This window comes from Argiope bruennichi, chromosome 4 (assembly GCF_947563725.1).
Source record: "Argiope bruennichi chromosome 4, qqArgBrue1.1, whole genome shotgun sequence".
NCBI lineage: Eukaryota > Metazoa > Arthropoda > Arachnida > Araneae > Araneidae > Argiope > Argiope bruennichi.
This window is the reverse complement of record NC_079154.1, coordinates 9,568,320-9,702,897: the sequence shown is the minus strand read 5'-3', so window position 1 is coordinate 9,702,897 and position 134,578 is coordinate 9,568,320. Positions and strand designations below refer to the sequence as shown.

The 134,578-nt window shown below is 31.5% G+C and overlaps 4 protein-coding genes across 4 annotated transcripts; all 4 read right to left on the bottom strand.

Moving 5' to 3' along the window:
• Nucleotides 1-34,730: 34,730 nt before the first annotated feature.
• LOC129966107 (dehydrogenase/reductase SDR family member 9-like) lies at nucleotides 34,731-51,385 on the bottom strand. Its single transcript, XM_056080487.1, has 5 exons — nucleotides 51,151-51,385; nucleotides 49,093-49,305; nucleotides 43,464-43,646; nucleotides 39,208-39,340; nucleotides 34,731-35,147 (listed from the first exon to the last, which is right to left on the bottom strand). Exons 1-5 carry the CDS (start codon nucleotides 51,320-51,322, stop codon nucleotides 34,766-34,768), a joined length of 1,083 nt encoding a protein of 360 aa, XP_055936462.1. The 5' UTR covers nucleotides 51,323-51,385; the 3' UTR covers nucleotides 34,731-34,765.
• Nucleotides 51,386-58,581: 7,196 nt separating this feature from the next.
• On the bottom strand, nucleotides 58,582-89,579 carry LOC129966108 (dehydrogenase/reductase SDR family member 9-like). The gene is made up of 5 exons (XM_056080488.1): nucleotides 89,364-89,579; nucleotides 86,482-86,694; nucleotides 82,610-82,792; nucleotides 79,214-79,346; nucleotides 58,582-60,532 (listed from the first exon to the last, which is right to left on the bottom strand). The coding sequence occupies exons 1-5, from the start codon at nucleotides 89,527-89,529 to the stop codon at nucleotides 60,163-60,165; spliced, it is 1,065 nt and encodes a 354-aa protein (XP_055936463.1). The 5' UTR covers nucleotides 89,530-89,579; the 3' UTR covers nucleotides 58,582-60,162.
• A 6,136-nt stretch (nucleotides 89,580-95,715) lies between these two features.
• Nucleotides 95,716-96,750, bottom strand: LOC129965697 (uncharacterized). Its single transcript, XM_056079806.1, has one exon. The coding sequence runs from the start codon at nucleotides 96,748-96,750 to the stop codon at nucleotides 95,716-95,718; it is 1,035 nt and encodes a 344-aa protein (XP_055935781.1).
• A 10,497-nt stretch (nucleotides 96,751-107,247) lies between these two features.
• Nucleotides 107,248-129,909, bottom strand: LOC129966963 (retinol dehydrogenase 7-like). The gene is made up of 5 exons (XM_056081585.1): nucleotides 129,642-129,909; nucleotides 122,314-122,526; nucleotides 115,461-115,643; nucleotides 113,541-113,673; nucleotides 107,248-109,051 (listed from the first exon to the last, which is right to left on the bottom strand). The coding sequence occupies exons 1-5, from the start codon at nucleotides 129,862-129,864 to the stop codon at nucleotides 108,679-108,681; spliced, it is 1,125 nt and encodes a 374-aa protein (XP_055937560.1). The 5' UTR covers nucleotides 129,865-129,909; the 3' UTR covers nucleotides 107,248-108,678.
• Between the last annotated feature and the right edge of the window lie 4,669 nt (nucleotides 129,910-134,578).

The following is a 134,578-nucleotide window of genomic DNA, read 5'->3' as shown; positions in this document are numbered from 1 at the left end:
AAAGAAACAGACCTCTTGATTTCGTTGTTATTTTAAATTATGAAATCCATGCTATGTAAGTTTCAGTGTTAATTTCACTATTAATAATAAAGATGAATGTGTGCGTATATTGGCGCTCTACATGCTAGACAATTCGATTTACGGCTGCCAAATTTGTCATACCTTAGAGAGAGGGAATATGCATTTCGGAGCAATACTTTTTGGGATTTTAATTAAAATTTTAATTAGTTAGAAACTTTATATTGAGATAATATTATCTCAATATAAAGACACTATTATAGCACAGAAATTTTTTTATATTAACTTAAAATTAATATATATATATATAATTCCATTTTCCATTTATATTCAATATTTTAAAAAATATTTTAAACTTATTTTACAGCAGTAAGTTTCTTTGTTGAATTGAAATTCAAATAGTTTTTGATATTGAAACTAATATATAATTCCGTTTTTTTTTATCGATTGCTGATGATTAAATATGAAAATTCGATTTATTTCTTCATTTTGAGTAAGTTTAAATATAAGGTACACTTTCAATAAGATTTTTGAAGTTCTGTTTTACTTACAATCAAGGCTCAGTTTCAGAACAAGGAATAGTTAACATTTTCTTGAACTACGGCTGTTTTTAAATTCTGTTGCCCTTTCTGAGATATAATTCGATGTTTAAAAATATAGACAGAAAACTGGTGAAATGTATGCAAAGTTAACAAAACCATGTGAAGTTTCTTAAGTAGTACAAGTTATATGTCTATCAAATGTAAAGTTTAAAAATATTTTACTGGGGAAGCAGTTAATACACAAAATATTAAAGTAAAATTTTTAGGATCCACTTATCCTGTCGAATTAACTGTTCGCTGAAGTTTGCCTGTTTGCAATGCTTTTTTTTTAACAATATCAACATTATTTTATTCTTTTAAAAAAATTCCGAGTCTTTTTATTTTCTCTATGTAAAAAAAATTAAAATAAAGGTATAGGAAAAAATGGTGGTCACCAATTGCTCAAAACTTAATTTGCACATATGATTAAAGCTTTTGGCGTATATACATACATATATATATATATATATATATATATATATATATATATATATATATATTTACTTAGTATTAATATGGAACATCTAACCAAATGACCAATCTCTACTACAAATAAAGATGAATGTGTATGTTGCATATGTCTGCATGTTGACGTTCTGCAGGATAGATTAATTGACCCCGAATTATCAAATTTGACGCATAAATGTTTTGAAGAGTGAACATGTGCAACTAAAAGCAATTTTTTGAAATTTTCTTTAATTTTTTTATTTATAAAAGACAAGCGAAATTTTGTCGTTTTGCCGCCAAATCTTCTGAAAATATTACAACTGTAAAATTATGTTTCATCTCCTTTAAAATTAAAAAAATATATTTTCAGTGATATTAATTTAATATTCGTGCAAATTTTTCATGAATTTGTTTACTTTTTTAAAGACATTTTTTAAAATCACATTTTGCGAATGTAGATGACATGATTGCCCTGAAATTAAACCTTTTCATTGTTTCAGGGAGTTTTTAATTGTGTGGCATTTTACCATTGTGGAAAACTAAAGCAAGGAGGATTATATTCAGTATTTGTGTAGTTCATAACATGAATGAAAGTGTGAAGTTACAGTACCTCGAAATTTGAAGATAGATATGTTAGACATTTACGTTTTTAATAGTCATATGATGTTATGAAACTGATCTCCGTTAGAAAGGTTCATACACAGAATGAACTTTTAAAACAACACATTTTTAATGCTTAACAATTTGCGAAATCATGGACATGAAGTTATACCTAAACAATTTAACTACTCTATAAATATTAAGCATAACCAATATCCCCGATTTGTCATTAAAGGCGTCTAGTCAAGAGTAATGTTGGAAATTAGAACTGAGAATGTCTGCCTCATGATTTCAAAAATTTTGATATCATAGACAAGTAATATTATTGTAAAAGACCATAAGCTGAAATGTTCGAACTTTAAATGAAGCATGAAACAATTTTCAATGTGCATTGACTCAATAAGAAAAAAAATTGATATATACTTTGAAATATCCTCCTTTTTTTACAAATTTAAAGCCGTTTCTTAGATTTACAAAAACGAAGAATTGTTCAGATAATTTCATACAATAGGATTTAGTATTGATCTCCTTAAAAGCTCTTTTTGGTGAAATTTCTCAAAGCCATATTTACATTTTAAGATTTTAAATATATTTGATACGGATTTATTTAAATAAATTCATGTTTTAGATATTAAAAGTCCGTTTTAATACGAAGGCGACCAGCAAACGATTTTCTCAAAACTCTTGCTTCAGGCAAAAAATTCGGTTAGTTTAAAATATACAAAATAGTTTTGAAAGATTAGAATAAAAATAAAAAAGATTAAATACATTTTGCTCCATTAACTGAGGAATCGTTCTGGCAAAAGAAATTTTTGCACCCTTAGAACAAAATCTTACGGAAGTCGATGCCTTCAGGGCTGTTAGTGAAGCGGTAATCCGTACCCTTGCTCAAAAAGAACAAACAAAGTAAGCAAACAATCGTTTCAGTAACACAGTTCCGTGCGAAATGTATGCCAATCTGTGAGAAAAATTACTCTGTCCTTAGATGGCTCTTTCACCTGAATATGTATTAATGCTCAGTTTTTATGCCCTGTGTTCTCGCATTATAATTTTGCATTTTAATATCGGATAGAATTCTATGGATTATATAAACTTTTTCCTCCCCAAAATTGTATACTTTTCAGAATAATGAAAAAATAGTTTAAGAATTCTGAATAGAAATAAGAAAAATTCTTGAAACTTCTTTTTTCTTTAATTCCAGATCTGGGCATCATTACACTTAGTTTATCTAAGAAGAAACTGAACTTTTAAATTAGAGCATTAATGTATCAGCCTACCAATTCCAGTTTCGTGACGTTATGTATCGTTAGATTTAAGTGTCTTTGAAAACGGAACGACATTTTGTTCATGTTTTATAATCGGTTAACTGGTTCCTTTACAAATGATGTAGGAGAATTTGTGTGTGCATGCTTATGTGCGTCTGTGTGTTGGTGCTCTGCAGGTTTGGTTGTTTAACTTAAAGCTACCAAATTTGGTATAGGTACATTTTGGAGCCATTTTAATCAAAATTTTTATATAAATGTGAAGATAATTTTTGACATTTTTCTCAATAAATTTATGAGTATGTGTGTGTATGATCTGCAGATCCGACGGTTTGAATTAAAGCTGCCAAATTTGGTATAAATATACATTGGAGGATGGCAATAAGCAATTTTGGTACGAGTTTTTGAGATTTTAATTTCAAATTTTTACATTAAATATTAAATTAGATTTTGATATTTTTCTCAATAAATTCCAAATTAATTATTGCACAAAACTAATTTGTATACCATATTAAAATTTTAAAAATTTCTTTTGAATGTTTTCGACTATTTTAATAATTTAATTGTCGTACAAAATGCTGCTGAATTTTGGTAATTTTTAAAACTTTTAAATCATCTTAAGCAATAGATATTACTGTTGTTATAAAATTTAAACTATTTTCATTGTTTCATCAAATAATCCTAAATTATTGAAAAATAAAGCAAGATACAGTTTATCATCTCCATAGTTTACACGAGAAATAACAGAGAGGAGTTACAGTTAGGCGAAAGACAGCTATAAATAGATTACCTGGAGAATTTTAAGAGACTTAAGGCTTTGTATAATAATTCGATATTTAAAAGGCTTTTTGAGAGAATATGAAAAAAGAAAAGAAAAATTATGTGTAAGACATTTAATTGATAATAAACAAAACGCAGAACCAGTTGTTCGACAAAGTATGTAAGTATATAATTAGTTTGGGGATTTTTCTTTCAAGATTTCGAAAAGAAGGCAACAAATAGTGTGAATTTTTGGTAAATTCGATAACATTTGTACTGAAATATTTTAGATGTCGCAATAAGAATATATAGTGAGGATTGTTTTAGCCAAGCTCAATTCTGTAGATATATCACATAGAAGGAAAACGTGATACATCTTCAGATTATCATTGCTGAAGATATATCACCTTGAGTTTTAACTGATTAATAAATGAAGAATCTTGTTATAGTCAGTCAGAAATTGCTGAAAGCTTCAAGTAAGAAACAAAATTCTTGAAACAAGTTTTATTTCTGTAAATTTGGTTCTGTGGACTTTTTTTTTTAATTTTCAAAGTTAAAATCCATCTTGAAAGTGGATGGTTTGAAACAATATAAAGAAAAGAAGAAAATTCGCTTGAGAGATATATGTGTGGCCCAAAAAGGATTCATAAGAGTCTTTCTGGGATTGGAAGACAGGCTGGGTGAGATGTTCGAGTAGAGGAAGAGAGTATTTTGAAGGAGATACATTTCATGAGAAGGTACTTTCAGCAATTTTATTAATTTATTCGGTTAGCTGGGAGCAAGTGAAATGTCGCTAAATAATTTATACTAGCGCCCAGAAAAGTCGCCAAATAATTTATATTAGCACCCCAAAAAGGTCCCAAAAAGTTGTTGTGTTAGGTTTGTAGTTGGCGTAAATCTTGGCGACGTTTTATGCCTCAGGTCTAAATTATTTGGTATTTCTAAATTCAATTACTAGATTTGATTTTTTTTCGTGCATATTATAAGGATAGAAGTTTTTGTACAGCGATTACGTATAACTAGTTTGCATTTGAATTAGACAAAGTTCAAAAACTTCGATTTTGAGTTTATTTCACATAAAAAATTCATGGAGTTAAAAAATTTTTCAGCAAAGAAGCAATTTTCTTGAAAGCTGATAGTGGTTCAAATATGAAATGTAATGTAAAATAAAAAAAAAATCATTTAACTCTCTTTGAAAGTAACAATATTTCCTTTATTAATTAAAATTATTCTTATTCTGATAAAAAAGTACCAATTCCTTTGTCTTTATAATTTTCGCGAATGGCAAAAAAATTTTTCATTTTAAAAATAGGAAAACAGATGCCCTTGAACTCAATTTTAAGTTACAAATTCTAATCGAGTTTCTATTCAGGTTCTAGACTCGATTCCACCAAAGAATCGTTGTGTAAGCGGGTCTGATGCAAATTAAATCCGTCGGGGTCAAACGTCCTCCCGCTGGTGTGGTGTGGAAGCTTGGAGAGGGATGCCAGTTTAGGTGCCGTCCTCGTCAGTTCAAAATGACGAGGACTGTCCCAAAATAGCCCTAGTGTTGATTAAAAAGGAACGTTTATATAACTAAACTAAACTAACTTTGTCGTGTAAGAAAGTTTCATGATACGAGATTGTAATTTAACATACGTAACAATGATTAATGTAATAATAAATCCCTTTTAAACGAAATAATTTGTTATATAAGATAATTTATTATATAAATAATAAGATTATCCCATTAAAAGCGTTAAAAATCAGCGAATAATCTTATTTTTTTGTCTATAACTTGTTTTAATTCCTTATCAGAACAAGTTTTTTAAAAATAAAAGGTATTATACTTATTAAATAGACATGTTATGTCATAACAAAATGAATTTTGAACGAACCGGTTTAAATAATTTAAAATTTCGGAGTAAAATTTATGAATTTAATAGACAATAACTTTTCTTAACACAAAGCACAGATACAATGGAAGATAATACTTAGTTAAAAAGATTGATTCTGAGTTAGCTATTAACTTAATATTATTATCTAAACAAATAGTTGGATTAATGATTAATGACCGACAAGTAACTAAGAGAATCTTTTGTATTGAATTCTGGACTCAGTGATATCAAAATTCGCTATATTCTCCTATTCATATCTTGATGAAGGATCATTTCGCTCCGCAGTAGAATTCTATTGATTTGATTTAGAACCCTTAAAATCAGCGAGATCATTATCAAACAACTCGGCTGTTTTCCGTCTTAGCTCACGAATCGATTCTTTGTAAAGTTGTAAATTGCAGACTTTTTTTGAGGTTGGTAGAAGAACATCATAGTGCCCATAATCAGGTTCACCGCTGTAAATCACGTAGCAGTTTGTAGAAGAATCGCCAAAAATCAATGGACTTCGTTGCGGAAAATTTTTGAAAAAGACATTGACTTTGCATCCAAAGATTTTCGAAAAAGCTGCGATCTCAGTGTCACCACCATAAGTGCCTGGAGAGCTTATTCGATTTCTATAATCAACCACATCGCTTGGCGATTCAAAATCCTCGAATAAGTCCCAATGCTCGCAGACATAATTTACCACTTTCATCCTGATAAAAGCATGGTCAGCTTGTCTTCCTATCACAAAATAGGACATGGCTCGAAACAAACAGTTGCCATCGCCTTTGATTGGATGAATTTTAAATCGAGCTCCATCATTTTGTATGAATTTGTTCGGGTTCTTTATTGATTTCAGTTCAGATTTTTTCGTGCCTTGTTCTATGCTTGCTAGACATGTCTTTATCCTGCCTTTTTTCTGATGTTGATAATTCTCTTTCCACAATCGCTTTCTAGTTTTGTGAATGGGCTTTTTAGTAGTACGGCGCATACATAATCCGGAAATTTTTGCATTTAAAATGGTTTTATTTAATAACAGACTAAAAACGTTTTGATTTTACAAAAATCCAACTTTCAAGTAATATTTTTTTAAAAAAATTTAGAATTTTTATGCAAAGTTTTAAGTATGGAGTTAGATTGTTTTGGTGAATGAAATGATTTTAATAATTCTTCATTAAAACAGTTTCTTTATTGAAAGCTTTATGTAACAATTGCTTTAAACAGTTTTGCTTAAATAATGACATTATTATGATGTAACAATATAATTCCGTTCAATCAAATTGTGTTCCTCTTATTTATAAGAAACAAATGCCGGAAAATATCTTATTGTGAATCTTTTAAACTTTACTTTATAATTTATTTCCTTTACTTTCTTAATCTCAATTAATAATTACATTTTGTATACTAGCAGAATCTGCACAATTATGACGGCGATTAAAGGTATGGAAACGTAGTCAAAAATACAAAGCATTGCAGATTGGCTTCTTCGTCGAACTCAAGATGATAAAAAAATCGAAATAAATGAGTGAAAATATTAACAAATTAAAAAAAAAATGTGAAAAAGAGAGAGAAAGAGATAGGAAAATTTACTGTAAGTAATTTAAATCGTCTGGTGGCTTTATTTTCTATATGATTCATGAAACATTAATTCTTATTTAATTCCTTGCCAAATCAGGATTGGAACGGCTTCTTTTATGCGAGGCCAACGACTGTCCAACGAAGAAGGAACGTCTGCGAATCTGAAACGGAAATATTCAAGGTCATTGAAGAAATAATGAGTCGTACAATGTCAAAAAAAAAAAGAAAAAGAAAAGAAAAGAAAGTTATTTCAAGTTTTATTGTTTTAAATTAGGGGTAAATGTTTCAATAAGAACTTTAAAAAATCTGAAAAAAACTAACAAACAATTAAACTAGAAGGTTGACAGCAGGGATTTTAATTCGTTTTTTTCCCTTTTTTAGGAAATTGTAGATATGTAAAAAGATATTTCAAATTTCACTAAACTGCGTTAGACGTTAAAAAATTCACGGAAAAAATATTTGGTTATTGAGATACCTTAGCAAAATCTCTTAATTTTTGATATTTTTAAAGACTTCAAGAATGTCACTTTGGTAAGAAAAAATTATTACTCACATCTTTGATGAACATTTTCGAAATTTGGTTGAATTTAATTTTAGTTGAATCTCTTACGCATAACTTAATGTTTTGATCCTTCCATCAAAGTATTTTTAAGCATAAGATTGCTATAATCATTAAAACCGGGCTATTTAATAGCCTTACACCTGCTCTGTTTAATGCGCGTATGAACTTAAGGAAGCCTTTTATTTCCTATGATATTATAATGGCATTAGCGTAAATGCCCCTGTATTCTGCTAGATGCACGTTGTCTTTCATGGTACCATAATTTCCCTTTCTTACTCCTTAATATTTTCTTTGTTAATCAGCTAGATTGCCGGGAATATAGGGTATGTTTAATTTTAGTTAAATCTCTTATTCATAATTTAATGTTTATGATTTCTCCATTGAAGTATTTTGCTGAGCACCACATTGTGAACGACATCAAAACCGTATAATTTTATTAGCTTTACCCACGTTTTGTTTAGTTTGAACATGAGCATTTGTAATATAGTCATCACAGCAGCCACTGACTTACTTAATATTCACATTTAACTTTCTTATTTCTCATGTAAACTGAGTAGATAAAAAACAGAATTCTTTTTTCTTAGTTTTGAATGCAGAAAAATTCACGGATTAAATTATTTAGATCAAATAACGAAAATGTTTTGACTTTCATTGCAACAATGAACTGAGGACATTGTTTGAATGCATCGTGCAAAGAAAATCGTGTTAGTAAAAATATTTCTTTAAATTACCAAAATTCAGGAAAGTTAAATAGATTTGCTAATTAAATCGATATCATTAAAAAGACAACTTTTTTAAATTTTAAAATGATATATTATTATTAAATTTTTTATGGAATATTATTTTTGAAAGTTATCGTGGAGAAATGTGAAAATCTTGCTCAGATTTTGATGAATCGAAATTATAGTGAATATTTTTAAAAAAATTGCTCAGACGTCTGCATTCTCACTCTCCAAAGTATTTATCTACCAGATTTTGTAACTCTAGGTCATGTCACCAACACACACACACACACACACACACACACACACACACACACACACACACACACACACACACACACACACACACACACACACACACACACACACACACACACACACACACACACACACACACACACACACACACACACACACACCTCTGTTATTCTTTTATTATTATAATAGTTCAGTGACCAGCTCATTTGAAGGGAATTGTTGTTGCTATTAGAATTGACTGTGAAAATGAATGTAGGCAGTTTTGTTCATAGATGACAAAACTGAAGAAAACATCAACAACATATATTTAAATCAAAACAGCACAGCACAAACATTAAACGTTTTTCTCTTTCGCCATATTTTCAAAAACAAAAGAAAACAAAAACAACAACAACAACAACAAAAAACGTTTCAGCTTCTTTTTTCTCTTACATCTGTAGCCACTCCTGAACAGAGAAAATTACTTCTTATGGAGTGTGATCGTGACGCTACAGGAATATTGATAGTAAGCATTAATAACACAGTTTGATGTTCTGATATATAGCGTATTGTTCAGGATTTCTTTAACAAAGTGTTTTTTTAAAAAAAATCTCGTATTATTTTAATAAAAACCTATTGTTATTTTAATAAAAACCTATTCTATTTATTTTATAATCTTTCGTGACAAAAATGAAGGATAATGAACATTCGGAAATTTTGACGACACATTCATTAAAACTCGAGTTTCACAGTTTTTTCTAGAACATTTTATGCTCTGTCATGGGCTGTGAAATATAAAAGGAACATAGATGGGAGTAGTCGAATCGAGAGAAGGATTAGTTCGGATTTGTGCAGTTGGGGTTATTTAATAGATATTTGCTGGTTGTTTGTTGTTGTTTGCTACAAGTACTTTTTTTTGTACGCTTCTTCTGTATTTTGTTTTTGTGCTTCCGTGTTGAATAAAGTATATATCGTCAACCCTTTTGGACTTCTCACCGCTCAGATATAGAATGTTATTTTCCTCAACAATATTTATACAAATAACTATTAAATTTTACATTTATAGAGTGCAACCAGGAGGTTTAGAAATTGGCAATTGGCACGTAGTTGTCTCTTGAATATGCCAACATTGAGATGTTTTGTAATTTTACTTACATGCTACTCTTTTTGCTGTTGAGCTTGGCATGGCTTCGACATTCAGCTCACATAATATTAAAATGCTGTATTTCAATAGCAACTTTAGATTTCAATTTTAATTAAATTAATATTTTCCAATCTTATTTACAGATGACGGTGAAGTTTCAAATAAACGCATTTCTATAAATAATTTAATAGCCAGGGAATGGCAGCATTCTGGACTAATAGACAGATTATCAAAAGCGGCTAATAATATCACTAAAGTAAAACAAATAAATTGTTTATTCGCTATGGAATCCCAAACTACTGAAAAAGTTTTCTTCAAAATTTGCCGATAAATATTTTGAAGCATGTATATAATTGAAAATAAACCACAAAAATAGCTTGTACGCTATAAAAATGGTGAATCCATTTTGGATGCCGAACAAAAATAAAATTATCTACCAATGCTCTCACTTATACGGTCGATCCTTCCATGAATATTTTTTTTACCATATGTATTTTTCCATGAATACCATTTTTTATCATTTATCCTACCATGAATATTTGTTTTACCATATTATATTTTTCTTTACCATTCAATCGCTTATACATAAGCGATTGAATAGATTAATTATTCAAAATGTCACCACAAATACTACGAAGGATGAAGAGATTCTGGATTAAATTTCGCAGCAATCAATTAAATAGTAATAACAAGAGAGTAAATAATAATAAAAATTTTTTAACATAAATTTATTCCTACAGTTTTTCCAATAAAGAACTTGCATAAATTTCAATCTGAGAATTTTACTTCCATTTTCTTTTATTTTTACTTTTTTTGGTAAAAAGCATTTTGCATATTGATTTCTTAGGATATTCTTTCTGATTATATTTCATAAATTATTTGTGAAATTTCGTAGTATTTTTAAATATTTCATTTTTTTTTCCTGAAGAGAGTTTCAATTTTTTTAAAAAAAAGTTCTGTATTATTGTTTTGTCTTCAACCGTTTAAACTAAAAAAATTCAAATAAAATTCAATTTTGAAAGATTCTTTATTTTATATATACACAACATATACATATTTTAAAAATATTAAAAAATTATTGAATGTAATATAATTATTTTATTTTCTCTTTAAATTTATTCATGCACTTTAATATTTCCTTATTTTTGTAATAAGAAGATTTTATATAAAGGTAAATTCTTAATTAAAGGTACTAGTCCCAAAAATTATTTTTATCTTGAGCAATACTGGTTGTATGAGGTAACCTGATATATAAAAATGAATTTTTGTATTTTATGCGCTGCCGCACCTTTTATCCGATTGTGATAAAACTTTGCCAACTTATTGTTAGCACTTGCGCAAAGGTTATAGGCATATTACAATTTTTATATCTATTATACAAAAATGAAATTTTCTTTGTTCGTATTTTATGCGCTGCCGTATCGTTCATACGATGGTGATAAAACTTTGCCAACTTATAGCTTTTAACCTGGAAAAATCCATGTTTTTTACATGGCCAGTTGTACATTGGATGCTCACTAATCGGACAGCCAAGAAATGTGTTTGGTTTTCCTGATGACGGAGAAATAAAAAAAATATTTTGTAGCTTAAAGTATAATAAAGTAAAAAAAATAGAATAAATATTATTTGTACTTCTCCTTTATACATCATTCAATTTCAATGGATGTATTCATTGTCGGCAAGGAAATAAATAAAATTTTTTCTATCATTTCAAATCAAACAAGATAGCGATTTTAAATTTCAAACGATATTTCCAAAATTATTTCTTCTGCAGCAGCAACGCGCTGGGCACCAGCTAGTATTTAATAAAATTTTGTATTCTCTTGTATCCTACGTAAAGATAATGGGTTGCAATATTATTTTCTCTATTTTGTTATATTTTTAAAGGTTATGGGCGATTTGCATTTTATTTCAGGGATGACTTACTTCCAATAATTGTATGCAACGAAAATAACTTTTTTTTGAAAAGGATTAAAAGAATTATCCAGATACATTCATCAAAGTGGTTCATTGGTCTCTTTCAGATTCAGAAAAAGATAAATGTGTAATATTTTTACTTCTTTTCAGCTTATCAATGCCTTTCTGCTCCAATGGGGAACAGAGACGATAAATATATTTTTCTCTCAGTAATTTGAGCATGTAATTGTAGGAGTAAAACCATTAGGATTGGTCTCCTCTAAACTTTCTTGCATACTTTCTATTAAACATGAATTTATTCATTAGATCATACATTTTTACCCAATCAATTGAAATCCAAATTTGACATAGAACTATAATAGCAGTCACTAAGTCACATATCAAAATTGACAAGTTTAAGTCATTGCGTTTTTGAGTTATCGCTTTTACATGCCTCTGAAAGTAAAGGCCGACAGATGGTCCACCCCTTGTTGGATGAGATTGAAACTATGATAAGTGCTTACACTATAGATGTTAAATATGTGTACCGAATTTTATCCATCTATCTCTCTACTTTTTGTAGTTACGTGGTAACTTATATTCGAACACCCGAGCAGACAGATTTCCTCTGAGCGGTATTTGCTTAAAAACCATATACCAAATTTCAACCGCATAGCTCAATGTGTTTTTGAGTTATTTTTCCACAGACAGACATTTTACATAAATGTGTTTTTCGAACTCCAAAAGGTCTGAAACGTGAAGATTTGACCTAATTTCGAACTCGAAATCTTTGACGATTGCAGTACTTTCTCTATATTTCATATATGAGTGTAATGAATTGTGATGCGCAAGGATAGAACCTAGTACCTTGTGGTTCGCAGTCCAGTAACATGACCAGGATACAACAGCATATGCTCGTGTAGCGTAGTTGTTAACCGGCTTTTATGCTATTCACCACAGACTCTCCCTCCAGTGAGTCGGAATGAGACGAACGATATGGCTGTTGAGTGGTGATGTAATATTAGCTGTTGATTCTAATCCGCCTGTACCCATTTGAGTAGCTCCAAGCGTTATGGCGAGCGTGTGTGGGTTGCTGCGTCAAGTGAGTCTGATGACTTTGGCTGCGGGTAGATGGCGCCACAACAGCTGTACGAAGGTTGAAGGTATCACGTCCGGGTCACCAATGTGCGATGCGCGAGGATAGAACCTAGTACCTTGTGGTTCGCAGTCCAGTAACATGACCAAGATACAAAAGCATATGCTCGTGTAGCGTAGTTGTTAACTGGCTTATATGCTATTCACCACATGAGAAAATACAAATGTATTCATTACATAATATTTCGAAGAATCACCGCGTAATCATTTTGTTTTTACTTTCTCGTACAGAAGTATAGAATAAATATTGTAAGCTTAAAAAAATGAATTCTTGATTTTTGAGAATCTTTACGTTCTAGTTAACTCTGAGTTCGAAAAACACATTTTTGGATAGTCCCCGTCTGCCTATGACAAAGATAACTCAGAAACCATGAGACTGAGCTATATGGATAAAATGTGAGAAACGGTCTTCATATGAATTCTTTAGGCTTTTATCAAATTTTGAGTGAAATCCGTTCAGAGGAAGTTTGTCTGTCGAATATGAATTAATACGATGATTACAAAAGGAAGAAAGTTGGATGGATAACATAGTTGTAACACTTATAGTGTAGACACCTGTCCAATGTTGAGCCAAATCCAGAAAGGCGTTGGCCATCCATCGGTCTGTACTATCAGAAAGATACAAACGCGATAACTCAAAAACACAATGACTTAAATATACGAAACTTGGTATGGGATTATTTGACTACAAGTGTAGTTTTGAATCCATTTTTTATTTCAGTCGGTTGAGAAAGATGGGGCTAAAACACACATTCAATTTTTAGATGAAGTGAATTCATGTGAGGGATGAATCACTAAAAATTTCGCCAAGGATCACACGATAGATTCAGTAAAAATGGTCATTTCGCAGTTACTGTATGCCAACGCCATGCAAGGCGTTCTATGGGCTAACACCTTTTCTAGAAAGTATGCGAGAAAGATTTGTGGAGACCCCTTCCACTATTTATAAACATTTATTTAAAACAACTGCTATAAAAAGAAAATCAATTTTTATTACAATCTATTTTCTTTCACCGAATGTACAAATATAATTTTCAACAAAAATTATGTATAGTAAGCCTGCTTGATGAATCCTTATGGACTGGAAGATTAAAATTCGAGGGGAAAGTTCTCTGCATATCTCTATTCTCTACCACTCATAAGGAGAGATTATGTGTGTGTGCCTTTGTGTGCGAGTTGACGCTTTACAGACCGGATCGTTTGGTCTAGAGGTACCAAAGTTAGAAAAAATATAATTTAAAGCGTAAAAGATGTTAGAGTGAATTTTTAAAATAATCATTACAATTTTAACTAATTAAATATTAAGCTGCATTTTAACGTTTTCTCGTGACAACTTCCGAAAATATTCCTATATCTAAATGACTTTTACACTGCTTTAAAGCCCCCTAAATACCTATTAAATGAAATCACTTTGATTGGAGTACAAATTCTTAAATTGAGATTTAATTAAATTCATTTATAAGTAAATTTCACAAGATATTTATATCATTGTGAATGAAATCAAAATTGTTTTTATTGTTGTTACTAACATTTCAGCTTGGTTTTTTCCTTCCATTTTTAACAATCAAGATATAAAAATTTCGTTTGTTTTTTCATATTGGTTTCTTTCTTTTTGCTTTGGGAATTGCATCTAGCAAATTTTAGAGATGAATGATGAATTACAAAAATGAATTTTTCAAAAAATTAGCGGATTTTTAAACAATTTTATATTATTGTTCTTACTTGATGTTTTGCTTTCTTACTGAAATACTCTGTTTTTTTTTCTAAAAAAATTTGAACCAGTGAAATTTTTATTGAATAATCCTCTGATATTTTTAGAGATAATAAAGAAATCTCTCTCTCTCTCTCTCTGTCTCTCTCTCTTTGTGTGTGTATGTGTTGGTGCTTCACAGAACAGTTGTCTTTTAGCTTCAAATTTGGCACATCTCGTATATACGTTGGGATTCAGAATGTGCATTTCGGTGAGGTTGTTTGAAATTTTTATTAGCATTTTAATAAATAAAAAAAATCTTTATGAAAATTTGAAATAATTCCCAAAAATATTATATCACAAAAATAAACTTTACACCGTTCCAGAATTAAAAAAATTATCTTTTTGAGGATACCACTTTCATATAATTTGGTAATTTTTTAGTAATTTTGGTGATTTAAAAAAAAATCTGAAAATCAAACCTTTTTCATTGTTTTACCAAATATGTTTCTTTCACTTTTTTGAGGAATTCTATATTTCATATTTGCCTGAATCCGAAAAACGCATTTTTGAACTTATGTCTGCCTATCTGTCCGTATGAAGAAGATAACTAAAAAATACTTTGAGTTTGACGGATGAAATTTTATTATTGATTTTTCACTAAATTCGTTTGCAGAATTTCATCAAATTCTGAATGAAATTCGTTCACTGAAAATCGTTCTGTCCGGGTGTTCGAATACAAATGAACTAGATAACTACAAAACGTAAAAAGCAAAATAATAAAATTTGGCACATAGGTTTAGATCTAAAATATAAATTCTTATCAAATTTTGAACCAAATTTTGTTGAAAGAATTGATCTTTTGTAGTTGTGAGTTTTCATATGCATGGAAACGCACTAACTCAAAAACAAACAACTTAGGTAAATTAAATAACACTAAATAAAATATCACTAAATAAAACTAAATAACAACTTAGGTAAATTTGGTTCACATTTTTTAGTCTCTGAAGTGCTGGTTTTTATTAAATTTTTAATCGAATCTTTCCAAATAATATATTGGCTGCAATGGCCTGGTGCTAAGGTCTTGGCTTCAGGTTCGACATCCGATTCCATCGAAGAACTGCCGTGTAAGCGGACCTACCGTACGCCAAATCCACAGGGGCTAAACGCCCTCCTGCTGTGTGCGGAACTTGGAGACAGAGGTGCCAGCTCAGGTGTCGTCAAAGTCTCAGGCTGATCTGTTAGAGCCACATGTTCTTCTGAATTGCGTGGAAATTTGAAGGGGGAATGTCATCCTCGTCATCTGAGAGTGGCTCAAAATTACGAGATCTGTCTCAAAATAGCTCTATTGTTGCTTTTAAACTGGACTTTAATATAACAAAAACTGAACTAAAATTCAAAGAATTTATTGTTTATTGATTTATTATTTTGCATTTATGTAAACGCAATAACTGAAAAACACAATGATGCTAAGGTCTTGGCTTCAGGTTCGACACCCGATTCCACCGAAGAACTGCCGTGTAAGCGAACTTAGCGTACGCCAAATCCACAGGGGCTAAACGTCCTTCCGCTGTGGTACGGAACTTGGAGACGTAGGTGCCAGCTCAGGTGTCGTCCAAGCCTCAGGCTGATCTGTTAGGACCAGATGTTCTGAATTGCGTGGAAATTTGAAGGTGGAATGTCATCCTCGCCATCTGAGAGCGGCTCAAAATGACAAGATCTGTCTCAAAATAGCTCTATTGTTGCTTTTAAACTGGACTTTAATATAACAAAAACTGAACTAAAATTCAAAGAATTTATTGTTTATTGATTTATTATTTTGCATTTATGTAAACGCAATAACTGAAAAACACAATGATGCTAAGGTCTTGGCTTCAGGTTCGACACCCGATTCCACCGAAGAACTGCCGTGTAAGCGAACTTAGCGTACGCCAAATCCACAGGGGCTAAACGTCCTTCCGCTGTGGTACGGAACTTGGAGACGTAGGTGCCAGCTCAGGTGTCGTCCAAGCCTCAGGCTGATCTGTTAGGACCAGATGTTCTGAATTGCGTGGAAATTTGAAGGTGGAATGTCATCCTCGCCATCTGAGAGCGGCTCAAAATGACAAGATCTGTCTCAAAATAGCTCTATTGTTGCTTTTAAACTGGACTTTAATATAACAAAAACTGAACTAAAATTCAAAGAATTTATTGTTTATTGATTTATTATTTTGCATTTATGTAAACGCAATAACTGAAAAACACAATGATGCTAAGGTCTTGGCTTCAGGTTCGACACCCGATTCCACCGAAGAACTGCCGTGTAAGCGAACTTAGCGTACGCCAAATCCACAGGGGCTAAACGTCCTTCCGCTGTGGTACGGAACTTGGAGACGTAGGTGCCAGCTCAGGTGTCGTCCAAGCCTCAGGCTGATCTGTTAGGACCAGATGTTCTGAATTGCGTGGAAATTTGAAGGTGGAATGTCATCCTCGCCATCTGAGAGCGGCTCAAAATTACGAGATCTGTCTCAAAATAGCTCTATTGTTGCTTTTAAACTGGACTTTAATATAACAAAAACTGAACTAAAATTCAAAGAATTTATTGTTTATTGATTTATTATTTTGCATTTATTTAAACGCAATAACTGAAAAACACAATGATTTAAAGAAATGAAAATCGGTATGAGATCTTGGCTGTCTACGATTGTAGTTTCGTATCAAATATTGGCTATTAATTTCGTTTCTCTTTCAATTGTTATTAATTTAAAAATTTAAATGCATTAATATTTAAGCTAACTTGGAATTACTACACCATTATACTTTGATATTTCTATTTTTTTAAAAATCTTTTCACAAGAATTTTATTTGCTTTGGAATCGTGATTTAGCAATGCCCAAAAAGCAAGCATAAATGAATCGCTCAAAAGGAGATAAGAAAAGTAAAGCGTTTGAGAGAGAGCAAACGAACCAGATGTTCGATGACAGCGGAAGCTTCAGGCTAAGAGAAATTATCCAGTAATTTGCCTTTTATCACCAGAAACTTCTAGAAAATTATTCCGAAACACATTTGCATTTTCAAAATTAAAAAAATTTACATTTTCAATTATACTAATTTTATTTTCGTGCAATTTTTCCTTTAATTGTTATAAATTTTTTAGAAAATTCAGCGTAGATGATTTTGAAATAAGAGAATTAATTTATGGGTACTCCTTTGCTGGGAAAGGTCAAAACTTCCAGCTATTCTAACACTATTTTTAATTTTTTTTTTATTTCAATACACATGTCTTAAAAAAGGATTTGAATATTATAATATTTTTATTTTTTGCAGTTTCTTAGTTATAAATGTTATACATGAAAGGATTTTAATCCTTAGAAACGCTCGGTAATATCAATTAGTAATTTATATACAGTGAAAGTCAACAGAAAGTAAACATCCATGATCGATATAGAAAATGTTTTATTTTAAATACATTATTGACTTGTAAAAATAAAATAGATATATACAATTATTAACTTATTCAAGTAGGAGGTAACAGTTTGTTAGTTGAAAAAAAAGCTAACAGAGAACAATAATACTGATAAAAACAATGTAAACTTAAATATTAATATTTTGTCTGCAGTCCTTTAAATTTTATCACTTTAATCGTCTAGGCATAGATGAGACCAGTTGTTTTTTTAATTCGGGAGGGAGTTTTGCTATTCTTCTATGGCAATTTGTTTCAACTGTTCCTTATTAGAAATGATTCTTTGGCGTGCATTTCTCTCAAGCTATGCCCATAAATTTTAAATTAGGTTTAGATTTGGTGACTGAGGAGGATGGTCCAAAGTCCATCTATTTTTTTATTAAGTTAAAGTTAAACTATTTTTTTGACAAACACGATAGAGTAACCATTCTTTCACAACTTTGATGTGTGCTTCGGCTCATAATCATGTTGGAAGATCCAGCTTCGTGACAATCCCGAATTCGCAACACTAGGAGCAACATTATCTTTTAAAATATTTGTGTTGTAGATGAATTTGTTCATTGTAAATTCGATAAATACTAAATTACCGACTCTTGTAGCCGTTATAGTCCTCCTGATTATAACAGATCTACCCCACGTTTAATTGTCTTAACTGAATACTTACTACTGGATTCTTCATTATTTGATCTCCATACTGTTCTATATGTCAAACAATTCAGTTATTTTTCATAATTATATCAAATATTATTCCAAAGATCTAAATCCTTAGTAAGGTATTTTTTTGACATACAGTAGACGCCTTTTCTGGTTCAATTTCGTGATGAATGGTTTCTTACGTGGAATCCTGCCATGGAACTCCTGTTCATGAAGAGTTCTCCTTATAGTGCTTGTACTTACTGTTTTCGTGATCTTTGCGAGAGGCTTTAAGATATTTTAACAGTTCTTATACCTGGATTAACTTTGACCTCGTACTACTATTCTTACTTCTGTAGCAGTAAATCGTCTTCGTCATTCTTTAATCTATCTGTATTTGGAATATTTGTCAAAAATTTTCGTCACTGTGCAGTGGCTTCTTTCAACAATTTTTCCTATTTCATGTAAGGATTTACCATTTTCCTGCAAATTTATTATCAATTTTTTTCGTTTCTAGTGTTGTTTTTTTCTCTGTTCCTTTATTTTTCTAGACATTTTCATAAATTCAAGCAGAATATAAGACTTTAACTTATATCAAGATCATCTAAAAAAATGATTTGAAAAAAATTTTTGACGCATAAATTTGGATGGTCTTGGTTTCAAGTTGATTTATTTATGTATTTTATTTCAATTGAATGTTTAGAAGATGTTCGATTCTACTTAAAAAGTTAATAATTATATTTATCTACTTTATATTATAAGTCAATAATATATTTGAAATAACATATTTTCTAAATCAATCATGGGTGTTTCCTTTCTTTTGACTCTCTATGTATATTTGGATTCTTGCTTCATTAAATGCGCATTTTTCACCTACAAAATTTTTGAGGAATCTTAAATCTTTCGCATCTTATTTTACATTCTTTTATTTGAACATCTTTTTAGATAAATATAAATTTTATTTTGATTATTTTCTAAATTTTTTGAATTTTAATCATCTGTAAGATAAATAAATTGCAGCTAAAAATGTTCTGTTCAAAATTACTTTGCTTTTAAATTACTTTCTTTTAAGTTTTATACCTTTTAAATTTATTCCAACTGAGATATTTTTATAAATATAAAATTTATTTCTTCTGAAAATATTTTGTAAAACAATGGTATTACGCTCATTTACTTTTTCGACTTTTAACTTCAATTTCCTTGAAAAAAAAGGTATTCTTCGATTTCTAATTTGAATTACAACAATCATTCTGTGATTTGTTTTTTCCCTCTTCCGTCATACTCAGGCAACTTAAATCTCTCTGGAGACACTAGATGTTAATCAGAAGCTCACATAAAAACATTTTCACGGTTTAGTGATGCAGTAATAATCCGATTTCCTGTGCTGTTACTGAGTTTTAATCTCATGCCTTTTTCTAATGCTTTTAAATGGACGATAAGGCGTTAAAGCTTTGAATATTATTCCGTTGATGCAATTACTTACGTAACAATTAGGATGCAGTCATTGTAAAGTATTTGTAAGCCCATAATGCTGAAACATCTAAAATCATTAAGTCTTTCATTCCAATTGTTTATAATTGCCTGCATTTTCACTTTCGCTTACTTATTGACCCGTAACCAGCTATATTCGGTAAAATATTAAGTTATTATAATGTTTTTTAACATACAAGTATTACGTAATTGTTTTCGTTTTTTTATTTTAAAAATTGTTGAACTTGAGAGGAAAGTTTCAACGTTTTGTAAAGTTCGTCCCCATTTATAATTTTAGTAAGATTGGAAGATAAAAAAATTATATTTATTCAAATTGTAATATTTTATTTTAACAAAAACGTACAAGCATAGGGAAACAAAAATTTGATTTTGTTCTGTAAGAAGAATCCAACTTCACAGTAATTGCGTTCAAGGTCATTTGAAAGATGACCAGAATCCTTTCCGCGATTTACTTTATCTTCTTACCTCTGAAGACAGATTCTCCTACCTCGCTTTTCAGTTATGGATTGCTTAGAAGAAAACCGTAACTAAGCTTTATTTAGAATTTAAAAATTATTTAATTTTAGATTTTTAGAGAAAAAATTTTTCCTATAAAGAAATAATAATTTCATTTTAAGCACTGAGGTTTTTTTACTGTTTTAAAAGTCAAATTATCCTTAAAAACTTTTTTCAAAAACTTTAAACCTCAAATAATTTTGAATGTCGTACATTAAGTTTTTGTGTGAAAATTATTTTTTTGCATTTTATATATGGAGCTTTCATGCAACTAATGTTTTTTGTGACATAAATGTAATTTTCTTTGTGTTTTCTTAAGAAAAAAAAGTTGTCTGGAATTAGGAAGCCCGATGTGTGCTAGTGTAAAGGAAAATAAATATAAATTATACGCGTATTCTTTAATTAAGTAATACGATACTAAATAATGGAAGTTAGAGAAAATATATAAAAAAATTTGGGTGGTGGGTGGGTAGGAAAATCACGTGAAATATGTATGCACAAGTAATGAACCAAGTTAATTCACAAGACTCATTGATTTCTCGACGCCTGTTTTTGCAATTTTCACCGAATAAACGTCACCTGCGACCCTATGATTTCTGATATTTTTTCATCTCCTTACATTTTCAAGCTTTTATTTTTCTTCAAGTTTTAATGTTTTTGCAGATAAGGGTTATAAACTACTTTTTTGTTTTCAATAATTTACGACCCCCTGGATCATGAAATAGGCAAGCTACCTACATGAAAAAATTTTTAAAAAATGTGCTTTCACTTAAAAAAATTCATAGTTGCAACATCATTTGTTATTTTTTTTATTAATTTTTTTTTTAATGTTTTCAACAATTCTCGGACTCCTTATATTTTTGCGATTTTCATTTACTAAACTTTATTTGGGACCCTATGTAGTATGGTTTTATCCTCTTGAGGCCTACTATACCATAGAAAAATATCCTGTGTACCATAAAAATAGCCAAAATTCAGCTTAATTTAAATTAATTAATATTTTTATTAATTAGTCAGTCGCTCTGATTTGCAAATTCTCAGTTTCCGTGGAATATATGCGCCATATTCGGTGGCTGAAGATCAGACGGGCTAGGCCGTATAAGGTCAGAACACACCCACAGCTTTTTCATAGATTTTTATTTCCTTTTTATTTTTCATAAATTTATATATTAGTTTTTTCTTGACATGAAAAAATATATTTTGTTTAATAACGCAATGTTAACGAAATCAGAATTTAAAAATCATTTTAGGAAAACCTGTTCTTTTTTCAATTCCTGGTATACCGTATGCTGAGGTGTCAAAAGTCATGTCATACTTCTTAACAATGTTTCTGACCTCTTTTTGTCTGAAGAAACTAGTGCAGAAACTCGACGTGGCATGGTAACAAGTTGTAGGCAGACCTCCACAGAAATATTGAGCTATGCTGCTTCAATAGACGTCCATGTCTATAGAAATGTTGCCTGAGCAGGATTTTTTGAAGAAACTGACCTCTCGATTATGTACCAAAAATGTTCGATGGAATTTATGTTGAGATATCTAGGGGATCAAATCATTCACCGGAATCGTAGAAACAGCCCACATCACTATGGGGCCACCACCAGCTTGCACAGTGCCTGTTGGCAACTTGAGTCTATACCTTTGTGGAGTCTGTGTCACACTCGAACCCTACCATCAGTTTTTACTAATTGAAATTGTCTGTCCAAGGCAGAATTTTTTAGTCATCTAGGGTCTAACTAACCGTTAAAGTCACGAAACCAGGAGAAGCACTTCAGACGATTTCGTGTTGTTAATAAAGAAGTTGAATCGGTCTTCTGCCACCATTGTCCATTATAGACAAATTTCGCCGCACTGTCCTAATGAACACGCTCATCGTATATTCCACATTGATTCTTGTTATTTAACTTAGTGTTGTTTGTCCATTAATACTGACAATTCTACGCACACGTCGCTGGTCTCGGTGCATTAAGTACAAGCAGCCAGTCACTTCGTTGTCCATAGTGGAAGGCTATACTTAAAATTAAGTATTTTAGACACACTCTTGACACCATGGATTTCGGAATATTAATTTCTTGACGATTTCCACGCGTCAAGCTCTAATTACTATTCCGCATTCTAAGTCTGTTAATTACCATCGTATGGCCATAATCACATTAGAAACCATTTCACATGAATCATTTGAAAATAAATGAAAGCTCTGACAATGCGCTTCCCATTTATATATTTTGTACGTGATACTACTGCTATCTTGATATATTTGTATCCCATGATTTTTGACACCTTAATGTAGATAACGATAAGATTAGAGAACCTATTGAAATGATTACTAAAAGTTATACAGAAACATGATACTTTTCCATGTAATCGTTTTGAAGATTCAGATATTTGTCATACGTATGGGCTAAGTTTCCGATTCCCCCTTTGAAGACCAGTATCTCCGTTTGTATGAGACAGTCCTTGACGTTCTTTTTCAAATTAATTTTCAAAATAAATAAATTGGAATTTTAGCAACAAGGTTTATTGGTATTAGGGTTCCGAAATGAAGGCATCCCATTGTCACAACTATTAACAACACATTCTTTAACCAACGGACGAATAAGAAAAATCACCAAATTGTGGTGATTTGCAATTTAATTATGTTGATTTCCCAAATAAGTATAACATAAATTTTAAAAGAAGCACTTTTACCTTAGGTATCAACATGCCTCCCAATCTCGAAATATTCTTTTTTTTTTTACATAACTTTTTACAGCCGTTACATCCTGTAGATGGTTTTTAAATGCAGAATATACGTTTGACAAAAAGTAGCAAGCTTTTATTTGCTTCTCATGAATGTATTCTCTTTTTATTTAAAGGGTGTAATTGAACCACGGATAATTTTTAATTAAAGAGATTAGAAAAAAAAAGAATAAATTTTTTTTAAGGAACTTTATTAATTTTCAGTCATCTCTACTATTAACTTTTTCTAAACTATCAAATATATATCGTTTTATGTTTTGAGAATATGCTCCCCTACATTCAAGATCATGGATTTAACAGAAATCCATGGAATATTTGAGGTGTTCGTGGAATTTGTTTATTTTTTGTATTTAATTTCAGCGTATTAGAATGGCTTAGTATTAGCTTATATGTTTTAGAAGCGATGTTGATGTATATCTAGTGCATGGGCACGACAGTTAAGAGGTTAATTAAACTATAGACTAATATATAAATAAGAAGACAATAAGTATTGCTTAAGGAAAGTTAATGCAATGTTTTAAACGTAAATGAACTTGATCAAAATCCAACGATTTAAAAAATAAAATCCACAAATTTTTTTTTTTTGATAAATATCTGGTAACCAAATTAGTAAACATTTGAATTATATGTTAATTAGAATTCTCAAGTATACAAAAAATAATAGATATTTTTCTTTTACTCTTTCCGTCATATTTATAAATAATAATAATAATAATAAAAATAAATAAAAAACAGATAATACAGCTTTGCTTTAAGGGTGAGTCTTTTCTGGTCTTCAGTTATATCAAAGCAAATCTTTGAGATAAGAGGAGAAAAAAAAAATGCAAATTTTTTGGCATTTAAATTAATGACAATATTTAACAATAGTAGACAATAGTCGTTATATTAATAAACAGATACTACTCATAATAGATAATAGCTAAGTATATTCTGACTACAAATGACGCATTTGTCTGGCTCATTTCCTCACTCTGTTGTTGGATACATTGACTCTAATTCGAGCATCTCTAAGAAGTTATATAAATATGTATGAAATCTTCTGCAGTGACTATACTCTGATTAGTTTTGAGAATTAATTTCATTACCAATGCATATTAAATGATGGAGTGCGTTAAAAATTAAGTATTACTAAATGATGAAATATTAAAAAACAAAATGCACAAAAATCCCGTTTTTAAACAATTTCGAAGGATTTCATTACAAAAGTCATATAAATATGTATGAAATCTGCTGCAGTGACTATACTCTGATTAGTTTTGAGAATTAATTTCATTACCAATGCATATTAAATGATGGAATGCGTTAAAAATTAAGTATTACTAAATGATGAAATATTAAAAAACAAAATGCACAAAAATCCCGTTTTTAAACAATTTCGAAGGATTTCATTACAAAAGTCATATAAATATGTATGAAATCTGCTGCAGTGACTATACTCTGATTAGTTTTGAGAATTAATTTCATTACCAATGCATATTAAATGATGGAGTGCGTTAAAAACTAAGTATTACTAAATGATGAAATATTAAAAAACAAAATGCACAAAAATCCCGTTTTTAAACAATTTCGAAGGATTTCATTACAAAAGTCATATAAATATGTATGAAATCAGCTGCAGTGACTATACTCTGATTAGTTTTGAGAATAAATTTCATTACCAATGCATATTAAATGATGGAGTGCATTAAAAATTAAGTATTACTAAATGATGAAATATTAAAAAACAAAATGCACAAAAATCCCGTTTTTAAACAATTTCGAAGGATTTCATTACAAAAGTCATATAAATATGTATGAAATCAGCTGCAGTGACTATACTCTGATTAGTTTTGAGAATTAATTTCATTACCAATGCATATTAAATGATGGAGTGCGTTAAAAATTAAGTATTACTAAATGATGAAATATTAAAAAACAAAATGCACAAAAATCCCGTTTTTAAACAATTTCGAAGGATTTCATTACAAAAGTCATATAAATATGTATGAAATCAGCTGCAGTGACTATACTCTGATTAGTTTTGAGAATTAATTTCATTACCAATGCATATTAAATGACGGAGTGCGTTAAAAATTAAGTATTACTAAATGATGAAATATTAAAAAACAAAATGCACAAAAATCCCGTTTTTAAACAATTTCGAAGGATTTCATTACAAAAATTTGTGGCTACATTTGGTAATAAACTTACTTATCTCCTTTAACCCTCAAGCGATATAACGAAGAATCTAACTTGTCTCATTGTTTCATGTAATATCTTACAACAACTGGCTACTACTGCCAAGTGGCGAAAATTACTATTTAATATGATAATAATTAATATAGTTTAAAATTTCTTGTGCAGAAGTTTCCAAGCTATGTGTCGTGAGACAAATTTTTTGGGTATCGTGACAAGATCTTTAATGCATATATATTTTCCCATACTTTGCAAAAATGTGATGCTAACTTCAAATCTTCCTCAAGTGACATTTCAAAAATATTTTTTGACAAGTTAAATGTATAATACAGGTTTTTTTTTCCCACAGAAGCGTCTTTTTTGGCCATAAAACCTCTGCAGCAGAGAACGTGTACCATTTGTCTCTGAAAAATTCAATACATTGAAGACGAAGCAAGTTGCAATGTTTAAACATTTGAAAACCCCTGTTGCAATATATTGAATCTGGCAACATTTTACATCTTTTTAGTAATTGTGTTAATATCGTAGAACGTTATCATATGCTATTTACCGTTAAAACTGCTTATACATGTATACTTAATATATAAGAAAGCAATAAAGATGAAGATCATGCTTTAAGAAAGAACTGTCTTACTGTGAAAAAAGTATGACTCATTTTCGTAACATCGATATTAAAAAAAATGAAAAAAAATTGTCGTAACAATAAAAAGTATTTGAATTTGATTAGAAAACAATAAACATTTTTGCTGCAAAATGCATCTAATTTTTTAAAATAATAAAATTTGAAAAAAAAAAAAATCAAGCATTATTCCCGAGAAACTGGATGGTCAAAAAGATAGCTGGTTTTTTATAAACATGCTAAAGAACTCGATACTTTCTATAGGTGCTTTAATATTTTTAGCGTTAAATTTCTTAAATTTTTTCCTAAGTAATCGTTATACTCTCCTATTGGGTGATTATATTATTTTTGAAGTGTAAGTATGTTTTTTCAAGTTCATTTTGTAATTTGAATTACATTCTGTATGTTTTTGCTTTGCTTTTGCCAAATTTTTGATATTTGTAGGAACGTAACGGGTTTGGAATAAGTGGTCGAACTGGAAAATTGTATTAATTTAATAAATTCAGAAAGGAAAAACTGATTAAATGTTAATTTAAGGTGCATTGTTGAAAGGAGCTTCACATCCCGTTTAATTTTAATTCTTTCCACTGCGCTGACATTTTGAGATTTCAAAGCTTCTGAGAAGATTCTGATTCATTTTAGCAACTTTTAAGAGATCATGCCACGAGAAACGTAGAGAGAATTACGTGGTGAGACTGTTACTTCCTGATTTCCAATGTTTTTTAATTGCATAATTTTATTAACCTGCTCAGAAAATAAAATTTCAACTAAGAGGTCACCAGAGAAACGTTTCTTGATATGTTTTGGTTCACCGACCATGCTAACAATTGTTTTGTGTATCAAGATATTAAACATAGTTTTCAGTGTATCAGAAATAGATTTAACAATGAAAAAACGAGAAGAATCGAGACATTGACATTTAGAAAAAGAGCCCATGCAATTAGAACAAAAATTCGGATTCCGACGGCATCGCCCACACCTGGCATTCCCAGCTTCGGTACCCACGTTGGTGTTAGCCAAGACCTGTGCGGGTTGAGGTTCGAACTCGCAACGTTAGGGTTCGTAGCCGAGTAACATAGCCACTAGACAAAAGAGTACTCTCTTCTCCGGAAGTTGTTATCTGGCTTATAATGTTACCACCACAATAGTCCCCCACCAGTGAGTCGGTAGAGTTTATCGCGCCAGTTATGGCGAGCGACGAACGTGATTATCGCGCCAAGCGTTATGGCGAGCGACGAACGTTGTTATCGCGCCAAGTGTTATGGCGGGCGACGGCGAGTGTGTGTGAGTGGTTGCTGCCGGTAGATGGAGCCACGACAGCAGAACGAAGGATGTGGTTGTTCAGAACCAGGGTCACCAATGTGCGAGTTGAGGTTCGAACTCGCAACGTTAGGGTTCATTGCCGAGTAACATAGCCACTAGACAAAAGAGTACTCTCTTCTCCGGAAGTTGTTATCTGGCTTATAATGTTACCACCACAGACCTATACGCTCAGGACCACTTCCGAGAACGCCAAACCCTGGAAAGTGACCACTTTTGTTTGATCCCCTTGAGCATACCAGCCACGTGGCTAGGATACCGCGCAATTGATACATCAGGGACCTAAATACACCAACAGTCTAAAGGGTCGCCACACAGGGCAAACATGTGGTGGTATATTGCTATCCATGAGAAGCCAGCAAACAAACAGATCGGTATAACAGCTTTCGCTTTCTATTTTGTTCCCTCTCCTACCCTCGAGGGAAGAAAATAGAAAGCGAAAATTCAAATAGTGGAAAAACTGGCAAGAAGAGCAGATATTAGGGGACCTTGGTGTCGTGAAGCCCGTTACACTTGAAGAAGATGTGCCCCTGATTGGTTGATACAGCTTTACTGCCAGATATGATTTTATTGTTCAAAAATAGTTTTTTGATTAAATAAGCCATTATTGATATTAAAAAAGCTGAATCACTATTGGGAAATAAATAATCCGCCTTACTTATTTTTTTACAGCAACAAGAAACTGAGATATTTTTGAAATGAGAATGTAAATCTATAGATTAGGAGAAAAATCTCACTGAGTTGAAGTATCCGCTTTTTGAGTAAGGCAAGTAAGAAAATTTTATTTGTTTTTGCAATTTAGTTTTCAAGACACAATTCGCATTTTCTTTCATTTTCTCGTATTTTTCTCGTTTTGTTAAAAAAAAATTCTTTTAGTTTTTTAAGTATAATAAACAAGGGACGTTAATCAGGGAAGTTTTTACCAAATATAAATAATTTTCCTAAATTAAATGAATATTAATCTTTTCGAAATCAACGACACGAGCTATTATTTGGCTCTAAAGACATAGATAAGCTAAATTAAGCCTGTTTGCATCAATTTGATTATGCGATAGTTATTGCTAGGGTTGTCATAATAGTTAAGAATTTGATACGAGTCCTTGAAATGCATGATAAAATTTGAACGAAGTGGTAAGATAATGGTTTATTTTTCTTTGATAAAATAAGCTGGAATTATCTCTCGGGAAATTTTCTGGCATACTGCTTTATAAAAATGTTATTTTCCTCCTCTCACATAATGATGTAGAACTTGGGAATTCTTTGCTGAATATCACGAATGCTCAGAATTTAGAATGACACACATTAGGATTGCGTGCTTCGTGATACAGTAAAGAAAATCTGTATTCGTGTATCACTGCATGAAATGCATTGGCAAAAGTATAGTACACTCCCAAGTATCTGGACTAATGTGGCGGAAGAACAGACCGGATTGGTCGAGAGAACTATGAATTCATTTTTTTTTGTTCACCAATACCAGGAATCTAAGTTCTTATACCAAAAATTATTCTTATAATATATATTTTCTCACTTCTAATTGAGTACTAAGCACTCCGTTTATCTCAATGTGAATGCCGCCCGACCCGGCGAATCATAGATGCAGTTGCCGGTCACGTGTCGATTTAAAATAGAAGGCACTGTACTAGTAGTTTATTTATGTTTACATATTGCACTTAACGTTTCAAGAATTTATTTGAGAAAAAATAAGTTAAAGGATATAAACTGTTCACATTTTAATATAAATTCTGTAATACCAACTTAAATACAGGAAACATATATATAAAAAAAAAACAAACAAAACATTAACGTAAATCATAGGCCTAATTCTAAAAAAATTGGCCCAAACTGATTTAATTTTCACTGATAAATAATTATACAGATATGAAAAAGTAACCCTAAGATAAAAGTTAAAGCATACAGTTTTTAGGTTTTGAAAAATTCCTTAATAGATGACTTAATAGACACCTTGTCTTCCTTATTTAATTATGATAAAAGAAAACTAGGCCGGATAGTACGGAAGCTGGTGAGTCACGAATCGGATACTCGGGAATGCACTATAGTTACAAGATACAGATCTTTCCAATTAGTCCCAGGAATGGAGGTAATAGAAAAGTACTCAAAAATCCAATATGTATTTTGGACGTGTTTCTAACCTGCTGATTTAAATAAAAATTTGTCATTAACTACAATTATAGTCGCAAAATCACATACTAAATTTCATTTACATTAAGTCCTGACCGACAATCGGGCAACCCTTTGCCAGATTTGGCTCACATTTCATAAGTGCCTATATCCTAGATTCTAAACCTGAGTGCCAAATTTTATTTTCCTATTTGTAACGGTTTTGAATTATTGCGTCTACATATATGCGAAAGTGATGATTCATAAACACGCAACTCCCTCACAGATTTTGTACCAAATTTGGTACTAATCTATATTTTAGATGATAATGCTTACAAAATTTTATTTATCTATTCTTTTACATTTTTTTTTGTTATATTCATTGGTGCTCAGACAGCTGGACAGAAAGATTTCTTCTGAATGGATTTATTTCAAAATTTATTAGAAATTTACAATTTTTGTCCATGTATTAAATTTTATTCGTTTAGCTCAAATGGGTTTTGAGCTATTGTGTTCCCAGATCGACAAGCAGACATAATTTCAATAACGTGTTTCTTCGGATTTAGGGAGGTCTAAAACGTGATGACTCATCAAGATATAATGGCTTGACGAATACATTAAATTTTCCTTGTGCATTTTGTTTACGAAAAAGTAAAACCGAAGTGAGTCATATCATTGGATTTAAATTGGATAGTGGATCTGCAGATTTAAAACCAGCGGCAAAGGTCTACCCGATATTTTCTCCCATACTCTCCAACTGTATATAATTATTGACCTTAAATAAGTCCGTAATTTTATTGCAGGGCATTAGGGAACTATCGTTACGAAACATAGATTTTTTTCGTCAATTTAACAATTTTACTGAATTCTTCATGCGAATTCTCTGTGTTTTCATTGTTTTTCTTGCCGACCAAATGAAACCAAAATTTGACATGTAATTACGGTGATAGTCACAAGACTAGATACCAAATTTCATTGATTAAAGTCATTCAGTTCTTGCATTATTGCTGTTATATGGATACGAAAGTACAGACCGGAGGCTGTTATCCCTTTGACAGTTCTGGTTCAAAATTTGCTAAGAATTTATATTTTAGATGCTAAATCCATGCATCATATTCTATCAATCTAACTCTTTGCTTTTTGGAATGATGGAGTTCACTTCTAATTGAACATCACTGCCAAATAGATAGAAGTATTGTAAATGGACTTCATTTACACATTGATAGAAATTTACACATTTGGTCGTAAGTCAGTGAGCTAAATTTAATTCTTGTTGAGAACATTTTTGAGTTATTGTTTTCACAGACAGACGGAGAGACATAATGCCAAAAATGTATTTTCCAGAGTCAGGATACCCGAAATGTGAAAATTAATCAAAATTTCGTGTTTGAATTTTCTGACAATTGCAATACTTCTTCTGTACTTCGCATACGAGAAAGTAAAAATGTAACACTTGAACTTCAGGCCTGTAATAAATAAATTTCAGATTTTTAATAAATTTTGATTCAGATTCATCATTAGGTTGACTATCTCAACCGGGTTATTCACACACACACACACACACACACACACACACACACACACACACACACACACACACACACACACACACACACACACACACACACACACACACACACACACACACACACACACACACACACACACACACACACACACACACACAACCTAGGGTGTGTTTTATTTATTTTAGAATGCGATTTTCCATCATATGCATCGACCTTGGAAGCTGATATTTAGAATATAAACACCTCAAAAAGTATTCGGACTCTAAGATGAATCACTCTTTTTTCATCATTTACATCATTTAAAATTATTAAAACTATATATTGCAAAATGAATCTTGTCTTTAAATCCTTAGTAATACTGAAATTGCTCTTTTACACTTAAAAAGTAAAGTATAGTTAACATTATAATATTTTAACAGTAGAGTTTCAGACGAAAAAAGTATTCGAAAACTATTAACAATGACATTCCAATTTACCAAATTTCGCGATTTAACGAATTTTTTATTTTCCGATTGAAATAAAGACGAAACTCCCAATTAACGAATTATTGCGAAAACCGAATTTTTTTTTTCAGTTTGGATTAGAAAACAAAATACCGAATTGCTTTTCAGATGATTATAGTATCCATCTTGTCCGGAATAGATGAGCAATTTCTTGCAGATAAATAAATATTGAACCGTCATTTGGGTTTCAAGTTGGTAGGGCAGGAAATTCTTTTTTTTTTATCAGTAGCCTCTTCTGGGCCCTCGGTTTTGTAGACCATTTGATTTTTTGAAACATTGTGAAGCATTTCAGATTATCGGAAACGAAAACGTGTTTCTTTGAGCGAAAGTCTTATTTTATGCGAATTAGCAAGAATGTTGGAAGCTGTAGCAGAATGCTTTGAAATTTCCTTGTCTTGTAGAATGTGGAGAAAAAATTGCCAAAAATAAGAAACCCATTGAAAGCCACTTTTTTTGTTCTTGAATCTGATCTAGTAGAAAAGTTCAACATTGTTTGTGTCAAGAAAATTGCCATTAGTTGGCTTCAGATAAATGAAAAAAATCCTTTGAACGTGCCGACTTTTCTGCATCCGATGGTTGATAGACTCTTTTAAGAAAAGATGCAATTTGCTCAGACTGATTGAAGGGCATTCACCATCCACCACTTACAACGCAGAATGGTTTTATGACTTACAATCTAACCATAACCATGCTTTACTATAGAATTAAAAAAATACTAGGGAGGGAAAAAGCAAAATGATATATACGCTTTTACATGCGGTTAATATTGATGGAACTGAAAAGTTGAAGTGATTGTATGATATCAAATACAATAAAGAGTAATGATTTAAAAACGTAAAGGCCTTATCGGCATAATACGAAGCAAAAGAATTATGGTTGATTTCTTCCCTATTTACATACTTTTTAACGTCTTTAAATAGATATGTGAAGGTACAAGAGAAAAAATTCTTTTATTTATTGCTCAGTATCCCGCATATCCTCCAATTTACAATTTAAACAAACGTCATGTTTTCTCCCTCAAATTGGATGAATGTGTTTCAATTGCTAGATCTTGATATCATTCGTTTTGAAAAAAGTTAATGACAGAAAGTTGCTTATGACAAACATTATAGCATCATTGGACGAAAATGTGGAAGAAAAACGGGAAGATAATGTTTCGGATGTTTTATATTTTGTGAGACTATCACAATTTCTGATGTTTTATATTTTGGAACCAAATTTCTAAAAATACAACATGAAAATGATTTCAAAAAGAGAGTCTTTCAGAAAGAAAGAGCGATGGAAAAATTCATATTTTTATTTGATTCTTCAGAAGGAGTCAAATGGAAAGAAGTCACTTCTGGGATAGACTTTAAGGATTGTTCACATGTGATGACGGATTGTATGTGTGCAATTAAATTGAATGAAATTGTTGTTTGATCGGATTTAATGAATAACAATTATGATACCGAAATTGATAATGAAACTGTCTTTAAAACTGTTATTTTTCTGATGCTATTGAAAACAATGATAAGAAAAATATTGAATATAACACAAGAAGAAACTTAACATTTTGGTGCATACGAAATAATTGCTTGTTTGATTTCTCTTGACCACTTAGCAATGGTCACACACTTGATCGTTTGGCATTCCATTTTATGTTTGATCTTATTACGTATGTTCCCAGCCATTGATAATTCGATAGCTATAAACATACTTCTACATGTGATTATCTAAACTCTTTGAAGATACACATGGAGAATTTTTCACAGGATAGTGAAATGGACTACAGTAGGGATATAATTCTTATGAATAGGCAATTACTATTACTGCCAATAAAAGTTAAAACTTTATTCCAATTTATACTTGCCGCTTTTGGCGATCAGTTGGTTCGCTAGAAATTTTGTATGTGTTTACTTTCAAATAAATCTCTTATGTCCAGCATTATATTCAACGTTCTCTCAGGAAAACATTTTAAGCACAAATTATGACCGAAATTAAAGTCGAGTTAGCTTAATAGACTGACGCTTATTTTGTTTCTTGGGTAAATGAATTATCCCAACTGATTCATGTCCCGTGGCATCATAGAGGCTAAAAACAGGACTCTCCAGTTCATCTGTATTTTAAATTATGAGCTACTGTAACTTGTTTTTTATTCGTCTTGTAAGCATCACAGATATTAATGCATTCCTTCTTCATTAGTTTTCAACAACGGCAGAAAATTACGCTATTAATTATTTGGCAAAAAATGAGAATTGTTTTAATCTCAGGGAAATATTGTAATCTTTTGTTAAAAATTAGATAATGATATATTTTTAAAATTGCCGAAATCCAGAGGTAATTTGGATGAATATTAAACACTAGTCATTAAAAAGAATTTTTTTATCATTTTTATTACGTAAAAATATTTTACATTTGTAATAACTACCAAAGTTATAACGGAAGGAAAAGAATATAATAAACATATAAAATTATATAAAAAAATATAAAATTTTTGCTTAATTTTTAATGAATATATATATTTATATAAGCACGATTAGAGTTTGATGAAACGATGAAAATGATTTGAATTTCAGGGCAATAATGTATTCTATTGTTGAAAATTAGATTGAATGTTTTTCAAAAATCGTCAAAATTCAGGAAACGTTTGCAGGATTATTAAATTGGTAGCATTAAAAAGACAAATTTTAAAATTTTAAAACGGCATAAAATTTATTTTTGTACAATAAAATTTTAGGAAGTTATCACGACAAAAAGACTAAATTTAGCTAAATTTTAATTAATATGCTTATTAATAAATTAATTGCTCTGAGGGGCACATTTTCACTGTCTAAGGTATATATGCATCAAATTAGGTAGCTATAGTTCGAGACATAACTGTATTAATAGAGATAAATTACACAGACATTAAAGACTTTATTGTACATTCTGTATGGGAAAAATACTTCGACAGATTTCCCCAGTCATTACAACTGTGCATATTTCGAACATTTTATTTCTCATGGAAACATATATTTATGTATTAGTTTTTTCTTGATGTGAAAAAAAAGACTAATAAATAAAAGAAAAAAATGTTAATTATTTAAAAAAATAATATTTAGTCTAAATACACTAATTTGGAACCACTTTTATAAAAAAATTCCATTTTATAATCAATTTTATAAAAAACAGAAACACAAGTTATTATATATGAATATTTTATTGTATATGAATGTTCAAAGCAAAGGTATTGCTTTCATCATGATATTCTTCAGATTCACGATTGCTTCAAATTTTGAGAAAAAAATAAAATTTACTAATTTCATCAACATAATCTGGCAACTCTTTGGCATCACTTTGTAGTAAAAACAGAAGAAACGGGATAGCAAATGTCTCCTGGGTTTGTAGGTATGATGAGGATGTACCAGACTGACCGCTGACTCCAAATCATCGATCACATAGCTGATCTTCGGACATGCGAAGGAAAGGAACGCACGTTCTAAGTCTCTAAATGATGCGGCAAAATCGTCGTCATAATGCTCCTTAAATGTGGCCCCCAATCTTTTCATTTTGGCATCCAAATTCTTGCGAAGGTTCTCTTCAGATAATAATCCAGTGCTGAAATATATTTTGTTCAACAATGTATTGTTATAAAAGTCAGAATTTTTTTATCATTATAGGAAAGCTTGCTTTGTTTTGGTACCTGGTAGGTCATAACAAAAGATAAGAGTGGAGAACGAAATGAAAGGATTACTAAAAGTTATGTAATAACAAGATTATTTTCGATCAAATCGTCTTGAAGATTCAGATATTTGTAATATCAGTTGGACAGGTTTCTGATCCCCTTTTCGAAGAGGCCAATGGGCGAGACGGGCATTAACATTCTTTTGAAGTTTTTTGTCAGTTTTAGCCTCGAACTCCGTTCTGTTATTTAAGGAGGATATGAAATTTTTTTTTCTTCTTTGGTCTCTTTTAATGTAGAGGGAATGGGAACGGAAGTGTGTTGCCACAGATCTTGTTCAACCACTTGATGAAGTGTTTCGAAATAAACCGAGGGTGCTGAAATCCCAGGCTGAGAGGTGACCAAACAGCAACGCCGAAATTGCCACTTTGAAGGTTGACTGTTTCGGAATTCCTGTTCCATAGTCTTTCCTTTAAAAGAAAACCGGGGGGGGGGGAAACATCCAGACTAATGAGAAACGTCGAAGGAACTTTCAGCCTCATCTTATATAATTGGCTGCAATATTCTTCGAAGATGGAATCGAAAACATGACTCACTGATATGGCAAATACTTGAATCTTCAAGATGATTAGGTCGAAAAGTGACCATGTTTGTAAATAACTGTTGGTAATAAAATCATTTTGCTGTCTAGTCTTTTCTTTTTCTTATGACCCATTGGAGGGCGGGAAAAAATTCCTTTATTGTTTCATCTCAATAATATTAAGAGGAAATATCTAAAAAATATTTAGGCATTGATTACTGGTTGAATCTCAGCAGCGCAGGCGGCCCTGTTTGATCATACCACGTCTATCATACGGTGGATAAGAAGGTTCATAATCTCACAAAAATTTGCATATAGAATTTTCAATTCTTATGTTATTTTAACAAAGATAAAAACCATTTCTTATGACAAGATTAATAGATGTAGTTCAGAATTGATGAAAGATAGGTAAGGTTTCTACAAGGGCAAGAATTGGAGTAACAATAAAATAATTTAAATTGGATCAAAGTTTTTGAAGTTCAGTACAAATTACAATATCATAGGTCTGAGATGGATGAATTATCTGCAAAGAAAATGGTGTTTTTAATAGTTGTTTTATGTTTATTACTGAAAAAATAATAGAAAAAGGATTCAACCGAAGTTTTAGGTTCCAGATTGAAAGAAAACAATTAGCCATCTCTTGGTACACCACTTTTTTTATTTCCGAACAGATAGCAAGAATACATCCTATTTTCGTTTTTGAAGGTGAAATTGTTTATTGTGCAGCAATATTCGAGGCCTCAGAGCAAATTTTAATGTCAAATATAAACCTGACAAATGGAGGCTTTTTAACAATTAATCAAAAAGCAGTACTATTGAATAATATATGTACCTGTTGAGTATTCAGTTCATTTGCAAGAATGTCATGAAAATCATTATTTTATCCGGAATAAACTATCGTATTCAGTTCACAAATGAACAAATTGCGGTAAACTTAAATTGATTTCTAGTCTGAAGAAAGGGTATTATCTGCCGACCAAATGACATTGCAGAACATCTCTTCTTTGCGAGTGGGACAGTCGAGAGAGAAAATAATATTTCATTACGAAAGAATGGCCAATAAAGAAGACATCCCATCCTGGAGTGAAAAATATTCGAAGAGAAAATTTAGTTGATAAAGAAAAAGTTACTTCCCTCATTTCATATAAAATTACATTTTATGAAACATTTATTTGTCAAGACTTTACCAAAGGAAGATGACTGCTTCAAGTAACTTTTTGGGTAGTTTTTTTTATTTATCTGAAGCAAAATTGTAAGTAGGCATGTTTGCAGAATCAGACATCAAGAAAAGGGAAATTGTAGGTCTAAAATGGAAATAAACGAAAGAAAAGCACCAAAATTTAAAAAAAAATAGTTACTACCAGTTTTCTTGGGAATAAGAAGAAACCAAACTACAAATCTATTGTAAAATGAGATGATAAGAATATTTGTGATTTTAGTCTGCATTATGAGTTTAAAGCTCATTTTTTCGATTCCTATTGGGCAATTTTTCTGAAAGTTTAGGTGCAATCAGTGGGGAACAAAGTAAAAGATTACACCAAGATGTGACAAAATGGAGAGGTGATATAGAGGAGAATGGAGTATTAGTATGGCAACTGATTACTGCTGGATGCCACAAAAAGTCTATCCTTGAAAAGCGCACGAGGAAAAGTGTCAAAAGAATCTCTGATGTAAGGAAAGAAAGTGCTTCTATAATGAGTTATAACTTTTCAATTGTTTCCTCCTAAATATGCAATCACTTTATAAAAGAATCCTTACGTGATGTGAATAAATTGAATTTCACTTTAAAAATTATTACTAAAAATAAGATTAAAATAAGTCATCAAAATTACAACAGTTTCAAAAAGTATATTTTGTTTGCTGGAACGTGATTAAGCAATCCATTATGAAAATCATAAAGGAGAATTGCGATACTCACTCTGTTTGTATGTCATAGGAAAGATTTATTTTTCACAAGTGTGTGGTGATGGAATAAAAATTTAATTAGATGACGTCTTTTGCAATTTCTCAGGTTGTCTTCAAATATCAAAATATAAGGCAGTCTTAATCAAATATCGAGATGGAAAGAGTGCGATTCGGGAATATTTGTTGTTACAGAAAGCTAAAATAAATGTTGGTTGATAAGTACTTTGATTATAAAATTAGTTAAACTATTAACCTGAAAACTCTGATAGTTAAAGATGAGCATCATGCAGAAAAATCCCTATTTAAAAGCGACCAAAGCTCTCTGCAAATTATTTTTCTTTTTCATAAATTCAAAGTATCTTGTTGAAAACTTTTTTAATTTAGTTTAACTTCCCATTTGAAATCAACGTTTGGGCTATTTTGGGACAGACAAAATAATTTTGAACTCCAGTCAGATGATGAGCACGACACATGAATTAGAACCCCTGTCTAAACTACACCATCGGAAGAATATTTGATTGCGACGTCAGAGTTAATGCACACCAGGTATTTTATTAAAGTAAAATTAGATTTTGAACGTGGAGCCTTTCGGACAAGGAGCTAAGGCCTTATCTATTGGCCAGCCCCCTTCGGGAGCACCTCAAATTGAGAATGAGAAGCTTCTGGCCTGGTGGTTGGTTCTCATCACTTGGAGGGTACACGAAAAGGTGACGGTCTGGCTCCTCCCATCGATAACGGGACATACTTTTTCAGGGAGGGGTTGCACCGTGGCCGGTGATGGCTCTTAGGACTCAATCACAGTTCCCACAAGTGTTGCTGTAGCTGCGGTCTGGCTATTCAGTTATTTTATCAGTGTGTCTTCGGGCGGGTCGGAGAGTTAGTGATATGGCTTGTCACTTGGCCATCGCGGATCTACTTCTAAAATTTACTTCGATTAAAAGAAGAGTTACTAATTTGTAATATAGTTTCGATGTCATGCTATTCTTATTGTTCTTTGGATGAGTTATTCCGTTTAAGATGCTCAGTGTTTCTGCTGTTATTTAATAATGAATTTCTGACCGCTTGTGTTGATGATTTTATGAAGGCTACACTTTGTATACATGTTTTTGTTGTCTGTGCTTTGTGTTTTCTGCAACTCGCGTGGAATAAAGGCTCATTTTCCATATTTCAACGCGTTCGTTTGTATTCTCTTTAAACCCACTGGGCGATTTTCATAATAAAAGCTTTATATGTTAACAAACGGATTTTTCATTAATTAATTTCTAAAAAAATCAACATTATTAATGTTACCTTTTTAAGAAATTTAATACTTTTTCTTAAAATATCTAAAAAAAATCACTTTTTTAAAATTTATTTTAAACGTTTTTAAGAAAGCATGTTACAGAAAAAGTACTTAATTTCTGAAGGAATTTGTGGTCCATTGTATTAAATATGTTAATATGAAGATTTATTATAAATCATTTTCTGGAATAAAAAAAAAAAGTCACAACATATTCAAGTTTGGTACTTACGCAAACAACTCTGGCTCAATGGAAACTACGGAAATTCCCGAAGCAACAAGTTCAAGTCTCAAACAGTCAGTAAAGCCAATTGAAGCGAATTTGCTTGTTGTGTAAGGTGTGAAATATGGAAGAGCAATTTCCCCTAGAATCACAAAAATGTAACAAAAGTAACTTCTTATTATTTATAAAGTAAATTATTCGTATAATTTTGGTACAAATACAGGGTAAGCAAGAAATAAGTTACCCGAGGGCTCTAAAATGCGTTCTATTGAACCAAATAAGATAAAATTTGAACTACAGATTATTCAGACGATGTGCTTTATATTTATTAATTAAAAAATATAATATAAAAATTCAGCAATAGATGGCGCTGGAACATAAATGGCTATTTGCATGTATTGAAAATGTGAAACATAATTTGCGTTACAGCGTATGCGTATCACTATTTCTCTTTGGATAAAAAGAAGGCGGATTCTGCATGAGCATTAGTTTCTTCTCCGTTCGTCATGCCTACGTTGCAAGAAAAAGCGCTACTGGTGAAATTGCTCTACCAGAACCAACAAAACTCTGTTGCAGCTCTAAAGGAATTTCGTCAAATGAAGCAGATACGAAGAGGTTCAATGTCTGCAGGTGCCCTACGTCAGATGATGAAAAAAAAAATCCTGTCTTCCAGCGTCGAAAATGTTGCGACTGCGTTCGTTGAAGCCAGCAGTCAGACGCCGTATAATAGTGTGAGTTTGCCAGTTGTTTTCCGTGTTCTGGATATGCCGTATTCAACTGTACGAAAAATTATACGGCATATTTTGCTTTTTTATCCATAGAAAATGAAGTCTGTGCACCTGTTGCAGGCCGGGGACTTAGAGGTTTTTAAAACTTTTGCACTTCAGTTCCTTGCTCGACTGGTAGTTGACACAACTTCGCCATGGAACATTCTGTGGAGTGATGAGGCGGCCCACTTTTACCTCAATGGGCAAGTTAACACTCATAACTGTCGAATTTGGGCAGAGGAAAACCCTAACGATATCCAAGAACGAGCCTTGCATCCTGAAAAAGTGATAGTATGGTGTGGTTTTACAGTTACCTTTATCATTGGACTGTATTTCTTTGAAGTGATAACTTCAAATGGAATCCAAAGCAGTTCCATCACAGGACAACAGTACTATGATATGCTGAGGGATTTTGTAATGCCAACTTTTCTACAGCGTGGATACCTTCAAGACATCATTTCCATACAGGATGGTGCACCACCTCATATTGATCGTCGTGTAAAGCGATTGTTAATACAGCATTTGACAGAAGCACGAGTTATCAGCCGTCATTTCCCAATAGCATGTCTTTCTCGCTCACCAGACATCACCTCTTGCGACTTTTGGTTGTGGGTTTATTTGCAGGACAATATCTACCGTTAAAGGCCATCATCTCTACCAGATCTGAAGGACAACATTCAGCGCCATGTTTTTAATATTCGGACAGACTCGCTCCGGTCATCTATAGAAAATATAGTTCACCGATTAAAGCATATTATTAAGCAAGGAGAACATATTGAGCAATTTTAATTTTATTTATTTAACAATTATAAACCATATTAAATGGTTTTATGCGTATTACAACGCAACCTAACGGTGAATTTTTGCACTAATTTTTTTTTTGTAATAAATGTAAAGCGCATCATCTCAATAACCTGTAGTTCAAATTTTATCTCATTTGGATCAATAGAACGCATTTTAGAGCCATCTGAAGTGGATAACTTATTTCTTGCTAACCCTGTATTTTAAACTTAAAAAATTTAGAATAGAAATGATTTTGAATCTTCACGGTTACTTTTATTTGGAAAATACACTGAAAAATCGATTTTTCGCGAAAATATCGATTAATTCCTATATATGATAATGATCATTAATAAATATGATATTAATATTTATTAATAAAAATGATATTTTAGAACTTACAAATGTCACATTGCTCTGAGGAAAAAAACCCAGCTTGATATGAGCTATTTATATTACAATTTTATTGTGTTGAAAACTTAAAAGTTTTTATTTTTTTTATTTTTAAATCTCAGTTTGATTTTTTTCCAAAATTCTGTCTGCTACAAGATGTTAAAAGTCAATCACATTTTATTGTAATTATATAAAGTTTTTTCTGCTCACTCTTAAATGTTTGCTCAATAGAATTAGGGATGGTTTTGCAAAAATTTTGATTCGAATTTTTTCCAAAATTTGTTCAAAGTGAAAAAAAAATCACATTACCATCTCATATTTTCCGTAATTCCTTTAAATACATTGCGAAGTCTGTTAAAAAAAATTAAAATTTGTACAAGAAGAAGCATTTTTAAGAAAGGCCTAATATTTTGAAAAAAAATTTAAAATATTTAAATCTGTAACTTTTGAATCTGAAAAATATTTTAGAAATTTAGGTAGCAGAAATCTACGCAGTTAACATCTGACAACACAGTGACATCTATAACAAAATTTGAAAAAATTGTTCGAAATTGTGAAAAAAAATTTTTGTGGGTACCAAGTCTCCTAAATTCCTATTTTTGAAATTCTAAATTTTGATAAAAATCTTTTTGCTAAAGTTTAATGAATTAAAATTCACTACATTCAAACATTTAAAAATATGTTTTTTTATAAGAATTCTTGAAAAAGTCATCTCTAAGGTAATAACATTGAATGAATTACTAGATATAATACTGGCTAAAACTATAGCAAGTTTGAAAATTAGTTAATAATATAAATGCTTCTTTAGAATAATCATTTATATTATTACTAGTCAGGTTTAGTGATCAATAGGTTAGCAGAAATAAATAATTTTTAAAAATTTCAGTTACATATTTTATGTAACTATATCGTAATGGTTCCCTAGTAAAATATTTTTAAACTTCTCATTTTGGTAGACATGTCCTTCTATGAAACTTTTCTAAAATTAGTCTTAATATGTAACTGATATGTAACATAGTAATATGTAAACTATGTGCAAGTCTAATTTTGTGTTTAAATGTTTACTCTTTTATGACAAAAAAAAGGGCCAAAAGTATATAAAAAAAATATTATTACTTAGTTCTGAAGTTAAACTTTAAGTGTAACACCGTTACATTTTTTTTTATTATAAACCTATCTTACTTTGAAATCAACTCAATATAAAATCGTTATAGACAAAAATCAGGGTGAATATAGGAAACAACAATGACAATGATCTGAATGTCGCTTCAAAAACGAAGTATGTTGCTATAAAAGGAGTTTAAAATATTTTTTAAAATTAATTAAAATGAAAAAAAAAATGATGCCATATTCTTCATTAAAATTTCAAAGAACGAACTTCTGAGAGTTGCACGGAACCCTTAGAACCGATAGAAACCTACATACTCATTTCGAAGGAAATATTAAATATTCAAGTTCAACTGCTATTAATTCTATCTTATAAAATATATTTAAACATAATAGTATGTTAAATATTAATCATAAATTTTAATAGTAATACACTCCCATTTATGTATGATTTTTTTTAGAACTGAGAAATTAATTTGTGAAAGTCAAATCATAAAAATAAACTTCTGAAAAGTTCTTGTCTGGTGCAAAATTAAGAATTCTAATCCAATCTTCTGAAAAATGTAGCATTATAAAATTTTTTAATAAAATCATTTTTTGGATGGGTAAAATCAAAGCAAAGATGTTGCTTTCATCACGACACTTTTCAAATTTTCAACTGCCTTAGAGTTTAAGATTAAGTATAAAAAATGCAAATTTCATTAACATAATTTGGCAACACCTTCACACAATTCTCGTAGTAACAACAGAGGCAATGCCTTTATTGCTACAAATCCCTACTTCCTTCTTATTTAAAGTTCATAACAGATGAAATGGGATAAATGATGTTATCTTATGGGTTTGTAGATATGATCTACATTTCATAAATAAAAGGAGGTGTTTAATAATGAGGGTTTCACAGCTCCCCCATCAGCCAAGCGGCCCTAGGCAGTTACCTAATCTTCTTGATTGGAAAGGCCTGAAGGAAGGTCTAACCTATCTGAAAGAAGGCTACCTATTGCTATTGCCGAAACATAGTCCACAATGATTAAATTCGCTCATTCAGTCAGGTACAATGCGCTGTAATGGAATCCGGTCATGGAATGATAGCACCTTTTTTAAAGTTGCCTGATTATCATATCTAAACAGGTGTCCATATGATAGGAGGGGGGGGGGATTACCTGCAGTCATTAAAGAAACATAACCTCATCTATAACACACATGTCTTCAATTACTTACCAGCTCCACTTGTAACGTTCACTATCCTACCCTTCGTCTGTTTCAATAGAGGAAGAAATGCTTTGATCACTCTCATGTAACCCAGGAGATTGACATCCAGACAGTCTTTGAAATCTTCTATTGATGACAACTCCACTGAAAACGCTTTCAGGATTCCGGCATTATTGACAATGGCCCACAAAACTATTGCGATTTAAAGAAAAAGAAAAAGAAATATTTTATCTTATATTTTTTTTTTGTACAATTTGGTTTTAACGGCGACCAAAAAGCGTAAATAAAAAATTTCGCCAAATTATAAAAATATACCCAAAGAGCGAATATCATGCTAGTTTGACGATTCAGTACATAGTTTAACGATTAAAATCGCCAAATTGGAGATTTTTTTTCTTGGTGGTTTTTGGTCGCCTGTTACAAGCGTACCCATTTCTTAAATATTATGCAAGAAATTTATTTAACTTAACTTGTTATTTGTAATATCTGTATGAATAGATATCTGTGATCTAGTTTCCATTTGGTTTCTCACGTGCTAGATTTCCACAATATCGTTCTCTGTGACCATACTTTTAAGGAAAATTCTATTAAAAAAATCTGTCACATCAATGGCAATCAACGTGCTCTGTGTAGTGGGTGAAGCAGTCCAACAGTATCAATAATAAATATTGAAGTTTATTCAACACAAGGAGATTATCACGCAGGCAACAAAACATTTTCGAAGATTGGACAAAAAAGCACTTACGTTAAATAACAACATAAAAGCAACAAATCGGTATGAAACAACCGAAGCAGTATAAAGCGCTCAAAGAGAACTCCGCAGGAAAACGGACTTTTTACGATCATTCGCTTACCTCAAACATCTGCTGTTCTCCACTGTCTACTCGCTTGAACCGAACTCGACTGCCGCCTAACTACCAACACAATGTCTTGACTCAACGCTGACTGGCTATTCGATACACGGTTCAATGCTGCATGAATACTCAAATGGATTCGACTGCCGCCTAACTACCAACACAATGTCTTGACTCAACGCTGACTCGCTATTCGATACACGGTTCAATGCTGCATGAATACTCAAATGGATTCGACTGCCGCCTAACTACCAACACAATGTCTTGACTCAACGCTGACTGGCTATTCGAGACACGGTTCAATGCTGCATGAATACTCAAATGGATTCGACTGCCGCCTAACTACCAACACAATGTCTTGACTCAACGCTGACTGGCTATTCGATACACGGTTCAATGCTGCATGAATACTCAAATGGATTCGACTGCCGCCTAACTACCAACACAATGTCTTGACTCAACGCTGACTGGCTATTCGATACACGGTTCAATGCTGCATGAATACTCAAATGGATTCGACTGCCGCCTAACTACCAACACACTGTCTTGACTCAACGCTGACTGGCTATTCGATACATGTTTCAATGCTGCATGGATACTCAAATGGATTCAATTCCATCCTTCTGCGTTTTATAATTTCTGACACAGAGCATTTCTGAAAAGACCTCCAAGATTCACGTTCTAACGGGCTAAGATTTATTAAATTCATTCCTTGAGTTTCTGCTTTGTCGCCACCCTCGTTCCCAAGTCGCTAAGTGGTCTCCAAGGCCGGGGATCATTGATCTATCATCCACTCAAGATCCATTAGTATTTCTGTAAAACTAGCAGTCTTCTTTATTAGAAGAATTGCTGAATTGGGGAGGAACATTACAAATTTGTAACAATATGCTTTTTTAATATATTCAGATATTTAGACATTTGTAAAAATAGTTAGGATCCAAAAAAATCACAGTAGTCACAAAAATATATTTTAAATCGAAGAATAAAAGTTTGAAAACACCAGCCTGCAACAATTTCTTGTTTTGAAAGTAATAGCTATTTTTTATGTATTTTCGCATGCTTATTTCAAAAATAATATCAGTTTTTACGTACCACGTACAGTTTTTTTGAAAAGTAAATTTGTTAAATAAGTAAAAATACACAGATTTTTTGCGATTTGGATAGGATAAATTAATAAAGTTTGTATGTTTATTTGTTTAAATAAATTCTGAAAACCTCTTACTTCATTGAAATTAAATAATACATTTATATTGAATAAATACTTATAATTGTATTTAAAAAAACTTTTATTTTAAAATTCAAAACATTGATGGCAGTTGGATTTCACCGTAAAAAATGAAGTACCTGAAAAATTTAATAAAGCTGAATTAAATGACTTAATTCGTGATTTAGGTTTAACTAAAGAAAAGGCAGAATTATTAGGCTCTCGGTTAAAAGAGAAAAAATTATTAACGACACATACGCCGTTTAGTTGGTACAGGAATCGAGAAAAGCAATTTTTATCATTTTTCAAATCTGATAACTTCTTGGTTTATTGTGCTGACATACCTGGTTTGTTACATGAATTAGAAGATAATATTCCTTATAATCCGAATGATTGACGACTATTTATAGATTCCTCAAAGAGGAGTCTAAAAGCAGTTTTATTGCATAACGAATCTAAACTTGCATCAGTTCCAGTTGCACATTCTGTTTTCATGAAAGAAACATATGAAAGTATGGAGATGTTTCTCACTAAAATCAAATACACTGAACACAAGTGGGCAATATGTGGTGACTTAAAGGTTATAGGTCTGCTTCTCGCGCAACAAAGTGGATTTACTAAATTTCCGTGCTTTATTTGTGAATGGGATAGCAGGGACAGAGAAAGTCATTGGATAAAAATGATATGGCCGAAGAGACAAGAATGGATTCCTGGTAAGAAGAATATTTTAAATGAATATTTAATAGATCTACAAAATATTTTAGTGCCCCCACTTCACATAAAATTGGGACTCATAAAGCAGTTTGTGAAAGCTTTGGATAAAGGTGGAAAATGTTCTGAGTATCTTATATCGAAATTCCCAAAATTGTCTAGCGTTAAAATTAATGAAGGTGTATTTGATGGAACACAAATAAAGAAATTAGTTAAAGATTCCAATTTTGAACAATGTATGACAAATAGAGAGAAGCAGGCTTGGGTTGCATTTAAAGATGTCGTAGAAGGTTTTTTGGAAAATGAGAGAAAAGAAAATTACAAAGAACTTGTAACTGAGTTATTACGTACTTATCATCTTTTGGGGTGCAATATGAGCATTAAAATTCACTTCCTTCACTCATATTTGGAATACTTCCCAGACAATTTATGAAAAATGAGTGACGAGCAAGGTGAAAGATTCCACCAGGATATAAAGGTGATGGAACGCAGATATCAAGGACAGTGGGATGTTAACATGATGGCCGATTACTGTTGGTCTTTAAAAAGAGACAGTGATGTGGACCATAAACGAAAAACTCGAAAAAGAAGCTTCTTGATTTCAAGAAAAACACAAAAGTTATCGTAATATTGTAAATGAACAGCATTATTGTATTTAGTTAACAGTGACTGCAGTCGCAACTGTATGCATTATACTGCATTTTGTTAATTTTTTCATCGTCATTTGTAAAAAATCCTTACGTGTTACATAAAATTTAGTTTGCATTTTGGAATGACATCATCATTGCTGATATAAATCAATTAAAATTTTACAAACAAAAAAAATTTCTTTTTTTTGCAAGCTAGTGAAATCATTAAAATAAAAATTTCTACTTTTATTAATACAATAATAAAATTATTTTAAACAAATTTATTCTTAAGTCAAACCTCTTATGATGTAATATGCATGAAAGTTTGCAAGCAAATTAAAACTGTTTTTACTTAACTCAATAAAATCGAAATGTTGTCTGAAAAGTATATTATAAAGTTTTTCCCAGAATATCCAACAGAACTTTGCTACTGTGAAACAATTATAGTTGCTGTAATAACTTTAAATTTCATGTTGTATCACTCTCTTTTCTTTTAATGTATAAACATTTTGAATATTTGTAAAAAATAATGAAGGGAAAAGATAATGAGATGAAAAATTCAGAAAAAGGGCCACTCGTAAGCATTTTATTTACCGATTTCATTTAAATTAAATGATCAATTCTTTAGATATTTTTCAGAATTGAACTATATTAATATCATCATTAGATCTCCATTCCTTGAATTATTTCTGTTGCCAATCTTTTTCTCAACTATTATAAAATTTATTCGAAGCGTAAAGTGTCATTAGATATAAATTTATACAGACTTCGGCAATAGCATACTTAATTTTTACAACACATATGTTAAAATTTAAGTTAGAAAGAGAAATTGTAGCAATATTTCAAAAATCCGAATTAAACTATGCAACATGAGTTGCACGGATCTTCTTCAGTGATTTGGCAATGAGCCAAATGAGGGGAATCGAGAATCATAATTATTGTATTACATAATTTTCTACAAACATTTTGTAAAAAAGTAAATATTGTTATCAAAGCAATGCTTTTGGCTAATGTATTATACGATACATCGAATACTTAGTTCACAATCCAATAAAAGTTTAAACAATTTTCTTTTAGTCTGGAGTCACTCCTATAAAAGTTGTATGCTTTATATCATAGTAAAAACCGGTACTTGTGCATTGGCAAATGATAACTGCAAAAAAAGAAAAAAAAATCTATTACCGATTGATATTTTCATTATTTCATTTCTGTTGTATCATATGAGTGCGGTTAATGTGCAAATACATAAAAACTGAATAATATTCTCATGCATTTTTCTCGACCGATTCAACCGACAGAATTTGACTCAGAAATAGAATTGTAGTTGTAAGATCACGTATAAAATTTCATTTATTTACGTTCGATGCATTTTTAAATGATCGCGTTGACATGCTTGTGAAGCGAACATGCCGACAGACGATCAACTCTTAACGGAATTAGTTTTAAAGTTTATAGGTATCTATACATGTTAAACATGTGCATCTTATATTCGGACAGACACACAGATGCCCTCCGGATGCATTTATTTCAAAATTTGATAAAAATCTATAAATTTGGGGCAAATATTATATACCAAATTTCATTCACATAGGTCAAAATGTTTTTGAGTTAACGTGTTCATTCAAGAAAATTTTAGTTTTATTCAGTTCCAAAACGTTTTTCAGATTCAAGGAAGTCTTCTATTGCAGATTCGTTAAAATCTAGAGGTCAAATTTTTTTTTGACGATTTCAGTACTTCCTCATTGGATGCTTAGTGGAAAGCAATAGAGATGATACGGGCTGTATAGTTGTAAATGTGTAGAGCTTATAAGACTGTAATCCACAATAATAAGAAAACAAAATCTAGTATAGGTCTCAAAAGAGCTACTTAGCATAGGTCCCCAAAATTAAAAATTGGACTCCCTGGCAAGGTAAATAGTGCAGAATTTCTTTATATTCACCAGGATGCTTGAAAGAGTGTCACAACATTGAAGGCTATTATGTACACTTTTTGTCTTTCATTCTGAATTTTTTAAAATTTGCGCCTTTATTGAAATTTTACTACGAACTACAATTCTATCTAAATCTAATATAATATTGAAACATAATAAACATGATTATAATCGAAAAATGTTTTTATTAAATTAAAATTAAATATTTATTTCGTGTACATTTTTAGCGAATAAATTATGCTGTAAGAAGTTAATAATAACAAATTCTATTTTACTATAGTTTTACTGTAAGTTTTAAACGCCTCTTACCGGATGTCCCAATACTTGCTTTCACGTATTCCAAAGCTTTTTCCACGCTCTCGTCTTTTGTAACATCCATGTACAACACATGCAGACGATTAGAGCAACTTGCTTTCAGTTCTGTAGCCCCAGGACCGGTGGGGAATAAACATGTTGCGAATACGTGAAATCCCTTCGAATCTAGACGTTTGGCAAGTGCATTTCCGAATCCTGTATCGCAACCTAAAAAGACCAAAAAGATAAGTTACGCAGTAATACACATCTGTAATACAGTTTCTTTGATTTACTAAATCTTGTAATTTTAATGCTAGTTTCCAGAAATACTTCATGGATGCAAGATCATTGATTCGTGACCTTAATGACAACTATTAAGGTTCAGGAAAATCAAGAATGATGGCTCTATTAGGAACTGAGATCTGAAGATTCTTCTGGAGAATTCCTCGTGTCACCAGTTCCTGTCGAAGGGATATAAATATCTGAGAAGAAGTTCACACGAGGGAATATCTCTTTCGATCAGTATACGTAGAGGACACTCTCTAGCTTTTAAGTTTTCGAATTGGTAATTTGTTGTTTGCTTTTCTTGTTATTTTCTTAAACTGCGGTTATTTGGGACTATCTTGAATGAGTTTTTATTGCAGACTTCATATTATGTGTAATTTTTGTGAAATAAAGCTTTGTTTTCCTAATCAAGCTTATTGTTCCCCCTGGGGGCATTTCATATATCGAGATGAGAATCTATCGGAATAGTGGTTGGTTCTCGCCGCCCTAATTAGTACAAAAATAGTTTTAGTTCAGGTATCCCTGCAAATTATGGGACGTACCTCTTACTGTAGGGATTTTACCGTAGCCATTCATGGCCAATGGGACTCTGCAGCAATGCTGTCGCTTAGAATGAATCACACTAGAGTAGTTTTTTATGTGTCTCTAGATTATATTTCAGTTTCCACACACTCTTCGGATAATTACCGTAAAGTATCTTCTGTCTAATTCATTAGGAAAAAAAAATATGCCAATCCTTCTTAACTTAGAAGAAAATTAAGAAAACGTATTTTTAATAACAATGAAAATTACTCAAATGTGATTAAAAAACAATTAAAGTTATTCTACAAAATACATCTAATTTTTTAATTATTTAAATTTTAAAAGAATTGTGATGACAATGCTTATATCATTAGTTAATACTATTAGAAAGATTTCGAAATGTATTTAAACAAATAGCTGCGAATTCTTTAGAAATGCGGTTATTAAAGTCTTTCCTGACGTCCTAGGCGTCCTGAATTCTCTGGTGTAAAATCAATATATTGGGGATAAATTGTCTTCACAAGAATGTAATGAAGTAGTTTTGAGAAAGGTTCTTCCACATCAACTGATCGGGTCGATTGTTGATCATTATGAAATTGAGAATTATTTTGTATTAGAATTGAAAATTATGAGATTTTTTGCCAAATATTTGGAAAATTATCGTAGCAGAGCTAAACTAAAAAAATAACTAAACTAAATATAAAACTGATCTTTTGTTGGAAACGATGGGATTTTTTTTCCATATAATCGTGAAATTATTGCATCAGAACTAAACTAAATTATAGAACTGATCAAAAGTTGGAAATAATGAGATTTTTTTTCCAAATAATTGGAAAATTATTGCAGCAGAACTAAACCAAGTTATAAAACTAACTGAACGGGAGTTGCAAATTATGAAATTGTTTTTCCAAATAATTGGAAAATTATTGCTGCTGAATTAAACTAAATCATAGAATTGAACGGGAGTTGGAAATTATGAGATTTTTTCTAAAGAGTCGGGAAATTATTACAGCAGAATTAAACTAAATACAGCTTTAATAGATTGGCTTAGATTTTGTCATTTTTGTAGACTTTAAGGCTGAAGCACTATCAAAAATCATGATTCTATTAGAAACCGATCAAAATTACTTTTTTTTCTTCCATATTATGTATCATAAAATAAACACATTTAAATTATAATTTTCATAAAAATAGTTAGTGGTAGATTTTCACTGGCCACTTTTATAATCAATCACAGAATCCTTCAAAAAATTATAATCAACTTACCTGTAACGAAGACAGCTCTACCGTGGGGTAGGACTTTATTTTTCAAAAATAGCTTTTTAATTAAATCAACAATTATTGATATTAGAATAGCTGCTGAAAAAAAGAAAGCCACTACTGAGAAATAAATAAGCCTCCTGGCGTATTCTTCTATAACAAGAGGAACCTGGGACATTTTTGAAACTGAGCTACTCAAATCTATTGACCGGGAGACAAAAACTCACTGAGTATGTATTTTTTATTGTTTTAAGTATTAAGGAAATTGTGTTATTTTCCAGACACACACAATTAAGCATTTTTTTTTTTTGTCATTCAACTTTGTAATGATATATGCTGATATGTGGCTGATATGATAATGATAAATGGTACGACCTTGACTGTCAATAGCATTTTCGCGTTTCATTGAAATTAGTTCCATTATTTTTTTAACTTTAAAAAGAATTACGTCATTCAGGGAAGTGTTTAACCCAAAAAGATAAAGTTTTCCTGAACTGTAAGATCGTGAGTGACAAAAGGAGACGATATGAACCATTACTTAGTCAGCAAGATGTGGAAAACATAAAGGAAGCTATTTGTTTGATTGTTATTGCTATGTTAACTATAATAGTGGAACGCTAGATACGGGGTGTTTAAGAGCTAGATAAAATATGAACTGAGTGGGGTTAGTCTGAGTTTATTTTACTCTGATAAAAATCAATGGGAATGTTTTCTCCGAAACATTTTCGCATATTCTAAAATAAACGTGCTATGCTCCTCGTTGTAAATAAAATTGTGTATCCTAGAGAAGGCTGTGAATGCAACGAGTGTTCAGATTTTTATTTTCAGTCTCACATTGGAGAGTTGCATGCTTTAGTATAATAAAGGAAACAGAATATGTGGGGGTAAGGAAAAAGAAGAATCCATAGGAAATGATTTCATCATAAATTCCTCAGTTTGAGACGATGAAAACTCCAATATTCTTCAGGGTACCTCTGTCAAACAATATTGAATTTTTCTTTGTTTTTTGAATTGGGAGATGTTTATAAGAATAAACATACGATTTTTTTTTCATATTTTGTATCGACAGTGTCTTGCGCATTTATTCGTTTCGTAGAATTGTGTTTTGTGGAAGCCTTGTCACTTTCATGAAAATTAGTTAATCAATCTAAAAATTTTATTAAATTAATACTTAATTTGAATTGAAATTTTTCATTAATAATTTTGCGTTGCTTTGAAGCTAAATTAGAGCAATTGAGCTTTTCCCTTCATTTGAAAATTTCTGCTGCCATCTCTGGATATATAAATTGGCTGTTTTAGTTTTGTTATATTAACATCCCGTTTAAAAGCAACACTATGGCTATTTGGGAGCGAATTTTGAACTCAGTCAGATGACGAGGACGACACCTGAGCTAGCATCCTCCTCTCCAAACTACCCCAGCACGCCAGTAAGAGGACGTTTGATCCCGACGTATTTAACGTGTACCAGACCCGTTTACACGACGGTTTTTCGGTGAAAGCGGATCTCGAACATGAAACCCTCCGATTCTGAAGCCGAGGCCTTTCCACTAGACCACCGCGGCTTAAAGAAGGGTCAAATAGAATATCAGTGTTACCTCTAAACTGAAGCAATTAATGTCAGATTTTAAAGTGAAAAAGGAGCAAATAGCAGCTGATTAGTGAAATATACTGTTCTGAATATGCTGTTCTGAAATATGCTGTATTAGGGTTTCCATATATTAGTCTTATATGGAAACCCTAGATTATGACTTATTTATGAAATTTGATTTAGAAAATATACTGCTATGCGATGTACACTTTTACTTCAAATAAACCGTCCACTTTCTTGCTAAACAATCAATAATATAGAGAAACAAAATTTATTTTTAATGTTTGATATTATTCTGAAATATTTTAAATTACCAAAAGTTTATATACCCATCTTTGCTTGGATTAAAATCCTTTCATATATGATATTTTAAAATTAAAACTGCTTTAATTTAAAATCCTTTAATATATAAAATCCTTTTATGCCCTGAAATATTTCGTAACGATAATTAGAATATCAGTTCAATTGGATGTTTTTCTTTAATACACTGGCAGTTGCTTTTCAACACAAGATATTAATATTTATTACAAGCCGCCTTCAGTGATAGGTTGTTTCGCGGATGAATGGTTACTAAAAATTTCAATAGATTCCTCATCAAAGTATTTTTGAACTTCGAAACTTCAAATATTGATAGATATATAACTCGCTCGTATTATTTCAAAAGTCTTACAGATTTCCTAGTCCATTTTCATATCCATGCTATATATATATATATATATATATATATATATATATATATATATATATATATATATATATATATATATATATTTCGTGATCCAACTCCACTTTCGGTTTAATTAATCTGTCTAAAAATGATGCGCCATCAGAACTACATTTCAAATGAAAGTGATACTTCGGTACCCTTGAAAAGGTGTCAAAGGTCTCCCACGTGTCTTGAATTGGCGTTTGGCCAGAAATCCAATGTTATATAAGACTATTGATCATCTGTTCGTCCCCTTTTTGCTCTTCTTTACTTCTGCTTTCTGCCACGTTGCGCCTTCTTGTTAAAATCATGCCTGCCACTCGGAATAGAATAAAACGAAATTAAAGATACCAAGTCTCTTCACTGCTTGTTCAACCTGCATTCTATTTAAACTAAAATAAATTTGGTAGCTGTAGGTGAAACGTTCTGGCCTGGAGCGTGACAACAGACATGAACATACACACATTTATATTTATGAACAGTAGAAATAAGCTGAAACTTAAGAAAGGTTGTAAAGAACATTTTTGTGGCCATAAATGTTTCATTAAAAAAAAGAAATAAATTCAATTGATGGTTATTTCTGATACAAATTATTAATAGACTGCTTTTTAAGTGTTTTCTTAAAATTTTGTTATTGTGAACAAAAGATATTTTTCGTATGAATTCTTCTTTTTTTCAACAATAAAAAGAAAATGAATTTACACCCGAAAGATTTACTTCTTAGAATTCTATAAATTTGAATTTTATTTTCTTTTAAATTGCTAAATTGTCAATTTAAATTTTTTAATAAATAAATAAATTTTTAAATTGTTTAAAATTTTTAAAATCAAAAATATTATTATTGTATATCATTAAAATAAAAGAGAACCTAAAATAATAATGACAGTGTAATCCAAAATCTTAGTGTTACCTATGAAAGAAGTATCTATAAATTTCCTTACTTCAAAATCATCTGTGTTAAAGTGTTGATAAAATTATTAACATTAGAAGGATAAATTACATAAAATAAAGTCGGCACTGTCGCAAAGGTAAAAATTTCAATTTTAAGATGATGTAAAATGCTTTTATATTTTTTGACCTTCAAAACTATTAAAGAAATAACGAAATTTTTTGGTTAATTTTTAATTGACTGTTTAAATAACTTTCGTCGGCCAGGATATCCTGGTTGGTAGGGTGTTGGATTTGCATCCTTTGGGTTTTTTCAAACCCCCAGGCAGAGGACCCTCCGTGTACATGATGGCTGGTGCATGTATAAATCTGTCGTGGCCACAAAGTCCTCCAAGTCGAGACAATACCACTTGGGGATACTGGGTCAGAGGTGATCGTTCTCTGTTTCAGATCTAAATTGCGATCGGTGGATGAGTGAATGAAATGTCTGAATGCATTCTGCATTATTCTGAAATTCTGAGTGCATTACTTAGCTACTCATGCTGTGACGCATGAGTAGCTAAGACGTACTCGTGGCCTTACAATTCGATACTGAAAGAAGAGCTGCTGTTTAATTCGGCTTAATTATTTAAAAGATACGAAGCATACGATGCATAGTCATAATTATTTTTTTATTTATATTGATACTAAACAGATGGGAAATTTTCTTATCTTCAGTCCCCCCCTCCCCTCCCCCACCATAAAATGTTTTACACTTTTGTTAGATTATTAAAATTATATATTTAGCGAAGTGAATACAGAAATTTGCAAAGATACTGATATGAAAGAATGTAGTTGATGCATATTGATGTGAACACATTTACAATTTGGAATGCTTTTTATATGCCATATTTATATCAAAATACAATTAATTATCTGTTATTATTAATTATCTTATTTTTCTGTCATTTGCCAATTTTCTTTCCATTTCCAATTGTCAAAGTTTTCTCAAAGCCAAGAGTTTTTTGACTGCCACAATGCTTTTCACTACACATTTCTTCCGAAAATAAGAAACTGTCTTAAACTTTGCTTTTAATTTTTTAATTCTAAAAAGTAAAATACCTCTGTTAATATAATTCTTCTTATTTATAATCATTAGATTGTATTAATTTTTATAAACATTATGATATCTTAATATCAGCTTTGAATCAAAATAGCTATCAGCTGGCACAAGAACTATGGAATCAAAATTAAACTTAATTAATCAATTAACTGATAATTAAGCTCTAAAAATAATAAAATGTTGTGCTATTATGGAGAACACACGAATGTAAAAATTTTCAGCTTAGCCTAGTGGAGAAGAAAAGTCGATTGAAAAATTCATTCTTTTCAAGACATTCATTCTTTTCATTAATTCAAGCAAAATAAAAATGTGTAGTCTAATTAAACAAAAGTATTATTATGGAAAAATTCCACAAAAGTCTGAGATATCGACAGGTCGCTATAGTGGGTATATGGTGAAACAGTCAACAGGCTCTAAAATTCAACACGAACATAAGTACAACAAAAATGTATCCGAGACGTACACTAGGACAACACTTAAAATAAACAGCAGAAACGCTGGTAGGTAATTAGTGGTAAACAGCTACAGCAGCACAGACAGAACTCAGCAGGCGGAGAAACTCCACGCAACTATTCGCATCCCTCAAACATCTGCTACTCCCCACTGTCTCCACACATTAGTTGCACTTAATTGATTACTCACTGCTGATTCGATTATGCGACTAGATACTCAGCACACGACTCGAGCTGCTTCAGTAATTGATTGCAAGAATATAAATATGTCAATTAGAATATATTCCTGGAGATAACATAGAAAAATAGGATGCATCCAGAATCTTAGAAAATAATATTATGAAGAATATTTGGCATCCACACAATGAAATCGGCTAAACCGGAAGCTATATAATCATGTCCCTGCTTATAATAGGGTAGAGTGTTGTACCTTTCATTCATTTTCAATATTAATATTTTGACTCCGTATGTGAATTTGCAATTTTGTTGTGAATGCTAATCTTATCTCTGTTTAGTTTTGCATTTATTATAAATCTAAAAAAAAAAAAAAAATAGAATTTTTTAAATGTTAGCATTAAATTTCTTAAAATTTTTACTTGGTTATTTATTCACTCCTGTTTTACTAAATAAATCTGGATGAGATGACAACCCTTATCACGCATCAAAAAAAAGGATATTGACCATATTCTCTGTGAATTATTTCAAGTTTTCAACTCATAAGAGAAATCTGTGGCACCAGCTTCATCTTAATCACAAATTAATATCAGCTTTCAAACTCTTTTGCCAATAATAATAATAATAATAATAATTAGTATTATTAGTAAATTTTTTTTCCGATCTTTAAATTGTTTTGACATATTATATTAATTTTATTTTCTTTGCTCTGACTGGCCTTTTATGCTAAAGATTCCAATCAGTAAATTTTTTCAGTATCTTCTCTTGATAATTTTCATCTTTTGAGTTAAAATTTCATCTCTTAAAACTCTACTACGAAAGGTTCTTGCGGCTAGTAAATAACGGAACATAAGAATGTTTTGGGTGAATTTCGGTGACCATTCGTTATATAGTTGATTTTTTTTGTTAATAAGATTAAAAAAAATTTCACCTCGAGCAGCGCCGAGGTGTATGTGTACATGTGTATTATTAACTTATAGGTACATGTGCATTATATGTACATTATGTGTACATGTGCATTATATGTACATTATGTGTACATGTGCATTATATGTACATGTGCACATGTGTATTATTAACTTATTAAGTTAATAATACACATGTGAAAGCTCGCCATGTTTATCTTCATTCCTATTAGTCTAAATATTGGTGGACATTTTAAGATAAAGTTGAATTTTGTAGATGTAAATTACTTCGATCTAAATTGGTCCTTATAAAAAGGAGGAGCTTCCTTTGTCAATAATTTGAATTAGTTGCTGCGCACATTTTTTTGTTTGTTTGGAGAAACCATGAGCACAAATGAATCCTCATATACTTTTGTCGTAACATTTTGAAAAAAAATCATTTAAAATTAGCCTGTATGAAGTTTATTAGGATCTCAAGTGAAGATTTCATAATATTTAACTATAAATTGTTCATTTTTGTTCTGCTTTATTACTTTCTAATATACATTGTATAGATAAAAAATGTAGTAATCATCCCCCCCCCCGAAAAAAAAACGAACTTGAGAACTTTTCACTTTTTAGACCTCCCTCAGTTCGAAAAAACATTTTTAGAAAATGTCCGCCTGTTTGTCTGTGATAAAGATAATTCAAAAACAATTTGAGCTAGACAGTCGAAATTCGGTAAACGATCTTTACACCAAAATTACAGGTTTCTATCAAATTTTGAGCACATTCTGTTCATAGAAAGTCCATCTGTCCGGCTGTTCGAATATAAGTTAACACGACAACTATAAAACGTAGAAGCTTGAGAGACAAGATTCGGTATACAGATTCATCATCTATAAAGTAGACACTTGTCAAATTTTGAGCTAAATCCAACTTCGGGTTGACTGTCTGTCGGTCTGTACTTTTAGAAATAAGTAAACGCCATAGTTCTAAAACGCAGTGACTTAAATATATCAAATTTGGTATGGACTTCAAGTGCAGTTTTGTGTCACATCTTTATTTCAATTTGTGAAAAACATGTCTGAAACACCCATTCAATTTTTGAATACTATCAACGCATCCCAGGGATGAATCACCAAAAGACTCGCCAAGGATGATACGATAGATTCAATAAAAATGCTAAATTCACGTCCAAAGGTAATATTATGTAAATATTGTATGCCAGTGCCGTTCTTTGCCAAGGCAAATTTAGCAGACAATATGCAAGAAAGTTTTGGATTGACCACTCCCATGTTATCAATCGATAACGGAAAGCAAGAAATTTCTTGGAAAATTATTTTCTATGTCCCAAAATGAATGTTAATTTAGATTATCCGAAATGTTTTTTCCACATCATTTGTAATTAGACATACTATAAAATGTTATTAAAAACACACTATGAGAATGCATTCATTTTAAGAAAGCTATTGCTTTTAAAATTTATGCACCATTAAAGCTGGCTGACTTTTTGACAAGTATCATTTGCTGTTTATAGAAATAAATAAGAAAAGCAGCTACATTATGGTTCACTCCTTGGAAGCGTTGTCAATAAAGTTTTTAAATTTTTTTACTAATATTTATTTATAACAATTGGTTAGTATACAATTTGAAAATTGTTGAAGCATTCACTGCCACTATGTAATGAAATCAAGTTTTTGAATTCCTATATTAACAAGTACATATCACAGAATATGGCAAAGAATCATTGTAAAGTCCTCCGCTCACACAAATGAGAGGATATTCAGATTCAATGTGAAGAGATAAATGAATGAAGCACTCGATTCCTTCAGATTAAACTTGTAAATCAGAAAAGTAAATCACAAGTCAGTTCGATTACACACTAGGAAGACACCTGGAAACTGTTCAATGCCTTCCACAACTCTTTTTGTGCCGTAAGTTGCTATGGTGCAAGAACTGGTATAAGATCGTACAAGAACTGCAGGACAGTCTAATCCTATCCATATGTCATTGTTGTCAATATGTTTTGGCAATCTTTAATGATCCTTCCTACTGAACAATCGATATTTACCAATGTTGTCCAGTTGGAAATACTTCTGTTTGCTACCGCCACTATGGTCAATTGCCATTCAATCCCGATAATTGAGTTCGTATCACCCTTGAATAGTTGCACAATTTTCTTTCAGTTTTTTTTTTTTTTTTTTTTTTGCTTTTCAGTTGCTCTTGTATAATAAAAAAAAGCAATTGTTATAATATAACTGCATATGTATTTTTAAATAACCGCTACTTTTTGTAAGCATTGTATTGGAGATGTTTCAAAAATAAAATGCAGCTGATTATAAGTCACCATGACAGATGCTTTTAATTCATTAGTAGGAAAAACAATTGCATTGCGCCATTAAATATTCTTTTCTTGAAATAATTGATGTTTTTTTATTAAATTTTATTACTACTTAGTATATAGAGTTGTATCACAAAGTTTTTAAATATTTTAGATTTTGAGAAAAAAAAATAGAGAAAATGAAAGTTGCATATTAATAATTTCCATTTAAAAAGTAGTGTCAACTTAATAAATAGGCAAAGTAGGCAGCTCCCTATGTTCTTGGTTCCCGATGTGTCTAGATTTTTTGTAATGTTTTTCAAATAATTTAATTTAGTGTTTTCACTTAATATACTAGGGCCATACACTAGAACATGTTGAAATAAAATTAAAATATAATCGCTTTAATTTTTCATTAAAAGTTTGTAACATAATTCGAATACTAATCTTAATTACATACTTCTTACAAATTTTCTTTTCCGAAATTTTATAATTCTTTAAAGATAACACGCTTTATAATTGCAAAAAGTCCTGTTATATGCTTAAATAAATTACAGATCATGTAAAAAATGTTTTTTTTATTATTTTTATTAACGTGTTTAAAATTTCATTTGAGTTCTTTATTAGCGAAACTTAAAATCAAATTTTAAAATTCCCTGAACATAAATATTTTCTTATATCAGTATATAAACATTTGTTACTTAAGACTGCTTATATTGACACTGGAATTAAAATCAACTGAAAAATGCCTGGGTTTAGAAGCTGAAAGGAGAAAAGGGGGACTGGAGATTTGCATTTCTGAGTCCCTAAATGTCTTATTCTTGCTCTGTTAAAAATATTACGAAAAAAAAAATTGTTTGTTTTTGTTTCTAACATAATAATAGTTTATCCTCTGAACAGATTATTTTCGTTTTATAGATAATATTTTCATCACTATATTTTTAAGTGTTTTAGATTCTGAGAAGAAAATAAAAAGGATGCTTTTAATTGATAAGATTTGAAAACTTATTGGCATCTTTTCGTAACAGAAACATGAGAAGCGAAGGAGTGCATGCCTTCTTGGCTTATAGGTATGATCTGGGTGTACTAAACTGACTGCTGCTTCCAAGTCATCAACAACAATGCTTGTGTCAAGACATGCAAAAGAAGTGGCGACGTTGGAAAGATCTTTGAATGATTTTTTGAAGTCGTCGTGGTCATCTTCAAATGAACTGCCTTGGCTTCCCATCGAATTCAGCTGCCCTAGAGCACTTACATATAGCATTGGGGTGCTGAAAAATGCAAAAATATAAAGCTGTATCATAAAGAATTATAATAAAAATTATTATAAGCGAATAAATTTTCAATTTCATTAAAATGAAACATTTAATAAGTGCAGTTTTTAACCCTTTGCATTCAGATGGCTCCTCTCAGGCACCATTCAAGAACGTATACCATTTTTGATGTTTTATTTATTTATTTTGGTTGCTAAAACAAATGGTAAGAAGATATAGTCAATTTGGGGGGGGAATAAAACTGGATTTAGTTCAACACCATCACAAACCTACTATTCCGACTTCGGAAGGCACACGGAAATACTTGAATGAATGGACTGCCGTAAATAAACAATATGGACTCCGTAAATATTGTTTATGGCTCCGTCTTTTTCGGAGCCATAAACAAGTCCTAGTATTAGGTGAATAATTATGCATCGCATTATTTTCCCTAATGCAAAGGCTTAAAACACACTTTTTATTAGCGAACGAAAAATACAATATATTTTTATTTCATTTATTTTGTGCATCCTACCCTTTAATTAATATGATTGCAAAAGAATAATTTTGTTTTCAAATTCTGACATATCATATTGCCATACGGTTGTGGAATGCTAAGTTGCTAAAATTAATCGCTTACCTGTTAATGAAGTTTGAAAAGTGTTATAATCGTGCATTATCATCAATCATACGCAAGTGCACATAATTTCAGAATTCTAGTAAGAAGGCTATTCAGAAACTGAATTTTTTTTCAATTGTTGGCGCATTTATTCACGCTTTTGTATTTACTTCGCAAATTCACTTACAAATAATGGAAATCACTTTTAAATCGCTGAAGTCGGAGTTAAAAATTTCTTGAGTGTTAAAAATTAAAATAATTGTATCCGCCGTATGCTAATTACTTTCCGTTATCCTCTTTCTTATTACTAAAAATATTGAACAAATTACGGTGCTTATCCGTTTCCGAGGGCCGTTGCCGACAGTTAAATTATTTTCACTAAATCGAAAAAAAAACAACAACAAAAAAAAAACGTCTACAGCTTGACGATTTTTTTAAATGTAAGTACGATTATATTCCGAAGGCCCATTGGCAACAGTTAAATTATTTTCGCCAAATCATCAACAAAAAGATCGTAAAAAAAATCGCCTACAGTTTGGCAATTTTTTTATGGCCCTCAGAACGAAAAAGTACCCAAATTACAAATTTGTACATTAATTTCGCACATCTGTTTGCAAAATTAATATACAAAACACTATGAGTGACTTGTTAATAAAGAGGTGGACGCGAAAGGCGTGAAAATGTTCACGGTGAAGAACGAAATGGGCGGTGGTCTTTGATTGAGGATGTTTTGGTTGCAGAAGTTGAAGATAGCATTAAAGAGAACCGCACATTAACTTTTAACATTAGAAGAGAACTAAATACAATAGATTTAACTAAATGTTCCTAATAGAAGATTTAATGACTGGAATTCATAAGTTCCTTGACATCCAGGGATATCCAATTTCTTGGCTATCTGAGTCCGTGATCTCTCCATAGTGCACAGGCTTTGATCACGTGATTTACGGATCCTTCTTCGGTGCCACACTGACAAGTCGAACTTCAGTCAAAGAAGTAGCTTTGAGGTATAGAAAATACACCATTTCCAGTGCATACTTGGTTAATATAAAAATTACCCTCAATTCGGTTAACAGAAACGCTTTTAAAATGTCTATAGGTTGTTCCCCTGATGAAATTATTCCTTCTCTCCTGCCAATCCGCAATTATTAGTTTTTTAGTCTCATATCTGAGTTGGAACTTGGACTCATGGGAAGATATTTCTTGGGATTCTAAGTTTAAATCTTCCTTGGTTACCGTATCTGCTTTTTCATTTCCAATATACCCCTGATGAGCTCTAATCCAGATTATTCCAACAATAAGTTCAGCAGCTTTTTCTTTTATATACATTATTATTATTATTATTTTGTTTCGCCAACAGAATCAAGGGCCATTAAAACCGATCTCGAATGAGAAATTATTTTTGCCTCTTTTATATTGTGTTGAGCGACAAACTCCAGAATATTTCTGACTGCCACGACTTCTGTCATAAAGACAATTCCGTTGTCATCCAATCTAAATTTTCTAGATTCTTTTTCTTGTTCATTTTGATACCATACAATATATATATATATATATATATATATATATATATATATATATATATATATATATATATATATATATATATATATATATATATATATATATATATATATATACAGGGTGTTGCCGAGTTCGACCGACAAATTCAGACGGGTGATAGTAGGCATCAAGAGGATAAAGAATCACCATACAACATGGGGTCCCAAACGTCGTTTAGGGGGTTAAAATTGCAAAAATATAGGGAGTCGGAGAACTGTTGGAAACTGTAAAAAATTTATAAAAAAATAACAAATGGTGTTTCAACTAAGAATTTTTTTAAGTGAAAGCACATTCTTAAAGGCAGTTTTTCATGTAAGTAACATGCTGATTTGTTGAATCAGGGGATCGAAAATTATTGAAAACGAAAAAGTAGTTTAGAACCCTTATCTGCAAAAATATTAAAACTTTAAGAAAAATAAAAGCTTGAAAAGATAAAGAATTATATACTCTTTTATTTGATATAAGTCGGTAGTGTGAAAACTGAAGAGGTTTTAAGATATTCAAGAAAAACTAAAATGTTTGCTCAGAAACATCGCTGCAACATCGGGACCAATGTTTACAGAAGGTATTGCAAAATTTTATCGAAAAATTCTGAGGAGTAATAGTAGGAGGCTTCAAGGCGGTAAGAATTTTCAAAGAAATATAAAGTCGCAAACGATGGTGAAAATTTATTTCCTGGAAAACAAATACATCATACATTTACAGCACAGTCATTTTAACATTAGAGAGGAGATGATGAGAAACGTTTATAAAAATTGCTCAATGTTGCGGCCGCGAAGGTCATTACACAACCGACACCGACGTTTAAAGGACGTCAAACATACCACATGTGCTTGAGATTTCTCCAGCAGCGACGACGATCCATGCTACGAGATCTTTCAATGTATCCAAAGGTATCTGTTAAACAAGAGATTTCATATGGCCCCAGAAGAAGAAATCCAAGGGATTGGGGACCGGGGAACTTGGAGGCCAATCAACAGGTCCCCCACGTCCAATCTACGTCCCAGGATATGTATCAACTAGGTAGTTACGCACAGAATTCAAAAAATGCGCTGGTGCACCATCATGCATGAACCACATGTTCTGGCGTGCAATGGCCGGTATTTCCTGCAGTAAATCCAGAAGGACGTGCTGCAAGAAAACAAGGTACTTTGCGCCACTGAGGCGTTCGGGCCCTGCATTTGGCCTCGTCATTTTAAAGGATCCTGTCTCCCGCAACCGTCTATTAATATTTGCAAAGGTGCTGTGGTGTTAACAACGCCTACTTGGATATCGCTATTGGTATATTTTTTGTGCTAGCCGTCCATTACCATCTGCTTGGTGGTAAATTAAATGCATATCGGTATATTTTTCATTCGTGAAATCTGACATGTTGTCTGCGAATGAAACTTATCGGCTATCAATTCTGCACTGCTCTTTAATGAATACAAACTGCTTTTATATTCCTCGAACCATCAATTCTGCATTATTCGCTGCTTTTATATTTCTCAAAATTTAGATACGAGAAAGCTTCTTCTTCTCGACTACCTTGTTCCAAATCTTTGCATTCTTAGGGCCATTCTCTTCGCCAGGCTAATTGTCTCTTCTATGTCTGTTTTTGCGACACACAGAATAAAAGTCTTCTGCGACACTATGTTTTATGCAATTTTTTCATCTCCTTAATGCCTACTATCACTTCTCTAAATTTACCTTTCGAATTTGGCAACACCCTCTGTAAACATCGGTACCGATTTTGCAGCGATGTTACCTGGCAAACATTTTAGTTTTTCTTGAATATCTTAAACCCTCCTCAGTTCTCACACTACATACTTATATCAAATTAAAGAGTATAAAATTCCTTATAATTTCAAGCTTTGATTTTTCTTAAAGTTTTAATATTTTTGCAGATAAGGGTTCAAAACTACTTTTTCATTTTAAATAATTTACGACCCCCTGGTTCATCAAATCGGCATCTTACTTTCAAGAAAAATAGACTTTAAGAAAGTGCTTCACTTTAAAAAAAATTCATAGTTGAAACACCTTTTGTTATTTTTTATAAATTATTTACAGTTTCCAAAAGTTTGCCGACTCCTTATATTTTTGCGATTTTCACCCCCTAAACGTCATTTGGGAAGCCATGTTGTATGGTGATTCTTTATCCTCTTGATGCCTACTATCACCCTTCTGAATTTGTCGGTCGATTTCGGCAACACCCTGTACATATATATATATATATATATATATATATATATATATATATATATATATATATATATATATATATACTATTACCTTTAGTCCTAACTTCTACATAAGACGAAGACATAGGAAAGCTCGCCCCCTGCAATGATGAAATGATAATGCTTTAAGAATGATGGCAACTATGCTAAAAAAAAGCCTAAGCACTGCACTTCATAAAGTGGAAAAATTATTTTAAGAGTTATTTTATTATTGTAAATTGCCGTCTAGGCATCTAAAACAAAAGAGGGAGGTAAAGTTAGAATATCGATTTTTCTCCTTTGAATAAATGCTATCATTAATATGAGAGGGAAAATTTAAATAAGAAAGTTAAAAGTATTAAAATAAAGATGATAGCATAGATAGATCAAATTTAAATTGAAAAAAAAGATAAAGTTTAAAAAGTATTTTAATTATTTTTTAAAAATTTGAATGAAATTTTTGCAATTTTATTGAAGTATTGTTATAGAGGAGAACATATCCAAAAAAGATTTCTGTTCGGTTTTTGCATAATTTTTTGAAATAGTAATATTTCTCGAAAACAAGTGATCATCAAAAAATGGCTTTAAGCACTTTTTTATTTAGCTGAACTCGCCCAGGAAAAAAAAATTCCTATTCTAAAAGATTTCTATTACAATTTTATAATTTGTATTTTTGTCGTTATTTTGAGAAAAATGATAAAAATTAAATTTGAATTTAACATTTTTGTCTCTACTACAATATCTGAACAACATTCAGGGACAAGAAGAATGGCAATACAACTCGAAAAAAAATCTCTGAAAGTAGTAACAATGCTAATTGTGTACTTTGTCCTCGTCAAAATGCAATTCGACTGGACTAATATGAGAATTGTTTATTTTAATACGATTGACAAAGTTTTTTGATCGTAGCTGCTTCTTTGATAGATTTAAAAACAACTATCAAGATATCAGCTGAATATTCTTTAAAAAAACCTAAATAGGAAATACTTTTAATATTTTTGCAAGTTATTGGAATAATTCTGACACGGTTGAAAAGAGTAAAAGAATTTTTTTTTATGTCGGAGATAACTTAACTTTTACTACCAATAAATTTAATGTATATATTTTAACAACGCATAATCCATTTCCATTCTTAGTTTCTGCCATATGAAATATACAAAGTGAAAGTATTGTTTTCGTCAGAAAAATTTGAACTCGAGATTTTAACTATTTCCCTGTACCAGTCTGGAATTCCGTCTATCGGTCCCTTTGTCTTTAAACAAGCCAACTCAAATACGCTTTGAGCTGATGGATGATATTCGTATATAGACTTACTATCAAATTCGTAGATTTCTATGAAACATGAACAAAATCCACTCACAGGCAGTCTATATGACTGGACGTTTATTCAAATAGAAGTGATCACGATAATTTAAAAAATGTAAATAGCAAGATGTATAAAATTTTATAGAAAAATTTGGTATCTAAAATGTTGATCCGTATTAAATTTTGAGCCCATTCCGCTGATAGATTGATTGTTTGTTAGTCTGTATTTTAGCACGCATATAAATGAGTTGATTCAAAAACGGAACGATTTAAAGGGAAAAACAAATGTGAGATGTGATCTTTCTACTAAAAAGTTTTTGTGTTCTTGTTGAATTTGAGTTTCAATAATCGAAAAAATGACGTCCAAAATGTATATTCTGTTTTCTTCATTATACTATGAAATACAAAACACAGAAAGTAAAAATGTGAGTACTTGTTCTTTTCAAACCCTTGTACAAAGTCCACAGTTTCATGAAGAAAAGGGATTGATACATTTATTTTGAAGCACGCAAGAAAAATGCGGATTGCTTCTACTTATTTTTTAATCGCCAGAAAATTTTAAATTTAACATACGTAAAGAAAAAAAAAATGTTCTTCATGGGTTTTTTTTATTATATCCTTACCAAATATTTCATTTATATTGGCATCAAGAATTATTAAAAAAGATAACAATCTATCTATCTATCTATCTATCTATATATATATATATATATATATATATATATATAGATAGATAGATAATATATATATATATATATATATATATATATATATATATATATATATATATATATATATATATATATATATCTTAATATATATAAATTACGTGTCACGTTGTTTGTCCGCGATGGACTCCTAAACTACTTAACCGATTTTAATCAAATTTGCACACCATGTGCAGTTTGATCTAACTTAAAAGATAGGATAGCCCTTTTTTTGAATTTTTAATTAGAATTTTAATTATTAATTAAAAACTAACTTTCCCGCCAAAAAAATCTTTTCATTTTTCCTACCGCCAAATGAGTACGGCTTCAGTTTTTTTCCCAACAGTCATGAGACTATACTTAAGATTTTTCGGCTGATTATTTGAAACGATCCTATTTATTTTCTTAATGTTTGATGCATTTAAAATTAAACATTGTTAATGAATCGATCTTTCAGATTCATTCTTAAGTACTTTTGAATTAAAATAACACAGAATAAAGGAAATTAAAAATGTATAATCTGCATAGCGTTACCCCAACTGGCGTAGAAAAACTCACGCATTTGCGTTAACGTAACTGGCGTTGAAAATTCAAGCATGCGCATTGTGTTCTGATTGTTGACATGACAACCATTATCAACGGATGATTTAAATTATTTTTAGGTTAGTTGCATGTTTTTGTAATTAAATTGTATTTATGTTAGTTATATATTTTTTGTATACGCTTATAGTTTTAAGTACATCGTTTTTTTAGATTTTTAACCTGTTTTCAACCGATTATTTTAAACGATTCGTTTTATTTTCTTAGTGTTTGATGCATTTAAAACTAAACATTGTTAATTAATCGTTCTGGTCATAATGAATATGAGAATATTTTGTTGACAAATTCTTGAAATATTACATAAATTAGGAAAGATATTCTTTAGTGCCCATAAAGTTTAAACGCTCAGTGACTGTTTTCAGTAATCATATTACAAAAAAATACTTTGTTTCAGTAAAAAATATTATTATATTAATTGCAGATTAATCCTTTCCACTTTAATTTATAGTATAAATTCTACGGGAACTAACAGAAAATTAGAGAGATACATATTTTGTTATGGCTGAAGGACTTTATATTATTATGAGAGAATTATATGACTATGAAAATTTGAAGTTTTAAAATATTTTGATGAAGAAGCTATTAAAGTAGGAATTGCATAAAATATTTAATTATTAAAATTTTAACGAACATTAAGATTGGCGAACCGGCTGGTCGCCAAAGGCGGCTAGTATATATATATATATAAACATTCGCTTTTACTTTGGAAAGATCATTATATTCATGTGTGTGTTTGTGTGTTTTCTAACAAATATTGAGCAAAATCAGTTCAAACCAAATATGTCATTCTGACTGTTCGAATATAAGTTAACAAGATAGCTACAAAACGAATCAAGCTAGATAGATAAAATTCGGCACACGGATTTAACATCTATAGTGTAGACACTTATCAAATTTTGTGCCATATTTAACAAGGGATTGAATATCTGTCGGCCTGTACTTGCAGAAGCATATAAATGTGATGACTCAAAAACGCAATGACTTAAATATATCATGTTTGGTATGGAATTTTGCGATTGCAGTTGCAATTCTGCGTCACATTTTGGTTTCAATCGGCTAGGAAAATAAGTTTCGAAAACACAAATTAACCTTTATTAGAGAATATGCGAGTAAGTTTTGGGGAGACTCCACCTGCTGCCTTTATATTGATAATATATTCAGATGTAATGTTTTTTAACCTGTGACTTTTTATACATTTTTTGATTAAATTATTCATAACGAATTTTTATGATAAGATATTTTAAAAAATCAAATTTAATGCTATCCATTTATTTTGGCAATAATTAAGTTTTTTCTGATTGCACGGGCCACGCTTATTTATCATGATTAAAATTTTATTTTAGCGATCGAATTTCTTTTTAATTAGTATAGTTGGGGCAAAATTGGGGCTTCACTCATCTCCAAATGCCCAATTTTGTAATTTTGCTTCCAATTTTGTACATATTTGTTAATGTTATTTTATATAATTGTTATTTTGGCATTTTAAGAAAAATCTTGTATTTGAAAATTTTTAACTTTTGTCACTCCATATCACGGAAGTTTCTCTTCTCCATTATCCCACTTCAATCCTTGTTCGTTTCGCATTGGCAGGATTTAGCATGTTTTTAGCCTGGGAACACATCGAACATTCGAGGTTCGATTGCTTTAAAAATATGTCCCCCCCCCAAAAAAAAATCTGTTTTTCAGTGGAAAAATTTCAGTTTCATTGCAGGGTAAATTCAAGGCCGTTTGGAAGCTATTCACAATATTTTGTGAATTTCCCCTTTTCTTATGTCAGAAAAAAATGTAGTCAAACTTCTGAAGCCCGATGCGCTCTCTCGTTTTTCAAAATTAGATTGTTTACGAGAAGTTTGTGAACTAATCATTTTTCGAATTTAGCAATATAACCTTATTTTGAAATTAGCAAATAATAATTTGAATTATGTCTCGTGTTTTTCAATTCTCAAAAAACAATAATTCCCAAATGATCTTTTAAACACTTCATGCTTAAACTACTTTTAAATGTGATATTTTTTTTAAAGGGATAATCCTCTAAAATATTCATTAGTGTTTCATTTATTATGTTTTTGTACAAATTTTTCTATTGCACAAATATATACTTCATCTAAATATATTTTTCCAACTTATTTTATAAAACTTCACCGAGTTTGTGAGAGCCGATACGCCTCTTGGTGGGTTAAAAAAAGTTTTGTTGGCAGACATTGATGAGTTTATTTTCAGTTACTAATTCTTTCTTGGCATTTTTCTACTTTTATTTTATATATTCTTGTTTCATCTTTTCCTTAAGAGCTATGCAGATGCTGTACTAGAAGAACTGTTCTGATATCACCATCTCAGGGCATTAATCATCTTTACACTCATATTATCCTGTGGTAATATTACTTATTTGTCCTATTGTTTCCCCATATGAATGATGGATAGCTATGTTTTTAAAGAGGAAAGGAATATATGAGTATTTCAATAAACTGTCTAAAAAGGCTATAAATACTTTTTTCTGGCGACTTGAAACGAGGTGTAAATATAGTAAAACCTCATTAATCTAATTTGTTAAATTTTTTTTGAAAAACTTTGATTTAAAAATGAGCAAAAAAATAACAATTAGGAATTTTAAAAAAATCCAAATTTATTCTTAACTTAATAGAAACATTTGAATTGGTATGAAAATTGAATTTAGCATATTAATTAATATCGAATCTCCTGTTGACGCAAGGAACTAAACTGTTAGACGATGTGATGATATTAGTTCTTGCGCCGTAAAACTCACCGAAACAACTAACCCTATGAGTGACAAAGAAGTACACTAAAATGCTTCTTGATTTCAAATAGCAGACACAGTGGGACCTTGAACCTAATAATATACTTTCAGACCTCTTGTGCAGCGTTGACCTTCAATAGTAGAGATGCATAATCCACGATTTTTTGAATAACAAATAATATTGCTATTGCTATTTTTAAATATGCGTTCCAAATATCTGTTATTTCAATCATATTATTAATTAAAAATTATTACTTAATATTAAATATAAAATGTATTAATTGTAATTAATACTTAATTTACTAATTTAAGTAACGTGTGATTGAATTAATTTATCTGTTTCAGCTTACTTCTTAAATTTAATTTTTTTTTCTCAAAACTATTTATTTAATTTATTTATTAGAGTGAACCATTTTCTGGAAAAGATGAGTTAAAAATATATGTCATTTCTTTAAAATGTTTACTTTAGTTCTATATTCTACCAATAGATGGCGCCAGCAGTAAACAGAGTACATGTAATCAAAGTCAATCATGTCACGAGCAATTAAAAATGATCTGTATGGAATAGCACATCATCAAATACGAATATCGGTCACTATCGTAAAGTGCACCGGTGACTTTGCACTTTCCAGTGAAGCCTCGCACTTTCCGGTGAAATCACCGCTCCGATAAATTTCAGTGATATGCAATTCAATGATACGATACGATAATTCCAATAACCGGTCAGTTCACTTTTCAATCCAATCACAGATTTCTTTCGAGAGCTTCTATTGGACAGATCGTATCGATTCTTACTTTCCAGTAAAGTCACCACTCCGGCAAATTTCAGTGATATCGTATCGATTATTACTTTCTATCGTGATCCAAAACCTGTAATAGAAATATCATCAGTAAGATCGTATCAAGGATTTGAATCACACCCCTCTTTGAAAAGTATTGATCACTTGTATTTGTGATTTTTTGATATTGGTTACGTAATAACCGCTCTGAAAATATTCGTCATCCCTATTCAATAGTGAAGAGAAAAGGAGCGCATTGGGCATATCACATTCACCCAATTTCAGTTGTTGATAGATGAAGAACCACCTCTATGTTGGGAATGTGACTGTTAAGCGTCTGTCCAACAAATATTGTCGAAATACCCAAATTTCAATGTCTAATTTTAGCACTTTTATGCAAAAGCCCAACATTCCGACATCTTTCTTATTTGATGAAACAAAACATTTCAACTTCGTGTACTTTTAAAATCCATAAAATTTTATACACTAAATTAAATCTTGTTTGCATTTTTAAGCATCCTTTTACATTGCCCTATTTCGGCTGTTTTACAATGATATTATTTTACTTCTAGTTTGGCGCAGCATGTCCAATACCTCAGTTCTTGTGCCAGAAAATCCAAACAATCCAATCCAATCCGATGATATCGCACCAGCGGCCAATAAACATCACGTATGTCGGCATGACGATAGAGTGCTGTAATACGTTGCAGCAATATACCATTTAATTCTCAGTAGCAGCATTTGCGTGTAATATCATCTGTAGAGATATTCTTATGACACACATTTCCAAACAATACATCAATGATGTTTCAACAGGTTAACACATACAAAATTAGTGAAATGACTTTACTTTGGAGGAATTAGACAACAGGTAAAAGCAACCCGGATTCTTTTAAATAGACATTAAGACTTTGAAATAAGCCAATATGAAAATTTCTATCAATTGTTTCATCACCTATACGCTTATATTTAACTAAAACGTCACTATGAAATGTATTGTTCAATAAATTAATATTTAAGGAGCCTAGAGAAAAAAACACACATTTTAATGGTTTTTCTCAAAATTATTGTCAAATTAGATTTGAATATTCTCGAAATGTTCCAGGTGTCTTAGTTTTTGTGAAAATTAAATTAAATGGATAATAAAGATTTCGGTTAAACATTAAAAAAACAGGTGTGCGCTTTATATTCGAATTTTTTTTCGATAGCTGAAAGTCAATTTCAGTGCAGAAAAACATAAAATATTTTCGAAAATTCAGTGCATGTACATAAAAATATTTCTAAAGAATTAACATTTAATTGGAATTTCTAAATCATACAATGTTTTGTTCCAAATAATTTTATATAAGATAATAAGGAAAAAAAATAACAGAAAAATAAAAAGTTAAGTCGCCTGAAATATTTTGAAATTTTTAGAAATTATAGATCTTTTAACTTTTTAAAAATAGTACATTTTTTTTCAAAGATCTTTTTAACAGATATTCGACTTATTAATGTTTTTATACATATCCAAAAAAAAAAAAAAAAAAAAAAAAAAGAAGAAGTCACGTACCTAAGTGAATAATTCACAAGAATGCCGAATTGAATCCACCATCCCCTTAATCTATTTGGCCATTTCTAATAGGTGTTGTAAAAGTAACCGTGAATCATTAGAGCTCAAGATTACTACAACTTTCTTACCCCAGACTCCACTTCGAATAACCACCAGCTGTTTCTGTACTCTTACATAAAGCACCCATAAACAGTACTCTACTTCATTTGGTATATCTAAACTATTTTAACGAACTTCTAGAATAATTCGAATTTTTCATTCTTTCCTTTATTTTTTCGGAAACTTGAGGTTCCACAAGATCTTGAATTTTCTTTGGTCATAGTCTAAAGATAAAACGGATGTTTGGCAGAAACTTTATAAAATCATTCCGATTATTTATATCTTAAGGATTCTGCTGGCCTGATGGTAATTTGGGAAGGATGTGGAAGTTAATTGAGGAGGTTCCCAATTCAGATGTCCTCATCATCATCTGATTGCAATTCAAAATGATGAGGTTCTAAGTAAAATGGTCCTCGTATCGCTTCAAAGTGAACAGTTCATATGACTAAACTAAATATGAAGTTTGAAAGTATATAATGCATGTATGAATTAAAAAAATTATTATTCAAAATGAATTATTCCTATCTTTATATCGTAAAGAAATCTTTTAACTATGATCCAGCAACAAAATGTAGAGTTTGTAAGAGAGTTTTAGCCAACCCTGTCAAGAACACTAGGTTTTCAATGTGTGTGTGTGATTTTATTTATTTATTTATTATTATTATTATTTAATTTAGATAAACTTTCTAATCTTGCACGGCATAGAGGGTGGTGGATCGACTACCATCTCCTACAGCCTGCAAAAATCATTGTTTATTATATTTTCATATCTCGTTATACGTTCTATACATTGTTGAAATGCCAGAAATTATTATAGACTCAGTTCAAACCTGCTCCAACAAAGAAGAGAGTGGAAACTTCCCCCTCTCTATGAGACAAAGAAACAACTCGATTTCGTCACAGTCATCGGTTGGGTCCCAGTCTGTTCTACCACAAACATATGAACGTATGTTGACCAAGGAACTACTTCTTAAACTCAGAGAAGTAGTCAATAGTGAGCAAAAACGCAAAAAGGGGAACAAAGTCCAGAAATACTTAACAACCTCTCTACTACAAGCAGACAACAGCCGTCTGGATGTGTTGGCTATTAGAATATCGAACAAAAAAACCAGAAGTGCATGTCTAATGAGTACTTCTGTATAAACTGCTCAGAGTCGAACAGACTCAATAGAACTAACCTGCACATCTACCATATGGCCATAGACACACAATGTGCCTGCTACCAAAAAGCGCTAGCAGCATTTAAACGTACCATGGAATATTAATGTCAGCTTATATCACTCTGAATTCGTCTTTCTACAGCAACAAAAAACTTAAATATTCTCCAAATTAACCTCGACAGAACTAAAGCAGCAACCACTCACCTCCACCCTGCAGTGGTAAAATTGAAAACGGACATTCTCTTGGTACAAGAGCCATATGTGTACAACAACAAAATACAAGGTTTGCAGATGTCTTGGAATATCTTCACATCCACATCAAATAAAGCTGCAATTTTTATTCTCCAAACCATCCATCAAGTAATTACAGTAGCTAAATTGGAAAATACTATAGCAGTCAAACTCTACACTGACAACAAATCTATAACACTCAATTCGGCTTATTCATCTCCAATAGCGGATAGTCAACCTTCTAACTCTCCGACCCGCCCTAAGGCACACGGATTTAAACCAAAAACTGAATGACCGGACCGCCGCTACAGCAATTGGCGGGAACTGTGGTTGAGTCCTAAGGGCCGTCACCGGCCACGGTACAACCCTCCCCGAAGGAAGTACGTCCCGTCATCGATGGAAGGAGCCAGATCCCCCACCTATTAGTGTACCCTCCAGGGTGGCGAGATCCAACCACCATGCCGGAAGCATTTCATCCTCATTTCGAGGTGCCCTCCCCCGAGGGTCTCCAATAGCGGATATCAATGAAACTTTACAAGAGATCCAAGATATTATAAGAATGCTGCTAAATGAAAACTTCCTTGTAGGAGCAGACCTGAATGGTCACAATCCTCTTTGGGGTTATCATCTCACCAACACCAGGGGTGTTTCAATAATGTATTTCCTACTGGCTAATAACCTTTATATCAACAATTCGTCAGATGCTCCACCTCCCTTCACAAGAAATACAGATGTGGGTTGGACCGATTTGACATTCTGTTCACAGGAAATGATCACAAAGGTAGCCTCTTGAGAAGTTCTCGAAGAACCCTCGTTTAGTGATCACCAATTTATTCAGACAACAATAAGAACAATAATTACTAGCCACCTCTTCAATAGATTTAAAACCCTCCATGGAAACCATAACAAATTCCGGAAACAGTTTCAGTTTCATGTCGAAGAACTAATTAACATAATCAGGAACTGCAATAAACAACAAGAACTGAATGAATTTACCTCCCGTCTTAAGGTAACAATAATTCAAGCCTGCAACAAAGCATTTAAAATAAAGAAACAGCCATTGACTGAAAACCCAACTTGGTGGACAGATAAATTAGAAATAGAAAAGAAAAGAATTAAGGCATTGAGGCGAAGGGCCTAATACCAGTGATCAAGTTCGGACGAAAGATCAGAAAAATATTTGCAGTGAATGACAGATGCCAAAAAATATATGAAGAAAGTCAAGACAGCCAAAAGCGTTGGTTGGAAAGATCTTTGCACTGAAGCTGCAAATCCATATAGGAAACATTTCAAAGCTGCCTTTAGGAAAACAATTCATCCATCTCAACTAACAGTCTTGCACAATATCAATCCAGAAGGAGGACACCAGAAAATAGCTCAGAATATATTAGAACAAATTTTTCCATTCCCAAATTCAACTCCATCTTTAACACATGAAATCACTACCACTCCTAATGATTGCCTTTTCACTGAAAAAGAAATAGCACAGGTCATTGATAATCTACCTCACGGAAAAGCACCAGGATATGACGGTATTGATAATCGAATTCTAAAAACAATAAAAAAAATTTCCCGACCCTCTTCAAAGAATATTTTAATAAATGTCTTTCACTAGAAAAATTCCCGGATCCATTTAAAATAAGCCATATCATCCTATTTCAAAAAACTGGAAAAGACCCTAAACTAGCCACGTCGTACAGACCAATAACCCTCTTGCCTACTATTGGAAAATTTCTAGAAAAATTACTCACACAGCGTCTTATTTATTTTCTAGAATCAAATAAACTCATCAACAATAACCAGTTTGGATTCCGTGGAGGAAAATCTATAGATGCTGCTCTTAAAAAGCTTGCAGAAAAAATTTATGATGGAAAAAAGGAAAAAGACAATATTCTGGTCCTTCCAGTGGACATCAAAGGGACATTTGATAATATCCAACACCATTCAATAGTTTAATATCTAGATAAACTCCAATGTCCCCAAAACTTAAGAAACATCTTTGAAAACTTGCTACATGTCAGAAAAATAATCCTCAACACGCAAGAAGGCTGGGTCATAAGAGAACAGAAGCAAGGTTGCTCCCAAGGATCGTGCAGTGGTCCAGCTCTGTGGAACTTGGTGGCGAACGATCCGCTTAGTAAAATCTTGCCTGCCCATACAACTATCCAAGCATTCGCCGATGATTTTGTTCTGGTCATTAAAGCCAAAACAAAAGAAAATCTAAGATATGGATTTCCCCAGAAAATACCCAAGAATCAATAGCACAATTCATATCCTGGGCTGATATAAACAATCTAGAAGTGTCCACGGGGAAATCCAACTTTATTCTGTTTAGTAAATGGATAACAGGGCCCAGAATCTATTGGCAAAGGGAAAGAATAAAGCAGACACACGCCATTAAATACCTAGGTGTCCATATTGATGATAAATTGAATTGGAATATCCACCTCAAGTATTTAGCATTGAAAGCGCAACAACAACAATTCAATTTTCTCAAAATAGCTGGCAAATCTTGGGGAATAACACTTCGACACAAAAATTTTGTACAGGACGGTCATTGAAAGGATGCTTGCACCCGGAGCAGTTGTTTGGTGCCTCCACCCAACGGTTAGATTAGCAAGAAAGCTCTCTTCCATTCAAAGAGGCTAGATGTTAGCAATTACGAGAGCATACAAGACCACGCCTACTGCAGCACTTCAGGTTATCCTTGGCTTGCTACCATTTCATCTGCTGCTTCAGATGATGGCAAGAATGACTGAACTGTACAGAATTCGTGGAATCGTACATTATATGCCACATATCAGCCCATACGAGTATGAACACAGAGATACGGGATCGACGTCATATACTTTCAAATATCCATCTCCAAGCACATGAAATTTCGTTGGAAGACGGTGGGTCTCAGAATTTAGTACTCGGGATCTATGCCGATGGATCAAAATTCTCAGCTGGAGTAGGGGCTGCATTTTATGTCGTGTAGGATGCAAACTATACACCAGTGGTCAACCAGCCTATTGAAAGAAAACACGATCTTCCAAGCTGAATTACTAGCACTCAATAGAGCAGTCAAATACTCAATCTCTCTTCCTACATCAGATCCAATCACTATTTACGTCGATAATAAAGCAAGTATAGAAGCCTCAAGTTCTCCAAAATCCAATAGCCAATTAGCAAGAGATACATTCAACCTTCTTCTTGTAAATCCTCACATTAAAATCTCATGGATCAAGGCACATGTAGGCTATGAAGGGAATGAAGTAGCGGATAAACTATCCAAAACAGCGGCTAATGCTAATCAAGATCGGAATGTAATGAAGCTTCCAAGATGCCATCTCAAGAACATCCTCCAAACCGATATGATGACAAGATGGCAAACCAATGGGAAGAAGGCGAAACAGGCCGCTCCATGTTCAACATAATACCGAAAGTTTCTCTCTATACGGCCAACTGGAACAGAGCGGATGTCCTTTTCTTCACTGGACACGGCCCATTCCCGACATACCTACACAGATTCCATCTGATCAACTCTCTTTACTGTAGCTGTGAGGAGATAGGATCCCCAATTCACTATGCCACCTATTACCTACTGACTCTGTCATGGCATATGAGAAAGCCAGAAACAAGTCTCGAGGAAGAATGGTACAGGAGAGTAGCATCGAATACCCTATCATGCGGCAAGAACCACTCCATAGTAAACCATATTCATAAATACCAAGACCTCTTCAAGTCTACACAATAACTGAGACCAAAATGCCACTTGTCAAAATCAGACGAAATTACAACTTCAAAAGTCCCTCAAAAGTGCAGTTCTCACGAAGGAAATCAAAACCACAAGACTCAGACGGACGCTACAGATTTCTGACTCTTCAGTGATTATTTATACGCTTATACACGTCATACAGATATTCTCAATGTAGTTTATCAGTTTTTTTTTAGTTAGTAATCTCATTTCCCTGTAAGTTTAACTCAAATTCACCATTTGTTTAAGTATTCTTGTCCCCTCCATCTAGTTATTACTTAAACAAAAAATTAAATACAGTCGTGAAGGATTTGACACCGATGGGATTCTCTCTGGAGAACCCTGGATGGTCTGTCGTTACTTTCTTTCTATCAACAATTTTCTTTCTTTCTTTTTTTTTTCTCCTTCCATCTTGTGCTCATCCAACTGGTTAGATAACTTAGTGTTATAAGCACCGGGGCACAGGATGGCGTTATGTTATGTTATGTTATGTTATGTCTTTATATCGTGAGGGGAATACTATATTTATAGGTTAATTATTTTAAATGACTTTCACTTGTGAGAGCCTGAAAAAACTATAAACAACGACTTGTAGTGTTTGCAATAGCTAAATTGTCGCAGTGCATTGAGAACTTAGCCTTGGTATTTTTTAAAAGGTTATAAATGCGGTATGCGTGTTTCAGAAGATCATCCCTCAACTCAATTTCAGCAGTGGTTACTGAAGTGCTCACTAGATAGCGTGTGTGGCTTAGTTTAGTTTAGCTATATTAACGTCCCGTTTTAAATAAATACGAGGGATGTTTTGAGGTGGACCTCGTCATTTTGAACCGTGGTCAGATGATGAGGACGACACCTTAGCTTGCATATCCCTGTCTAAACTTACACACTACACCAGCGGGAGGACGTTTAGCCACGATGGAATTAACGTGCACCAGACCCATTTACACGACGATTCTTCAGTGGAATCGGGACTATAACCTGAAACACTCCGGTTCAGTTACCAAGATCTTACCACCAGGCCACCGCGACCCTCGTAAAGCGTGTATAATGTCAGGAAATAACGTGCATTTAAGAACTCTAACTTTTAATTCCTTCGGGGTTTGTTATGTGTTGAGCGAGAGCACAACGGATGAGCTGCTTAGCCTACACATGTAACTTAAAGATGTAAATATTTTAATTAATATACTATTTAATCTTAGACATCGTGTAGTTAGTGAATTACTTTTAAAATAAGTCACCATCTCCCCCATTTACATAATGCGTCAATTTTAAGCAACCTGAATAAACAGATATTATTTCAATGTTTTTTAATTTCAATGTTTGACTTTGATTCATATAGTCGTTTTTTTAATTAAAATGGTGAAAACTTGTGAAGAAATTGGTGCTTCCACTTACTAAAAAAATTCTGGTTCAATGGACACCACAGTAATCCCTTGCATACCGACTTCATGCCTCAAACAGTCCGTGAGACCAACCGCAGCATATTTACTAGATGAGTAGGCTGCTAAAAAAGGGAAAGGAATTTTTCCTGAAAAAGGAAAAAGCACTGTAAAACCATGCCTGGTACATATGCGACAACAAAAACAGTAAATGTTTACTTAAAATTCATGGTGAATTTGAGGGAAATCAAAATAGTGTTCTATTCATAAAATTCTCGAAAAATACATAACACGTACTTCATTAAGAAACAATTGGTTTTAATATTTCTAAACTGATCTTTCAAATGCGATACACTTCATGCATTCGAAATACAGTCAAGCCATTTTTATTCTCTAATTCTTTATATGATTTTCTATGATTATACATTTTTATACGATTTATTTACAATTCCCAAATTCCAACGACAGTAATTTCCCCAAACCTTCTCTAATAAACTTGCCATGCAAGAGAACGTCTTACATTACACTGGCGTGTAATAGCTACGAAATGCGAACTTTTGGCGTGATTTTAGCATTTTTATTGAATATATCGTGTTATCCTTGGCATGTAGCTAATAGTATCCAAAACCAGAATTTGTATTTTAGACAAGTTTTTCTCAATAGAATGAAGCAAGAATTTGACACAAATCTGAACTTGAAGTCTCAAAATCCCATACCAAATTTGGTATATTTCAGTCATAGCGTTTTTCAGTTGTCTCGTTTACTCGTTTCTGAAAATACAGATCGACAGTCAACTGGTGATTGGATTTGGTCAAAATTTGACTGTAGTCAACACAATAGACGTTAAATCTGTGTATCAAACTTTATCTATCCAGCTCTCTTCATTTTCTAATTATTATGTTAAGTTATTTAAGAATAGATGGACAGATAGACTTCCTCTGAACAGATTTTACACAGAATTTAATAGTAATTTACAAATTTGATGTAAAATCCGAATAGCAAATTCCATACGTCTGTCTCAAAGCGTTTTTGAGTTATCTTTGTCACAGATAGACGAACATTTTCTTAAAAATGGGTTTTTCGAAATCAGGAGGGTCTAATATATGGAAAGTCGTCAAAATCACGAGATCAAATTTTATTATTATAACACTTTTTTCCCTACTACGTATAGGAGAAAATGAAAAGTCCATCAAAATGCATAATATGAATGAAAAGTAATTCAAAATGGAACTTAAAAAGAAAATAAAAAATGGCACACCGTATATTATACCATCACGTTACAAAAGATGTATTGACATTGCATCCCTACTTTTATTACAAATGCGCAAAGAACAATTTTTATACGTTCATTTTAAAATTTTCGTGCATGTACTGTTTAATTTATAATCAAATAAATCATCAAAAAAGTTTCCTACGTGTAAGATCATTTTTTGGCTTTTTTGAAAAACTAATTTATAGTAAATCATGAAATTTTCTGTTATTATTTATGTGGGACATTTGATATGAGATTTCTATTTATGTCATAAATTTTTTATAAAAGGGTTGTAAAAATGTAGAATGTGAAAATGTTTTATAGAAATACTTATAAACTTGCAAAATATTTTTATGCACTTCCATTTTTCAGGTTCTTATCCCCTGTATGAAAGCAGGTTTGATTGTAATTTTTAAAGAAGTTCTTTGGGGGTTATACCAACACGATTTATTATTCATACATACGACTAACAGTTAAATCTAGAAGACAAACTTTGCTTTTAAATCTTGCTAGGATTAGATTTTATTGTTTGCCTATAGAGTGCGCCCGATTTGTAGAGAGCAAAAAGCACACTTTAGCACACTTTCACTTCTTTTTACTTTCTCGTATACGAACGATACAAAAAGAAAGTTTTGTAATAGGGGTGAAAAATCAAACTTCAGGATTTGACGAATCTCCGCGTTTAAGAACTCCGTAAGTCCAAAAAAACACATTTTTAGAAAATGTCTGTCTATTTGTCTGTGACAAAGATAAATCAAAAGCACGTTGAAGTATACATATGAAATTTGGTATGCGGTCTGTACATTAAATTCGTAAATTTCTATAAAATATGAAAAAAAGTCTATTCAGAGGAAGTTTATCTATCTGGTTGTTAGAATGTGAGTTAACATAGACACCTATCAATAGTGTAGACACCTATCAAATTTTGCACCAAATTCCACAAAGAGTTGACCGTCTGTCGGTCTGTACTTCCAGAAACATATAAACGCCATATCTGAAATATATCAAATTTGGTATGGAATTTTGTCTGTTTCAAATTTTTGTTTCAATTCGTTTGGGAAGAACGTTCTAAAACGCACATTTAAAGTTACTTTTAACCGCTTGCAAGGGATTCATCGCCATATCACCAGCTAAGGACCACAGGAAAAATTCTGTAAAAATGCTAGATTCGAGCCAAAGGTTAATATTTAATAACAATTGCACATGCAAAGCGTTCTCTGGGGTAATGGCTTTATTACAGAGTATGCGAGAACATTTTGCGTAGACCTATGATTACGGTCTTTACAATTTACTTAATGTTTATCGTTACAGTTTATTCTATTATAATTTATAACTAATTTACTAATGTAGCTGCTTATTACGTTCAATGTAAGTTGTAAAGAATTGATTCATGTGATCACCTGGATTGACTTCTGAGCTTATTTTTACATAAATGTGAACGGGCGAATTTGGAATTAGCATATGCTTTTGTTATATTCTACACAGCTTTTTTACGTAGAAAAATATGTTGTTTTCCAGCCTTCCGCCGTTAAATTATGAAAGAGAAAAGCCATTGTTCAATAAAACATTTTCAAGCCTTCATTTAATTGTTACGTGTAATAAAATAATAAATTATGAAACTTAGCAAATACATTTTTTTAAATCTATTTTAGATTGTGTTCTTTGAGCCTGTTTCTAATAATACTCATCAATACATTGACACACGCACGCACTCACAAACGTACGTATGTATATGTATTAAATGAAATTAATAAATGTATTTTTAATTTTAAAAACAATTAATTGAGGTTCACTTACTCAAGCAAAGTAAAAAATAAAGACAATTGATATAAACGATATTAAATAAATCGTTGTTCGGTACACGTCGCAGTAGAGAAAAGGAAGTTGTGTTGTACAGCTGTTGTTGGAAATGGGTCTTTCGGCGAGGGAAAAAGTATTTATAGTTGAGCATTATTTCCCGCCTTTACAGAAGCAGCATACCGTGGTAAATCAACACTCTAATAGTGTGGGTGTATGTATGTTAATTTCTTTTGGGGAAAAATAAACTCGCAGATGACAATAATGTATTTTTGTTCACCTTTTCATTTCAGTACTGTATATTTTTGCGCATTTAGTGATTAGATTCAATTACTCACCACATGAATCGACTCTGCTACTCACCGCCAAGGCTCGTAACGTTCACAATCCTTCCCTTTGATTTCTTGAGAAGGGGGAGAAATGCTTTGGTGACTCTCACCACCCCCATCAGGTTGACATCGAACACATCTTTAAAATCGTCCAGCGTAGACATCTCCATAGAAAATCCTTTGAAAATTCCGGCATTGTTGACAATGGCCCATAATTCTGTATCAATGAAAACGAAAAGTAAATGATAAACTGTGTGTTAGCTCCTTCATCTAGTATATCCTTTTTTTTTCATAGAAGTGTTATAAAAAATTTAACAATAATTCTAAGTTTAAATCCGAAAAATTGTAGCATGACAATAATTAGATTCTTTATTTTAATTTTAGATTTAAAAATGAAATTTTTATCATAGCAATGATAAATGGAGCAAAGAAAATGTATTTAATTATATATTTAATTATGAATACAATAACTAAAACAGTATTTTTATGAAATACGAGAGCCATTCTTTTCGAGCTCCGAATGGACTATAAAAAAAAGGCAATAGTAGTAAGAAAACAAATGAAGATTCGGGTATTCGGGAATTAAATGACCAGGTATTAAGAGAAGAGAGCCTCTCACTCACCGTTTAAGACGGTGAATCATTTTGACTTTTTATTTGTTTAATTTTGATTGTTAAAAATACCGATGGAATAGTAAAAAGACGAAGATTAATTCTTCGGCAAAATTAAAATTATAACAATTACATATATATATTTATTTTAAAATTAAAATTATAACAATTATATATATATATATATATATATATATATATATATATATATATACACTGGTGGACAAAATTAAGAGATGGAAAGCATTTTCGCACATTTCTCTAAAAATACCGCACAAAACCTGGACAGTTGATTGCCATATATGGTCACTGTAGCGCTATTGGCCCTGAAATAAGTTTACGTATTCTTGTGGGCGTTGCTAAGCCAGCAGGAGGTATAAAATTGCTAGAAAATTGGATATAACACCAAGCGTCATTTCCAATTTGTGGAGTCAATTTAAAACTAGTGGGACAGTATGTAGACGACCAGAACAAGGTCGGCCGAGGGCTACAAAGGGCAATGAAGACCGGTATTTGTTCGTTTCAGCTAAGCGCCAGAGGACGGCTACAGCCACTCAATTGTCTAGGGACCTCGCGGCTGCTACAGGAACATCAATTTCGAGTAGGACAGTTTCCAGAAGACTCCATGAAAGAGGGCTGTATGCCAGGAAGCCCGCTATTTGCATTCCACTCACTCCTGCCCACAAAAGAGCGCGTGCAGAATGGTGCAGATAACATCAGAATTGGACACAGCTTCAATGGGCTAATGTTCTCTTCACCGATGAGTCCAGATTCAGTCTACAACCTGATTCTGGACGGTTATTGATATGGAGGGAACCTGGAACCCGATACCATCCCAGCAACATTATCGAAAGGGACCATTATGCTGGTGGATGACTCATGGTTTGGGCAGGGATCATGCAAGATACCCGCACACCGCTCCATGTGTTTGACAATGGTTCTGTGAATGCCCAGAGGTACAGGCAGGAGGTTCTAGAGCCCTATGTGAGCCTTTTCAGGGGCGCTGTTGGCCCTGAGTTCATTTTTATGGACGACAATGCGCGACCACATAAGGCTCTCATGGTTGATGAGTATCTGGAAAGCGAGGACATTCAACGAATGGATTGGTCAGCCAAATCCTCTTACCTGAATCCTATTGAACATGCTTGGGATGCTCTAGGGAGAACTATTGCGATGCGCCAACCTCCCCTCAGAACCATTTTAGAGTTAAAAATTGCTCTGGTGGAAGAATGGGAGGGTCTTCCACAACCCCTCCTTAACTCCCTTATTAACAGCATGCATACTCGTTGTGCATGCTGTCTGTCTGTCAGGGGTGACCATACACCATACTAGAGGCAACACACACTGTACAAGCCTCACTTTTATTGTCATCTTTTATCCTTAAGTTCAGACTACATTGGATTTATTGGCAATAGGTCCTGCCAGTGAATGGCACTTTCATTTTTGTTTTGCATACTTTATTATCATGGTATAAGCTATATCCATACCAAATTTTTTTTATTTACATTCATTATTTTTTGAGATATTTCGGAAAATGTCTTCCATCTCTTAATTTTGTCCACCAGTGTATATATATATATATATATATTTGTTTAATTTTTTATTGCAAAAAATACCAACGGAATGCTAAAAAGACGGAGATTAATTTTTCTGGGAAATTCAATTTAAAACAATTAAAACAATATTTTATATATATATATATATATATATATATATATATATATATATATATATATATATATATATATATATATATATATATATATATATATATATATATATATATATATATATATATATATATATATATATATATATTAAAGAAATAAACAAGCCATTGTATTAAGTGAATCATGCTTCGAATTACTTTTCCGAGTGCAAAGGGCTGATCCCCCCTTTATAAAGAATAGTGTTGTGAATTGAATCGTAACATTCGTTTGAAAATCCTCATTCGAATGATAGCTTTGACTTTCTAGTCGATTCTTCAATACAGGGAAGATATGAAAATCATTCGGGCTCTAACTCGCGCTCTTAATGAAAGGGGACGAATATATCACAAAAGAAGTTCTTCTTCAACGAGTTGATCAAGTTCTTTAAAAGAAATGAAAGTTGCTGGAAACGCAGTCTACAAATTAAACACAACTAGCATGCCAAAATTGCGATTTTAGAATGAATGTTTAAACATTCTTGCACTATATTGTTTTCTTAATACACTGGTGTCCAAAACTTAAGCGTTTAGAACATGCCATTAGCGAATGTGACAAAACCATCTATTAGTGAGCGATGTGTGATTATTTTATTTTTGTCTTACATGCGTTTAATGTTCAAATACAAGAAAAAAAGATTGTCTCATGCCTTTTCTCGATTGATATAAACCAAAATTTGACTCAGAAATACAATTGTAGTCGTAAGATCAAGTATCAAATTTCATTTATTTAATTCAATGCATTTTTAAATTATCTCGTTGAAATGCTTGTGAAGCTACAGCCGACAGACGATAAACCATGAACGGATTTAGTTTCGATGTTGATAGGTAAATACCTGTTAAACATGTGCATCTTACATTTGAACAGACGCACATATGTCCTTTGAGTCTATTTCGTTCAAAATTTGATAAAAACCTATAAATTTGAAGCAAATACTATACACCAAATTCCATCCACCTAAGTTAAAATGCTTTTGCGTTTACGTGCTCATTCAAGGCAATTTCGTGTTATTCCAAAAAAGTATTTTTCAGATTCAAGGAAGCTTGCAATTGCAGATTCGTTGAGATCATGAAGTCAAATTTCTTTCGAGATTTCAATATTTAGTATATGAGAAGGCAATAAGGATGAAACGGACTCTAAAGTTCCAAATGGTTAGAGCTCATAAGACTGTAATCCGCAAAAATAAGAAAATAAAACATAATACAGGCTTCTAAACAGCTACAAAAATAAAATTAAAAATTTCACTCCCTGGTAGGATGAATAGAGCAAAATTTCTTTGTACCCACCAAGATGCTTTCAAAGTTACCATATGATTGAAGACGATTATGTATAATTGTTTTTTTTTTATTCTGAATATTTAAAAGTGTATGCCTTTTTTTTGACATTTTACTATGAACTTCAGTTCTATCTAAGTCAATAATATGATACTGAATATGAATTATAAAATAACATTATTTTATTAACAACATTATCAAAAAATAAATGGTCATTTCATGCAAATTTTTAACGAATAAATTATGCTGTAAGAATTTAATAATAACAAATTCTATTTTACTATAGTTTTACTGCAAGTTTCAAACGCCTCTTACCGGAGGACCCAAGATATGCTTTCACGTATTCCAAAGCTTTTTCCACGCTCTCGTCTTTTGTAACGTCCATGTACAACACATGCAGACGATTAGAGCAACTTGCTTTCAGTTCTGTAGCCCCAGGACCGGTGGGGAATAAACATGTTGCGAATACGTGAAATCCCTTCGAATCTAGACGTTTGGCAAGTGCGTTTCCGAATCCAGAGTCGCAACCTAAAACGACCAAAAAGATACGTTACACAGTAATACACATCTGTAATACAGTTTCTTTGATTTACTAAATCTTGTAATTTTAATGATAGTTTTCAGAAATACTTCATAGATGCAAGATCATTGATTCGTGACCTTAATGACAAATATTAAGGCTCTGGAAAATCAAGAATGATGGCTCCATTAGGAACTGAGATCTGAGAATTCTTCTGGAGAATTCCACGTGTCACCAGGTCCTGTCGAAGGGATATATATATCTGTGAAGAGGTTCACACGAGGGAATATCTCTTTCGATTAGTATTCGTAGAGGACACTCTCTAGCTTTTACAGTTTTCGAATTGGTAATTTTCTGTCCGCTTGTCTTCTTATTTTCTTAAGCTGCGGTTATTTGGGACTATCTTGACTGAGTTTTTACTGTACACTTCATATTTTCTGTAATTTTTGTGAAAGAGCTTCGCTTTCCTAATCAAGCATATTATCTTCCCCCCAGGGGGCATTTCATATATCGAGATGAGATTCTTCCAGTATAGTGGTTGGTTCTCTCCACCCTAATTAGTACAAAAATAGTTTGGGTACAGATATCCCTCTGCCAATGACGATACATACCTCCAACTGTAGGGATTTTTCCTTAGCGATCAATGGCCAATGGGACTCTGCAGGAGTGCTGACGCTCTTGGAATGAATCGCACTGGAGTAGCTTTTCATGTATAATATTTCAGTTTCAATACACTCTTTGGGTAATTACCGTAAAATATCTTCGTCTGAAATTACTACCTAATTGATTGTGGTATGAGAAATCGCCGAATAAGTAAGTAGATTCTCACTTAGTTTGAATGATCAATCAATGTTGGTGTTGTCTTGCTGTCTTTGAAAGGAATTAATGCTTAAAGTAAAGGAATAATGTTTCATACAATAGTCATTTTTAGAAAATAGCTGGTTAACAATGGTTATTGAGTGCTAAGAGTTTCATTAAAGTCTTTGATGTGTGCTCTCCCTAAATTGCTCCAATATCAGGACATCTTTAAATTTTAAATATAGATAAATCGGGTATAGACTATGCTAGAAAATCTTTCATTATTTCGTTTCTTTATAGCTTTTAATCCCAGGCGACAGTTTTCTTTTAGTTATTGAAAACCTTTAACTTGATTATTGAATCGAAAAACGATTATAAATGTACATGAAGATAATAATTAAATCCATTCAGTGGAATCGCCAGCAGTTTGTGCAATATTGAAAATTTGTAGAATTTTCATAATATATTGGGGGTATTTGGAATTATTATTTTATTATTTATTATTTTGTAATAGATTGATTACGATTTAAATAAGGACGTTCCGCACATTAATGTAGTTTAATAGAATAAAAAACAAACAGACATATATTACTGACTTAAAAACCGATATATTTTTTAGTCCAATTACATAGAGAATGAGCTACAGAGTTTATAATAGCGAAGACTATAAAGATTCATCAGCCTAGTTTACTTTTGAAGTTATATCTTACCGTATTGGCACAAACACTGAAACATCTTACTCTCTTTAAAAAAGCTACTAATTCATGAGGAAAAAGAAAATATGCCAACATTTCTTAACTAAGAAAAAAATTAAGAAAATATATTTGTAATAACAATGAAAAATTACTTAAATTTGATTAAAACACAATTAAAGTTTTGCGACAAAATACATTTAACTTTTTAAAATTAATAAAAAATTTTAAGAAATTAAAAATAATGCTTATATCATTAGTTAATAATATTCATATAATTTCGAAACATATTGAAATAAATATCTGCGAGTTCTTCAAAAATGCGATTATTAAAGTCTCTATTCTAATTCAATATATATCATTAGTTAATAATATTCCAAACAATTGGAAAATTATTGCAGAGGAACTAAACTAAATTAGGTCACTGATCGTGAGTTGGAAATTATGAAAATTTTTTTCCAAATAATTGAGAAATTATTGCAAGTAGAACTAAACTAAATTATAGAATTGATCGGAAGTTAGAAATTATGAGATTTTTTTTCCAAATAATTGGAAAATTATTGCAGAAGAACTGAACTAAATTATAGAATTGATCGGGTGTTTGAAATTATGAGATTTTTTTTCCAAATAATGGGAAGAATTATTGTAATAGAATTTAAACTAAATTATAGAACTGATCGTGAGTTATAAATTATGAGGTTTTTTCCAAATAATTGGAAAATTATTGCAGCAGAACTAAACTACATTATAGAACTGATCGGGAGTTGGAAATTATGAAATATTTTTTCCAAAGAGTTGGAAAATTATTGCTGCAGAACTCAACTGAATTATAGAATAGATCAAGAGTTGTAAATTATGAGATTTTTTTTAAATAACTGGAAAATTATTACAGCAGAATTAAACTAATTATAAATAACTTTTATAGACTTCAAGGCTAAAGCGCTACCTAAAATTATGATTACTTTAAACGCATCAAAACTACTTTCTTTTCAATAATGTTTTTTATCATAAAATAAACACATTTAAATTATAATATTCATAAAAATCGTTAGTGGTAATTTTCTCTGGCCACTTTTATAATCAACTATTGATTTTATGTTTTATATTAAACTGTCACTTTTATAATCAGTTATTGATTATATTTATAATCAATAACCGTGTTCTTCAAAGAATTCTAATCAACTTACCTGTAACGAAGACAGCTCTACCGTGAGGTAGGACTTTATTTTTCAAAATTAGCTTTTTAATTAAATCAACAATTATTGATATTAGAGCAGCTGATGAAAAAAATAAAGCCGCTGCTGGGAAATAAATAAGCCTCCAGGCGTATTGTACAAGAGGAACCTGAGACATTTTTGAAACTGAGCAAGTCAATTCTATTGACCGGGAGAAAAAAAAACCTGACTGAGTTGCAGCATGTATTTTTTTTATTGACTTAGGAATTAAGGAAATTTCGTAATTTTGAAGACACAATTCAACATTTTCTTTTTTATCATTCTACTTGATTTTCTATAATGATATAGGCTTAAATGGTTAGACCTTGGGTGTAGCTAATAATTCCATGTTTCGTTGAATTTATTTCCTTTACGTCAGTCAGGGAAGTTTTAAACCTAAAAAATATAAAGTTTCCTTGAACTATAAGATATTAAGTATTGATTTTACAAAACCAGATGATATTAATTATTATTTGATCAACAAGATGTGGAAAAGTTAGAGGAAGCTATTGGCTTAAGATTGATTGTTATTGCTAGGTTAGCCATAATAGTGGAACGCTAGATACGGGGTATTTAAGAGATAGATAAAATATGAACTGAGTGGTGTAAGTATGAGTTCATTTTACTCTGATAAAAACCAATGGGAATGTTTTCTCCGAAACATTCTCTCATATTCTAAAATAAATTTGCTATGCTCCTCGCATTATTCTAAATTAAATTGTGGATCCTGGACAAGACTGCTAATGCCACGAGTACTCAGATTTTTATTTTCAGTCTCACTTTGGAGATTTGCGTGCTTTAGTATAGAAAGGGAAATCGAATAAGTGGGAGTGAAGAAAAAGAAGAATCAGTGGGAAATTATTTCATCATAAATTCCACAGCTTGAGATGATGGAAGCTCTAATATTCTTTAAGGTACTGCTGTCAAATAATATTGATTTTTTTTCTTCCTTTTTGAATTGGGAAGAGTTTATAAGAAATATATATAGGATTTTTTTTCATATTTTGAATTAACAGTGTTTTACACATTCCTTCTTTTCGTAGAATTACGTTTTGTGAAAGCTTCTTCACTTTTAAGAAATCAAACGTTTTATTTAATTAATCCTTAAGTACTTTGATTTAAATAGAAAATTAATTATTAGAAGAACTGAGCTTTACCCTCCTGTTTTAAATTTCTGCTGCCATCTCTAGATATACGGATTGCTTGATTATTAGTTTAGTTTAGTTATATTAACATCCCGTTTTAAAGTAACACTAGGTGCTATTTTGTAGCGAACCTCGCAATTTTGAACTGTGGTCAGATGACGAAGACTACACTTGAGCTAGCATCCTCCACTCCAAACTTCCACACCCCACCAGTGAGAGAACGTTTGGCCCCGAAGGATTTAACGTGCTCCAGACCCACTTACACGACAGTTCTTAGGCGGAATCGGATCTCGAACCTAACACGCCCTGAGTCGGAAGCCGAGATCTTGCCACCAGGTCGCAGTGACTTATAGAATTTTCGAATAGAACATCAGTGTTACCTCTAAACTGAGGCCATTAATCTCAGATTTAAAATGAAAAAGGAGCAAATAGCAACTGATTGGTGAAACATACTAATTGTCTTATGTGTACCTGACATATGGCAACTCTAGATTATGACTGATATATGAAATTAGATTTAGAAAATATGCTACTATGCGATGTACACTTTTACTTCAAATAAAGCGTCCACTTTCTTACCTAACAATCAATATTGTAAAGATACAAAATTTGATCTTAATGTTTGATATTATTCTAAAATATTTTCAATAACCACTAGTTGATATAGAAGGCGTTGCTTGGTTTAAAATCCTTTCATACATAATATTTTTAAATTAAAAACTGTTTTCACTTAAAACACGTTAATATACAAAATCTTTTTATACTCTGAAACGTTTTCTTATCTCAAACCAAACTAAAGTTAGAATATCGATTAAATTAAATGTTTTTCTTTAATCGGATGGCAATTGTGCTTCACCACAAGATATTATTTTTTATTATCAGCCATCTTTGGAGATCAGTTGATTCATTGAATAAGTGGCTTCAAAAGCCTTAAACGGCTTTGTTCATTACATTTCCTTTATTTCTGCAAAATAAACTATATCAGAGGGGAAAGTAACCCTTATTTCATCTTTATGCAATCTATCAGAGGTTAGGAAACCTTATTTCCGTTTTATAGAATCAATCAAAGGGGTGAGCAAACATTATTTATTCTTTATACAATCAATTAGAGGTAAAACAACAGTGTTCAAAAATCGATGCTCTTTAAATTTTTTGACACCATTACTTGAATTTGAATTTATATTATAATTTTTCAACATATAAATTTAGCATACAACAAAATATTAAGATATTTACTAAAAGCATGCCTTATACTGAAATCTACTCTTCACGAAAAAAAATGTCATGCAATTATATCTTGATCAATATCTTTCAACACAAGCTATTAATATTTATTATAGCCGCCGTTACTTATCGGTTGATTTGGGGGATGAATAATTACTAAAAATTTCAATAGATTCCTCATCAAAGTATTTTTAAACTTCAAATATTGATAGATATATAATATATTATTTCAAAAGTCTTAAACGGTTTTGTTCATTGTGTTTTGCATTTCCCTTATTTCTGTAAAATCAATTATATCAGAAGAGAGAGTGATTTGGCCCTCGATAGCACAGTTTTTAGAAAACTCAATCACATAGAAATGAAACACAAACTCTTGGACTGTATCTCCATTAGTCCTCCTTAACTAATACAAGATCACCTATAGGCAAATTTGGAACTCTTTTCTTCCATTTATATCACTAATGTAAAGAATTTAAATATTCCTTATTGTTTTGGCCCACGATAGCTCAATTTTTAGAAAGCTCAATCACATAGAAATGAAACACAAACTCTTGGACTGTATCTCCATTAGTCCTCCTTAACTAATACAAGATCACCTATAGGCAAATTTGGAACTCTTTTCTTCCATTTATATCACTAATGTAAAGAATTTAAATATTCCTTATTGTTTTGGCCCACGATAGCTCAATTTTTAGAAAGCTCAATCACATAGAAATGAAACACAAACTCTTGGACTGTATCTCCATTAGTCCTCCTTAACTAATACAAGATCACCTATAGGCAAATTTGGAACTCTTTTCTTCCATTTATATCACTAATGTAAAGAATTTAAATATTCCTTATTGTTTTGGCCCACGATAGCTCAATTTTTAGAAAGCTCAATCACATAGAAATGAAACACAAACTCTTGGACTGTATCTCAATTAGTCCTCCTTAACTAATACAAGATCACCTATAGGCAAATTTGGAACTCTTTTCTTCCATTTATATCACTAATGTAAATAATTTAAATATTCCTTATTGTTTTGGCCCACGATAGCTCAATTTTTAGAAAGCTCAATCACATATAAATGAAACACAAACTCTTGGACTGTATCTCCATTAGTCCTCCTTAACTAATACAAGATCACCTATAGGCAAATTTGGAACTCTTTTCTTCCATTTATATCACTAATGTAAAGAATTTAAATATTCCTTATTGTTTTGGCCCACGATAGCTCAATTTTTAGAAAGCTCAATCACATATAAATGAAACACAAACTCTTGGACTGTATCTCCATTAGTCCTCCTTAACTAATACAAGATCACCTATAGGCAAATTTGGAACTCTTTTCTTCCATTTATATCACTAATGTAAAGAATTTAAATATTCCTTATTGTTTTGGCCCACGATAGCTCAATTTTTAGAAAGCTCAATCACATATAAATGAAACACAAACTCTTGGACTGTATCTCCATTAGTCCTCATTAACTAATACAAGATCACCTATAGGCAAATTTGGAACTCTTTTCTTCCATTTATATCACTAATGTAAAGAATTTAAATATTCCTTATTGTTTTGGCCCACGATAGCTCAATTTTTAGAAAGCTCAATCACATATAAATGACACACAAACTCTTGGACTGTATCTCCATTAGTCCTCCTTAACTAATACAAGATCACCTATAGGCAAATTTGGAACTCTTTTCTTCCATTTATATCACTAATGTAAAGAATTTAAATATTCCTTATTGTTTTGGCCCACGATAGCTCAATTTTTAGAAAGCTCAATCACATAGAAATGAAACACAAACTCTTGGACTGTATCTCCATTAGTCCTCCTTAACTAATACAAGATCACCTATAGGCAAATTTGGAACTCTTTTCTTCCATTTATATCACTAATGTAAAGAATTTAAATATTCCTTATTGTTTTGGCCCACGATAGCTCAATTTTTAGAAAGCTCAATCACATAGAAATGAAACACAAACTCTTGGACTGTATCTCCATTAGTCCTCCTTAACTAATACAAGATCACCTATAGGCAAATTTGGAACTCTTTTCTTCCATTTATATCACTAATGTAAAGAATTTAAATATTCCTTATTGTTTTGGCCCACGATAGCTCAATTTTTAGAAAGCTCAATCACATAGAAATGAAACACAAACTCTTGGACTGTATCTCCATTAGTCCTCCTTAACTAATACAAGATCACCTATAGGCAAATTTGGAACTCTTTTCTTCCATTTATATCACTAATGTAAAGAATTTAAATATTCCTTATTGTTTTGGCCCACGATAGCTCAATTTTTAGAAAGCTCAATCACATAGAAATGAAACACAAACTCTTGGACTGTATCTCCATTAGTCCTCCTTAACTAATACAAGATCACCTATAGGCAAATTTGGAACTCTTTTCTTCCATTTATATCACTAATGTAAAGAATTTAAATATTCCTTATTGTTTTGGCCCACGATAGCTCAATTTTTAGAAAGCTCAATCACATAGAAATGAAACACAAACTCTTGGACTGTATCTCCATTAGTCCTCATTAACTAATACAAGATCACCTATAGGCAAATTTGGAACTCTTTTCTTCCATTTATATCACTAATGTAAAGAATTTAAATATTCCTTATTGTTTTGGCCCACGATAGCTCAATTTTTAGAAAGCTCAATCACATAGAAATGAAACACAAACTCTTGGACTGTATCTCCATTAGTCCTCCTTAACTAATACAAGATCACCTATAGGCAAATTTGGAACTCTTTTCTTCCATTTATATCACTAATGTAAAGAATTTAAATATTCCTTATTGTTTTGGCCCACGATAGCTCAATTTTTAGAAAGCTCAATCACATAGAAATGAAACACAAACTCTTGGACTGTATCTCCATTAGTCCTCCTTAACTAATACAAGATCACCTATAGGCAAATTTGGAACTCTTTTCTTCCATTTATATCACTAATGTAAAGAATTTAAATATTCCTTATTGTTTTGGCCCACGATAGCTCAATTTTTAGAAAGCTCAATCACATAGAAATGAAACACAAACTCTTGGACTGTATCTCCATTAGTCCTCCTTAACTAATACAAGATCACCTATAGGCAAATTTGGAACTCTTTTCTTCCATTTATATCACTAATGTAAAGAATTTAAATATTCCTTATTGTTTTGGCCCACGATAGCTCAATTTTTAGAAAGCTCAATCACATAGAAATGAAACACAAACTCTTGGACTGTATCTCCATTGCTTTATTCTCAACACTCACAACACACACTAAAAAGTTATATCATTTCACCACTTGGTGGCGCTACAAAATTAGTAGGCGGAGCGTTCTGCTGACTTATTGGCGCCAACATTCCGCCCCCTTGAAATATCATTTCAAAATCTTAACATTACAGAAATAAAAATTTAACACATTACTTAAATAGACAATGCAAAAATTTAACAATTACTTAGTACGAAATACAAAAGAATGTTACACTTTTAAAATAAAATTGAACATTGAATACGAAACTTTTCTGAAAAGAAAATATATGAGATATTTTAATATGTACTATGAACAACTTAAATATACATTAAATATCATTTTAAATACAATAATTACACTATATATACATTGATTTTATTCACATTGTAATAAACAAATCTTTGAAATTGCTCTTTTAGCGACTCCTTGTGGAGTTTTTATAAGTACTACTCTGACTTTGCCGTCTGATCTATAAATTAAATCTTGTATTCTTCCCATTGTCCACTGGCAAGGGGGAAGATTATCATCTTTTAAAAGAACCATAGAATCCTTTGAAATGTTTTGATTCTCAAACTGCCTTTTGTGTCTGGCTTGCAAATTATTTACGTAATCTAATTGCCATTTTTTCCAAATTGTTTGGACCATTTTGCTCAATCTTTGCCATTGAGATAAAAGGTTATCTTTTTTCTCTGAATAATCAGGATCAGATATGCTATCAGGTACGGCCGATTAAAAAATGGCCTGGGGTCAAAATTTCAAAATTGTTTGGATCTGATGACAAAGGTGTCAGTGGGCGACTGTTTAGAATACCTTCAATTTGAATAACAATAGTCAAAAACTGTTCCATTGTTAAACGCGCATTACCAACAACTCTCTTTAAATGGTGTTTGAAAGATTTAACACCCACCTCCCATAAGCCATCGAAGTTAGGTGACCTTGGTGGAATAAATTTCCATGTCACTTGTTCAGTTATTAAGTAATTAGCTAGTGGCTCTGGGAGTCTACCAATCATATTTTGCAAACGTTTCAAATCTGAATTGGCCCCATTAAAATTTGTTGCATTATCAGAACAGATAGAGGAACTAACACCTCTTCTGCTAAAAAAGCGCTTTAAAGTGGCAATCATTGCCTCTGAAGTTAAGTCAGTGACTATTTCCAAGTGGATTGCTTTAGTAGAAAAGCAAATGAAAACAGCCACATAACATTTTTGATAATTGACTTTCCTCTGACCCTTGTATTTAATATAAAAAGGTCCACAAAAGTCTATCCCAACATGAGTAAAAGAATAACTAGGTTTAACTCTATTGGTTGGGAGATTTCCCATAATTTGGGTTACAGTTCTAGGTTTATTTTTAGCACAAATGACACACTCGTGAATAATTTTTCTGGCTGTATTTCTGCCAAATAATGGCCAATACTCCCGTCTTACCAAATACAAAAATGTTTGTCCGCCAACATGTAAATATTTAAGATGAATATATTGCATAACTAACAAAGTGAATTTGTGATTCTTTGGAAGTAATATGGGAAACTTTTTATCATATGACAAATCAGAATTACTTAATCTTCCTCCAACACGTAAGACACCGTTTGGGTCTAGAAATGGTTTCAAGCAACTTACTTGACTCTTATGAACATTTTCACCTTTTTCGAGAGCTTTCATTTCACAATTAAAGGCAATTACCTGAACAAAATTGACTAAAGTTAACTTGGCCAACTGCAGTTCCTTGGTGGTTAAAGGACCTAACATTTTGCTCGAGCTTTTCAAATTATTAATAAATCTGAAAATAAAGGCTAAGATTTTAATTATTTTATAAAACTTATTTGACACACTAAGTATGTCATCTAAAAATGATGAGTCCACAGCTGAAACAAAACATCAATTAGACGAATTTTTGAGTTCTGCTAAATAAAGTTTCTCAGAAGAAGCGTCCATGTTCTGCTCAGAACTGTCCAATGGATCGTGGATGTCGTTGCAATCACCAGGAAAGTTCACAAAACAGTTCTTGGAGAAAGGTTGAACCAAACCACCATAAGTCACTTTGTTGCATTCTAGTTGGATCAAGTCCCCTTGAAATGACGTCAGCGGGATTTTGTTCGGAAGGAACATGATGCCACTGATTCAGTTCTGTGGATTCTTGAATAATAGCCACTCTGTTTGCAACAAATGTTTTTGTCTCGTGACTCATTTCTCATGCATGAAAGCACGATTGTTGAATCCGAATATAATAATGACGTAATATCCATTTTTAATGCATTTATTACCTTCTGCATCATTTTGGTGAGTAGAACGGCACTGCATAACTCCAAATGAGGTATAATTACCTGCTTGATTGGCGACACACGAGATTTACTCGCGATTAGCTTCACTTTCACTTCACCTACTGAATTGACTGTTCTGGCGTTGACTGCAGCACCATGTGCCTTTTCAGACGAGTCACAGAATCCATGAAGCTCATTCACTTCCGCATTTGGAATAACAATACATCTTTATATGTTCATGTCATTTAAGTTTGTTATAGATGTTACAAACTCTTGCCATTCACTAGCTTCTTTCGCGGGAAGCATTTCACCTCAATCAATCTTGAGCTACCAGTATTGCTGCATGAATATTTTTGTCTTCGTAATCACTGGCCCAAATAACCGAAGTGGATCAAAAGGTCTGGCGACAATGGATAAGATCGACCTTTTGGTAGGATGGGCATTATACTGTAAATCTACTTTAAAGATGAAGCAGTCAGTTTTAGCCTTCCAGGCAATCTCTAAAGTCTTAATTTCATCCGTAGATGAGAACTCATACTCTTTCTCCGTAGCAGGAATAAGCTCAGAAGTATTTCCACACCACTTCTGTAATGACATCTGGGCAGTTTTAAGAATGCCAACAAGTTGATGTTGCAAAGTTTTTGTCTCTTCCAATGTACTCGCTCCACTTAAAACGTCGTCCATATAAAAGTCATGACACAAGACTAATGCAGCACTTGGAAAGTTTTTTCCTTCGTCAATGGAAATTTGTTTAAGTGTTCTCATGACTAGATATAGAGCACTAACCGTTCCGTAGATAACCGTATTCAGCTGATACGTTTTAACGGGCTCATTAGCTCCCTCTTTCCATAAAATTCTTTGGAGATTTCTTTGACTGTCATCTATATTAATCATACGATACATCTGACGAATATCTGCAGTAAATGCAAATATATGCTGTCTGAATCTAATTAGCAATGTAAATAGATCGTCTTGAAACACTCCGCCGTTATACTGAATTGAGTTCAGTGATTTTCCACTAGTAGTCAAGGTGGACGCATTAAACACGGTACGCAGTTGTCGTTTTTTGAGGCCTATAGATGCCATGATGGGGCACATAATATGTCACTTCAGGTTCAACACTTTCATCTGGTATGTCGCTCATATGGCCTAACTCCTCATACTCTTTCAGAAAGTCAGAATACAGTTTCAGATATTTTTGGTCTCTAGACAGGCGAGTCCACAGCGATTCGAGTCGTTTCAGAGCAATATCCCTTGTATTCCCTAGACACGACCAGTGCTCTTTAAATGGCATCGTCACAGTATATTTTCCTGTCTCATCTCTTTTATGTGTTCGTGCATAATGCTCCTCACAAACAGCATTCTCTTTACTTTTAGGTAATTCCTTACTTATTTCCTCAATCTCCCAAAATTTTCTTAAGTTTGAATATAATTCTTCTGTTCCACATATTAAACCGCAATAGTTAGAATTTAATTTAATTCAACTCGAAACGCTACCTCCTACAATATACCCAAATACAAAGTCCTGTAACGTCAAATTCTCATTTTTAGCATTTAATTTTCCCGGCTTTATTATTTCATAAAAGTATTCAGCGCCAATTAAAATATCGATTTTGCCCGGAATATTAAAATTAGGATCCGCAAGATCAATTGATTCTGGAATATGTACACGCATATCTGTCATCTTATTCGGTATTAAATCTGTTATTTTTGATACCACTAACATCGAAATATTTCTTTTGAAACTTTTATTTTTATTAGCCACAGTTGCTGTAACTCTGCGATTAACTACCAACGAGGCATTATTAATGCAGGAAATACATTTTAGAATAGAATTTTTCACTTTGGAGTTGTAGCCTCTGCATACAATTCTGACTCATGAGGCAGCACTGTGAGCCGTTATCCAAAAGGCACCTTACTTCCTGCCATTGCGAACATCTCTACATTTTGATTTACGATTAGATTTGTTGCAACGAAAGGACTCCACTCACTGGGGGAAACCGAACCTTGATCGAAATTTTCCCCTCCGATTGCGAATTATTTATGACTTCAGCGGTTTTTGCATTCGAAGAAGAAACATTTTTTGTTTCTTTCGAAAAGTGTATTAATTTATTGTGAGAATGAACACTTTTTAACACTGCAATTAGGCGATAAACATCTGAAGCAGGCGTTTTTATTTTTCACTGCCTCTACGCGTTCAAGAACCGAAAGTCTCTTAAATTGAGGACAAGCATACAAAGGATGATTCTCGCTCTTTAGACATAAATCGCAATTTTTATTTTTCATTTCATTGAAAAATACTTTTGATGCTGGTTTAAATTTATTGCTATAATTTTCCCCTCTTCTCGTCTCATTAATGGTTTTGCCTTTGGAATCAAAATAAAGATCACATTCTTTTCTCAACTCGAGAGGTGTAAACCACTTTTGATTTTGTCTATTATTAATATGAGTTGCTGTTTCTTTGTCCAGCATTTGGAATAATTTATTCGAAAATATCAATTGTTTTAAGGTCTCGAAATCTGTAACACACCCTTTAATTTTAAATAATATTCAAAACTCGTCATTAAGCGTGACGCGAATTGCACATGAGTTTCGTTATCTCTAGTAGCATTTCTAAAATTCTCTAAAACCGCTTGCGCTGTTGGCTCCAATTCTGTTAGTACAATTGATTTAATTTCTTCATAATTATTTAAATCTTTCTCAGCAATATAAGTTAGGATATTAGAAGCTCTTTCTCCTAATAAATTTAATAAAATTTCTGCTTTAAACTTCTCAGGAACCTTTTTAGTACTAAGTGCTCTCTCTAACGAAGTAAAAAAGAAACTCCAATTCTGAGCTTTGCTCGGTGGTTTAATACACAATATTCTCACAGACTTTAATAAGCTATCCAGTGACTCTTCTGGTTCGCTTTTACACTCTACATTAACGGAAGTCTGAGCACTATATTCATTAGCCCTTAATTGCGCTAATTGTAATTCTACTTTAGTTCTTTCTAATCTAAGACGTTCTAGTTCTATTTCACTATCCTGATCGGATTTTTGGTTTCTATTCCCTATTATTTGATCTACAGCATCTTTAACAACTTCGTTGTCATTTTTGAACACATCACTCTCCTCAATGAAACGTTTTATTTCACTCTTCTTCAAGCCTTCCGCAACAACCAAACCTATCTCTTCGGCAACGAGTTTTAATTCATCTTTCTTTAATTTTGCTAAACCCGCCATTTTAAATATATAATTCAAAATAATTCAAGAGAATAATATTATCACAATTTTATACTATACTCATTAAAACAAAATTAACTTCGTTTCGGGAAATTAATTAGGAAAATTAATTATAACATCAAAAACAAAACTAACTTCATCTTGGGAAATTAATTAAAACTCATCAAAAACAAAATTAACTTCATCATGGGAAATTAATTAGTTAATAACTCAAAGGATAATATTTCCCATACCTCTTTGCTAGGACTGCTGTCACTCGAGACCAGTAATCCACAACAGAATTCTAATTCTTGGTATTTTCGCACCAATTTCGTCATCATCGGCGATATCTTCACTAATAAATCACACATTTCAAATGAATCACTATACAATAGATGCATAGTCGTCTCCGGCGGACTGGATCATATTTGGCTATCGATAGCTCAGTTTGTAGAAAACTCAATCACATAGAAATGAAACACAAACTCTTGGACTGTATCTCCATTGCTTTATTCTCAACATTCACAACACACACTCTCTGTGGTATTCACACACACACTAAAAAGTTATATCATTTCACCAATTGGTGGCGCTACAAAATTAGTTGGCGGAGCGTTCTGCTGACTTATTGGCGCCAACAGAGAGCATTAGAGCCGTATCGGGGCGCATAGCCCCGGTGAGGTAGGCGGTTTTAAACTGCAGTTTTCAGTTTAATGGTAAATGCAAAGGGCCTGACTGACGTTCCATTAACGTGACCATCTTCGTCGAGCTCTGGAGAAGGGGGAGCAATCCTTATTTTATCTTTATGTAATCAATCAGAGGGACCAGCAACCCATATTTCATCTTTATAGAAGCAAACAGATCGGAGAGCAGCACTTATTTCATCTTTATAGAATCAATCAGAGTTACAAAAACATTATTTAATAATGGATGCACTTTAAAATTTTTTCACTATCATTTGAATTTGAATTTAAATCATAATTTTTAAATACAACAAAATTTCAAGAAATTTACAAAAACATGCCTTATATTGAAACCTATTCTTCATGTAAAAAAAAGTTATACAATTATAACTTGATCTCAAAGTGGGAAGAAAAGAGTGAAAAATAAGAAGCTACAATGCGAACGATTTGAGTTTCGCTTCAGCAGTAAAGTATATTGTTGTCAATAGATAGAAAATATCTTATTAAAATTAATTCAAAATAGTAAATAAAATTATATGGTAAAAGGTTTGGCATTATAAAAGCGACATTTAAAAAAATTTTAATATGTTGTAAAAATTATTTCCCTTCTGTCATATTATTCGGAAGTTATCAAGGAAGAAAACGATTTTCGTTTTATTTTTGGTTAGAACGTTTAATTTTTGGTTCGTTTAATTTTAGAATAGAACCTTAGGTTATATATAAAGAAATACACTTTCATTCTTATTATTAATAGAGATATTAATACTGCAATTCTTTATTTCATTTAGTTGCCTTTGGCGACTAGTTGGCTCGTTGGGAATATTGGATATATTTAGTTTCAGATAAAGCGTTTAGATATAACTTCATCTCCATGACTCAGCCAAATTTTTAGACATTAAAATAGTGTCGATTTAATTGTTTTCCTTACATTCTGTTTATTGCGTACACGAATGTTTGTATGAGTGATCAGCCCCATCATATCACAGCGCGATTAAAAAAGTAAATAACTGGCTTATCCATTTTCGAAAGTTCGCAATATTCTAACTGCATTTTTATCTCGTAAACGACACAGATATTAAACGGAACTCTTCTTGCTTAATTTCGAACAAATGAAGAAAATAATATGATTAAATATTGCAGGGAACAATGAAATTTTTTTAAATGTCAGGCCAACAATATAATGTATTAATGGATATTATACAAAGAAATATTTTTTTAAAAAATTAGTATCAAGAAACGAAAATTTTTAAAATTTTGAAATGGTGTGAAATTTATTTTTGTGTTATAATAATTTTGGAAATTATTTCAGAAAAAAAGGAAAAATTCAGGTGTATTTTAAATTAATTAACATTTTAATTAAAAATTAAAAAAATAACTCAGAGGTGCATATTTGCCTCATCCATTGTGTGTGTATATATATGTGTGTGTGTGTGTGTGTGTGTGTGTGTGTGTGTGTGTGTGTGTATTCGGATAGAACACGTCATGACGAGTATTTTGATACATAACATGTGGGGTCCCCGAATATAACGTCATGGTCGAATGAAAGTGTGAAGCTTGTGTTATGAAAACTTCAAGAAATGAGGAAGAAACCAAGTGAAAATCAAAGTTTACTGAGAACTTTCAATACAACAGATTTTCGAAATGTCGGCCGCTCGAACAAATGACATGATGAAGTATGGAATAGAAATTCGCATTTGCTTTCTGCAAAACATCTGTTCCAATTTTCTTGATCTCGGTTTCAAATGCTCCTCTAAAATCGACCCATGTTGAGGACTGTGTGAGATGCACTGTGCCTTTCTGACGTCCCCATAAAAAAGTCGCACGGGTTAAGATCCGGCGAGTAAAGTAGCCATTTTATAGCATTTTCTGTTCTCATAACGGAATCCAACCCGATTTGTCTATCGTGAAAAGGTTCCACTAACAGATCAAAGTTTTGCTGAGTGCGATGAGGTCGAGTACCATCTTATATAAACCAAGAATCTCTTATCTATTTTGTCTATGCAAGAATGGGATGGCACCGTCCTTAAACATATCAAAAAAAGCTTCACCGGTGACACTTTCTATAAAATAAATAAAAAACTGACCCAACGATCCTGCGGCAGATAACGCACATCCAACTGTGAGTCTAAGTGGGTGCGGTGACCGAACTATGGCATGATAAAGATTTTCATTGGTCCAGAGCCTCCAGATCTGTTTGTTAACATATCCTTGGAGGTGGAAGTGCACCTCGTCACTGAACCAAATCAGATTAAAATCAATTTTGCCACATTCAACCTTATTAATCATCGTGCCTGCAAAATCGAACCTCCTTAAACCATCCAAATCGGTCAATGGTGATTGATTTGAATTTTAAAAAGGAATAGAGCCGCATAAGAGATGCAAATTTAATTACACACGCGCTTTTCCTCTCATTGGTTGCCACAAATTTCCATGGTCACCTAGGGAAGCTTCCATGTTGTGAAATCGTCGTAGGCATCGTCATTTGGAATACAAACTGTCGGATTCGTAACTACGTTCTTCGTGAAATTAGACTATAGTGCTATATTCGGGGACCCCACATGTTATACATCAAAATATTGGTCTTAACGTGTTCTATCCAAATTTTTAAATATTAGATGCTGTATACCTTGTAGAATACTCTGTATATGTATATATATATACTAAATTTGGTTGCTGTAGGTCAAACGGTGTTTGGTCTATAGAGTAACAACACGCAACACATTTATCTTTATTAATAGTAGAAATATATTGAAGTTTAAGAAAGGGTTTAAAGAACATTTTTGAGAGACGATTCATTTTTCATTAAAAAACGAATAAAATAAATTGATAGTTATTCCTGATACAAATTATTAATAGTTTGCTTTTAATTTTTTTTTCTTTTTCTTGTTGAGGTGAATAATAGATGTTTTTTGAATGATTTCTTGTTCTTCAGCAATAAAAAGGAAATTCATTTGCACGAGAAAGAATTTATTTCTTAGTCTTCGATAAACTGGAGGTTTGGACTTAGTTTTTCTTTTAAGCATCGCGAAATTGTTAATTTAAAACCAATGAAATCATTGCCAGCATATATGTATAAAATTAAAAGAGAAACTAACAAAAATAATGATAGAGTAATCCAAAATCTTAACCTGTTACCTATGAAAGTATTTATAAATTTTCATATTTCAAAATCATCAGTGTTAAAATGATGAAAAAATTAATAACAATTGAAGGATAAATGACATAGTAATAAAGTCGGTATTGTTGCAGAGGTAAAAGTTTGAATTTTAAGATGGTGTTAAATATTTTCGTATTTCTTGATATCTAAAATTATTGAAGAAATAGTGAAATATTTTTGTTATATTTCATTTGACTATTTAATTAACTTTTATATTGTAAAAAGCTGGCAGCATTTTTTTTTTGCCTTAAATAATAATTGTGCGAAGTTTTATCGATATTCGGTCTAGTTATTTAGAAGAAGATATGAATCTTGCATGTATACATACATAGTCATAATCATTTTTACTTATACTGAGATTAAACTTTTGTGAAATTTCCATATGTTCGGCCTTCGTATATAAAATGATTTTCACATTTGTTAGGTACTGAAATTATATATTTTGGGAAATGTATACACCAATTTGCAAAAATACTGATGTGAAAGCACGTAGATGATGTATATTGATGTGAACACATTTACAATATGGAATCCTTTTAATATGCAATGTTTATATTAGAATACAATTAATTGTATGTTATTATTTATCTTATTTTTGTGCCATGTGTCAATTTTTTTCCCATTTGCAACTGTCAAAAACGAATTTCAATAAAAGAAACTGTCTTAAAAATTTCACTTTTATTACTGTTCTTAAAAGTTAATCTTTATATTATAATTAATTATTAAAAATGTTATGATATCTTGATATCAGTTTTGAATCAAAGCAGCTATCAGCTGGCAGAGAATCAATAGTACATAGAATCAAAATTATTAACTGATAATCAATCTCTAAAAATAATAAAATAGTATACTATTAGGAAGAAGACACGAATGTACAAATTTTCAGCCTAGCCCAATGGGAAAGAAAAGTCGACTCGAAAATTCATTCTTTTCAAGACTGAATAATTCAAGCAAAATAAAAATGTGTAGTCTAATTAAACAAACGTATTGTTACGAAAAAATTCCACAAAAGTCTGAGATATCAACGGCAATAGAACGGGTTTGCTATAGAGGCTGTATGGTGAAACAGTGATCAGGCTCAATAATAAAGAACGATACGTATTTAACACGAACACAAGTACAATAAAAATGCATCCGAGACGTACACTGGGACAATACTTAAAATAAAAAACAACCCACTAATAGCAAATTGGTGGTAAACAGCTACAGCAGCACAAACAAGTCAGACAGAACTCAGCAGGTAGAGAGACTCCACGCAACTATTCGCGTCCCTCAAACATCTGCTACTCCCCACTGTTTTCTCACTTTAGCGGCACTTAACTGTCGACTTTTTATTGACTCGATTATGCGTCTGGCTACTCAGCACACGACTCGATGCTGCTTCAGTACTTGTTTGAAAGAATATAAATATGATCATTAGAATATATTGGCGATAACATAGAAATAAAATGCATCCAAAATCTTGGAAAAACAGTATAACGAAGAAAATTTGGTATCCACACAACGAAAGCGACGAAACTGGAAGATATATAGTTAAATCCCGACTTATAATTAGGTAGAGTATTGTACCTTTGATCAATTTTATATGTTATCAAACTTTGTATGTGAGTTTGCAATTCTGTTGCGAATGCTAATTTTAACTCTTCTTAGATTTTGCATTTATTATATATCTGAAAAAAAAAACAGAATTTTCAATTTAACATTTAAAAAAAAATTTACTCGTTTGCTTTTTACTCCAGTTTAACTAAACAAATTTGAACGAGGTGACACCCTTTATGGACACTCCAATAAAAGAAAATGATATTAACCTTATTCTATATGAATTGTTTGAAATATTCAACTCATAAGGCAAATCTATAATACAAGCATGATCTTAATCACAAATTAATATCAGCTGACAAAATCTTTTGCCAAAAAATAATTTTTAATGAGTACCATTAACAAATTCTTCCTCAATCTTTGAATACTTTTGACGTACTATATTAATTTTGATATCTTTAATTTGGATAGTCTTTTTTTGCTGAAGATTCCAATCGGTAAATCATTTTTAAAAAGTAGCTATTAAGCATCCGAGCCAAAGAGTCTTTAAATTATATTCTTTTGATACTCTTAATTCAAATTTAATCTCTTAAAACGCTCATTCGAACGGTTGTACTTGCAGGTACTTCGGGTAGTAAATAACAGAAGATCAGAATAGTTTTGGTGAATTTCGATGACTATTCATTAAATCGTTACTTTTTTGTTAATAAGATTTTTTAAAAATTTTCCTCTAGAGCAGTGTCGAATATAACTTATTAAGTTAATAATACACAAGTCAAAGCTTCCTGTGTTTATCTTCATTCCTATTGGTCTAAATATTGGTGGAAATTTTAAGATAAGATTAAGTTTTGCAGATGAGAAATTGTTCAATATATATATATTTATATGTGGGGAAACTATGAGCACAAATGAATCCTCATATTAAGCATACTCTTGCTATAAATTTCGTATAACTTTTGTTTGAAATTAGCTTGTATGATTTTTATTAGGAATTCTGGTGAAAATTTAGTTATATTTAACGATTAATCGCATATTTTTTTCTGCTTTACTATTAATCAGTAAAGGAAAGCAAGAAATTTCTTGGAAAATTATTTATTGAATATTATTTTCTATGTCCCAAAATGAATGTTAGTTTAGATTATCCAAAATGTTTCCACATCATTTGTAATCCACATCATTATTATTATCCACATCATTTGTAATTAGACATACTATAAAATATTATTGGAAACACACTATGAGAATGCATTCATTTTAAAAACTCTATTGCTTTTAAAATTTATGCACCATTAAAGTTGGCTGACTTTTTGACAAGTATCATTTGCTGTTTATTCAAATAAATAAGAAAAAGTGCTATATTATTGTTCATTCTATGACAGCGTATTCAATAAAGTTTTTAAATGTTTGCAGTTTTTTACTGATATTTATTTATAGCAATTGGTTGGTATACAATTTGAAAATAGTTGAGACATTCACTGCCACTGTATAATGAAATCAAGTTTTTGAATTCCTATTTTAACAAATGCATATCACAGAGTATGGCAAAGGATCATTGCAAATGACACTGCTCACACAGATGAGAGGATATTTCAAATTCAGTGTGAAGAGATAAATGAATGAAGCACTCGATTCCTTCTGATTAAACTTGTAAATCAGAAAAGTAAATCACAAGTCAGTTCGATTACACACTAGGAAGACACCTGGCTGACTGTTCAATGCCTTCCACAACTCCTTTTGAGCCTAAGTTGCTATGGAGCAAGAACTCGTAGAAGAACTTACTAGAACTGCAGGATTCTAACCATATCTCATTGCTGCCAATGTGTTCTGGCAATCTTGAATGATCCTTCCTACCGAACAGTCTATATGTGCCAATCTTGTCCAACTGAATACACTTTTGTTCTCTCCCACCGTTATGTTCTTGTTACTTACGAAAACTGAGTTCGCATCTCCCTTTAATAGTTGGACAATTTTCTTTGAGTTGCCTTCCACTTTTCAGTTGTCCTTGTTTAATGAAAAAGCAATTGCTATGTATAACTGCATATGTAATTATTAAATAACTGCTTAGTTTTGTGAGTATCGCATTTGAGACGTTGCAGAAAGAAAAATGCAACAGACTTTGAGTAACCATGACAGGTGCTTTTAATTTGTAAATAGGAAAAAAATGACATCAGGTAATTAGATTTTATTTTCATAAGATAATTGATATTTTCTGATTAAATTTTATTAGTACTTAGTATATAGATTTGCATCACAAAATTTTTGAAACATTTTAGATTTCGAGAAAAAAAATAGAAAAAAAGGAAAACCCCATATTAGTTATTTTCATTTTAAATCTATTGTCGACTTAAAAAATAGGCTAAGTATGCAGCTGCCTATGTTCTTGGATCCTGAGGTCTCTAGATTTTTTATGGCGTTTTTGTAGCAATTTAATATAATGTTTCCACTCAATTTACAAAGGCCATACACTCGAACTTGTTGAAATAAAATTAAAATACAATCTTTTTAATATTTCTTTAAAGTTTGTAGCATTATTCGCAAAATAATCTTAATTAAATACTTTTTACAACTGTTTTTTTACTTTAGAAATTCCCTGAAATTAAATAAATATGTATCAGTATATAAACTCTTCCTTCTTCAAACTGCATAGATAGAAATTGAAATTAAAATCAACTAAAAAAATTCTTGCTTTTAGCAGCTGGAGGGAGAAAAGGGGGCCTCGAGGTTTGCATTTCTAAGAGTCCCTACATGTCTTATTCTCGCTCTGTTAAAAATGTTACGAAAAAAAGATGTCTGTTTTTGTTTCTAATATATTAGTAGTTTATCCTCTGAAAAGATTATTTTAATATTATAGATATTATTTTCATGACTATATTTTTAAGTATTTTAGAGTCTGAGAAGAAAATAAATAAAACTATTTTAAAAAATAAGATTTTAAAACTTTTTGGCATCTTTTCGTGACAGAAACATAAGAAGCGGCAGAGTGCATTCCTTCTTGGCTTATAGGTATGATCTGGGTGTACCAAACTGATTGCTGCTTCTAAGTCATCAATAACAATGCTTGTGTCACGACTTGCAAAAGACATAAAGACGTTTCCAAGATCTTTCAATGATTTTTTGAAGTCTTCGCCGTGGTCATCTTCGATTGAACTGCCTTGGCTTCCCATCGAATTCAGCTGATCTTTAGTGCTTTCATATATGATTGGGGTGCTGCAAAATGTAAAATATAAAGCATTATCATAAAGAATTATAATAAAAATTATTATGTGTGAATAAATTTTCAATTCCATTAATAGGAAAAATTTAATAAATGCAGTTTTTAACACTTTGTACTCTGATGGTTCCTCTCAGGCACCATTCAATACAGCGCATCATTTTAACATTTTATTTGTTTATTTTTATTGCTAAAACAAATGGTAAAAAGATCTAGGTTTATTTTCTGGAGAAATAAAACTAACTTTAGCTCAAGGTCATCACAAACTGATTACTCCGACCAACCAGAAGTAACACGGAAAAACTTGAATGATTGGACCACCGCAACAGCAACACTGGCGGTAACTGCGATTGAGTCCCAAGGGCCATCACCGGTTCCGGTATAAATCTTCCCTAAGGAGGTACGTCCCGTCATCGATAGGAGGAACCAGTCTCCCTCCTTTTCGTGTACCTGCAAGAGTGGCGAAAACCAACCACAATGCCGGAAGCTTCCCGTCCTCAATTACGAGGTGCTCTCCGTGGGACTTTTAGTTCAACATAAAACTATTGTATAGATTTTTTTCCCCGAAGCCATAAGCAAGTTATTGTATTAGGTGAATAATTAGGAATTGAATTATTTTCCCTAGTGCAAAGGGTTAAAGCATACATTTATTAGCGCACGAGAAATATAATATATTTTTATTTCATTTATTTTCTGCATTCGACACCTCAATTAATATAATTGCAAAAGAATATATTATATATATATAGTTTTTTTTTTCAAATTCACACATATCATATTGCAGCACGGTTATGGAAAGCTAAAATGCTAAACTTAATCGCTTACTTGATAATTAGATTCGAAAAGTTTTATAAAAGTATAGTGCCATGAAATATGCACAACTGTACATAATTTAAAAATTCTATCGAGAGGGGTATCCAGAAACTGAATTGTCTTTTCAATTGTTAAAGCATTTGTTCACATATTTGTGTTTACTTCGCAAACTCGCTGACAAATAATGGAAGACATTTTTAAATTGCTGAGGTCGGCATTTAAAAATTTTTGAGTGTTAAAAATAATTTTATACTCCGTAGTTACTTTCTTCTTTTACGAAAGGAGTGCAAATGCTCTTGATGAAGAATGAATGGGCGGTGGATTCTGACTGCTGATGATTTGCTTACAGAAGGTGAGTTTAATTTAATTTAGTTATATTAACGCCCCGTTTTAAAGCAACACTAGGGACCTCGTAATTTTCAACTGCGGTTAGACGACGGGGACCACACACGAGCTGGCACCCCTCTACAAACTTTCACATCACACCAGCAGTTGGTTCCGACGTATATAACGTGCGTCAGATCCGATTACACGAGGGTTCTTTGGTGGAATCAGGTCTCGAACCTGAAGCCCTTCGATTCCACAGCCGAGACCTTACCACCAGGCCACCACGGCCATGGTGAAGTTGAAAATTAGGTTAAGGAGAATCGTACATTTGCTATTATGACGCTGTCAGTGCGTTTTTCACAAATTTACCACTCATTTCTTCATCACAACAAGTGGCTACTTTCTAAGAAGAAGGCATACAAAAGCTCGATGATATTGCTTCAAAAATGGCGGCAACTATCTTAAAAAATAGCTTAAGCACTGTACCTCATTATGCAATAAAAATTTTTTTCTAATAATGTTTTTTTTTTCAATTAGTTAACTAGGCTTAGTTTCTGGATATTGCTCCTTCACTAAGATATGAATGAAAAAGAAATCGATTACAATTATGAGCGGAGAAAATAAAAATGTAAAACAAAATATGTCAAATAAAAGTGTGTAAAAATAAACGATACATATATATATATATATATAATTTTCCGAAATTAAGAAATGGTATAATATAATTGTTAATAGAATTATTAAAATGTAGAAAAGTTACTTAAGAGTTACTTCATTGTTTTAAGTTGTCTTGTCATCTAAAACACGCTGCGATATTTACACCCAGATATAGAAACGAATAAAGGAGAAAAGAGAGAGGGAAAGTTAGAATATCGACTTTCCTCTTTTAAATAAATATTATTTTATGAATATGAGAAAAAAATTTGAATGAGAGTTATAAGTATTAAAGTAACGATTATCGTTAAGATGGCGTAGTTAATTCAGATGTAAATTGGAAAAAAAAAGATAAAGTTTAAAAAAATTATACTAAAGATTTTTTTTTTTTAATTTGAATGAAATTTTTGCAATTTCGTTTGAATATTTTTAGACAGGAGAATATAAAAATTGCTGCTCGATATTTGCATATATATTTTTTTAAATAGTAATCTTTCTCGAAAAAAAGTGACCATCAAAAAATAGGTTTTAAGCACATTTTTTTTTATGTAGCTGAACTGGCTGGTTGAAAAAATTCCTGTTCTAAAAGATTTGTACTACAATTTTATGATTTGTTTGATTTCTATATAGTTGTTATTTTGAGAAAAATGATGAAAATTAAATTTGAGTTTAACATTTTATCTCAACTACAATATCTGAAAAACATTCAGAGACAAAAAGAATGGTAATAAAACAACTAAAAAATAATAATCTGAAAGCAATAACGATGCTAATAATGTATTTTTTCCACGTCAAAATACAATCCAACTGGACTAATATGAGAATTGTTTATTTTAATATCATTGACAAAGTTTTTTTGTTCATATCTTTAAAAACAAATATAAACTTATCAACTCAATATTCTTTTATTAAGTTTAAATAGAAAACAATTTTTAATATTCCTGCAAGATTATTGAAATAATTCAGATACGCATGAAATGCGTAAAAGAATGTCATTATTTTGGGAATACCTGACTTTTTAACGCCAATAAATTTAATCTTTTTCAACAGCTCATAATCCTTTGTCCTTTTTAATTCCTCGTATATGAAATTAAAAAGGACGAAACAGAAAATATTGCACTTGTCAAAAAATTTGAACTCGAGATTTAAACTATCTCCCTATGCTAGCCTGGAATTCAGTCTATCTATCGCTTTGTCTGTCTGTCTGCAAACACAGTAATTCAAATACATTTTGAGCTAGATGGATGCAATTCGTTTTGCACATGTACTTTAATACATGCAAAAAAATTCATAGTCCAAAGAGGATAATTTGCAAGAGTGCCGAATACAGTCCAGTGTCACCTTCATACAGGTGGCCATTTTTAATACGTATACTAATAATAGCTATGAATTATTCTAGCTCAAGATCATTACCACAACTTGCTAGCCCATGACTCCGCTTCGATAGCCACTAGCAGTTTCCGTTTTTTTACATAAAGCACCCAAAAATACTAGAAAGACTTTACAGCATTTGGCATATCCAAAGTGTTTCATCGAATTTCTAGAATAATACGAATTTTTCACAACTCAATTAGTCTTGATTCGTTTTGATTTCTGTGCTTTTTCTAAACTTCCTTTTACTCAGATAAAATCTCACTTCATGATATTTTGAATTTTCTTTGATCGTAGTCTAAAGATAAAACGGATGCTTGTTATGAACTTTATAACATCATTCCGATTAATTATTCACATTTTAAGAATCTCGCTTTCCTGGTGGTAATTTGGAAAGGACGTGGAATTTAGTCAAGGAGGATCTCACCTCAGGTGTCGTTCTCATTATCTGACAGCGATTCAAAATGATGAGGTTCTTAGTAAAATAACCCTCGTATCGCATCAAAATGAAACGTTAATATGACTAAACTAAATATGAAGTTTGAAAGTATATAATGCATATATGAATTAAAGAATTTATTATTCAAAAGGAATTTCTCTTGTCATCATATCGTGAGGTAAATGCTATAATTATAGGTTAATTATTTTAGAGCAATTTTCATTTTTGAGAGCCATAAATAAACTATAAACAATGCCTTGTACCTTTTTCAATACCTAAATTGTTGCAGTGCATTGAGAACTTAGCCTCAGCACTTTTTGAAAGATTATAAATGTGGGATCCGTGCCTCAGAAGATCCTCTTATAACTCTCGTCATGTGACAGTGGTCCAAAATTACGAGATCTGTCCCAAAATAGTCGTTTCTCTAAAGCGAGACATTAATATAACTAAACTAAACCTCTTATAACTCAACTTCAGCAGTGGTTACTCATTTGCGAATTAGATTGCATGTGTGGAGTCAGGAGATAAGGTGCATTTAATAACTCTTTAACTTTTAATACTTCGAGGTTTGTTCGGTGTTGAGCGGCTGTGAACCATTCTATTTTGGCAGTGCGATGAAGCACTTAGCCTATACATGTAACTTAAAGATGTAAATATTTGTAATTAATATACTGTTTAATCTTAGACATCGTGTAGTTAGTGAATTACTTTTAAAATAAGTCACCATCTCCCGCATTTACATAATGCGTCAGTTTTAAGCAACCTGAGCACACAGATATTATTTCAATGCTTTTTAATTTCAGTGTTTGATTTTGATTGATATAGTCGTTTCTTTAATTAAAATAGTGAAAACTTGTGAAGAAAATTGTGCTTCCACTTACTAAAATATTTCTGGTTCAATGGACACCACAGAAATTCCTTCCATACCGACTTCATGCCTCAAACAGTCAGTTAGACCAATTGCGGCAAATTTACTAGATAAGTAAGCTGCGAAAAACGGGAGAGCAACTTTACCTGGAAAAAAAAATAACGCTATAAAACTATGCATGGACCAGCATACTGGGTACATATGTCCCAACAAAAGCAGTGAATGTTTACTTATAATTCATGGTGAATTAGAGGAAAATCAAAACAGTGTTCAATTTATGAAGTTCTCAAAAATACGTAATAAGTATTTCATTAAGAAAAACTTTATTTTGATATTTTTAAACCGCTCTTTCAAGAAAATACATTTCACGTATTCGAAATACAGGGAAATCCTTTTTATACACTCATTTTTTATACGATTTTCTTTATGTGACTTGTATTTTTTTTTAAAAAGTCCATCAAATTGCATAATATGAATGAAAAAGGATTAAAAATGGAATTTAAAAAGAAAATAGCGAATGACTCACCGCATGCTATACAATCATGCTACAAAAACTATATTAATATTGCATCCTTACTTTTATTACAAATGCGCAAAAGAATATTTTTATATGTTCATTTTGAAATTTTCTTGCATGTAATATGTAATTTATAATCAAATAAATTATCAAAAAATTTTCCCACTTGTAAATTAATTTTGGGCTTGTTTGAAAAAACCAGTTTATAGTACATCATGCAGTTTTCAGTTATATATAAGCGTATAACGCTTTGCCCTTTGCCCACGTTATCTTGTGAACATGCTGACTAGAGTAATTTTGATTGGATTTTAACTGGCCTTTAATATGTTGTATGAAATGTAAAAGTCTCAGACGAGTTCATAAATGGCCCATAAAGCCAAAGGGGGTGGAAATGATGCGGGATTGAAATTTTCGCTATAATTTTCTTAATATTGACGACAGAAAAATAAATGCAATTAGCCAAATTCGCTCCTCATTAAGACGAATCACTTTTGTATTTAAATTTTATCGATAACTGTTATATCTTAGAAATGGCGGGGGTTGTGACTTAGAAAAATATATCTTAGAAAAAGGGTTGTGACGTGTGTGTAGCTAAGTCGTACTCTTGGCCCTAGATGGCGCTACTATTGAAACAAGAGGCGTTCCCCTTGAGGTTTAAATCGGCTGTCTTCGACAGCGGGCTTGTCCATGGCAAGTGCCATTAGAAACAACAACAACAAATGATAATAATGTGAGAATTTTCGGAAAGATACTCAATATGATCACAGTTTATGATAAAAGCCTCTACAATTTATTTTATGATAACAGGTTACAGTTTTATCCATTATAATTTAAGACTAATTAACAAATGTAGTTGCTTACTGCGTTCAATGTAAGTTGTGAAGTGTTGATTCATGTGATCGATGATGGTAAATTACAGTCGATTAATCTCTGAGCTTGTTTTTACATAAATAAGAGTGGATGAATCTGGAATTAGCATATGCGTTTGTTAAATTCCACATGGACTTTTTAAATAAAAGCGATTGTCTAGTAAACCATTTTCAAGCTTCTATTTAATTGTTACGTGTATTAAAATCATAAACTATGAAACTTATCAAGAATTTTTTTTAAACTTATTTTAGATTGCGTTCTTTGAGCCTGTCTCTAATAATACTAACCAATACATTGACACACGCACATACACGCACACGTATGTATGCACATGTATTAAATGAAATTAATAAATGTATTTTTAATTCTAAAAACAATTAATTGAGATTAACATACTCAAGCAAAGTAAAAAATAAAGACAATTGATATAAACGCTATTAAGTAAATCGGAATAAGTGTTAAGATTTATTTTGATGCCTAAAATGATAATAAAAGTTCAAAACAAAAGAACTAGAAATATTATAATGATTCGACTCCGTTACTCACCCCCATGGCTCGTAACGTTCACGATCCTTCCCTTTGATTTCTTGAGTAGAGGGAGAAATGCTTTGGTGACTCTTACCACCCCCATCAGGTTGACATCGTACACATCTTTAAAGTCGTCCAGCGTACACATCTCCACAGAAAGTCCTTTGAAAATTCCGGCATTGTTGACAATGGCCCATAATTCTGTTTCAATGAAAACGAAAAGAAAATGAAAAAATGTGTGTTAGCTCCTTCATCTGGGAATTTTTTTTTTCATAGAAGTGTTATAAAAATTTAAAAGAAATTTTAATTTTTAACCGCTTAACTGTTTTGCCCGAATGCCATACGTGCATCTAGTTATCGAATTTTGAAAGTTGTAAGCAAAAAATAAACCATTCGTAACGATTGTAATTCAATATTAAAATAACTTCGAATACATAAGCGAGTCAAATATTCAATAGATTTCCATTTGAATTAAAACAAGAACATATTTCTAAAATAAAAAGTGTCATCTTATTAGGTAGTAAAGAAAATAAAGCAGTTAAATGGTTAAACTGAAACATTATAGCATCATAATGTTTTAAACTTGATTAATTTATTTTAATTTTATTTTGAAATGGAATTTTAATCACAGCAATGATAAAGTGAGCAAAGAAAACGTATTTAATAATATATTTAATTAGGGATCCAGCAATTAAAATAATATTTTTATAAAATACGAGAGCCATTTTATTCAAGCTCCGAATGGACCACAAAAAATATAGTAGTAGTAGAGAAAAAATGAAGATTCGTTTATTCGGGAATCAATTGACCAGGTATTAACTTTAACCCCCCCCCTCTTTAAAGAATATTGCTGCCAGTGTTATGAAAGTGAATCTTAATATTCCTTTGAAATTCCTCATACGCATGACAGCTTTGGCCTTCTAATCAATTCTTCAATGCAGGGAAGGTATAAAAATCACTCGGCTCTAAGTCTCGTTCTCAATGAAGGGGTACGAATATATCACAATAGAAGTTCTTGTTTAATGTGTTGATCAAGGGGTTCAAAAGAAATGAAAAATGCTGGAAAACCCAGTCAATAAATTGAATAACTTGCATGTCAAAATTGCGATTTCGACAGTAGACATTCCTGCTCCATATTCTTTCCTTTAAAAAAACTTAAAGAACTTTCAAACTAAAGAGGAGCTTGGAAGGAGTATTAAGTTTATTTCACAGCTTTGGAGGCAACATTCTTTGAAGTAAAGAATGAAGACCTTGGTTTGGTTTGGTTATATTAACGTCCCGTTTAAAGCAACATTAGGGTTATTTTGGGACGGACCTCGTCATTTTGAACCGCGGTCAGATGACGAGGACGACACCTGAGCTGGCACCCCCCTCTCCACACCACACCACACCAGCGGGAGGACGTCTGGTCAGGACGGATTTAACGTGCAACTGACCCCCTTACACGACGGTTCTTCGGTGGAATCGGGTCACGAAACTGAAACCCTCCGGTTCCGAAGCCGAGACCTTACCACCAGGCCACCGCGGCCAAGAATGAAGACCTGGCTCATCGGTATGTCCAATGCTTGAATCTTCACTGCTAATCTTGAATCTTCACTGTCGAAAACTAACCATGTTTATAACTAGGGATTGCAATACCGGACCAAAAGTTCAATACCGGTATTCGGTATTTTTTAAATCTTAATACCGGGATACCGGTTTTAATACCGGTATTAGAAATTTTAGAAAAAGAAAGAAAATACAGGCGTTTCTTTGTTTTATTTGCCAGTTTTGTTAGAGAGTGTAAATATCACAAAAAGTAATTTGTAACTTATAAATTATAACAGTATATAATCACAAAAAAGTAAAGAAACATCTTATTTATTTAAATAAAAAAAAGTGTATCATTATTCAGTCTGGGGTACTATTACAACTTTTTGAAATGTGATCTTAAAAAAACATAATGCATCAATTGTACTGTCATTAAGCCTGAAAAGTAATTTTGTGTAAAAATTACCAGCTGTCGAAAACGCTCTTTCGGTGTCTACGCTAGTTGGTGGTACTGTTAGCAATGCGCAATATACCTTATCCAAGTATTTGCCTCTAAATCCCTGATCTTCAAATAAATCGATTTCTCGTCGGATGGTTTTGGATATAGCTGATTTCTGTATTGTATTTTGGTTCGTTGAAATTTTTTTTATTTATCGCTAATTCTAATTTTTGTTCAAGAGACAATTCCTTTTCACTATCGACAGTAGTGACATCATAATCTTCGATAATTGAACCGAATTCTTCTGAATGTGGATAGGGTTGTGGGTAAAAAATTTTAAGAAAATTTACTATAAACTTAATCAGATTTGAATTGTTTATTTTCTTTTCTTCTTTTTCATTTTCATTTTTAAAATCATTATAATTATGTAAATACCGTAAGACATTTTATATTTCGGTATGCCTTTCTTCTGTGCGATTTTTCAATGTAATATATAATTCTTCAGATAGTGATGTGTGCTGTTCTTTCAGTGACTGCAACATGAAATTTATTGTTGCATTAGCTGTTAATAAATTAGAATCTCTCCGCCACAATGCCTCAATAGTCAGTTTTATTGGAAGTAGAGCTGATATAGTTCTGGATATTAAGTCGAAGAATTCACTATCTGAAAAATTAATTTACAGGTTTAAGTCGATTATTGCTTTTTGGATTGGTTTGGACTCAGTTTCAAAAATCGTTCCATCATTAGGAGTAAACTATTCCAACGTGTTTATCTAACGTGTTAATCTAATATTAACATATATTCTGTTTTATTTTCAGTTAGTATATATTTTAGTAAAATATCCTTTTTTATAGGGGAACGTTTAAATATCTTAACAATTTTTCGAACTTTATAAATTATAGGAAGCCATTCTTGATGGGTTAATATTTCATCCTCATTAGCAATATCTTCTTCAACAATTACATTGTTATTATCTTCATTGTCAATATCACTCTCACTCTTACTCTTTTCAAAGTTGGAATCCGAAGTTTTTATATCCACAGTATTTGGATTCTTTTGTTCTTTATTTTTTTGGTATAATACATCTATTACGCCTAATTGAATTCCATGTGCATAACACAACTGCTGATTTGCACCAATCAACTTTCCAACTTTTTTCATAATTGTTGCTCCATCAGTCGTTAAGGATACAATATTTTCTTTCAGAGATAATCCATGTTTCGCTCATTTAGATTTAAGCAATTAACTAAGCCGTTAATTAGCTAATTAATTTCGCCCGTTATGGAGACATAAAAACAAAAACGCATACTATTTTACTATGTTAGCGATCCTTGAACATATAGTGGAGACCATTTTAAAAATTTCTAGTTAATACCGAAAAACCGGTATTTAAACTTGTGAATACCGATATTACGAAATTGTACAAATGGCTCAAAATACCGGTATTTGGTATCCCGGTATACCGGTATTGCAATCCCTATTTATAACTTCTGATAATAAACTGATTTTTTTTCTTTCTTTTATGGCCAAACAGAACTTGAAAAAAAATGACCCTTGTATATTTAAAAACATGACGGTTGATGATTATAACATGCGGGCCTTTTGTATGAGTGCTGTTATAGCATACAGGCCTCATGTACGAGTTTACGAATCGATTCAAACAACACAGGAAGAATAACTTTATAAAAGGAACAGAAACATATCCGAGCAGCAGATATAGAACATAGCAGAATTTAAAGCTACGAGAAAGATATTAGAATAAATGAAAAGGTGCTCATGGTAAAGAAAAATTATTATAAAATGTCATCTTTATCATGTAATTGAATGCTAGATAGTTTTAAAGAAGGTCTAAGTATTAAAAGACATCTAAAACTAAGATGCATGAAGAGCTATTCTTATGCTATTTATGCTAATTCTTATGATTATTACAAATTCTATTTACCTTTACTTGTTTCATTGTAAATATGTAATTATATAATTTTTCTTATTCTCTTACTGATAATCAAAATGTTCTCAAATTTACAGGGCGTGCTTTCACTTACATAATGCAAATTTAATATAAACATCAAATAATAGAGTGGTTTGTTTAAATTTAATTCCGCATGCGTGACGCCATCTGGCAATGAATTTGAAAATAAAAGAGTTTCAAATTCATTACCAGATGGCATTTCTATGATATTTCTGACATTTAATGCGTTGTAAATTAATGATTTAAAAAATAGAAAAATAAATTTTAAATACTTACTTTTTACTATACTAATAAAATTGCATTTATTAAAATTTATTTCGAATGCTAAAATAAAAATATACTTTAACTAAAAGTTTTATAAAAGATAAAATTTGTTTCTATTATTTTAAGAAATTAAAATATATGAAAAATCAAACACGAACTGCTTTCAAGCTAGTTTTATCTACGGTCCAGACATTTCAGAATATTTTATTAAATCTTTTATTTAAAGGATAACGATATGATAAGATTATTTTAATCGTTCCTTAAAAAAGCTGTTCTATATCATTATTTGAAAAAAATATATCATGCTTTAATCTTTTCTATTGGGATGAATAAAGGAAATACAAAGGACAATTACATTTCCCAGTATTTATACTCAAAATAAATATAGAATTAGTAAGTATTTAAATTTTATATATATCTGTAGAGTTGACAAAAAATTACAAGCTGAAAATGAAAGAAATATAATTTCTTGTCAAACCATTCTCAGAGAAAAAATTCTTAAAACTGACCATTCTTTTTGATAAAATCACAAGATTTATCGAATATATAAAATATTTTTCCTTCCTACAAATTGAAATAATTCTTTCAAATTAAAGCTTAGAGTAATTTTGATTTATTAATGACCATATGACGTCAGAAAAAAATTAGAAATAAAAAATTTCAATAAAAATATTTTTTAAAAGAATACATACAGAATTTATTGGATGATTAACTGATCTTTATGTCTGAAAATACTAAAATATTATGTAGTCATAAAAAATATACAAATGAACAAAATTTCAATCTTATAACACAACAGGAAATGAGTGAAGGGGTGATTACAAATTTTTATCCTTATATTTTTATCCTCCAGCATGAAGCAAGTCACATAAAAGTGCTTCATTAATGTTAATAATCATCTTTTCATCAATATGATTGCTATTGGGACATTTTTTCCATTAACATAAATTACGATCAAAATCTGCTAGCAATATTTATTTTCATTGCTTTGTTTTAATATTCAATTTATTTTCTTTAAAGTAATTATTTTTATTTTATGAATCTTAATTTTCTTTTGTAGTACTCTTTTTTGAGTCTTTATTGTATCCTTTGCAAAGTGTTTCGCTCAAGAAAAAAAAGAAAAGTATATTAGAAAGATGTTTCGTGGTATCAAAAGTAACTCCTACTTGCAAAGCATATGGAAACAAGAGTTTTTGATATCTCACCTGTTTTTTAAGAAACTTTTTAAAGTTACATATCTTTAATGATATCATTTTAAATATTAAACATTACATTTCAAATTTTCTTCGCATTTATTTTAATTTAAATTGAATTTTATGTTTTATTTACAGTTAAAGAAAATAATTTTAGGATATAGATTTTTCATATTAGTCTCAGCTCACCGCTTCACATTTACTCACTCGGGTTACAGTTTTTGATAGCGAAACCGAAATTCATCAAATGATAATCGTTTCCTAGTTTAACAGTGACATTCAAATAAGTTTTGCTAAAATATGGTACAAACCATGCAAATTTATATTTTTGCTGAAATTCCATTAATATTAATAAACATATTTGAAACGAGATAATTTATATCAGTTCCTAAAAACACTTGATCCCTGAAAGTTTTCGAGAAATGGGGGGGGTCAAAATATTTTATTCAAATTACAAGATGGGTATAATGTTTTTTGACAATTATAAATATCTATTGCGTTAAAACTTAAAAAGTATTATATTGAGACGTGTTTCGTTTTTGTAAACTATAAATACATTTATTAAATTTGTAATTAGATCGATTCGCTAAGCAAATTACAACATGTGCTCTCTTTATAGCTCAAAAGATTTCATAATTTTCTGTTTCAGTTCTTATCATAGGATATTTGGCATTTGCTTTGTATCTCTATTTACAGCATCATATGCTGTTCAAGCCTTCAATGTTTGATTATCACAAAACAGCGTAACAAACCTCCATAACAGCATCTAAACTCTCCTTGAGTAGAAATGGACGCGATTTCCTTTCATAGTATCACAATAGGTATTGCTTAGTTTTACGATGAATAAGTCAGTGATTGAAACATAAAAAAACACTGTCTCAGTTTTCAGATGCCAAAACAAAAGGATTTCTCATCCTCAAGATAGGGCGGAAATATTTTTTATCCATCCAGCGTTACAGACAGCGTTGAACGATTATACTACTATAGATAAACAAAACCCTAGTAATCTGCTATCACAAAAGTCCGGAATTTGAACACGAATCCATTTAACAATTTCTCTTCATGTGACCTTGGAGCAAATTATAATCTGTCAGGGTGAAATATGTTCATGTGGTATGGATAAATGTCTCTGGGCCTAACGACATCAATTCAACAGTTATCTGATATCAGCTCAAGCCCGATATGAGCTCCGATATCAGTCATCAGAAAGAGCCTGACTTGAAATCGGAATGTGGTTTTTGAACTCGGGGTAGTCTGAAACTTAGAAATGAATCAAAATCTCGTGGTTGATTTTTTAAAGATTATAACATTACGAGAAAGTACTTTTATAATTAATGATAGTAATAAGCTGATCTTTCTGAGAGCAGAATCTAAACACTTAGTAGGGGTGCACACTGCCCTTGTGAGAGGTTCTAAGGAAACAAAACGAATTAAATCTGAAAAATGCAGATATTAATATTTTAAATACTTCTTACCAGATGAACCAAGGTTTGCTTTCACGTATTCAACAGCTTTCTCCACACTTTCGTTCTTTGTGACGTCCAGAGGTAATATATGCAGGCGGTTGGAACATTTTGCCTTTAGTTTCGATGCACCTTCACTTTCCGTGTTCAAACATGAAGCGAATACATGAAACCCCTTCGAATCAAGGCGCTTGGCGAGCATATTTCCGAATCCTGAATCGCATCCTGAAATTCAAAATGGAATTTAGCTCCTCTGATTATTTTAAAGGCTGCTGGCGAAAAGAATCGACTTTCATTAAAGTATTTTTTTTTATATTTTTAATGCATTTTTGAAACATTTACCTTTATTAATTATTATATTCGAACTCAAGTAATTTGATATTACTGTAAGTTCATATACATGGAATAACAAAACACGGGTTTCGCTCCAATAAAGCTGAATATCAAATTCAAGCTATGAAAATATTAACCAGCTCACTGTATACTCTACAAATTAATATGTTTATTATTATTATAGTCATCTAAAGTAGAGATTCGCAAAATATAAATCGTAATCCGCAAGTAGTTCGCTACTCAATTTTTGGTAGATTCAGACAAGATCTTGAATGAATGGATGTCATTTCACAACCTGCGGAAGTGTGACGAAGGCATGGAATCTTCATCAAATCACATGATAGTAACCTGACAGAAAATAAAGCAATGCGCAAACAAGAGATAAGTGTGGATGGAGAAGATATATGATAGAAAATAACAAATATCTTCTCATTGTGCGGGTGATATATAACCAATCTAAAGTAAGAAATATTTTGAAAACGAAAACGAAACGAAATAGTTTCGGAATCGCAACTAAAAATTATTTCTTATTCAAACTAAACCAAAAAAGGAACAGGAAAAACACCATAGTATTTAGAGAGCGCAAATGCAGCTACTTCTAAAACACAGATGAATTGAGACAAAAGTAATAAAAACCGAGTTAATAGGAAAATCAAATTAAAACAAATAAAAGAAAAGAATCCGGCCTGAAAACTTTTTCAAGGGTCACCCTCAGACAGGGATTTAAAAAAAAAATGATTTTTTTCTGTGAAGGAATGCAGACTAAACTGTCTAATAATGATTCCTCGTGAATCCCCTGAAACTCGAAAATCCCCTGAAATGAGGCCTAAGAAATATACCATTTTAACAGAAAGGAAAATACAAAACAATAAATTAGAAGAATACATCCACTAATAAGCAAAAATACAATAACAAAAATACCATATATTAACACTCAAACCAGTAATGAAACATATATATTTGTGCTGTGAAACTTTCTTGGGTCGCATGTTCTTTCAATTTGAGACTTCATTTTAATGTTACGTTCTCCATAATATCTCACATCCACTCATTTAATCAGAAACTCGTCGTTTTCACTGTGAACCATCATTTGTTTTTGATCCGTCTTAAACTCCAAGATGATCATTACCGTTTGTGTATATGTTCATTTTTATATTATGTAAGCATTTATATTTAACAATAAATATTTTTTTCATAAAAGTTTCCTTTAGGCACATAAAACCTCTACTGAAAAGTTTGCTATACCTGTCTTCAAAAATATAAATGAATCACTAAAAATTCAGTTTCAAAATGTGACTCATAAGTTTGTGGGAAACTTTTATCTAAAGCCTTTTGATTTACCAAGAACATTATTTATAAATACTACTATTAACCAGAAGGAAATTTTAGATTAATTTCCATCTCTTTCTGCGTAAATAAAAATGAACTAATAATGAACTGCTTCGAAGGGGAAGAAATAAAAACTTGCATACATTCTGAACTATGATGTTTTCATGGATAGTGGACTCGATTAAAAGGTTCCTTACTCAGTGAAGATTATGAAGAATTTTCACAACTGAAGATTGATGATAAAAACGCAAAAAGTTAACAAAAAAGGTGACTTTTTTTTCTTATGTCCAAATGAAACTTAACTGAAAAATGAGTGTGTGTCCAACATACTGTAAATTGTTGGAAATGTATTGGTAGATCTCAGCAGTGATATAAAATAGCAGAGAGATAACTTTACTGCCATTAACATTTTATCATCTTTCATTCTAATAATGTATTCATTCCATAAAGTGTCTTGAAGTAATGAAATTGAATTCATTCTTACAAGAAGAATGTAGGTAGAATGCATTTTTATGTAGATTAAATGAAAAAAAATAAGCCACCCCCTTTCTTTATCGCTTATTCTCTCATAATGCTGTTACCCTCTACTCAGGTGTGAAACTTAGACCTTTTGTGAATTTTAGACAAATCCATCAATGCCACGCATTCTCAAAATTTCATTAAAAAGGGGTCAGAGACAAGGGCAAGATTGAAGTGTGACAGTTTCAGCTAAGTGCTCCCTCTTTCTTACAATCCTTCCTTAGAATGACTGAGTCCCACACATGAGCGTTTTGTGCTTCCTAGAATAGTAAATAAAACTCAGATCGATTTTTGATTGATTGAAATAAAATTAACACATTTGAAATCCGAGAATTATAGACATTTATCAAATTTCATTTATTTAAGTCGTTATGTTTCAATGCGAATGTATAGACCGACAGACAGACGTGGACTGAGTTGGTTCAAAATCTGATACAGATATGCTCTTGAAATGCTAAGAACCGTATACCAAATTTTATCTATTTAGAATTTTTTTTATATATTTTGAAGTTATCATTTCACCTTTTCGCAGACAGAGAGACACACAAACATCTTGAAGATGGATTCCATCCAAAAGTTGAGAGGAACTTATATTGATAGAAATCTGCAAATGTAATGTTAATTCCATATAAAAAAAAATCACTCGTTTAACTCTAATAATTTTAGTTATTATTGTAACTGGACATAATTTCATTTTTTTTTTGTCTCAAAGTGGTTTGGAACTAATGATTCATTAAAATCACGAAGCCAAATTTTTGACAATTATAATACTTTATGTTCATATATTTCATATATGAGAAGATAAAAATAAAAATAGGGATTTGATCAGTGCCAAAATTAAACTGAAACTTATTTCTTGTTCTTTGTGAAATTTGCAGTATAGCACTCACTGCGTTTTCCATTTCCAGCATTCAGTTCTTTCCAAAAATATTTTGTAATATAACAGCATGCTCGTATCACTTAAAAGGCTTGGTGAACTTTCTTTCGCTATCTTTGTCTCAGCAAATGCAATGATCATTTAATATAAAATGAATTTATGAAGATAGGTAAAAAAAAAAGCGCTCATGTTTGGTGATGAGTTGATTAATTTTTGAATAGAATGAAACTAGGTGTCGATAAGCTCAGTGTTCATGGAAGGAGATACATTTCCTTGTGAAAAGAAAAGACTGCAAATGATCCATGAATCTCCAGACTTTTCCACATAGAACCGTGACTACTTTGTTTATAAGAAGATCCATGATTCAGCAGTAAAGAATTCGGAGCATGAACAGTTTATATTTATATCCGAGTCAACATTATTTGGATACTTCAGACTGATGCCTTGCTTTTCGCTGTCACCTTGCCCTTACTACCGTGGTTTAGCGAGAATAAAGACTCCGCTACCAAGTGGCTTCAACAACTACATAATCTTCTTCTTCACTGGTGTACAGTCCCGGATGGCCCTGGCCTTTCTCAGAATTGCATTCCACGCAGTCCTGTTCTGGGATAAAGTTTTCAAATTTGTCTCCTTAATAGTTTTGAAGCCCTTTTCTAGGCAATCAATTCACATAAATTTGGATCTTCTTTGGTTAACTAAAATAATCTTTTCTTTGACTGGAATGTCATCCAATCTTATTAAGTGCCTTCAGCGTTTAATTCTGTGTATTAACTATCTAATATAATACCGTACTTAATGCAGGCTTTTTAACTGAACTTTTTATTGTTTTTCTTTCATTTACTAAAATAATTGTGTCAGTTCTTCACATGTGGTGAAATATATAATCATATTTTTTTCTATTCCCAATCATTTTTCTCTTCTACAACATTGTCACTCGTAAGTTAGTAATACATGATATATATTTCTGTTTCTTCACATTGTTCTTCAATCAATATAAATCAACTGTTTCTGTACAATTTCCATTTCATAGACCATAAGTAAAAATTATTAATTCAAAATTCTTAAATTTTTTTTTAAAACATGCATTTGTCAATTAGATATTAGGGTGTGTTTCAAATTTTTAGGAACACCATATAAAAACATAAAATCGGAATAATTTTTACCTAATATCTGTAAAAACTAGTTTGAAAAACATGAAAAATTAAATATAATAAAAAAATCTAAAATAATTAAATAAATATCAATGCTAATAAAAGAAGAAAATAGAAAAAAAATGCCAAATTTGTGTTTCAAATTTTTAGGGACAGCTAGATGAGATGGTATGTAAATTCAAGTTAAATCTTTATTATTGCTCATTTTCATTTACTACCAGTTGTTTTAATAACTTAAAAAGCTTATATTGAAAACGTCCACGTTTGTACTTAATTTTTTGCCGAAGAAATATGGCTACAGGTAAATGGTTATCAGATCTTGAAAAAGGCCAAATAAAAGCTTATTACAACGAAAAAAAGTCTTTGAGAAATATTTCAGCCCTCCTAAAAAGTTCAAAACATGCTGTGGAAAATTATGTGAAGCAGTTAAATGCGAAATCAACTGCCATTCAAAAGCGATGACCTAAGCCAAAGCTCGATTCACGTACCCGCAGGAGAATTATTCAGAAATGTGTAAATGGAAAATCATCAGTACGAAAAGTAACAAAGGAATTGAAACTGGGATGTTCTTACACTTTCGTTTGGAGGTCAATCAAGAGCAATAAAAACATGAAATATGCGAAAAAGGCTTGCAAACCACCACTTGCCAAACAACACAAATTACAACGTTTATCCTGGGCAAAGGAATACCTGCATTTCAAAGATGAGTGGATAGAAGTCATGTTCAGCGACGAGAAGAAGTTTAATCTAGATGGGCCAGACGGTTGGAGATATTACTAGCATGATCTAAGAAAATAACCAGAGATTTTCTCCAAAAGGCAAATGGGCGGTGGATCTGTTATGATTTTGGAAGCTTTTAGCTTCAATGGTACATGCGAACTGGCATTTGTGAATGAAAGAATGGATTCTGATCGATACCAAGAAATGTTACAAACACATTTACTTAAGGCAGGACCTGAAATATGTAGTCCAAATTGGACTTTTCAATAGGATAATGCATCTATCCACAGCTCAAAATCAACAAAAAAGTGGTTTAGAGATAACAATGTGAAAGTTATGGATTGGCCAGCTAGAAGCCCCAATCTAAACCCCATTGAAAATCTCTGGGGTCTTTTGGCAAGAACAGTTTATGAAGGAGGGCGCCAATTTGATTCGAAAATGCAACTTCAACAAGCAATAATGGATGCTTGGTATTCTCTGGATAAAACACTTCTTCAGAACGTAATATATTCCATGCCAAATAGAATATATGATGTCATCAGAAAAAATAGTGCTAATATTAAACGGTAAAGAAATTTAATTTGAAGCTTTTAATTCCACTGTCCCTAAAAATTTGAAACGCAAAATTTGTGCTACTCTTTTGTTTAATTATTTCAAAGTTGAAATTTATTTGTTTAATCTAAATTATCTTACAATATTTATTTTTGTTATTTATCTAACTTGTTTCAGAAATAAATATCAAATATTTATTATTTACGCTTTTATTTTCATTTTTACTGGTGTCCCTAAAAAATTGAAACACACCTTATAATGATTTAACGATATAGATGGCAAATTAATAATTTATCACTAATCTATAATCTTGATTGAAAAAAGAAGTTAAAATTAACATAAAAAAGTTATCAGAAGATTCAAATTCAATTAAACAGCGAAGGAATCTTATTAAAACTAATAAGAAAGGTCTCTAAACGCTTTCGTCGACTCTATAAAAAAGAGATTCTATTAGATAAGAGATTCTATTCTCTTCTCCCCGCATAGAAATTTTGAACCAGATCTTGAAAAACATGCGTGCACAGATTTTTATTTTCAGAATCTCACTCATGAGTATATTGTGCTTCATAGTATAGAGAAAACTGTATATGCTTCTGGGCACCATTATTTCGATCGATGGACACCAAAATTTGAAACTGCAATTTTAGTAACAAAATCACGCACCAAATATCAATTTATTTTTTTAAACTTGCGTTTTGGAATTGTGGAGTTAATATGTATGCGAAAGTACAAACCAATACACGATCAATTCATCAGCATACTTGGTTCAAAATTTTATTCAAAAATACACATTGTATATCGAATTCCATCCATGAAAGCCTTTGCATTTTTGAGTCATTTTATTTACATACCTGCCGAAGTATAAACTGACATACGGTCAACTTCTGGGCGGATTTGGTTGAAAATTTCATACCATTTTGCATCTTAGATGCCAAATGAAATTCTATTCAACTTGTTTTTTCCGTTTAACATCATCCTGTTCATCTGTATTCAGATAGGGCCGTAGTGCCCTAGTGGTTAGGTCTCGGCTTTGAACCGTAGGGTTTCAGGTTCGAGACCCGATTCCACCAAAGAACCGCCGTGTAAGAAGGTGTGGTGCACATTAAATCTGTCTGGGTCAAATGTCCTCCCGCTGGTGTGGCGTGGAAGATTGGAGAGGGGGTGCCAGCTCAGGTGACGTCCTTATTATCTGACCACGGTTCAAAATTAAGAGGTTCGTCCCAAAATATCCCTAGTATTGCTTTAAAAAACGGGGGGTTAATATAACTAACTAACCGTATTCGAATAAACAGTCTGTCAGAGTTACTGTAAACGGATTTCATTCAAAATTTGGAAGAAATTTACAAAACTGATGTAAAGACTACGCACTAAATTTAATCTATCAAGCTCAGGCTTTTTAATTATCATGTTCACAGAGACAGACATAAAACCGCTTCACCCCATTGCAACTGCAATCTTTAGGTTCTTTAAACAGTGTGATGGATATAAAGTACAAAAAGTATATAAGAGTAAAGAATATAAAGAAAGTAAGTATAAGAAAAAGATAAAGTATATATAATATATATATATATAAGTATATATAAAGTACAAGTATAAGAAAAAGTATAAGAAAATAAAGTATATAAAAAGACACAAAGGTTTTCCTCAAACTAGAGTTCGAACTTTTTGATGATGACAATACTTTGCATACTAGAAATGAAAGACAATAAATGCATCTTTTTAAATCATGTTTTACACAAAATGGGTCAATGGTCACTATTATCGTGTTATTAGCTAGAAATACCCAATATAATTAATCTAATAATGGCCATAAGTTTTTTGAAACATCTAATGAATATGAATAAAGTTTATAAAATTACCTGTTATGAGAACAGCTTTATTTCCAGCTTCAACTCGCTCGTTTAAGAATTTTCCTTTCGTGAATTGAAATGTGAGAGCAGCAAAACATATCCATAAAATGTAAGAAGAAACGCACGAACATATGAATATTGTCAAGGACGGGAAAATAAAGTTAATCAACTTTAAAATCAGAGCCGTACATAAAAGGTGCCCCCACAGCACAAGAGTATATGTGCCGCTCATTGTGACGAGTCTACAGTCAATGAAAAATCCGAGAAAGACTGAACTGAGAAAATATAGGTTATCTCATTTAATATTTGATAGCTGATTCAGCTAGTCTTATTTTTCACAGATACCAAAAAGAATACTCAAGAGATATCAAAATAATGAAAAATGCTTTTACAGGATATTGAGTCAGATTTTATTTTATCTGAATAAAAAGATAAATATTCATGTGGTAGTTTGAACTAATAATAAAGAAGAGCGTATCTTCTCTTATTATTAAAAATATCAAATTCGACAACGATTTATTTTGGGGAGTTACAATATATGTTTTGGAATTATTTTTAAAAATTTTAATCGATTAAAAATGAATCAGAATGTCGTGTATTTTTACTGAAACTTCTGAAAATATTTCATACAAAAATGATTTCAATCACTTTAAAATTATCCTTTAAATTAAGAAAGTTAATTTAAATTTTAATCTAAGAAATTATCTTTTAAATTATTTTAGTTTAAATGACGTGATGCTTTTCTCCTTATTTTAACACATTTGTAAATATATATTTTTAATGATATTCAATAATAGTTTTCATTATTGGAATGAAATTCAAATAAATTTTTTTATATTATTAAATTCTTTAATCACATTACTTTGGTCTTCTTTTAAAGCTTGGCTAATGAAGTTTGAAAAATTTATGATTAGTAGCATCAGAATTTTTTGAAACATTTGCAACATTGATTCGAAAATGGATTTTTCTCTTTCCTACAAATGGAATCTAATAACAATGATTTGAATTCCCATTTTTACGTATTATCAAACAAAAAGGCGAAAATTTTAAATAATATGCAATCAACTGACTATTAAGCGAATATATAATTGTGTGAGGTGTGTACATGATTTTTGGCGCTCAGCAAGGCTGACTATTTATGCTAGAAGAACTAAATTTGGTACAAATGTACATTGGAGGGTGGAAATGTGCACATGGAAGAGAATTGCTTGAATTAGAGTTTTATTTAATTAAAAATTAAATGTTGGTACTTCTTATTTGAAAGTTAAATTTTGGTATTAAAAAATAAATTTTGACTTTTTTCAAAAATACCTTCTGCAAGTATTGCGCATAGATGATTTTTATACATTTTTAAAATATAAAAAAGAAGTACTTTTTTTAAACCAGCTGCGTATTTTTTTCTTCTAATTTTAATATTCAAAAAAAATATTTGTTTTTCTTTTAATTTTAATATTCAAAAAATATTTTTTTTCTTCTAATTTTAATATTCAAAAAATATTTCTATGCATAGTTTGTAACAATGATTTTCATTCTTGTAATGAAATACAACCATTTGCATGTTCATTGCTTTTTCAAAATTTAATCTCAACTTCTCTTTCATTACTGAAACTTATCATTGAAGATTCTGATTATGTTTTCGCATCTTTTGAAAACGTTGTATAAGTTTGAAGCTTTCTACTCTTATTTCAATCGGATTTTTTTTTGAAAAATTTAAAAAATATTTTACTAAGAAATTATGTATACAAAAAAATGTAAACCTTGTAATATAAATTGGCCATTTTTTTAAAATTTTTATATAAGTATAATATAAGTAATAAGATATTACTTATATAAGTATATTGTATAAGCATATAATATAAGTATTGTATAAGTATATTGCATAAGTATATAAGACATTACTTAATAAGATAATTTTATATAAGTAAGATATAAGGATCCAACTAATATCTGTTGTATATGTTCCCATTATATAATATTCGAAGATGAAATTCATAGCTCAAGAGGAATAAGAAAAGTGACACGTAACTAGATATTAGATTATATAATTACGAATTTCATGTGATTGAAGTATGTGATTTCATTAAGAAAGTTCATGAACCCAATAAACAAAACTGTCGAAAGCCAACTAAAATAAAATTATTTAATTTTTTTTTCTTTTCATATGCTGATTTCTCACTGTTTGATGATGAGCTTTGAATGTTTATATGTCAAAGGTGGAGATGAAAAGTTGATCGAGATCGACCGGTGAACCACCGCCTTTACTAAGACCTAAGACGCTCATACTAAAAGAAACATATTTATGGAACATTCTATTCTTTTTATCTCTTGAGGAAAACGAAGTTTTTCTCCTTCCTATTGACATCATTTTAAAAGCACGTTGTTCAGAACCTAAGAATAACTTTTGGAATCTAACGGAAGAAGTAAAGTATCCTAACTTTAAAAAAGTTGTACATCATTTGACATCTTTCTATCTGCGTGAATCTGCATTTTCAACGATGAATATAATTAAGACAGCATATCCTCACAGACGACCACTTAGAATCCAATACGATATTAGCAGTTAGCAATTATACATCAAGATATTGGAGATTGGTGGACAGTATGCAGACTAAGTCTTCTTCTAACTATAACTACGAGAACCGATTTTAGATGAAAATGATTTACTTTTTGATGTATTTTGAATTGTTTGATAGTAAATGTATCATTTGATATTATTGCATTTGTGACAATTATTATTATGTTTGCAGTTACGTAGATGAGTGCATATTCCGTATTTATTATTAAGTTATAGTAAATATTATAGACCTACGCCACTGGATGGACCACAATATCTCGAAAATATTAGAAGCATCCTATCCCACCACCATTTCCCCACCCTTGCTGTACGTCATTCGCATTCTATTTCTGTCCGCTTCTGGTTTGCCATTTATCATTACATTTTCTATTTAAATGTGATTCACTCATTTACTTCCTACTTAATCTCACAGTTTGTACATAGAATTTTGAGATACATTGAATATATATAAAGTTTTATACCCATTATTAAAACTCTGATTTTGACTAATTCTGATAATAATCAGTACATTAACGGAAAGTGTTTTTTTTTTTTTTTTTTTTTTTTTTTTTACCTGTTGCCATTTACACATGCAGACAAAACAGCCTTTTGACATTTCTTATCTTGACCTTTTGTAATCTATCGTGATATGATAACCTCGTTTTGTATTTTGAGACCTTGGACCACCATTATCGCTATCTGGCGGATTCTTTGATTTCTCTCAGACAATGTATTTAAAAAGGAATCACAAAAAGAAATCGGAAACTTTGGATTGAAATGTAAGTTCATTGTTCTTATGACTGATGAAGAAATTTACAGATTAAACTACTGGCAGGAGATAAAACGCAGAATAAGTGACAAAAATTTGATTCGATATCGAAGGAAGCAGGTTCTATTACAAGCATAATTGGGAAAGTAATTGTATTGAAATTTGATTATCTCAGAATTGATGTACACATGTCGGCATACATTCGGGTGCCTGTGACAGTAATTTGAGTGGATTTTATATGTATTTCATGTACTGAGATTTAAATATCTCAGAATTGAAGTAAACAGATAGTCGGCATGCATTTGGGTGCCTGTCACAGTAATTTTGAGTTGATTTCACGTATATTTCATGTATTGAAAAGAGAACGATTTCAGTCTTTATAATGATAACGTTATTGTCCATATATTTAATTTAGGGAATAAAAACAGCATTGCAAACTTGTTTTCCTAAATAAATTACGTGAAACACTTTTAAGATTGAAAAAAATGCAACAATACTCATATAAATCTACCACAGCTTAATTAAAAATTAGAAATGGGGAAAATAAAATCAAAAGAATTTTTTTTTCGCTTCATCCAGCTTTTCTCATTTAACAGATATTCTGAAATCAGACTAACAGCCAGATTTTCATTTTTTCAGATTCCCTGGAGATGGGTCTAGCGGTGGTTTCATGGAAAAGTTTAAGGACTGGGAAAAGTGTAAGAAAGTCCAGATTCGAAACCCCCTTCTTCTAAAGAAAAACCGCATAAGTGAATCTGGTGTTTGCTTGTTGGGATCAAATATTACTCTGAATTACGTGGAAATTTGGAGAGGGAATGCAAACTCTAATGTCAACCTCGTCATCTGAGAAGGGTTCAAAATTATGAGGACATTCCCAAAATAGTTCTAATATTGATTTGAAATGGGACGTAAATATGATTAAACTAAATTAAGCTAATATAGAACACGGATTTTTTCCAAAATTTCTCAGAAATATGTAATTTTGGTGTTAAAACCTCTTATCAAATTTGGGTACTTTTTTACTTTTACGGCCCCCGTTTTTACTTCGTGATTTTCAGATTGCGCCAAAATTGCCAAGTTGTCTTATATATAATGCAAACATATTAGTGATATATCTCAATTGCTTAGCTATAAAACCCTGAGGAAATAAAAATAAACAAACAGCCAAATTTGTCACACTTCTGAATTGAAATTTGATCATTCCAAATTTACATCATATTCATAATCAGACCAATAAATCGAAATAATTAAAAAAAAATAGTTTTTTCTGGTTTAGAGAAGCATAAATATAAAATTCTTCTAAAATTCAAATTGTTGCCGATTACAATATTTTCTCTTCAATTCTTTTATCACATTCAATAAAATAAACTAGAGGAGTGAGCTTTCCGAAATTTTCTGGCACACTTCCAATGAAATATGCTACTCTCTTTCTCACCCATTCTCTCCCCCCCCCGTTTAAAAATTGTAGATCTTGGTCGAAGTTGTGAGCGCCACAAGTACTCAGATTTTTATTTTCAAAGTGTTTTGCTTCGCAGTACAATGTAGAAAATCCAAAATGAATTTTGGATGGCTTTTTCGGGATTATTTGAAACCAAAAGTTGATACATAACTATTTATTTTTTG

Coding starts and splice junctions, on each gene's coding strand:
- LOC129966963 (XM_056081585.1), bottom strand. CDS start 129,864: ATGAGCGGCACATATACTCTTGTGCTGTGGGGGCACCTTTTATGTACG. Junction 122,527..129,641: donor TAAAGCTGTTCTCATAACAG/GTAATTTTATAA, acceptor TTTGAATTTCAG/GATGCGATTCAGGATTCGGA. Junction 115,644..122,313: donor AGCAAACCTTGGTTCATCTG/GTAAGAAGTATT, acceptor TCATTGAAACAG/AATTATGGGCCATTGTCAAC.
- LOC129965697 (XM_056079806.1), bottom strand. CDS start 96,750: ATGTTAGGTCCTTTAACCACCAAGGAACTGCAGTTGGCCAAGTTAACT.
- LOC129966108 (XM_056080488.1), bottom strand. CDS start 89,529: ATGTCTCAGGTTCCTCTTGTACAATACGCCTGGAGGCTTATTTATTTC. Junction 82,793..86,481: donor AGCATATCTTGGGTCCTCCG/GTAAGAGGCGTT, acceptor TCATTGATACAG/AATTATGGGCCATTGTCAAC. Junction 79,347..82,609: donor GAACGTTACGAGCCTTGGCG/GTGAGTAGCAGA, acceptor TTCCTTTTTCAG/GAAAAATTCCTTTCCCTTTT.
- LOC129966107 (XM_056080487.1), bottom strand. CDS start 51,322: ATGTCCCAGGTTCCTCTTGTTATAGAAGAATACGCCAGGAGGCTTATT. Junction 43,647..49,092: donor AGCAAGTATTGGGACATCCG/GTAAGAGGCGTT, acceptor AAATCGCAATAG/TTTTGTGGGCCATTGTCAAT. Junction 35,148..39,207: donor ATTGAGCCAGAGTTGTTTGC/GTAAGTACCAAA, acceptor AATATATTTCAG/CACTGGATTATTATCTGAAG.